At 41.0% G+C, this 139,577-nt stretch overlaps 1 protein-coding gene across 1 annotated transcript; it reads left to right on the forward strand.

Moving 5' to 3' along the window:
• Nucleotides 1–22,923: 22,923 nt before the first annotated feature.
• Nucleotides 22,924–78,540, forward strand: PIWIL4 (piwi like RNA-mediated gene silencing 4). Its single transcript, XM_065945402.1, has 20 exons — nucleotides 22,924–23,010; nucleotides 24,525–24,609; nucleotides 29,717–29,842; nucleotides 35,063–35,277; nucleotides 38,488–38,609; nucleotides 40,890–40,970; nucleotides 44,326–44,523; nucleotides 46,354–46,465; nucleotides 51,786–51,909; nucleotides 53,178–53,295; nucleotides 54,019–54,130; nucleotides 60,310–60,494; nucleotides 62,419–62,491; nucleotides 66,518–66,718; nucleotides 67,773–67,876; nucleotides 69,700–69,770; nucleotides 71,168–71,321; nucleotides 77,362–77,487; nucleotides 77,594–77,741; nucleotides 78,424–78,540. The coding sequence occupies exons 1-20, from the start codon at nucleotides 22,924–22,926 to the stop codon at nucleotides 78,538–78,540; spliced, it is 2,559 nt and encodes an 852-aa protein (XP_065801474.1).
• Nucleotides 78,541–139,577: the final 61,037 nt, after the last annotated feature.

Below are 139,577 nucleotides of genomic sequence, written 5' to 3' on the forward strand. Positions count from 1 at the left end.
GTGACTAAAGAATAACTGCGAAGCTATTACAGAGCAGAGCAGAAAGAGAGCGCTAAAATGGCACGCACCAAGCTCTATCTTTGGAGACTATTTCTGTAGGCCCCTAGATGCATATTAAAGTAGATGCCTGTCCCTCAGGCTAACAGTGTAAGTTGAACAAACAAGCATCTTTCACGGAAAGTCAGCACCTTTCAGTCGGCTTCTTCTGTGCTGGGTCCTGGGATGGGTGAATCTGCATGGGCAAGTCCTTTAAGAACAGTTTCTCAGTTCCCTATTCCCAGTAGGTCTCATGGCCTTCAAAGCCATATATTTTAGGGGCTTGCCTCTCAGGTATAACTCTTAAAAATTGGAGTGCCAATTTTGGATTTCAAGCCCTTCACTCCTCAGGGAGAAACCTGGGTTTGTGAGAGTTCCCATCTGATTGTGGGTGACCGTGCCAGGGGTGGGGTTTATGGCAGGACTGTGTCTCGGCCTCTCCTGACCACTTGGAATGCCACGAGGGTATTTCCCAGTTTGCCCAAAGCATGGAAGTCACTTAGCTACTTTTGGTTTCTGGTTTTGTTTTTCAGTGTCAATTATTCCATATATAGCTATAGATTTGATGTGTCCACTGGAGGAGGTGTGCGAAGGATCTGCCTACGTGGTCGTTGAACCAGAACCTATAGTCTTGATAATCTCTCTTTGCTGTTGTTGATTAGAACAGAAAGATAATCAGTGTTCCTTATTTGTGTTCCAGATAATCAGTTTTCCTTATTTGTGTTCCATGAGGGCAAGTTCTGTTTCCTTTTCTGTTTGTTATGCACTTTTTTGAGCTTCCCTGATGGCTCAGACAATAAAGAATCTGCCTGCAGTGCAGGAGAGGCAGGTTTGATCCCCGAAGAAGGTAATGGCAACCCACTCCAGTATTCTTGCCTGGAGAATTCCATCGGCGGGGGACCCTGGTGGGCTACAGTTCATGGGGTTGCAAAAAATCAGACATGACTGAGCGATTAAGCTTTTTCATCTGTTGCCATTTTTGTAGGCTGTATCTTCTTAAGTTTCTGCTTTCTTCTGTAACAAATCTTTACACTTTTACAAGCCAAACTCCAATTCAAGTATTTAAACCAATGTTTATTGATCGTTTACTGTGTTCAAGGAACTATTCTAAATTTAGGATGGTATTAGAAGCCAGACTGGTTCCTGTGCTGAAGGAACTCATGACTCAATAATTTTGAAAAGACAGCCTTACCAGTAACTATTGTGCATGCATGCTAAGTTGCTTCAGTTGTGTCCAACTCTTTTGCAACCCCCGGGATTGTAACCTGCCAGGCTCCTCTGTTGATGGGGGTTCTCCAGGCAAGAATACTCGAGTGGGTTGCTGTGCCCTATTCCAAGAGATCTTTCAGACCCAGGGATCAAAACTATGATCTCTTACATCTCTTATATTGGCAGGTGGGTTCTTTACCACTAGTGCCACCTAGGAAGCCCAATAACTATTGTGGTCAGCACTAAAAGAAAGATACGAAATGTTAAAGAAGTTAAAGAATGAAAAATGTTTTCTTGGAGATACAAGAAGCTTTCAAAAAGGAAGAGACATTTGAATTGGGTTTAAAAAAAATAAGGTGTTTTAATTAGGAAAAGATTTATCTTTTGTATGTTTGTGCATGTGTGTATTTCTTTCTATTTATTTATTTAAATTAGGAAAGGAGGGATTTAGTTCAGGAATGTTGGACATGCTGAAAGAGTATGTTCTAGATCTTTCTGGCATGACTCCTGGAATAATGCAGAAGTAGCCCAGTAAGACACCAGCTTCCTCTGGCCTACCACTGGCGTTGTAACTTCTTGGCTCAGGTACCCACTGCCACACAGCAGCCTTAGACACCAGGAAACCAGGGAAAAGATTGACAGGTCAAATAGCCCTAACTACTGTGACAAAGTCCAGGATGTGGTTGGTGAAAAGAATCCGTGCCAGCGAATCTAGTTACAAAAGTCTTTGAGGAAACTGTTTTAGAAGAGGATGCTATGGCTGTAATATAGGCATAGTGATTCAAATGAGCAAGGACCTCTTCCTTGAGCTGTTGCTTGTGGGCAGACCTGTGTATGAATATGTCATAACTCTTGGCCCTTTTCTTCGTGTACCTGTTCTTAGTTGGCCAGGGAGAGCTCAATCAGGGGAAGGAGGCATACTGCCTCTAGAGTAGTCATGTGCCTCTTTTTTCGATGTGAACCATTTTTGAAGTCTTTATAGAATTGGTTATAATGTTGTTTTTGTTCTATGATTTGGGTTTTTGGCCACGAGGCATGTGGGAACTTGGCTTCCTAACCGGGGACTGAACCTGAACCCCCTGCAATTGGAAGGCAAAGTCTCAACCACTGGACTGCCAGGGTTGGACTGCCACCTAAAATCTTATTTCTAGTCAAAGTTTTGAGTAAGTGTTTCTCCAGTGGACAGGTGGGTCTCTCATGGTCAGAAAATGGAAAACAAACAGCTAGTTTCAATTAGTCAGGCTTTTAGCAACTTCTTTAGGGAAGTTAGCTCAGTTTAGGATCTCAATGGGTGCCTGGGATTTATTTTTCAATATTGCAAATGATAAAACCTTGCCCAGTTCATGCTTATCTTTAAAATATCTCTGGTAAAAGGAATAAGGAAACAAATGATCACATAGAGACATCTGTCTGGTTATTAAAATCCTATCAAAGCATAAGAAGAATAGCAACATCAGCATCATGTGGTTTGAGTTGTTCCCTTTTCTTCTTCTCTTTGATTTACAATTAATTGGACATTAATAACTGAACAGGAGTCTCTGTGCAGTAAATTAGGACACTGTGAGCTTCCCAGCTGGCGCTAGTGGTAAAGAACTCTCCTGCCAATTCAGGAGACATAAGAGGCACAGGTTGATCCCTGGGTTGGGAAGATCCCTTGGAGGAGGGCATTGCAACCCACTCCAATATTCTTGCTTGGAGCATCCCCGTGGACAGAGGAGCCTGGAGAGCTACAGTCCATGGACTCGCACAGAGCTGGACACAACTGAATCGACTTAGCCCCAAGCAGGACCTCGGAGGGGGCTGCAAATCAGAGTTGGTAAGCCTGCCCCACCCCACTCACTGTAACTGGGGAAATGGAAGCCTGGAGAGTGCAAAGCTGGGCAGACATCCACAGGAGATATTTTCTGGAGGTCCGGCTTGCCTGTTGGGGGAATGTGACATGCCACCAGTGCAGGACCGAGATGAGGTTGGCAGCAGAGGAGAGGGAGAAAAGGGCAGCCCCTTCCCGGGGTGACACCGCTGCACTGCCTCTCCAGCAGAGGAGGTGGAGAGCAAGAGTGGTGAGAGACGGACTGCTTGACTGCAGTGCTTGTGGCTGGAGGGACCCATTTCTCTCGAGCAGTGCCCAGATTTCTGATGAGGGACGGACATCTGTGACTGGAGTGGGAGAAGAAAGGGTTAGGAGTCAGATAAGAATATCAAAGGGCCCTAAGGAACACATTTCTTGCTGTATGCTTGGGGCCTTCAGCAGGATGTCCACCTCTGAGTTCTGGAAGTCCCCTGTGAGGCCTGTGGGCACCCCCAAAGTCCCAGATGCTAAACCCACACCGCTCCCCACTCTGCTGAGGGTTCCTTGTGTGTACCCTTGAGTGCAGCTCCTGGAACCAGCTCAATAGAAATTTTTTAAAATGAACAATTGCGCCACCTTCTGGAATGCAAAGGTTGAAAGTTGGAAAGTGTTAGTTGCTTAGTCCTGTCTGACTGTGATGCCATGGACCCACCAGGCTCTTCTGTCCATGGGATTCTCCAGGCAAGAATACTGGAACGGGTAGCCTTTCCCTTCTCCAGGGGATCTTCCCAACCCAGGGATCAAACCCAGGTCTCCCACATTGTGGGCAGTTTCTTTATTGTCTGAGCCACCAGGGAAGTTTTCTAATTGTCAGCCTGTTGAAATGTAAGAATGAATGTAAACAGTATGAAAGCAGAAACTCATACTATCAAACACTATGAAAAATAAAGGAAATATGACCTCACAAAAAGAAAATGATAACTCTCCAGCAACCAAACTTAAAGACATGGAATATTGGTATCTAAGAGATAGGGGATTCAAAATATCTGTTATGAAGAAATTTAACCAACTACAAGAAAACTCAGGAAATTTAATGAACTGAAGAATAAAGTTATCTAATAGGAATTCTTTACCAAAGAAATTTAAATTATAAAAAAGAACCAAACAAAGATTCCGGAACTGAGGAATTCAATGAATGAAATAAAGAACGTATTGGAGAGCACAGGTAACAGGGCAGATCGGATGGAAGAAAGAATAAGTGATGATTCAGTTGGGAGAGGATTAGATTTCAAAAAGTGAAAAAACTCTACAAGATTTATCAAATTTGATTGGAAATATAGATAAAAGTATAGATGATGTACTAGAACAAGAAAGGGAGAAGGACCCAGAAAGTTTATTTAAAGACGAGAAATTTCCAAACCTGGGGAAAGAATTGGACATCTGTAAAGTCAATAAAACACCTGTTTTCTCAATGCAAAAAGACCTTTTCCAAGATGCATTATAATGAAATTGTCAATAGTAGTGATAAAGAAAATTACCTACAAAGGATCACATTAGAGTATCAGTGAATTTCTCAGAAAAAACTCTGCTGAGGCCAGGAGAGAGTGGAATACCACATTCAGAGTGTCAAAAGAGAAAAGTTGCCAGCCAAGAATACTGTATCTGGCATAGTTATCCTTTATGCATGAAGAAGAAACAAAGGCTTTTACAAGACAAACAAAGGCTGAGGGAGCTCACCACCACTAGACCTGCTGAAGGGAGTTCTTCAGTTTGAAATGAAAAGATGCGAGTGACATAAAAGCATAGGAAAGTACACAGCGTTCTGGTATAGGTGGGAAAAAGTCAAAGTTAGGAAATTGTGACTATATTAGAATGGTATTTTAGCCACTTCATTATAGTAAAAAGTTCCCTAATAGATAGCTATTAAATCAAATTATAAACCCTTTAAAAGTAAAACATTGTAGAGAATTCCCTGTTGGTCCAGTGGTTAAGACCCCACACTTACACTGCAAGGGGTGTAGACCAGGGAGCTGTAGTGTTGGCACAATGGAATAAACAAACAAACAAAATCTTCAGAAATAGACTGAAGAATGGAATATAAGATAAAAGATACTGGTAAAAAATTATTTTTTCATATGTGAAAATATATTTCAGAACTAAATGTTGAAAAATTTTGAAGTATGAAAAGGAAAAAAATTATGCTAAATATTTGCTTTCCGTTAAACATAAATATATAGATTTTATAACCACAAAGAGTAGAACTATACATTAAAAATTATATAACTAGACTATAAAATCACCAGAAAGGCAGAGATTTTGTCCTAGTCATTGCTTAATCTCCAGAATTTAAAATAGTATCTGGTACACTATAGATTTGTAAGCAATTTACTTTTTACAAATGACATCATTTGAGTCCATTCCTTTGGATCAAACATAATTTTTACATTTAAAAAATAGCTTAAAATGTCTACAATTTCTGCCCAAAAAGCCAGCTGAATTGTGATAGGGATTGCATGCAATCTACTGATCAGTTTGGGAGGTACTTCCATCTTAGCTTAGCATTAAGTCTTCTAATCAGTGAACATGGGATGCTTTTCAAATTTATGAAGCATTTTATATTTTTATGTTACTCAGCCATATAAACGACTTCCCAGGTAATGCTATTGGTAAAGAATCCACCTGCCAATGCAGGAGATATAAGAGATGCAGGTTTGATCCCTGAGTCAAGAAGATCCCCTTAAAGGATGGCATGGCAGTTCACTCCAGTATGCTTACCTGGAGAATCCCACGGACAGAGGAGCCTGGTGGGTTACAGTCCGCAGAGTCACAGACACAACTAAAGTGACTTAACACATATTTGCGTTCCCATAAAAAGGAACACATTTGATTCAGTTCTAATTACATGGATGAACCTAAAGCATATTACACAGAATAAAGTGAGTCAGAAAGAGAAAAACAAATTATCATACATTAATGCGTATATGTGGGATCTAGAAAGATGGTACTGGTGCACTTATGTGCAGGGCAGCAATGGAGACAGAGACATAGAAAAGAGACTTGTGAATACAGTGGGGGAAGGAAAGGGTGGGACAAATTAAGAAAGTAGCATTCAAACATATACATTGTTTGCATTATGTAAAGTAAACAGCCAATGGGAATTTGTGGTGTGAGGCAAGGAGCTCCAACCTGGTGCTCTGTGACAACCTAGATGGGTGGGATGCGGTGAGAGGTTCAGGAGGGAGGGGACATATGTATACCTATGGCTGATTCATGATGATGTATGGCAGAAACCAACACAATATTATAAAGAAATTATCCTCCAATTAAAAACAAATAAATTTAAAAAGAAATTAAAAATACCTCAAATAAACAACTTAACTTTATATCTTAGGAAACTAGAAAAAAAGAACAAATTAAGCTCAAATTTAGCAGAAGAAGGAAAAGATAAATATCAGAGTAAAGATAAATGAACTAGAGGACAGAAAAACAGTAGGACCAACAAAGTAAGAGCTGGTTTCTCAAAAAGATAAACAAAATTGACCAACCTTTAGCTAGACTAAGAAAAACAGAGAGAAAATACAAATAAAATTAGAAATGAAAGAAGAGACATTAAATTAACACTACAGAAATATATAGACTACTAATAGAAATACTAATACAGAAATAAAAGACTACTAATAGCAAATATTAGCCAACAAATTGTATAGTGTAGAAGAAATGGGTAAAGTTCTAGAAATAAGCAACCTACCAAGACTGAATCAAGACAAAATAGAGAATCTGAATATAACAATATCTAATAACCAGATTCAATCAATAATCACTGTGTCCCACCACAGAAAACCAGGACCAGAGGGATCCCTGGCAAATTTGACCAAATATTTAAAGAAGAATTAGCATCAACCCTTCTCAAAGTCTTCCATAAAATTGAGAAGAAAGGGACACTCCCAAACATTTTTTGAGGTCAGCACTACCCTGATACCAAAGCCAGATAAGGAAACCACAAGAAAAGAAATCTATAGACCAATATCTCTGATCAATATGAATGTAAAAATTCTCAACAAAATATTAGCAAACCAAATTCAAGACATATTAAAAGGTCGTATGTCACGACCAAGAGGAATTTATCCCTGGAATGATTCAACATACGCAAATTGATAAAGTAACACATCACGTTAATAAAAGGAAGATAAAAATCACATCTCAATAGACACAGAAAAGCACTGGACAAAATATAATATCCTTTCATGACAAAAACCTTAACAAATTGGATATAGAAGGAACACATGCTGTTCTGTGCTTAAAAGCTCTGTCATGTTTGACTCTTTGCAACCACGGGGACCTTAGCCAGCTAGGTTCCTCTGTCCATCCATGGAATTCTCCAGGCAAAAATACTGGAGTGGGCTGCCATTCCCTTCTCCTAGAAGGAACATGCATCAATATAATGAAGATATATCTGTCATATATGACAAATGTACAGCTGACATTATGTTCAATGAAGAAAAATTAAAAGCCTTTCCTCCAAGAACAGGAATAAGACAAGGATTCCCATTCTCACCACTCTTACTCAGAAAAGTACTGAAAGTCCTAACTAGGGCTAGTAGGCAAGACAAAGAAATAAAAGACATCCACATTAGAAAGGAAGAAGTAAAGTTATTACTATTTGCAGACAACATAATTTTTCGTAGAGAAAATATCCAAGACTCAACCAAAAAACCATTGGAACTCATCAACAATTTCTGTAAAGGTGGAGAATACAAAATCAGCAGAAATCAGTTGGATTTTCATACACAAATGATGAAACATTGAAAAAGAAATTAAAAAATCTATCCCATTTATAATTACAGTCAAAAACAATAAAATACTTAGAGATAAATTTAACCAAGGAAATGAAAGATGTACACAACAAAATTCCAAGGCAAACCATTCAATATCTCAGTAATCCAAGTGTATGCCCCAACCAGTAATGCTGAAGAAGCTGAGGTTGAATGGTTCTATGAAGACCTACAAGACCTTCTAAAACTAACACCCCCAAAAGATGTCCATTTCCTCATAGGGGACTGGAATGCAAAAGTAGGAAGTCAAGAGAAACCTGGAGTAACAGGCAAATTTGGCCTTGGAGTACAAAGTGAAGCAGGGAGAAGGCTAGCAGAGTTTTGCCAAGAGAATGCACTGGTCATAGCAAACATCCTCTTCCAACAGCATAAGAGAAGACTCTACACATGGATATCACCAGATGGTCAATACTGAAATCAGATTGATTATATTCTTTGCAGCCAAAGATGGAGAAGCTCTATACAGTCAGCAAAAACAAGACCAGGAGCTGACTGTTGCTCAGATCATGACTCTTTATTGCAAAATTCAGACTTAAATTGCATAAACTAGGGAAAACCACTAGATCATTCAGGTATGACCTAAATCAAATCCTTTGGGATTACACAGTGGAAGTGACAAATAGACTCCACGGATTAGATCTGAGAGACAGAGTGCCTGAAGACCTATGGAATGGAGGTTTGTGACAGTGTACAAGAGATAGTGATCAAGACCATTCCCAAGAAAAAGAAATGCAAAAAGGCAAAATGGTTGTCTGAAGAGAACTTACAAATAGCTGAGAAAAGAATAGAAGCTAAAGGCAAAGGAGGAAAAAAGATATACCCATCAGAATGCACAGTTCCAAAAAATAGCAAGGAGAGAAAGGGAGAACAAGATGTGGAGGAGTAGGTGGATGTGGAGTATATCTCTCTCCATGGAAACATCAGGAACACACCTTCAGACACAGAAGTGCATGCAGAACACCAGCTGAGGGTGGCAAAGAATGTATAGGACCACACAAAACTCAGTAGGACAAATGAACAAGGGAGAAAAACAGGAGTGTTAGTAGGACTGGACCTGCCCTCAATGGGGGAACTGAAGCAGGGTTCTGATCCCCACATCGGGGCAATTGTCTGAGTCACAGGAGAAACATTTAAGGCTGAGAGTAAAACAGCTGATCTGTGGCAGCCTAACTGGGATGAGAATCAGACAGTCCTTGCTGCAGCCATACATACCCCGGACAGGGATGCAGGTCCCCTGGAAGGCACAGTGGCTAGGAGCTGGAGTTTAGGGATTGTGGAGCAATTCCAGGGCTAGCGCTGCTGTTGACTGTGGAGAGACGGATCGAGGGGACATGAGAGAGGAGATCACGGTGGGAAAAGCCAGTGGAGGAAAGCCAGGCAGCCATGGGAGCAAGGTGATACTGCTGAGGCACATGTAGGGGGTGAAGCCATCACCATAGCCTCTCTCTTCCCACATACCAGCATCAGCAGCTGAAAAACAGAGAGGCTGGCCCACCAAACGCCTGATGCACTGAACTACAAAGTAGGGTCCCACCCAGGGGGGGCCCCTCTATGTGCCTGATGCACCAAACAACAGAGAACGATCCCAGGCAAAAGAGCCTTCTAAGTGCCTGAATGGGCAGAGCTATGGAGAAAGACTGGCGAAGAGGCCAAACAATAAAGCTCTCAGTGTTTGCAGATGACATAATACTGTACATAGAAACCCTAAAGATAGTATTAGAAAATTACTAGAGCTAATCAGTGTACTTAACAAAGTTGCAGGATACAAAATCAATAAACAGAAATCACTTGCATTTCTATATACTAACAATGAAAAATCAGAAAGAGAAATTAAGGCATCACTCCCTTTCACCATTGCAACAAAAAGAATTAAATATCTAGGAATAACCTACCTAAGGAGACATTACCCTGCTGACAAAGCTTTGTATAGTCAAAGCTATAGTTTTTCCAGTACTCATGTACGGATGTGAGAGTCCCTTGGACTGCAAGGAGATCCAACCAGTCAATCCTAAAGGAAATCAATCCTGAATATTCATGGAACGACTGATACTGAAGCTGAAACCCCTATGCTTTGGCCACCTGATGCAAAGAACTGACTCCTTGTTAAAGACCCTGGTGCTAAGAAAGACTGAAGGAGAAGGGGACAATAGAGGATGAGATGATTGGATGGCATCACTGACTCGATGGATATGAGTTTGAGCAAGCTCCAGGATTTGGTGATGGACAGGGAAGCCTGGTGTGCTGCAGTCCTTGGGGTTGCAAAGAGTTGGACATGACTGAATGACTAAAGTTAACTGATAAGACTGCTAAAAAAAACCTGAAGAAGCCACAGATGGGAAACATTCTGTGTTCATGGATCAGAGGAATTAGAACTGTTAAAATGTCCATATTTCTCAGAGCTATCTAGAGATTCTGGAGTAGGAAATGGCACCCCATTCCAATATTCTTGCCTGAAGAGTTTCATGGAGAGGGGAGCATGTGAACTACAGTCCAGAGGGTCACAAAGAGTTGAACACAACTGAGGTGGCTTAGCAGCACATCTATAGATTCAACACAATCCCCATCAAAATACCAATCGTATTTATCAGAGAGATGGAAACAGCAATCCTAAAATTTGTATGGAACTACAAAAGATCTTGAATAACCAAAGCACTCTGGTGGAATGAAACAAAACCAGAGGTGTTACACTTCCTGATTTCAAACAAAATTATCAAGCCATAGTAATAAAAACTATGATATTGGTCCAAAAGCATATGGGACTACATCAAGTTAAAACATTTTGCATAGGAAAAGAAATAATTAACAAAATTAAAAGGCATCCATGGGAGATTTTTTGCAAAGCATATTCCAATAAGGAGTCGACATCCAAATAGATAAAAAAACTCATACAATTCAATAATTTAAAAAAGCAAACAATCTGACTTCAAAATGGGCAGAGGACATTTTTCCAAACAAGACACCCACATAATCAACGGGTACATGAAAAAAATGATCAGCATCATAAATCATCAGAGAAATGCAAATCAAAACCACAAGGAGATATCACTTCATACCTGTTAAAATGGCTGTCATCAAGAAGAGAAGAGATAACAGATGCTGGTGAAGATATGGAGGAAAGGAAATGCTTGCATTTTGTTGGTGGAAACATAAATTGGTTCAGTCACTATGCAAAGCAATATTGAGGTTCCTCAAAAAATTGAAAATAGACCTACCAAGTAATTCAGCAGTTCCACTTCTGGGTATATAAACAAAGGAAATTTAAAACAAACAAGATATCAAAGATATATATGCATTCCTATGTTTATTGCAACATTATTCACAATAGCTAAGATATGGAAATAGTCTACTAGCCAATCAATGAGTGTATAGATACAAAAGATGTGGTGTATGTGTAATAGCAGTAGTGTTAGTTGCTCAGTCATGTCCAACTCTTTGAGACCCCCATGGACTGTAGCCTGCCAGGCTCCTCTGAACATGGAATTTTCTAGGCAAGAATACTGGAGTGGATTGCTATTTCCTCCTCCAGGGGTCTTCCAAACCCAGGAATTGAACCAACATCTCTTTCATCTCCTGAATTGACAGGTGGGCTCTTTACCACTGAGCTATCTGGGAAGACTTAAATATATTTGCATGTCAAATATATTTCAATAAAAATATGTTAAAACTACACACACACACACACACACACACACACACACACACACAAATAACCCAGAGAAAGTGTAGAAGACAAAGACAGGAACAAAGAATGAGTACAATAAAAAGAAAATAGTAGATATAATATGGTAGATATTAATCCAACTATGCCAATAATTACTTTGAACATCAATTGTCTAAATGCATCAATTAAAAAGACTTTGAAAAGATTTAAAAAAATGAGATCAAACTGTCTATATGTTGTCTACAAGAAGCCCACTTTAAATATAAAGACACATAGATTAAATGTTAAATGATTGGAGGAAATTGTACCTTGCTAACATTAATTTCAAAAAGCAAGAGTAACTATATTAATTTCAGACAGTGAAGTGAAGTGAAAGTCGCTCAGTCATGTCCGACTCTTTGCGACCCCATGGACTCTACTGTCCATGGAATTTTCCAGGCCAGAATACAAGAGTGGATAGACTTTTCCTTCAGACAGAGCAGACTTCAAAGCAAGGAGAGTTATCAGGAATAAAGGAGCACATTACATAATGATAAAAAGGTCAGTTCTACAAGAAGACACAACAATCCTTAACGTGTGTGCACCTAACAACAGACCATTAAATTACATGAGGCAAAAACTGATAGAACTGCAAAAAGAAATAAATGAATCCATTTTCATGGTGGGAGACTTCAACATCTATCTCTCAGAAATGGACAGACTATAGGGAGAAAATTATAAGGCTATAGCTGAACTTAACAGCGTTATCAATCAACTGGACATAATTGACATCTATAGACTACTTCATCCAATAACAGAAAAATACACATTCTTCTCAAGTTCACTTGGAACATTCACCAAGATGGACCACGTTCTTGGCCATGAAATGCACTTAACACATTAAAAACAATAGAAGTCATACCATGTCTGCTCTCCAACCACAGTGGGAATAAAGAAGAAATCATTAGCAGAAAGATAATTGGAAAATCTGCAAATACATGTAGATTAAACAACACACTTCTAAATAATACATGGGTAAAGGAACAAATCTCAAGAGAAATTGAAAAATGTTTTGAACTAAATAAAAATGAAAACATAACTTATCAAAATTTGTAGGATGCAGTGAAAACAGTGCTGGAGAGAAATGTATGGCATTGAACACACATATTAGAAAGGAAAAAAGATCTTAAATCAATCACTTACATTTTCTCCTTGGGAAACTAGAAAACAAATAGCAAATTATATCCAAAAGAAGCAGAAGAAATTAGAGCAGAAATCAATGAAATCAAAAGCCAGAAATCAACAGAGAAAATCAACAAAACTAAAGAGTTGCCATAATTAAAGAAAATAAGCAGACATACAGCTCACACAGAGGGGACTGCTGTAAAGGAAATCAGACCTGGAGGACTCACATCTGCCCTTGACTATTAATCTTTGGCCTGGGATCCACCCTCACCCACCTTCTGTGAACTTCTGGTGGGAAATGGGAGTCAGGGGCCATCCCTAACACTCTAGGGCCCATGATACTTTGGTGGGGGGAGCGCTTGAAAATGTTTCATTTCTTTTAAATTGGAAAAGGAAAACTTTGAGTTCCAATAAAATGTTCTAATATATAATGTTAATATATTCATCTTTATGTCACCTAAGTTATAAGATATAATTTTAAATATCTTTTAAGTGAAAAAGGAGCCCACCAAGGTGAAGGTGCTTATAGCCAAGGAAAGTCAAAATGGTGCTCTGAAATCACTGTGGTGCAGTTTCTTGTTGGATGGATTTTCTCAACCAAAGCGGGCTTTAGGTGCAGGAAGTCTATAAAGCCTATGACTAGAGAACTAGGGTAGGAATTAGGGAATAGAGGAGCTCTCTACTGTAAACATTTTCCTTTTTTTTTTTACCTTGTACATGTATAAGTAACCTTAAATCCTTCCTGGAGCACCAGCGAGCACACAGAGATAAAAATACCTCTGCAGCATGGAACACTCAGTGCTAGTCAGTTCATGCCTCCAGAAGGAGTTCTTTGACCTTAGAGCATTCACTGCAGACCAAGAGGCAGATGAAATGGTTTGGAAAGATTCCCATCACAGTGGCTAAGCAGTTAACACGCATAGTGGGAATTTTTCTTTCACTGAATATTTTAGTAATGACAGTAGTGTATTTTTTACAATTTGCTGAGAGAGGGAGAGAGAGAGGCAGTTCACATCACAAATAAAAGACTGCAACAGGGACTTCCCTGGTAGTCCAGTGGTTAAGACTCCATGTTTCCAACACAAGGGACAAGGGTGGGTCAATCCCTGGTTGGGGAACTAAGATCCCACACGCCACATGGGTGGTTAAAAAATGACAATAAAAGGAAAAAACTGAGGCTCTGGAGAAGCAAAAAAAAAAAAAAAGTTTTAAAGGACATTTTGGGAATATTGTCTAAATTAAGTATTGATGATGTAAGACCCAAACGTCAGGTCTCTGTTCTGGAGAGGAGCTCCCGCTATTCAATAAACCAGTCCAGCAGATGCAATATGCAAGAGGCTTTATTGTCGGTTTGCACAAGCCGGGCGACTCTAGTCTCCTCAGAGGCAGAGTCGCACCGTATAGCAGTGTAAGCTGACTTTTATAGGCAGAAGCCACATTGTTAGCATATCCAGTACAGTGAATGAGTAACATAAAAGTAACATAATGTGTATCATATGGGGTTATCTTATCTGTGAGTACAGGTGCTGGACGTCAGTTGGTTCTGGAAAACAGCAGGCTTGTTTGTGCAGTTATTGGGAAACCTATAGACGTTTCGTTTACATTTCTCTATCCTTATTTTGCAAACGGAAAATTCTGCGCAAGTGGAAAATTTACACAGGCCAGGGAATTTCATGGTGTTTTTTCAGATTCTTTCAATGATACTTGGACAACAGTATTTTATCCATATTACAGTTGGGGGTTGGATTGGTGGTTATACAAGAAAATTGGAAGATATTGTTATTCTTAACAAATGCACACTAAAATATGAGGGGGTCAAAGGGTATTAATGTCTACAACTACTTTGTAAATGGGTCAGCAACACAAACACACACTGATAATGAGCAGGGCCCTATGGGGCTCCTGGGCCCAAAGCTTTTCTGTGTTTCCCCATTTCTTTGATTACAGGAAGTAGTCTTCATTCAGCACGACCTTTCCTGAGTTCCAATGGGTAGACAGAAGCAGTTGTATATTAAGGAAGAAGAGGGAATGTGAGACAAAGGAAAAACAAAGTCAAGAGAAACAGTATTGCAGCCCTGGGACAAGGTCCTGGCTCCCCATCAAGGGATTCACACAACAAGATCTTCTGACCTGTCTTGCAAACACTGAAACCCCTACTAGGTGGAAAAAGTTAATGGCTGAGGGATTGTATGCCATAGACCTCAGACTGGTTGGAATCAGGTTAATGATGCTGATTGCCACTTAGCTCACCACCAATCAATCAGGAGAATGTCCACCACTTGATCATGCTCTCTTTGAATCTTTACTGTGAAACTTCTCACTATGCCCTCCAAGTTGGGGAGACTCACAGTTTTGAGGTCATTAGCTCACTGTAGCCCCCTTTGCCTGGCCAAACACTAAAGTTTTTCTTTCAGTTTTGAACTTCACCCAAAACTCTGCCTCCAAGATTTAATTAGACCTTGGGACACTGAGGCCAGATTTAGCTTCAACACGAAGAGAAAAGAATAAAACAAGTATGTCAGAATGTTAACTGGTGAATCTTGGTGAAATGTTCTTTGGGCTAGTCTTGCAACTTTTCTGTAAATGTAATACATTTAAAAATAAAAAGTTAAAAAATGAGACTGTTTAAAATTAATCCAGTGTTAATTTTAAAGTATTAAAATAAGGTCCGAAGAAGACAACACCACTAATACACTAATTTCACAGATATTCAACCACGTGTCTGCACTAGTAGTTTGTCATTGTTTTCAGGGTTTTCCTAATAAGAATCATTTCAAAAATTTAAACTACAACCACTGAATAACTGAAAAAACTGAAAAACTACTGGAAAACTTTACATTTGACTTGCAGGATAAAATTCAGATACCAGTGCTTGCGTCCAGAGGGCACATGAAACATGTTTTAAATGAGTAAATACTACATTTACTTTCTGAATGAGGCTAGCCTAGTTTGAATGGAAAATGTTGCCTAAAAAAAGAGAAAGAAAGAAAAATGTTGCCTGATATATCAGTAAGCAAAGACTGTTTCAGCCATGAAGTCACTATGTGTGTTCCTTGCTCAGTCATGTCCAACTCTGCAATCCAATGCAGTCTACCAGGCTCCTCTGTTCAAGGGATTTTCCAGTCAAGGATACTGGAGTACGTAGCCATTCCCTTCTCCAGGGGATATTCCCAAACTAGGGGTGGAATCTGGGTCTCCTACATCCCAGGTAGATTCTTTACTGTCTGAGCCACGATGCCCAAAGTGACCCTAAATAGTTAAGGTGCATATCAAAGGAATAGTTTCAATGAACCCAGACTCTTGAAAAAGCTCATATACAAAGCAAGAGAGTTCCAGAAAAACATCTATTTCTTCTTTATTGACTATGCCAATGCCTTTGTCTATGTGGATCACAACAAACTGGAAAATTCTTCGAGAGATGAGAATACTAGAGCACCTTACCTGCCTCCTGAGAAATCTGTATGCAGGTCAAGAGGCAGCAGTTAGAAATGGACATGGAATAACAGACTGGTTCCAAATCGGGAAAGGAGTACATCAAGGCTGTATATTGTCAACTGGCTTATTTAACTTATATGCAGAGTACATCATGAGAAATGCTGGGCTGGATGAAGCACAGCTGGAATCAAGACTGCTGGGAGAAATATCAATAACCTCAGATATGTAGATGACACCAAACTTATGGCAGAAAGCAAAGTGGAACTGAAGAGACTCTCGATGAAAGTGAAAGAGGAGAGTGAAAAAAACTGGCTTAAAATTCAACATTCGAAAGACGAAGATCATGGCATCTTGTCCCATCACTTCATGGCAAATAGAAGGGGAAACAATGGAAACAGTGAGAGACTTAACTGTTTTGTGCTCCAAAATCACTGCAGATGGTGACTACAGTCATGAAATTAAAAGACATTTGCTCCTTGGAAGAAAAGCTATGACCAACATAAACAGCACATTAAAAAGCAGAGACATTACTTTACCAACAAAGGTACATCTAGTCAAGGCTATGGTTTTTCCAGTAATCATATCTGGATGTGAGAGTTGGACCATAAAGAAAGCTGAGCACCAAAGAATTGATGCTTTTGAACTGTGGTATTGGAGAAGACTCTTGAGAGTCCCTTGGACTGCAAAGAGATCAAACCAGTCAATCTTAAAGGAAATTGAAAGGTCGGTTATGTTGAGGCATGCCCCGGGAAAAGTGCCGCAGACAAGTTCCGGAGGCTGGCTAAACTTCCGGGGACCGACCCCCCCCTGCAGCCTGGTCCGATCAGGAGCTGACACAGAGCCCTTGGACACCCACCACCGCTGTAGCCCGCGCTTTCTTCCTTATATAGAAAGACCTAGCCTGGGCGCTGGCCCGGGCTATAAAAACCTCTCCCCACCTCTCCTTCCTCGCAGACTCCCTTTGTCTCCTCGCTCACCCGCCCCTCCCCGGGAGTTCTGCCCGAGAGCGCCCGCCCAATAAAGGCCTTTTACCACCGGTCCTTAGAGGTGGCTCTTTCTTCCCGCGGCGTTTTCTAACAGAAATCAGTCCTGAATATTCACTGAAAGTACTGATGCTGAAGCTAAAACTCCAATACTTTGGCCACCTGATGTGAAGAACTGTCTCATTTGAAAAGACCCTGACGCTGGGAAAGACTGAAGGAGAAGGAGAAAGGGACGACAGAGGATGAGATGGTTGGATGGCATCACTGACTCGATGGACATGAGTTTGAGCAAGCTCTGGGAGTTGGTGATGTACAAGGAAGCCTGGCATGCTATAGTCCATGGGGTCACGAAGAGTTGGAGATGACTGAGCGACTGAACTGAACTGAACTGAACAGCCTCTTGATATATCTCTTAGGAGCAGTCCCTGCTGAGGGACTGCCTCCCAGGCCCTGAAGTCCACAGAAAGACCACTACATAAAACAAATTCTCAGCTGTTAGATTGTACTTTTTTTGTTTCAACTGATACTAGGTTCCCTCCAAAATAGAACCTGAGATAAGGTTTGCATGCAAGTAGTCTATTTTTGGGAAGTGATTGCAAGATGCAGTAGAGAGGGAGAAGGAAGAGTGAAACAGGGAGGATGAAGTCCACACAAGAATGCATTACCAGGTGAGCACCACTGTGACATTTGATACTTGATCCCACTCGGACCCTCTGTGAAGCCATAGAATGCACCACAAAGCAGTCTGCCCAATGGATGGAGAAGGGAGTATTTATCCAGCATTTCCCATGACACACTGGCCAAGTTTGATGTGAGATGTGAACTTCTTCACACGTCCAGGTTTGCTCCTCTGTTGGAACGGCTGAGTGAGTTCCTTCTCTGCAGTAGCAGAGAAGCCCCAGGATGGAAGCTGGGGAGAGAGAGGTATGGTGCAGCCGAGGTTACACTGTGTGTGGCTGATCACCACAGCAAGGGCTGGAGCTAAAAGGTGGGCAGAGGACAATGTGAAGATTGGCATAAGATAAAAGCTGTCCAGCACTGGGAACATTATGAGCCAGGATGTGCACATGAACGGGCTTGACACAAATATGAAACATGGCAAAAATTATACTAGTAAAATGTGTTCATCACACATTCTTATGATAATAATGTCAAAGAAGGCAGTTAGCAGAGAAAGGGGACGTGGACCAAATGGCAAGAACCCACATGCCTTGCAAACAATGGGGGTCAGTGGGGATCCTTGGGCGGACAAAGAAGAGCAGGAATCTCTAGACATATTTTGGGTCATAAATATCCTTGAGGCAAAGAAAGGTGGGAATCTCCAGCTTCCAAATGTAACCTTTTGTTCATTGTATTCTCATTACAAAGGAATTAGCCTTGAAGGTAAGAAGTACCCATCCTGTACCTACACTGTGACAATTCCAACCAAGACTAAATAAGAAGAAAAATTCCTCCACCTCTCGAGAAGGTGGCTGGTATGAAAATCAGGGAGTATGACTCCCAAAACCTTCCCTCCCCAGTGAATATTTTACCTTTTCATTTCTACATTCCACATAACCAACCTGCCGAAGAAACTCAGGACAGCTATTCACTTGAGTCTGCCTGCTTTCCCCTAAGAGCATATCACCTATATAAACCCTCATTTTGCTTTCTTGACCTCCTTCTCTTATCTTTGAATTCTTTATGCCATGAGACAAGAACCTACCCTCTGATATCAATAATAAGTAATTATACAGTTTGTTATTGTTGTTCAGTTGTTCAGTCGTGTCCAACTCTTTGTGACTCCATGGACTGCAGCACGCCAGACTTCCCTGTCCTTTACTATCTCCCAGAGCTTGCTCAAACTCATGTCCATTGAGTCAGGGATACCATCCAACCATCTGATCCTCTGTCGTCCCCTTCTCCTCCTGCCTTCAATCTTTCCCAGCATCAGGGTCTTTTCCAATGAGTTGATGCTCCATATGGTGGCCAAAGTACTGGAACTTCAATTTTTATTACATGCCACACACTACACTGTGTCATTATTTCATTTAATCCTCAAAACAGTCAAAACAACCTTGAGAGGTAGCCATATCTTGGTGGGTCTTCATGTTTTTATTTTTTAATGTGGACCATTTTCAAAGTCTTTACTGAATTTTTTACAGTAATGCTTCTGTTTTAGGTTTTCATTTTTCACCTGTGAGGTATGTGAGATCCTAGCTCTCTGACCAGGGATTGAACCCACACCCTGTGCACTGGAAGGCAAAGCCTTTTTTTGCCTGTTTATTTGCTCTGGGTCTTCATTGCTGTGTGTGGGCTTTTCTCTAGTTGTGATGAGTGGGCACTACTGTCTAGTTGCAGGGCTCGGAATTCTTACTGCAGTGACTTCTCTTGTTCCAGAGCATCAGCTCTAGAGAGGTGGCCCAGTAGTTGTGGCACGTGGGCTAAGTTCCCCTGTGGCATATGGGATCTTCCTGGACTAGGAATCAAATCCATGTCCCCTGCATTGGCAAGATGACTCATAACCACTGGGCCACCAGGGAAGTCCCTCAGTGGTTCTTTATCTAGGGCAAGTTACCCTGCAACAAAAGATACTTGTCAAAATCTATGGACATTTTTGGTTCTCACAATGACAAGAGATACTGGTGTCTAGTGAGTAGAGGCCAAGATTACTGCTAAACATCCTATAATATAGAGGACAGATCCCCCTCCCCCCAAATAATGCATTATCTGGGCCAAAATGTGAATAGTGCCAAGGTTGAGAAATCCTGTCCTACCTTTATCTGCATTTTACAGTTGAAGAAACTGAGGCTAAATGAGATTAAGTGCATTTTCTTGAGACAGAAAGCTAGTGGGTTGATGGAGTTAAGATATAAATCCTAATCTTTAGGACTCTAAAGCCCGTGTGTGCTTGTAACCATGCTATGAATTCCCTATTACAGGGAACACACAAGTGCCTTTAAAAATCATATGTGGAGGTCACAGTGTGAATTTGTATATCAGTTATTATAATTATAGCAGAGAGGTGGAAATGCAGATAATGATTAGAAATAATCAATATTTTTTATTTCATAATGAGTCAGTATTTGGAAAATTGAAAGGATTTGACTGTTTGACGTTGTCTGTGGTGTTCTCAGTGCTTCTCATCACTGTTAGTGTTCTCACATCAATATAAGTCAAATTCATCTGAGGTGGTCAATTTGGAAAACATGACGTAAAGATTATTTTTATATTCACAAACAAAGCTCAGATTTTTCAAAAGTAGATTCCTTGCCCAGATTCTGTTCTCCACCTGCCCTACTTTTTAATATGCATTTTATGATCATTCACAACTTTCAGACTCATTCATTTTCAAAGAAACATATTTATTACCGTGACTTCACTGAGCCAAGTCCAGACTGGTCATCTCTGTCCAAGGCTACTATACCTCTTGCACTGCCAGCCCTTAGGGCTAATGGTTTCCCAAGACAACTGAATAAAAGAATATTCTGATGTGAAATATATAAATAAATAACTTCAATAAACAGTCTATACAATAAGCAGTCTATAACCTCTGCACAAGCTTTCAATACATCCATAGATGTATTTACTAAAGTTCTATACATATTCATGATTAAAGTAATCATTAAAAATTAGGATTAGAAGAGGAGTTTCCTTAAAATATGAAAGACTATAAACCTGATATTTATGGCAAACTCAGAATGGAAATATTTCAGAGATAGTCTCCTTAAAGTCAGGAAGAAAACAATATCAGCTATCACAGTCACTTTCAATACCATGCAGGAAAACTTGATCAACATGATAAGACAAGTAAAAGAAGAATAAGAAGGGATGAGACAAAATTACTATTATTTGTAGACGACATGATCATCTAAATCAAACTTAGTGAAATCAAAGGACAAGCTATATGAACTAAGGAGTTCAGCAAATCTGATACCAACTTACAAAAATCAATATCCTGTATCTACATTAACAATAACCAAATAGAAAACATAATAAAAAAAAGAGAAGCTTCAAACTACTAATAAGACTATGTTTCCATAAATTAAATAATATACAAGGCTTTTGTGAAAAAGTTAAATTTTATTAAAGGATATAAAGAGATACTTGAATAAATGAAGAAATATAACACTGCAAGAGTGACAGTTCTTCTGAAACTAATTTCTATATTCCATACAGTGCCCACTGGAAATTAATCAGGAATTTTAACGAAGCCTGACAAACTTATTTTAAAAACTTATATGGAAGAATACAGTTTGCAAAAAATAAATCAATCAAAAAATCAAAGAATAAAGACTTTCCCCACCAGATTTTAGGAGTAATATAAAGAAACAATAATTAAAAGAGGTACTGCGACTTCCCTGGCGGTCCAGTGGTTAAGATTCTGTGCTTCCACTGCAGGGGCTGCAGGTCGACGCCTCCTTGGGGTACTAAGATCCCACATGCCATGCAGTGTGGCCAAAAAATAAAAATAAGTAAATTATGCTAAAGTCATTAAAATTCTTTTAAAGGGATAAAGTATTGATTCTGAGCAGATATAAATAAGTAGAATAGAAAGGGAAGACACAAAATCAAATCCAGATACATATGGGAATTTGCTATTTCTTGACAGTGCCTCCAGAAACCATTATGTAAATTTAATAGATGATGTTAAGAGTAAACAGCTTACCAAAGTGATATAAGGTTAGATCCCTACCTCACAGCATACATATCATATAAATATATATTTATATGTATATATATGAATAAACTCTTAAAGGATACAAGGTAGCTTATGTGAATAGAAAACATAAAATTAATAAATGTCATATGAAATCGAAAGAAATGAAAGTGTTAGTCCCTCAGTCATGTCCCACTCTTTGTGACCCCATGGACTGTCCATGGAATTTTCCAGGCAAGAATAGTGGAGTGGGTTGCCATTCCCTTCTCCAGGGTATATTCCCAATCCAGGGATCAAACCGAAGTCTCCTGCATTGCAGGCAGATCCCTTACCATCTGAGCTACCAGGGAAACACAATGTCCTATGAAGTCCTTGTAAATTCAGTCCTTGTAAATTCAGGTCAGGGAAAATTTTCTTTCAAGAAAATCTCAAAAGCACAAACAATAAAATAGAACATTAGTAGATTTGACTACATCGAAATTAAGACTTGATTAGATAAAGAACTTCATAGTTAAAATTAACAAGTGATAAATCAAGAGTAGGTATTTGCTATGTTACGAAAAAAAAAATCTTTCAAATGACAAGAAAACACGAGAAGTACAATTTAAAACAGCCAAGAATATAAACAGGCAATTCACAGAACAATAGCAGAAAAACCCTCACATCTATCACACAGATGAAGATATGGCTACCATTTTTTTTTAAAGCATTCCTGCACATTTTTATATTAATTTAATTTTAAATGAATCCTCCCAATGCCCCAGTAGATGAATCAGATATTTCTCAGAAACAACACTGACATGACATATTCTAAAACATCCAGAAGCCAGGAGCAGAAGTGAGCAGATAACACAGACAAAAAAGTGTGACGCAACCTTATATACACCTCTGATGGGCAAAAACTAGAAAGCTGGATAAATTTGAGGGGGGGCGGATGCAAAGAAAAGTCTGGAGGCAGCCTCCCACCCGCTCCGGCCCAGGCGCTGACTCCGCCCCCGACGCGGGAAGACGGCGGGCTACGCGCCGGTCTCCGGCTACGCGCCCATCTCCACCCACGCGGGAGCCGGGCCTCGATTCTGCGGAGATCCACCTCCTCCGCCCCTGTTGGCTCTATGCGGTCCGGTGCTGGTGAAGACGCGCCGTGAGACTTGGCGGCCTCTGGGCTCCGCGGGGACATGAGCGGCCGCGCCCGCGTGAGGGCGCGGGGCATGGCCCGCAGCCCCGGCGCCGCGGAGGTGGGGCGCGCCCAGGGAAATCCGTCGGTGTGTAGACCGCTTAGCAGCAGAGATGTCTCCCTCCTACCGCTTCTTCGTGGACACTGCCCTTCTCTGCACATCTCTTTTCCTCTCTGATAGAAAGCAGCGACTTCTCTTCTCTCTTCTCTTTCAACTTTGAGTCTTTCCAGGGTTTCTCATATTCATATATATATATATATATATATATATTTCCCGTTGGGGAGCTTATCCGAGTAAGATATTAATGTAGATGTTTTGGCCGCTGAAAAGGACTGAAAGTGGGAGGCGAGTGGATCACTTCTGTTTTCTGAGTTTTAATTACTTCATTCGTTTTTAAGTCTCCTGGTTAAAAGGACTGTACCTTTAAAGGTGCTATTATTTGGTATGTAACATAATATGATTCATCTTGCTAATTTGTATAAAAAGAAATAATTTCAAACACAAGTGAAATTTAGAATCAACCGCTGTGCATAGGGCTCCTTATTAAACTTAGGCAGCTAGGTTGAATCGAGAAGCAAATCTGCAATTTCTGAGTGATGTTACACTTAGTATTTGGAGCAATACTTAGCAAAAACTTAGTTTTTGGAATAATATCTTAGACCAGAAGTGTTACGTGAGTAGTCGTCATTATGCCTTTACTCTCATAAAGAGACCTGTTGATTTTCCCCATTAAAAAAAAGAAATCAGGCTTCTTCAACAGGGAATTACTGTGAAGAGAAAATATTAATGGTTCTCTTCATCTAGTTTGTGAACTAATTTTGGACCAGTTTTTTCAGGAGCCTCATCATTTGGCTGGTGGCCCAGATCCTCTGGGCTCAGTTTATTTTCTTGTATAAACTTGTTCACGTCAGAGTCCCTATGTCTAAGAGCTACAGAAGCATAAGGTCTGTGATCATCTGTATGTGTGTTAGTCGCTTTAGTCGTGTCCAACCCTGTGCGATCCCGTGGACTATAGCCCAAGGGTCCTCTGTCCATAGATTTCTCCAGGCAAGAACACTGGAGTGGATTGCCACTTCCTTCTCCAGGGATTGAACCTGTGTCTCCTGCATTGTAGGCAAATTCTTTATCGTCTGTCACCAGGAAGCTTGTGACCACCTGTACCACCTTCCATTTGATGACCTTCTTAGAGAAGGAAATGGCAACCCACTCCAATATTCTTGCCTGGGAAAATCCCATGGACAGAGGAGCCTGGTAGGCTACAGTCCATGGGGTCGCAAAGAGTTGGACACGACTGAGAGACTTCACTTTTGGGGCCAAGGCTCACACCTTTGCCTCTGGGGGCTAAAGGCTGTATCTGGCTCACAGCATTGAAATCAAAGATTCATGAATGGGAAACACTGTAGCTTGGCCTTATCTATTTTTCTAAAATGGGCAGTCTTTCCTCCTCTTTCAAGCATCTTACCTGCTAGCATTTTCTTTTCCTAGCTCGTGGTACTCTAATGACACAGGACATGATTTCCATTCTCCTTCTCATCGCATGAGAATGTTTTGGTTTATGACTTAATGTCTTAAATCTGACCAAATATCGTTACTTATTTCAGCCTCCATCTGTTGCACTTACTGATAACGAAGCATCCTCTAGCAGTGACTGTGATAGAACAAGCAGGATTTCACAGAAATGTAAGTGCAGCTCCGTTTGACCATTTGGTTGCATCCCATCTGAAAGAAATAGGAGTGACTTGACCAAGCCTTTGAGCAGCAGACTCACTTCTTTTTATTTTTTTCATTGATTTTAAAATGTACATTCTATATATTTTGACATTATTATAAGATGTCATAATTGATAATGTCTTATAGTTGTTATTGGCCAGGGAACAGTCTTTTTTTTTTCTGCAATCTATTTCATTTTATTTTTTTCATTAATTTTTATTAGTTGGAGGCTAATTACTTTACAATATTGTACTGGTTTTTGCCATACATTGACGTGAATCAGCCATGGATTTACATGTGTTCCCCATCCTGAACCCCCCTCCCACCTCCCTCCCCATCCCATCCCTCTGGGTCTTCCCAGTGCACCAGCCCTGAGCACTTGTCTCATGCATCCAACCTGGGCTGGTGATCTGTTTCACCCTTGATAGTATACTTGTTTCAGTGCTGTTCTCTCAGAACATCCCACCCTCACCTTCTCCCACAGAGTCCAAAAGTCTGTTCTGTACATCTGTGTCTCTTTTTCTGTTTTGCATATAGGGTTATCGTTACCATCTTTTTAAATTCCATATATATGCGTTAGTATACTGTATTGGTGTTTATCTTTCTGGCTTACTTCACTCTGTATAATGGGCTCCAGTTTCATCCATCTCATTAGAACTGATTCAAATGAATTCTTTTTAATGGCTGAGTAATATTCCATGGTGTATATGTACCACAGCTTCCTTATCCATTTGTCTGCTGATGGGCATCTAGGCTGCTTCCATGTCCTGGCTATTATAAACAGTGCTGTGATGAACATTACGGTGCACGTGTCTCTTTCAGATCTGGTTTCCTTGGTGCGTATGCCTAGAAGTGGGATTGCTGGGTCATATGGCAGTTCTATTTCCAGTTTTTTTAAGAAATCTCCACACTGTTCTCCATAGTGGCTGTGCTAGTTTGCATTCCTATCAACAGTGTAAGAGGGTTCCCTTTTCTCCACACCCTCTCCAGCATTTATTGCTTGTAGACTTTTGGATAGTAGCCATCCTGACTGGTGTGTAATGGTACCTCATTGTGGTTTTGATTTGCGTTTCTCTGATAATGAGTGATGTTGAGCATCTTTTCATGTGTTTGTTAGCCATCTGTATGTCTTCTTTGGAGAAATGTCTGTTTAGTTCTTTGGCCCATTTTTTAACTGGGTCATTTATTTTTCTGGAATTGAGCTGCAGGAGTTGCTTATATATTTTTGAGATTAATCCTTTGTCTGTTGCTTCGTTTGCTGTTATTTTCTCCTAATCTGAGTGTTGTCTTTTCACCTTGCTTATAGTTTCCTTTGTTGTGCAAAAGCTTTTAAGTTTCATTAGGTCCCATTTATTTATTTTTGCTGTTGTCTCCAATATTCTGGGAGGTGGGTCATAGAGGATCCTGCTGTGATTTATGTCAGAGAGTGTTTTGCCTGTGTTCTCCTCTAGGAGTTTTATAGGTTCTGGTCTTACATTTAGATCTTTAATCCATTTTTAGTTTATTTTTGTGTATGGTGTTAGAAAGTGTTCTAGTTTCATTCTTTTAGAAGTGGTTGACCAGTTTTCCCAGCACCACTTGTTAAAGAGATTGTCTTTTTTCCTTTGTATATCCTTGCCTCCTTTGTCGAAGATAAGGTGTCCATAGGTACGTGGATTTATCTCTGGGCTTTCTATTCTGTTCCATTGATCTATATTTCTGTCTTTGTGCCAGTACCATACTGTCTTGATGACTGTGGCTTTGTAGTGGAGTCTGAGGTCAGGCAGGTTGATTCCTCTAGCTCCATTCTTCTTTCTCAAGATTGCTTTGGCTATTCGAGGTCTTTTGTATTTCCATACAAATTTGAAGTTATTTGTTCTAGTTCTGTGAAAAATACTATTGGTAGCTTGATAGGGATTGCATTGAATCTATAGATTGCTTTGGGTAGTATAGTCATTTTCACAATATTGATTCTTCCAATCCATGAACACGGTATATTTCTCCATCTATTTGTGTCCTCTTTGATTTCTTTCATCAGTGTTTTGTAGTTTTCTATATATAGGTCTTTCATTTCTTTAGGTAGATATACTCCTAAGTATTTTATTCTTTTTGTTGCAATGGTGAATGGTATTGTTTCCTTAATTTCTCTTTCTGTTTTCTCATTGTTAGTGTATAGGAATGCAAGGGATTTCTGTGTGTTAATTTTATATCCTGCAACTTTACTGTATTCATTGATTAGCTCTAGTAATTTTCTGGCAGTGTCTTTATTTTTTTTTTTTTCTGGTAGAGTCTTTAGGGTTTTCTATGTAGAGGATCATCTCGTCTGCAAACAGTGAGAGTTTTACTTCTTCTTTTCCTATCTGGATTCCTCTTATTACTCTCTTCCAGAAAATTGCAGAAGAAGGCAAACTTCCAAACTCATTCTATGAGGCCACCATCATCCTAATACCAAAACCAGACAATGATGCCACAAAAAAAGAAAACTACAGACCAATATCACTGATGAACATAGATGCAAAAATCCTTAACAAAATTCTAGCAAACAGAATCCAACAACATATTCAAAAGGTCACACATCATGACCAAGTGGGCTTTATCCCAGGAATGCAAGGATTCTTTAATATCTGCAAATCAATCAATACACCACATTAACAAATTGAAAGATGAAAACCATATGATTATCTTAATAGATGCAGAAAAAGCCTTTGACAAAATTCACCATCCATTTATGATAAAGTCTCCAGAAAGTAGGCATAGAAGGAACATACCTCAACATAATAAAAGCTATATATGACAAACCCACAGCAAATATTATCCTCAATGGTGAAAAATTGAAAGCATTTCTCTTAAAGTCAGGAACAAGACAAGGGTGCCCACTCTCACCACTACTATTCAACATAGTTTTGGAAGTGTTGGCCACAGCTACCAGAGCAGACTCACTTCTTGAGTATCCCATCTTCCTTTCCTTGAAGTATCCCTCTGTGTTTGTTGTGTTTCTTTGAGCCTCCCAAACACAGAGCCTGCCACTGAATTTCCTGATGGTGTTTGGCAATTGGGAACCCCCAGACATTAGGAAGCCAATTTTTCTGATTTATTTGTTTCTTACTGAATAAATTTGGGAAAAAAATTAAAAATTCTTCATGACATACAAATATCAACACTGTTACCTTGCAGAGATGGTAGAAACCTGGTGTGCCTATTTCCCAGTCTGTTTTCCTTTCCCACCTGTGGTAAACATCAGTGTTTGGTGGTAGCCCTCTTCCCTGCAAATCCAGATTTGACCTCAAGATACTTATCGACATGCTACTCTAAATAGCCCATAGCACACAGTGCAAGTTGGCTGCCCGATGTGCTAGTTTCCCAGGGCCGCTGTGATAGAGTACCGCAGACCCAGTGACTTAGACAGTGTAAATGTCTGGTCTCATAATTCCAGCCCCTGTTGCCATCATGCAAGCACCATTCCAGCTTTTCTTTGAGAATTTATTTCCACATCTTCTGCACATCCTTGTGACTAGCAAGTGATGGAAACCCTTAATCTTTTGAGGGTAGACTGAATATTTTTACTTTAAAAAATTGTAAAACATGTGGAATGTAAAATTGACCATGTTAACAATATTGAAGTGCACAGTCCAGTGTGGCCTTATCAATATTCGCATTGTTGTGCAACCATTGCCATTATCCATCTCTGGAACCTTTCTCCCCTTGCAAAATTGAAACTTTGTACACATTTAACAGTACCTTTCCATTTGCCCCTCCCCCCAAACTCTGGCCGGCTTCCCTGATAGCTCAGTTGGTAAAGAATCCGCCTGCAATGAAGGAGACCTGGATTCGATCCCTGGGTTGGGAAGATTCCCTGGAGAAGGGAAAGGCTACCCACTCCAGTATTCTGGCCTGGAGAATTCCATGGACTGTATAGTTCATGGAGTCGCAAAGAGTCGGACACGACTGAGTGATTTTCACCAGACTCTGGCAACTACCATTCTATCAGTTCATTTGCTCAGTCGTGTCCCACTCTTTGCAACCCCATGGACTGCAATGTGCCAGGCCTCCCTGTCCATCACCAACTCCCGGAGCTTGCTCAGACTTATGTCCATTGAGTTGGTGATGCCATCCAACAATCTCATCCTCTGTCATCCCGTTCTCCTCCTGCCTTCAATCTTTCCCACCATCTATGGTAGACTGAATTTTTAGAAACCACCAGACATCATTTGAGCTGTAAGCTATTTGGATAATTAGCAAGAATAATCAAATTTTTAAAAATGAAATAAATTTTGTGATTTTCCTGAAAGACTGACTCCACCGAAAAGGGTATGGCCAGCAGTTTTGGGTGAGTGGGTAGTGCCATTTGGGGTAGTTGCAGATCATGACTATATCAAAGGAAAGAGATATGTATACTATTAGTCATGTTTCTTTGTAGTAATAATTTTGTAATATAAAATTGATATTTTCACATTATCTTCAAAGTGTCAAAGTTGTATCCAAAATCAGCATCTCTTCATACTCGTTTAAAAAAGAAAATATTCATCTGGAAATAGATTTCAATTTCATGTTTTCTAAAACCTAACACAGTGACATGCCCCAAGGTGAAGTGCTGACTTTCATTCTCAGAGGAATGATCTAGCATAAAAACTGATGACAGCCTCTGGGCATTTCTCTTCCTGTGGTTGGGGAAGTTGAGAGATTTTCAGCCTCAATCTGTGCAGAAGTTGATGTGGACAGTCTTAATGTGTAATTCTTCAGTTACACAAGAACTACAGGAGGGAGACCAGCTCTCCATCAGTGGGTGTGGAGCAGAGTGTAGGGAGAGAGAGCCTCCTCCTTAGTCAAGAGGAGAATCAGAGCAGCTCCAAATGTTATATGAGGTGGGGTTAACTCAGGGTCTGTTATGTTTAAGAAAAGACCATGCTTCCTTCACGATTTTCTATTTTCAGGCTGCAGACTTCTGTACATTCCCCATTGTTTTCAGTAATGTGGGTCAGGTTTATTAAAAGCCACAAAAATCTGAGTTTTGGTTCTAGATGCGTTTTTTATATAGAGGTTGTAAGCAATATCACTAGCATGAAATATGAGACATTATGGTGTTTTCTTCATATTTTAGATGCAGGTGGTATATCTTCAGGTGATTCTGGATGTACCATCAAGGAAAGAGGTGAGAAAGTCAGACGAGACATCATGGACTTGGCTGTCTGTACCAGGGAGAAACTGGCCCATGTGAGAGACTGCAAAACAGGTACCCATTCTTCATGTTACTTACCTTTCTTTTTTTTAATGTTACCAAATCTTGCCTAAGGAATTTTAATTTCCAGATCTAAAATAAGTTCATATTTTGACCTCAAAGATATGTATTGAACATCTGCTATATTTAAAACATTGTCTAAGGGTGGGAGGGAGGGGAAATATGTACACCTATGGTTAACTCATGTTGATGTATGACAGAAATCAAACCAATATTGGAAAGCAATCATCAATCAATTAAAAATAAATATAGAAAAAGAAAGGCAAAAAACCCAAACCAAACAAACAAAAACGTTACCTAGACACTCGTTTTAGCCTTAATTCTCTCTTTTATTAATAGGAAGAGTAACATTTTCTGTAAAACTACACTTCATACATTGAAAACATTTTCTCCTTACCTCTGAGGTAGGGGTCCACGAAGATACTTTGTCCCTTTCTCAACTTTTTCTTATATGGGGAAAAATAACCTTTCTGGACTTAAGCTTTAAAAAGAAAAGTGTAGCCTGTTTGGGGAATTCTTTATGCTGATGCTAGGCTTACCCTTGAAATTTCAATCTAAAATTGTATGTGTGTTTTTGGAAAAGTAGGCCTGCTGTTTTCATAGGAGCCTCAAAAGAATTTGTAATTCCCTCTAAAAGTTAAGACTCAGTGATGCAGAAAGCCTGCAGATCAGTCTTTTTCAAACTCTTTCAAACTGTGCAACAAAAATAAGATAAATCCTTATCCATGACACACACACTACACAAACACAATTGAAAAAAGTTTCATGAGGCAACGTTGTCCTTCCAGTGGCCGGCTCTTGGATCCATTCTATTGTATCCTACTCTTTCTATGAAACGTGATGGTTCGCCTCTCTTATTTTCATAACTGGAGCACTAACGAGACAGGATTACAGTTTGAACACATTTGGTTAAGTGATCTCAAAGGGTTGCCTGCCTGCTCGGACATTCTAGATAACTCCTCTTTGCCCATTAATATGAGCAGCTAAAATATGTTGGCATGGCTTTTGGGAGGACAGTGACAAAAAAGCTTTCCTTTGAATAAAATAGCACAGTGATTCCTTGTTCCTAGTGGGTATGTACACATGTCAATGAAAAAAAGTATCGCCTACCATATCAGTAAATTAAGGGTGTTAATTTATCATATCAGTACATTAGGGATGAGGGCTGCCCACTGCCACGCCTTTCAGTTACTGCAGCCACTCTCCAACAATGTACCCTAAGGAGACTCGGGGTGGGAAAGAATATGACATTGGCCTCTGTAGCTGAGGTGCATGGCAAAGGAATGATTTCAGTGAACCCTGACTTTTGCATCTTCCCAGGTAGCAGGAAACCCAGGTCTGATCCCTAGGTCAGGAAGATCCCCTGGAGAAGGGAATGGCAACAACCCTCTCCAGTATTCTTACCTGGAGAGTTCTGTGGACAGAGGAGCCTGGATAGCTTATAGTCCACAGGGTCTCAAAGAGCTGGACGTGACTGAGTGACTAACACTTTCACTTTCATACATAGCAAAGTGCTAAAGTCATTAATACAGGATGTCTGGCTTTCTTTAATTCCAGTCATCTTTAGAGGTTCCGACTCCCTGGCCTTTGTTGCAAAAACTCCTGTCTATCCTGCTCTTCCCTTGCTTCCTTGCAGACAGACTCTCAGTTATCTGAGATGCTGCGTTCCAAGCTTAAGCCCTTAGTCTTGTCCTCTGAGTAAAACATAATCCTAATCTTTTAAGTTGTGCATTATTTTTCAGTCAATACACATGTCAAAACTGGGGGAATATTTCCTAAGGTACACAGGATACTCTTTCATCCTCATGACCTCAGGGCTCATGTTTCCACTTCCTCCATGAGACATGCAAAACAGTGACTGTTTGATAATTCTGTCCTGTAAGGCAAACACTGGATAATTCCTTCGGAGGAGAGGTGAAAGTACTTCCTTTGTGTCCTCCGAGTCTGTCCTGATGGAGTTGACAAGCATCCTGGGCACCGACCAACTGTGTCACGGCCACCTCTGAATTTGTCCTGTAGGGTTTTTTTAAACAATTAAAAAAATTTGTATTTATTTATTCAGCTGTGCCAGGTGTCTTCAGGGTGTCCTGAATGTTTTGCTGCATTTAGGATCTTTGGTTGTGGCCTGCAAACTCTTGGCTGCAGTGTGTAGGATCTGGTTCCCTGACCGGGGATGGAACCCAGGTACCCAGCACTGGGAGCCTGGAATCTTTGCCACTGACCCAGGAACGTCCCTGTCCTGTAGACTTTGAAGAGGTGAATAAAAGTTCTGTAGGGCCTGGAGTTCCGGGAAGCTCACATGGCCTTCCTGTGCCTGCAAAAAACAGAAGCCCAGAGTCCTGTCTGTTCTCACACAGGGAAGATGTGAAATTTCTTCGTCTGCCCCTTCTCTGGGGCTTACAGAACCATCTAATCACCGACTGTAGTGTTTCAACATTTTCTGAAATATGATGAACTTTTGATTATCTGAATTTCCGAGAGAATGGCGAGGGTGGGGGCGGCGGCTATATTCATGGTAAAAACTGGAGAGTTTCTTTATAGTCTGACAGCACCATAATTTCGGAGCAGCATCTGAAGCTCTTATCAAACCAAACAGGTCCCCTCACCCGCACACAGTAAAGTCAATCTACTGACATACCGTGTTGTGGTGAAGGAAATTGCAGTGTTTATTGTGAGGCACTGTATAAGGATGCATTGGCTATATAGTCCATCGAACTCTCCAGGCCAGAATACTGGAGTGGGTAGCCTTTCCATTCTCCAGGGAATCTTCCCAACCCAGGTCCTGCATTGCAGCAAATTCTTTACCAGCTGAGTTATCAGGGAAGCCCTATAATTTCAGAGCAGCATCTGAAACTTCTCAAACCAAATGGGTCCCCTCACCCATGCACAGTGGTCAGTCTCCTGACACACCAGGCTGTGGTTAGGGGGAGTGCAGTGTTTATTATGAATCTAGGAGTCTAGGACAGCTTGTGCTCAGAAAGCCCAAACTTCCTGATGTGTGTGTATGCCCAGATGTTCAGTCGTGTCTGACTCTTTGTAACCCCATGGACTATAGCCAGCTAGGCTCCTCTGTCCATGGACTTCCCCGGGCAAGAATTCTGGAGCAAGTTGACATTTCCTTCTCCAGGGGATCTTTGCGACCCAGGAATTGGACTCACGTCCCCTACATTGACAGGTGGATTCTATACCACTGAGCCACCTGGGAAGCCCTATTAATTCTTAGGTGCCAGTAGGTCTAGAAGCTACGTGACCAAGTAGCTTGGTTGTCAACTACTTGGTTGTCAAGTAGTTAACTTCTTCTATTGGGTGGGGGTTTTAGCATCTGTGAGACAACCCAGGAAATGTGCACTAGGAACTATTATCTGGGTACTTAGAGAGGAGCGAAAGAAGACAATGTGGGAGAGGGGTCTGTCTCAGGAAGGCTCCATGGGGTCTTGCTCAGTTACAAAATTATCACTTGAATGATTTGAGTTGCACAGAATCAGCTGGAAGGCAGTCTTTGGAAGGAGTTCTAGGCTTGTTGGGGTCCAGCCCCAGCAGGTCCAGGAACACCCAAGGGATGAGTGGCATCGGCGAAGACGACAGACACACACAGAAGGTTGCATAGAAGAGGCAGTTTTTTTTTATTTTTAGGATAGCTCAGTTTTTATAGAATGAACGTTACCTCCCCCTTAAGTCACCACATATTGCATCAGATATTGGTTTCGTGCTCCTATCAATATTTTTCTTTCCCATGTTTTTCCCCTATGCATTCTTCTAGAACGTTTCTGATTACAGGGTTTTTTCTTAAATGTCCTGTACATAGTCTTCTTGCCCCAATGGCCTAACATTTTCATTCTAACAAAACAATGTTCTACAAATCTCAGGTATAGTGTAAATTCTTTGGACAATAAAACAATACATGCGAAGGGTCACAGTAACATGTTTGACATTTCTGAGAATAGTACCATGAGAAAAACCTTGATATTTTTCTTTACCTGAAACCACAAAATCTCAATTTACAATGATTAACTATTAAACAGCAAAAACACCTCTAAAACAGCAAAACACCTCTCTCTGTTAATAGTGAGATAATGGCAGTGAAGCTGGTTAATATAAATCTTCTATTAAAATCCTATGTACCCCATTTCCTAACTCTACAAAAATACCCATAATGTCCCATGTTGTTTAAAGAAAGGGAAACAATGGACAAATAGCAGCAAGGAAATAGCAATAATGAAAACCCTCTCAACCAAGGAGCAAGTAAACTGATGCAGTACATCTACTTCTAAATCTAAATGCCTCTACTCTTTTCTATTCTAGAACATTATAATCTTTTAAGCAAGCAGCCAAACTGTACCTGTGACCTTTTCTTTTCTGACTTGATGTTTATGGTCATGTCCTGAGCCAGAGCAATCATGAGCATTTCCAAAAAGGCTTGGACTTTTTCAGGGAGACCTTATTACTGTATATTATATTTCCAAAAGTTAATAGAAAGCCCAACAACAGTCAAACAGAAAGAAGAAAGGGACATACTGGGCCCCCGGGACAATCTTGAGGGGAAGAGCTGCCTTGCAGATTCCTTTCTCATCCTGGCGGCTCCCAAGGGGACATATTGGGCCCCTGGGGCAGCCGCATGTGAAGAAGGGCTGCCTTGCAGGTTCCTCTCTCATCCCATGACCTTGTCATGGACTGGGTGCATCCTGGCGGCTCCCGACGTAGGATAGTTGAATTCAGATGTTTCTCTTCTCCCCAAAGGTCCTTCTCCCAAAGGTCAGTTCCTGCTCTTAGGTTCTTATGAGGCCTGCTTTGCCATTGTGATCTTTTTGTTTGTAGGACTCTGCTTCCCAGGTGGCGCTAGTGGTAAAGAATCTGCCTGCTGATGCAGGGGACATAAGACATGGGTTCGATCTCTGAGGTGGGAAGATCCCCTGGAGGAGGGCATGGCAACCCACTCCAGTATTCTTGCCTGGAGAATCCCATGGACAGAGGAGCCTGGTGGGCTACAGTCCATAAGATTCCGAAGAGTCAGACACGACTGAAGTGACTTAGCGTGCATGCATGCATGTAAGGTTATTAGACTGCCGGTTACTCGAGCTTACTTCGTGTCACTGAACAAAAGTTCTTGCTTTCCAGCAACAATTAGCATATGCAAATAAATTTTTGAATGCTGTGATTAATATAAACATGATGTATTTTTTTCATTAAAAAATATTTTTTGTTTGCTTTTTTCAGGTTCCAGTGGAATACCTGTGAAACTGGTCACAAATCTCTTTAATTTAGACTTGCCCCAGGACTGGCAGCTATACCAGTATCATGTGACATATAGTCCGGATATAGAATCTAGAAGGCTGAGAATTGCTCTGCTTTATAGTCACAGGGAACTCTCCAACAAAGCAAAAGCATTTGATGGTGTCATCCTTTTTCTCTCACAAAAGCTAGAAGAAAAGGTAAAGTATGGTTCATTTTTAAACACACACATATGCATATATTTATACTCCCCCATATAGATTTTAGAGGTTAGCTGATTTTCATGACAGTTGGGATAAGTATGTTACTCACTCCTTTTCTCTTTCCTATTCCCATGCCCGAGAGCAAAAGACTTCTTAATAAAGACCTCATCAGCAATTGATTTCCTAATTAGGAAGCTGCTGGTCTGGCATTTCAGAAAGAAGAGCTGTAATACAAATACTGCTTTTTTGACAGTTTTTTTTTCAAGGCAGAGTGTCCTTGAGAGAGGAATTCTTTTTAAACTTTCCTTCAAATAGGCAAGAATTTTAAGAAACAACATTTAACCTGTGGCCTCAGAGCTTTAAATTTACTCTTTTTTTTTTTTTGCTCCTGTGCATTGTATCCATCTGTCCAAAGAGCTTTACATCAATCCTGATTTTAAAACTGTCATTTTTCATGACTTGTTCCATCATATGAAATAGGAGTTACTTATATCAGTCTTGCTCCTTGGAAGAAAAACTATCACTAACTTTAGACAGCATATTAAAAAGCAGAGACGTTACTTTGCCAACAAAGGTCCATCTAGTCGAGGCTATGGTTTTTCCAGTGGTCATGTATGGATGTGAGAGTTGGACTATAAAGAAAGCTGAGCGCCGAAGAATTGATGCTTTTGAACTGTGGTGTTGGAGAAGACTCTTGTGAGAGTCCCTTGGACTGTAAGGAGATCCAACCACTCAATCCTAAAGGATATCAGTCCTGAATATTCATTGGAAGGACTGATGCTGAAGCTGAAACTGCAATACTTTGGCTACTCGATGCAAAGAACTAACTCATTGGAAAAGACCCTGATACTGGGAAAGACTGAAGGCAGGAGGAGAAGGGGATGGCAGAGAATGAGATGGTTGGATGGCATCACCAACTCCATGAACATGAGTTTGAGCATGCTCTAGGAGTTGGTGATGGACAGGGAGGCGTGCTGCAGTCTGAGCAACTGAACTGAGCTGTTATCAATCTTCCCTGGTAGCTCAGCAGGCAAAAATCTGCCTATAATGCAGGAGATGTAGATTCCATCCTTGGGTTGGGAAGATCCCCTGGAGAAGGGAATGGCGACCCACTCCAGTATTCTTGCCTAGAGAACCCTGTGGACAGAGAAGCCTGACAGGCTATAGTCCATAGAGTCGCAATGGACTGGACATGGCTGAAGCAACTGAGGCAGATGCACGTGTCAATCTTAAGGATATTTTTGAACAGTTATGACCTTTGGATATGACAATTGCATGGTTCATATCCATTTTTTACACCTTCTCATTTCTAGTCCTAAAATCAAAATACCAATATTGAGGTTTTTATCATATGCTTTGTTCTAAGGCAATATTAAAATTATTACAAAGAAAAAAAACCAGTTTCTGTATGGAAAACTAAAGCAGAGTATTGAATTAAAACTTGATGCTTCTGTCCCTTGGAAAGTGTAATCATTTTAGTTCCTCATCTTGAACAGGATGACAGCAAGAGTGTAAATGTAAATTTCTAGATTCCATGTGAACCTTTGTGAATCTGCTTAAGAAGTGCTTTTCTGAACACTCTTGGAGCCTTTGTATCCTTTTATGAAATTCTAAGATTTATAGGAGCAACCTGAGTGTTTATTTCATCTAAATATGGAATTTTAAAATTATATCATGTGATTAGATTTAAGAACATGTAAGATCTGGATCTGTAAATTTAGAAACATTTTTATTCATCCTAAGTCCTTATTGGTCCCTCAATATTTTGTCCTATGACCAGATGTTGATAGCATGCTACTATGGTCTCTCATACTTAAATGACATATTTCAAGGGTATTACTATCATTAAAGATCATCTTGTCCTACATACAGGCAGATTCTTAATCACTGGACCACCAGGGAAGTCCCAGACTTTTGTACAGTTATACCTGAGGCAAGAAATACTTCAGTGAAATATTTCATCACTTGTGAAAGGATGCATTGCTTTTCTGTTTGTTTCAATCCCTGCCCTACATTCTTGGTTCAGGCTGAAAGCCGTTAAACTACACTTTCACTATAGAAAATACATAAATGCCTGCAAATGAACTGACTCTTCTAATTCCTCACCCTTCTGAAAAATCCTTGACCATTGATTCTTACTGGCTGATCTATTCATTCTTTTATTCCAAAAATTCTGTACTGAGCCTTGCTTGGTCTAAGGAGCTTTACATTTAGTTAGGCACCTGGTATAAAGACCTATTCATGCATTCACTATACTGTTAGCATGTGGTTCCAGATTATAAGATCCCTAGGGCTTTCTCTAGGCCTTTTAAAAATGAAATCAGATTTCCTGTCTAAACTGTCACCATTTTCTTCTCTCTCTTTCCACATTTACTTTCCCTATGGTCTGTTCCCTATCCTTTCCTTTCTTCTTCTCTTCTGCTCCTCTATTGTTTTTTTTTTTTTTTTAATGAACTTTTGAAAGGCTTCTTTCTGAAATCCATGAACTCAAGGTGGGCAGTGTGCAATGTGCATGCGTCCTCAGTTGTATTCAACTCTATGTGACCCCATGGACCATAGCCTTCCAGGCTCTTCTCTCCGTGGTGTTCTCTAGGTAAGACTACTGGAGTGGGTTGCCATTTCTTACTCCAGGGGATCTTCCTGACCCTGGGATTGAACCCATGTCTCCTGCATCTCCTGCATTGCAGGCAGATTCCTTTCTGCTGAGTCATGGGGAAATCCCCAAGATGGAAAGGACACTTTATTAATAGGCTTTTGGGTAGCCATGAAATCCTGTAAATGGGTACATTATATACCTTGTTGTGGTATTCAAATACATGACATTTTCTTGGGAGAATGTCTGTAACTTTCATCAGACTCTCAAAGTAGGTTGTGACCTGCTTTCCTATACCTCCCCATTCCCCCAAAAGGTCAAGAGCCCTGCTCCTGAATTCTCTTTGGATTGAATCTTTGAACCCTGAGTTTGGTTTTGATTCTCTATTAAGAAATTTGAGAGTGGAGAGATGTGTTGCTTTTCTGGTATTAGCAAAATACAGAGGGGAAAAAACCTTCCAAACGTAACCCGATGATTAGATGATCACTCACATCGCTAACAGCTGCAGCTTTGTTTTCGTTAGAGCCTGTGACGCTTTGACAGCTTTAGCGTAGCCACATTCTGTGCACTGCAGGATAATCTGCAGAGTCTGTTTTAAGTACTTCTTTTTCCAGGTCACGGAGTTGTCAAGTGAAACCCAAAGAGGAGAGACTGTAAAGATGACTATCACTCTGACGAGAGAGCTGCCGGCAAGTTCTCCTGTGTGCATCCAGGTCTTCAATATCATCTTCAAAAAGTAAAGTGCCTTAAATGTGAATTTAGTTTAGGCCGATGATGCCTTTCCACATAGAGCCTGGGTATTAAAAGTACTGACAATTTTGCAGGTGGTGTGCCGGCAGCAGAGTCATCTTTAGGGCAGTTTTCTGTGTACTTCCGTGTACTTGCGCAGAAGTACACACCACAGCCCATCAGAGCCTTGCACTGGCACCTTGGTCACGATTCAGTATCACCTGCTTTGAGAATGACTCAGGGGCCAGGGCAGGTGCCTTTGCCGTTTTCCTGAATCCACTCCCAGCCTCCCTCCCCAGACTTAAAAATTGGGTCAGTAAACTGAGGGAGTGGCTTTTCTCCTGGCTGATTTGTCTTAGGTGTGAAAGGTCATCACCGTCTGCGTTCCGTGCTTTCAGACCCCTTCCTTCCCCCGCTTGTCCCCCGGGGAGAGGAAGGTTGTCACTGAACTTTTCAGTGTTCTTCAGACTGATCTGAGGATCGCTTGCTTCAGCGTCAGCTTGGGTCTTAGGGGCAGCTTGACAAAATGCAGGTTCCCTAGCCCCTCACTGGACCTAGTGAACAGAATTCTGTGGATGGGGCCTGAAAAATCCACATTTTTGGCAAGCTTCCCAGATGGGAGCTCAGAAGCTTGAAAACTCCTGTTTTCCATGCTGTTGGCGTGGATCACTAGGGTGATGTGTTAAAAACCTAAGATTTTAGCCCTTTGCTCTGGACAGGATGAGAGGAATTTGGATTTACTGAGTAGGACACATAGAGGAATTTTCATCACACAGATACATTGATTCCTAATTCTAGTCAGAAGACTAGGCAAGTGTCTTCCGATCTTATCTGGGCCTCAGCTCAAGGCTGTAAAAAATGCTCTTCAGAATCCATTTTTGCATGTGCCCCCCTGACTATTTTAAGTCAGCTGACATTTGGAAGGTGCTTTGCAGTGACAGAGCTCTTTCTCTGGTGCCAGAGTTTCCTTGATCTTTACTCAATTTCCGTGAGGCAGGTATGATTAAACTCCCCATTTTACAGATAAGGAGGCTGATGCTCAGATGACTTTGGGTAGCCAAAAAGCACACAGTTGGAACCTCTGTTTTCAGATTTGCAACTCTTCCATTTCCCCAGTGCACAGGGCAGCTTCAGATCAGCCATGTGTCATGTTCCAAAAGCAGCCAGAGTTAGTTGCTAAAGAGGCAGCCTTGTCATTTGGTAGCAGTGAGGACACTGAATAGACTCATTAGAAACAAACTCCTCGGAATGTAAATTGGTGCAGATACTATGGAGAACAGTATGAAGGTTCCTTAAAAAAACTAAAAATAGAACTACTGTAAGATTAACTCCTGGTTTATACCTAGTAAGAACTCTAATTCCAAAAGATACGTGCACCTCAGTGTTCATAGCAGCACTGTGTACAATAGCCAAGCCATGGAAGCAACTTAAATGTCCATCAACAGAGGAATGGATAAAGAAGATGTGGTACATATATGCAATGGAATACTATTCAGTCTTAAAAAGAATGAAATAGTGCCATTTGCAGCAATATGGATGGACCTAGAGATGACCATACTCATTGAAGTAAGCCAGAGAAAGACAAATATCATATGATATCACTTCTATGTGGAATTTTAAGAAATGATATCAATGAACTTATTTACAAAACAAAAATAGGCTCACAGACAGAAAATAACCTTATCGTTAGCCAAGGGGATGGGGAGTAAGAGGTAAATTAGGAATTTGGGATTAACATATACACAATATCATATATAAAATAAGGAACTAGGACCTACTGAATAGCACAGGGAACCATATTCAATATCTTGTAATAACCTATAAGGGGAAAGTATCCAAAAAAGAATATACATATAAAACTGAATCACTTTGTTGTACACTAAAACCAGTACAACATTGTAAATTAACTATGCAAAAAGAAAGAAAGAAAAAAGGAAGGAAGTGACCTCCTCATTTCAAAATAAGAACGAGGCCAGAAAACCCTGTGGACATGGCTTTTCTCACCTCAGCCTCCCCAGCCAGAATGTTGCAGTCACAGTCATGTCTGCTAAGGGACACTTCCTTTTACAGTTAAACCCAGAAGTATTTTCAATTGTGTCATTCCCAATATGGAGTGATAGTTCTTGTATATACACTCACATGTATATGCTGTAGCTAAACTTTCAGCATTATAACAATAAGAGTTCTGGACTTTTCTAGTAGTTTTTATTTCAGCATGGGTACAAACTTAGAAGTTTACTGTTATAGACAGATGTTTAACACAGATTTTAAATATATATACTTTCAGGATCTTAAAAAAGTTGTCCATGTACCAGATTGGACGGAACTTCTATAAGCCTTCTGAGCCAGTGGAAATTCCCCAGCACAAGTAGGTTTATTTATATTTTGTTACTCTGTTGTTATAGTGTGAGCAGTATCATTTATGATGCAATATTATACCATTATGCCTCCTATGAGAGACTGTGGTGAAAAAAGTAATGGATTTTTTTAATTTTCAAGTTTTTTAATAGAATGGTGAATGTCAAAAGGTAGCAGTCTGTTTTCTTATATTAGTGTGCTAGATCATTATCATAAATCCTAGAATTCAGAAACTGAGCTTCCTGTGTGTGACAAGTAATAATGAGAGCAGAATAAACTCGATTATGTTATACCTCATAACTGGGGCTCTGTTTTCCGGTTGTCAGAACGTTAACACAGCCAGAGGGGTAGGTAGGAAATCATTGGGTAAGAAGGTGTCAGATGCCCAAGCCAACTAAGCTGCCCTAGTGAATGATAGAACCATTAGGAACACTTGCAGAATCTCTATCCTAAACTAGGAAGCAGAAACTGCAGCGAAGGTGGTCTTGAACTGGTTGTTACTCAGCTTTCCAAAACACATGGTTGAGCAAAAAACAGAGGCAACTAGTGACCCAAAGGGAGAAATACACATGCTCCCTGACTTAGGATGTTTAGACTTAATGACATTTTGACTTTACGATGATGTGAAAGCTATACACCATCAACAGAAACCACACTTGGAATTGTGGATTTGGACCTTTTCCTGGGCTGGCGATACGGAGTATGATCCTATCTGGTGATGATGGTTAGCTGCCACAGCCACAGGGCCCAGGCAGCCACGAGGGCAAATGACTGATACACTCACAACCTTTCTGAACCCATAGAACCATTCTGTTTTTCACTTTCGGTACAGTATTCAGTAAATGACACAAGATATTCAGCACCTGGTTGTAAAATAGGCCTTGTGTTAGATAATTTTGTCCAGTTCAGTTCAGTCACTCAATCGTGTCTGACTCTTTGCGACCCCCATGAATCGCAGCACACCAGGCTTCCCTGTCCATCACAACTCCCAGAGTCCACCAAAACCCATGTCCATTGAGTTGGTGATGCCATCCAACCATCTCATCCTCTGTCGTCCCCTTCTCCTCCTGCCCTCGATCTTTCCCAGCGTCAGGGTCTTTTGACTAATGTAAGTGTTCTGAGCACACCAGGTTGGAGATGCCCTGATGATGTTCGGTAGGTTACTGAAGAAAAGGTTGGGTGTATTAAATGCATTTTTGACTGAGGCTGTTTCAACTTATGATGGGTTTGTGAACATAAAAACCCATTGTCAGTCGAGGAAGATCTGTACATAAAAGACAGAAAATGGATGCAGGGTGTTTGGTTTCTGCTGGGTGGAAGAAAAGGGCAGGGTTTCTGTATGCTGGTTCAATGGGTCAGATTGTTCTGTATAAAGCACCTGATCATTCACCCTGTCACTTATATCTCCACCTGAATTAGAAATTCTCGTGGCTCCAGTGTTGTGACAAGCTGGCGTTGGTGCTGTTACCAACCAGGGTTCTTCGTCTCCTTAATCAATAGAAGTTGCTCAGAGACCAGACAAGAAATTCAGGCAGGGCTTTATCAGGGACCCTGCTGCAACAGGGAGGAACAAGAACAAGTAATAGGTTCCCTTGCTCGCTTACTCACTGAGGGGGGCAGCTGGTTGCTTATGTGGGGTGAAGGTAGGGATCTGTCCAGAGGTCGGGCCAGAGGGTTGGCTTAGTTGGTTTGCCCATCCCTTCTGTGGTGTTGAGGGTAGCAGGCATGCACAGTACCCTGCTTTTGCTCCCAGCTCTTCAGAAGTGACAGTTGGCTTTTTGGTAAATATATATAGTTTTTTGTATCTTGTTGTCCATAATTTGCCTCAACTGTGCATGCATCCAGTTACTTTTAGTCCTTTATAGTTTCTCTGCATTTTGTTGCTTGAGGAGATGTTTGTCCAGGTGCCAGTATTGCGGCAAAAGGCCCCAGATCCCAGCCTCTCAGTGCTGGTGCATATGCTGGTCCTGAGCTGGTGTTTGGGGCTTCCCCAGTGGTTCAGATGGTAAAGAATCTGCCTGCAATGCAGGAGACTGGGGTTTGATCCCTGGGTTGGGAATATCCCCCGGAGAAGGGAATGGTTACTCACTCCAGTACTCTTGCATTAGTTTCACAGTCAATGAAGTCCACAAGAATATCAACTGAAATGATTTCTTAAAAAAATTGTTCTTTCTTGCCAGTTCCTGTAACTTTTTCTAGTTCAAGACTTCAGACTGTGATATTCATAAATGTGGAAAGGAGATGCAGCCACTGCTACAGTTTCTCTTGGGTGTCTGTATGTGACATCACTTAGATTATTTCTGTCTCATTGTGAAGTCTAGTTACTGTCTTCACCACTGAGTCATTGTGCATTTCTGAACCTAGATGTTTGCCTGCTGGGACAGATCCCTCCATAAACACTTCAGTCTTACACTTGTGCTCTCAGCCAGGGGCGAGTCTGCTCCCCAGGGGACATTTGAAAATGTCTGGAGGTATTTTTGGCTGTCACAGCGTGGGAGTTGCTGCTGGCCTCCAGTGGGTAGAGGCCAGGGATATGCTACACATTCTGCAATGCACGGGCTTCCCCGGTGGCTCAGTGGTAAAGAATCTGCCTGTGAAGTAAGAGACGAAAGAGATGAAGGTTTGGATTGAGATGCAAGTTTGGATCAAACCAAGGGATCCTAGGTCGGGAAGATCCTCTCAGGGAGGAAATGGCAACCCACTCTAGTATTCTTGCCTGGAGAATCCCATGGACAGAGGAGCCTGGTGAGCCACAGTCCATGGGGTCACAGAGTCGGACATGACTGAGCACACCACACCACACCACACACACACACACACACATACACACACACACACTCTGCAGTGCCCAGAACAGCCCTTAGCAAAGAATTATCTAGTCCAAATGTCAGTAGTGCCAAGGTTAAGAAATGAAGCTCTATATAAATGTATTTTATTCTAAATATGTGTTTAAAATTTCCCCTTATTTACTTCACTTGTGTCTCAGCTGGTAAAGAATTCACCTGCAATGTGGGAGACCTGGGTTTGATCCCTGGGTTGGGAAGATCCCTTGGAGAAGGGATAAGCTACCCACTCCAGTATTCTGGCCTGGAGAATTCCACATGGGGTTGCAAAGAGTCAGACATGACTGAGCGACTTTCACTTCACTTCACTTCATATGTTTAAAGACACTCCAGCTGGAAATAGCTAAAGTGTTAAGTCAGCTACTGAAAGAAATCAGATTTAAAGAAAAATTGTTTCATAGAATTGAGAGAATTAGAGTATAAAGTTACCATTTTGAAATGTTTATTGTTTTTCTGATATAACATTTAAAACATTTATTTTTTAAAATATTTATTTATTAAAACATTTTTATTTTTTGGAAGATTGTCCCTTTGGCCTGGGTTCGCCATTTCTGTGTCACATTTTGAAAGCAAACTCCTGCTGAGTGCTGATGTGAGTTACAAAATCCTCCGGAATGAGACGGTTCTGGAGTTCATGACGGATCTTTACCACAAAACAAGCGCGTCCTGCTTTACCCAGACGTGTGAGAAACAGCTGATTGGGCTTATTGTCCTGACAAGGTAAAGGCCTGCTGCCTTTTAATAGACTTTCCTCTAGAGATTGCGTTATGTGTGCCACGTAGGAAGAGGGGGAGCTCCGGGCCCTGGCCGGAGCCCAGCTCTGATGAGTCAGTTGTCTGGAGCTGAGGCTCCCTGGAGGGCTGTGCTGGGCGCCCGCCGTCTCTCCTGCTCCTTCCTTACCTCCTCCTGTACCCTCCCCTACCCGCCGTGGTCTGCACTTGGCTGCTCCAGCCCCTCATCCTGGGTCCCCTGCCTCTATTTCTGCCTTTTAGATTTCTGCTCCCACAAAGTCCACTCAGTTGGAATTATTCACTTCTCTCCTCTGTGCTGCTCCGGAAGCCCAGTGCTTATCGTCACCTCTTTAGAGCCCTTTTATTTCTTTTTATTGCATCACGGTGTAACTGAGCGGGACTCTGTGGGGCCTCCCCGGGCAGACCCCTGCCCCGTAGCCTCTGCTTTAGCTCCTCTCTGAAGTACCCACATAGCAGTACCTGATGCTCTTTCCTTCACCGCAGCCTGCTGTCAGGAGGCTGGCTTTACTGTGCTGGGCAAGCCGACCCAGCTTTGGTTCGGTAGCAACAAGACGGAGCATCAGGTTCGCGTCTCATCTTCACTGTGGAGTTTGAGGTCCTTATGGCTGAGGACTTGCAGGCCTCTGACTGTCTGTGTGTAATTTGCCCTCAGTGCATACTGAACTGAATGAAGCGTGGGCAGTTAGGTGGCGTCCTGAGTAACAGAAGCCCACTCTACGTGGCTGCCAGTCCATGGACACCATTTACAGAAGACCCACTTGCCTTCTCCTAGTCTAGGTTGGAATTTCCACTTGAAGTTGTTTTTCTGGGTTGTGGAGCAGAGACGTGGCGCTGGTTGAATTCCACACTGCCCCTTTATCCTCTTGTCATGAGCTCCATGAATTAGCTTATCACATTATTTCGAAGTCATTTGCAAAGTAGCGAGAGCCCAGGAGAAAAGTGACAAGGAGGTTTCTGTCCCACGGCTGGGTTGGCATGAGAGGGTGTTCCAGGCCACATCTTACCTGATGAAGGGGAGAAAGATCTTAAAAAGATCTTAGCTGACCTGCTTTGCAGTTTTGCGCAGGGCCAGCCTTAGATGGAAGATGAAGCAAGCTGCCAGAATGGCATGGTTCATCAGCCTCCTTAGGATGCTTTTTTTTTTTTTATCAGAAAAACTAGCTGGGAGTTAAAAAATTCTGAGTGAAAACAGAAGCCAACAGTAAGTTTTGAAGCCAAACTTCAGCCTTTGACTATTTAAGCATGATTTACCTGAAGCTGCAGTGTCTCCCGGGCACGCTTCAGTGGCTCAGCCAGTAAAAAACCTGCCTGCCAACGTAAGAGATACAGCAGATGCCAGTTTGGTCCCTGGGTTGAGAAGATCCCCTGTAGAAGGAAATGGCAACCCACTCCAGTATTCTTGCCTGGAAAATCCCATGGACTGAGGACCTGGCGGGCTGCAGTTCATGGGGTCACAAAGAGTCAGGACTGAGTGCATGTGCGCACGTGTGTGGACACACACACACACACACACACACACACACACACAGTGTTTCTCAGTGAGAAAAGCAGATGGTGGGCCAGAGATTATTCCTTTGGTTTTGTTGCAATAAAGGGGTCCTCCCATGAATGGAAGAGTTCATCAACGCTCTTCTTGGGTAAGAGCTATCTTTGATTTTAAAGTGACTATTCTTGAGTTATTGTCTTTCATAATATCTGAAATTCTGGTGGATAATACTGTGAATTCAAGTGTAGTGAACTAACTACTTACCTTGTAGCATTTCAGAGAAGAACTGAAAATATTTCTTGCATTTACCAGATACAATAACAAAACCTACCGCATTGATGACATCGACTGGTCAGTGAAGCCCACGCACACCTTCCGGAAGCGGGATGGCACTGAGATCACCTACGTGGATTACTACAAGCAGGTAGCGCTTGTTTCTCCTTTCAGCCTCATCTCCCTCCTGCTTAGCTTGGGGAAGGGCTGTGGCCTGACTCCTCCACCCTGTTTCCTTGGAAGGTTCCGCTCTGCTCACAGTTCATAGTTCCTCAAGTCCTCTACTCCCCGTGCGTGTTTTCACACCCTACTCTCCTCTTCCTTGACACCCATTCACCATCGGCCACTTACTGAACACCCTTTGGTCCTCAGCTCAGCAGTCAACAATTTTTTTAATAAGATTTTCTTTTTTTTTTTGATGTGGACCATTTTTAAAGTCTTTATTGAATTCTGTTCTGTGTTTTGAGTTTTTGGCTCTGAAGCACGTGGCATGTTACCTCTCTGACCAGGGGTCCAACCTGCACTCCCTGCTTTGGCAGGTGAAGTCTTAACCACTGGACTGCCAGGGAAATTCCCCTAGCTGTCAAGGGAGCCCTAGGACTTTCTCCCCCGGGTCCCCTGTCTGTACTTAACTTCTTGCAGTTATCACAGGCAGGTTATGAATGGTCTGACTCTCCCTCTTCAACTTTGAGCTCTTGATTTCTGGACACTCAAGACTAGCATCTAGTAGATGCTCAAACATTTACTGATGAAATCTCCTGCTGACTCTGGGAGCTGGGTTCACAGTGATGACAATTTCCCCATCCCCACTGTCCAACTTCAGTTCCTTTCAGAGGCGCCTTCTGTTTATTTCATATTCAGTCATATTTCTGTTTCCAAAATCTCACCACTGTTTTACAGACAAAAAGAGAAAGCAAATGTGTTGACCTTTCTACAGCTTCAAGAAAAGTGATCTCCTTTTCTTCCTTAGCTAGTTTCTTTAGAAGGTTGTCTAAACGAGCTCCAAGCACCTCTTCCGTTCTTCCTCCAGGAAGCCTCAGCTGTCTGGTATCCGGTTCTGCTGCCATGGAACTAGCTCTCTAAGGTCAAAGTCAGCTGCTGTCCTTATTCTAAGGGGCTTTTGGACGCTGGTGGCTCTGGATGCTAGTGACCACTCCTGGTGGGCTGACCTCCTCTTCTTTGGCCCCTCGGCACATCCCTAGTGGTTTTCCCCTGGGCTTCAGGTGGTTCTTTCTCAGCCTCGTTCAACATTCTCCCCCTTCACTTTCCCCAAACATGAAATGCTATAACTCATCACGGCCCCTTTGCAGAGGATCTTTTCTTCATATTCTGAGATCACTTCTAATATATTTTTGTCTTGCCCTCCTTCCTAAATTACATCCTCCCCATTTTCAGGCTGCATTTGCATGAATATCCTGCAGGCATCTCAAATGAACAAAATTCAAACTGAATTCATTGTCTTTCCCATACGTCTCTCCTTGGGAATTTTGCATCTCAGGAAATCATTTTGTATTCTTCTTCTTCCTCTCCGCCTCATTCAGTTGTCCTTACAGAACACATATGACTTTGGGCATTTGGCAAAGCATTTTGTGCAAAAAGTGTTCTCCATTAGTGTTTATTAGACACAGAGTTTGTTAAACATTTGGGATTTTTCCTGCATGGTTAAATTCATTTTTCTTTAATGTGTTTGAGGACCTGCGACATTCTGAAAAGGGAATCATGATAAAAATCCCACTCACTTTCTTTGTAATGAGTTGTGATTCCCTTCATATCTATTGTAATTAGGGAGAAAAAGAAAGAAAATGGCACCAGTTTCTAGAATGCTTTCCTCTTTGTCCCAGGAAAGGAAGGATAAATTATTATATAGTCTACTCTCAAAGTGGAAGACATCCTTTTTTTCACTTCAGCCATAATGTTTTAATTTTTTCTATTATTTTTTGTTTTTTTAACTTTTTGTTATCTTGGTTTTGCCAGCGTTTGTTTGTAGATTTTTTGATGACCATTCTGACTGGTGTGAGGTCCTACCTCTTTGTAGTTTTGATTTGCATTTCTCTAATAATGAGTGATGCTGAGCATTGTCTTATGTGTTTATTTGCCATCTGTATGTATTCTTTGGAGAAATGTCTATTTAGGTCTTCTGCTCATTTTGGACCGGGCTGTTTGTTTTCTTGATATAGAGCTATGTGAGCTGCTTGTATATTTTGGAGATTATGCTTTTGTCAGTTGAATCGTTTGCAGGTATTTCTCCCATTCTGGGGGTTGTCTTTTAATTTTGTTTATTGATTTCTTTATTGTGCAAAGGTTTGTAAGTTTAATTAGGTCCTATTTGTTCATTTTTATTTCCATTATTCTAGGAGGTGGGTCAAAGAGGATCTTGCTGTGATGTATGTCAAAGAGTGTACTGCCTATATTTTCCTCCAAGAGTTTTCTGGCTTTAGAGTTAAGTCTTTAATCCATTTTGAGTTTATTTTTGTATACAGTGTTAGGGAGTTAGTTTCATTCTTTTACATGTAGCTTTCCAGCTTTCCCAGCACCACTTATTGAAGAGGCTGTCTTTTCTCCATGATATATTCTTGCCTTTGTCAAAGATGAGGTATCCATAGGTGCAGAGGTTTATCTCTGGGCTTTCTACCTTGTTTCACTGGTCTGTATTTCTGTTTCTGTGCCTGTACCATACTGTCTTGATGACTGTAGCTTTGCGTATAATCTGAAGTCAGAAAGGTTGATTCCTCCAGCTCGATTTTTCTTTCTCAAGATCGCTTTGGCTACTTGGGGTCTTTTGTGTTTCCATACAAACTGTGAAATTCTTTGTTCTAGTTCTGTGAAAAATGCCATTGGTAGTTTCATAGGGATTGCATTGAACCTATAGATTACCTTAGGTTGTATGGTCATTTGCACAATACTGATTCTTCCAGTCCAAAAGCCTGGTGTATCTCTCCATCTGTTTGTGTTGTCTTTGGTTTCTTTCATCAGTGTCTTACAGTTTTCTGCACACAGGTCTTTTGTCTCCTTAGGTCCGTTTATTCATGGATATTTTTGTTGTTGTTGTTGTTGTTGTTGTTGTTGTTGTTGTTGTTGCAGTGGTGAATGGGATTGTTTCCTTAATGTCTCTTTCTGGTTTTCCATTGCCAGTGTATAGGAATACAAGTGATGTCTGTGTATTGATTTTATAGCCTGTAATTTTACTGGAAGACATCTTGATATTGACCTTTATACTTCTCTATTTTATCTTATAACGAAAACTATTGCCAAATGCTAAGAAAATTGGGGCATTGGAGACAGTAAAGTCCACCTGATTACACAACATAGTGGGTAAATTCTTAACCATGCTCCAGGTAAATAGTAGAAAACCCTCTTCTTAGACTGTGTCCCAGATTTTCTTGAGCCATTCCCAGAACTTCTAATACTCCTGCATTTTCTTCAAGGTGCTGTCTTGGATTCTGCCTCCTTCATGAAGCCTTCCTTGATTTACCAGCCATAAATTGTTTTCACTACCTTGCTCCCTATTCCTTGTGAGAGGGACCCAGCCCCGAGTGGTGTAACGAGCGGAGGCTCCCAAGTCTTAAGTAATAAATCCTGGTTGTGCTAATTTTCAATTACAGGACCTTGGGAAGTTATTTAATTTCTTAACAATGTTTCCTCATCAATGAAGAAGATGATAATAGCATTTGAGTCACAGTTCCGTTGTTAAGAGCTTCCCAGGTGGCTAAGTGGTGAAAAAAAATCCACCTGCCAATGCAGGAGTCGCAGGTTCGATCCCTGGGTCAGGAAGATCCTCCGGCGAGGGCATGGCAACCCACTATGGTATTCTTGCCTGGAGAATCCCATGGACAGGGGAGCCTGGCGGGCTGAAGTCCATAGAGTTGCAAAGTCAGACAGGACAGAGCATACAAACAGTCACACTCTGTTGTTAAGAGTTAGTGAGGAAAGGGTCTTATTTACCAAAGAGAAATAGACTCACAAACATAGAAAACAAATTTATGGTTATGAAAGGAGAAGTAGGGGTAAAACATATACACATGGGATTAACATATACACTACTACTATTAATATATATGTAGTAGGTAACCAACAAGGACCTACTGTATAGCACAGGGAACTATACTAAATGTTTTTATATTTGGTATTAAAAAACTATACTAAATAACCTATAAGGGAAAAGAATCTGGAAAGAATATCTATCTAAAACTCCATCACTTTGCTGTACAACAACAGGACCTTGTAAATCAATTATAGTTTAATTTAAAAAAACACAGTAGTCATCCATTAGAAAAAGACTAAATGAGGAAAAATATAAGTGCTTAGCGTAGATGTATTATTTGTGCTTCTGGTCTACCTTGCTTTGTAGATAAGGCAGGGACTGTGCCTCTTTTTTATTTGTATTTCCTTCAATCCCTGGAATATAGCAAGCACAAGATGTGAATTAATCAAGTCATGTATAAAAATTCTTTCTACCAATGCTTCTCCAAGCTTTTCAGCCATAGCATTGTGGTAATCACCACTTTAAATTGCTGTTTCCTGAATTGTTTTTTATTTTAATGATTTAAAGTCTTTATTGAATAGAGAACCCCTCACTGCTGGCTTCCTGCATTATAATTATTGATGTCAGCATCATGTGGTCCCCAGGCATTTTGTAAATTACAATTCCAATTGTTCTGTCATCAGTGTTGAGTAAGCTATACTGGTGTTAATGGAAACTTTGCCTTTGGAAGGTAAATGAACTCTTAGCAAGGTAAGAATGTTGAAATTCAAGTTTATGAAGGGAAAGGGAGTGGGGAAGGAACTAATGATTGCTGAGGACTTATTATAAACCAGACACCGTGCTAGTGGTTTACACGGGACATCTCTGGACTCTTGTTCTCCTGATTTCATAGAGGAGGAAAGGTAAGCCCCTTCCCCAGTGTCACGATCCAAGTAGATAGAATATCTGTGGACCAGATTTACATTTGTCAGAGTTCAAAGCGACTTCCCTGTAACATCATACTGTCTTGGAAAGTAAGGACAGTTGTGCTCTTTGGGGAAATCTGAGGTTGACTCAGTATGACCGTTGCCTCCAACTTGTGTTTGATATTTTCATATTGAACACAGGTGCCATAGCCAGTAAGTTGTATATGGTTCAGTTGGCCTCAGTCTTCAGTGGCAGTGCTGCACCTGGAGTCATGGTACTATGGATTTCATCCAGTTTACAACTCTGGATGAAACTCAGAAGAGAGCAGGAAAATGATTGGGGAAAAAAGGTATTGAATTATAAAAGGTAATAATTAAAAATCATGAAGCTGATCCTGAGATGTAAGAGATAGGTCCCACGAAGGAAGTAGAAATGAGTAGATTACCATGGAGATTAGTGGGGACTTTTTCCCCCTTCTATTGAGAAGATTTTCTTATCTATTCATTTGTTGCTTATAAGCAAGGATGCTCATTGTATTGTGTTCCCACATTAACTTTTCCCTCCTTAATCTTGCATTCTGTAGCAATATGATATTACCTTATCTGACCTGAACCAGCCAGTGCTTGTTAGTCTGTTGAAAAACAAGAAAAATGACAACTCTGAGACTCTGATGGCCCACCTGATTCCCGAGCTCTGCTTTCTAACGGGTAATGTTTGTGTTTTATTCTCTCTCAAGTTCTTGATCACAGACTCATGACACGTTGCAGTGGGCAAAACCTCCTTAAGTTAGATGAGTGCCAGAGCTCTAATTTAACCCAGGAAGGATGACTCAGGTAATTTATTTGATCACAGAGGAAGTGGGCGGGTAGAGCACCCTTTGGAAATTGGTCAGCACCGTGAGTGTTATCTATTTCCTTTATCTCATGTATTCCATTTGTTACTTTGACGTTAAATTGGTTGCCAGATGTTTTCCTAAAACCAAACTATTTCCCCCATTTTTTGAACTTCACTGGGCTAGGTGTTGCTAGTGGTAAAGAACTTGCCTGCCAGTGCGGGAGATGTAAGACACCCGGGTTCAGTCCCTGGATCAGGAAGATCCCCTGGAGGAGGACATGGCGGCCCACTCCAGTATTCATGTTTGGAGAGTCCCATGGACAGAGGACCCTGGAAGGCTTTGGTCCCTGGGGTCGCAAAGAGTTGAACACGACTAAAGCGACTTAGCACGCATGTAGGCTAAGAAATCGTGTGATTTAATTTTCTTCCAGTGTATTCTTTGAGAGGTGCCAAAATACTCTTTATTTTCTTTTTGCATGAGCTCCAGAAGGTAATCTTCACTCTACACTAGAACTAGCTAAGATTCTTTTAATCATGTTCATCTGATTACTAGGGTCAGACTAAGACGGGAGGACTTTCTACATTTTACGCTTATGATGTTTGAATGAGTTTGATGTGCATGTGTTTATTCTGCAATTAGAGAAGTTAATAAAGATACCATCCTTGCAGAGAGGGATGAATGTTCTTAGTGATACTCTGGCATTTCACATCTGCATAGTCCTCTTGGTGGCCTCTAGCCACATGTGGTCACTGAGCACTTGACGCATGACTAGTGCAACTGAGGGACTGGATGGAGCTGTAAGTATAAAAATACAGACTAGATGTCTAAGATGTAGTGTGAAGAAAAGAGAAACTATCTCATGAACTCATTTTTTATATTGGTTATATGTTGAAATGATAATATTTTGGACATATTGAGTTAAATAATATATACTGTTTGAATAATTGCATCTGTTTCCTTCTGGCTCTTTTTAAATGTGACCACTAGAAAAAATTTTAAATGAAAATATGACTTGCATTGCTGTCAGATGGTGAGTCTGGTTCAGTTTAAGTTCAGAGTTTTATTGCTCTGTGCCTGAGATGGGCTGGATTGCATTGAGGACTGTTCATTTTTCACTTTGTTTTCGTTCACAATGTATAGGGATGCCTGGCCAGGCGACGTCTGATTTCCAGCTGATGAAGGCTGTGGCTGAAGAAACTCGTCTCAATCCTTTGGTAAGGCAGCAGCACCTGGCCAGGCTTGCAGATGACTTCCAGAGGTATGGGGACATCTCCACATCCAGATGGTCTACAAAATCTCTTTACTGATGTTTGTTATCAGGAATAATATGTCACCTATACTGAGCACCTAGCATGTGCCAGGCAGGGTGGTGGCACTGTCTGTGTATTGTCATATTTAACCTTTACGTCACCCCTATGAAATAGCTAGGTTAGTCCTACATTTTGTCAATAAGGAAACCATGACTTTAAAAGATTTCAGAGTTTGCTCAAGGTCCATGTTATTCAGTGTTAGAATTTGGATTTGAAGCCTGAGCTGTTTGGCTCAGGGGCTTTTTCAGTGACTCAGTAGTAAAGAACCCACCTGCAATGCAGGAGATGCAGGAGACTCAGGTTCAATCCCTGGGTCTGGAAGATCCCCTGGAGGATGGCATGGCAACCCAGTATTCTTGCCTGGAGAATGTTATGGACAGAGGATCCTGGCAGGCTGTAGTCAATAGGGTCACAGAGTCGGACGTGACACATGCACACACTGTTTGGCTCAATGGCCACGCTGGGAGCCTTTCCATCCCTTTGAGTCGCACATGGGTCCTCAGTCCTCCTATACTTCCTTTGAGCAGAGAAAAAATGGTGAGTAGAAATAGAATTGAGGAGCCCTAAAAAAGTCAGTCTCTGAATAATTAACATTATAATTTTATCTCTAATGATTAACATTTTTAGATAGTAAGCATTTTTAATGATTTAAGACTCAACTCTATCAACAGAAACAAGGATGCTCGTTTTGAACTGGAGACCTGGGGGCTGCATTTTGGATGCCAGTTGTCTCTGACTGGCCGCATTGCACCTGCAGAAAAACTAATAATGCAAGACGACGTGGTAAGTTCTGTGATTTTATTTTCATTAAAAAGTATTTTCTTCAATGTGTGTCAGTTTGATCATAAGTCAGAGTGAGCTTATAATATAATGTTCATTTGGTTTCTCCATGGCCTCTTCCCAGGTGGTACCGGTAGTATAGAACGCGCCTGCCAGTGCAGGAGACGTTAAGAGATGTGGGTTCCGTCCCTGGGTCAGGAAGATCCCCTGGAGGAGGGCATGGCAACCCACTCCAATATTCTTGCCTGGAGAATTCCATGGACAAAAGAGCCTGGCAGTCTACAGTCCATAGGGTCGCAAAGTACTGGACATGACTGAACTGACTTAGCACAATTTATTTCCCCGCCTAAACCCCAAGGGCCCTGTATTTTCCTTTTTAATCCGGGTGTACGAGGATTTAGTGGCACCCAGCAGAATTAGGTTAGTGTGATTGGTGTCACATTTACAGATGCATTAGAAGACTTCCCTGGTTGTCCAGTGGTTAAAGAATCCATCTGCCAGTGCAGGGGACACAGGTTCGATCACTGGTCCAGGGAGATTCCACATGCCACGGGGCAACTAAGCCCACGTACTGCAATTGCAGAAGCCCATGGGCTGTGGAGCCAGTTCTCTGCAACAAGAGAAGCTGCCTCAATGAGAAGCCTCCACACTGCAACCAAGAGTAGACACCGCTTGTCACCACGAGAGAAAATCCGCACACAGCAGTGAAAACCCAGTGCAGTCCAAAATAAATAAACAAAAGATGTGTTAGAAAATGGTGCTTCATGCCACTGCAGTCAAAACATGTAGCCTATTATTGGGTGGTGGTGTACTCTTACATCGCTTAAAAAAATTTGTGGTACCTGAAAACATTGTTTTAACTGGTAGAGGTTAATTCTGGTAGACTGTGTTTCATGATACCATAGTTCTTTCTTTTCCCCAGAATAGAATGCTGCTCAGTTGGAATAAACATGAAAAAATTCTCCCAGAGCTCACCCCAGCCATAGCAGTTAGGCAGAGAGGCATTCAGAAACCTGGAGAGACAAATCATTGCCTGTCTGGGATTTCCACTGAAAAAAAATGAACCAATTTTATGTGAAAACTGTACATTCTCTCCTCTCCCCGCTCTGTTTTGCCCATTTTTAAAGCCAGTTACATTTCATTTCATTTTTAAAAGTACTCTTTTTGCCCTTATTTGATGCAGGTAAGTCAGCATGTTGAAATTAATGATTGAGCAGCAAATGATTTTTTTTTTTTTTTTGGCAGGATGGGGATTCTTTTTTTTCATTATTGCTTTTTGATGATCTATTCAAATAACCAAAATCCTTGTTGGAGAAGCTAAGGAAAAACTACTTTAAACACAAAATGTTGTCAAGTCCTAAAATATACACCCTTGTTAAGATCTTGGTCAGGAGTCAGTGAAAAGAGGCTCGGTTTTAGTTCCACACGGGATGTGAGATGTGACATATTTTAAATGGTCTCTTTCACCATCTCTAGGTAAAGTCACACTTGTTAGAGTTTTGTTTGCATATTTTTGCCCAGAATCAGATCTCCATAGCAGTACTGAGTGCTCAGTTGTGTCCAGCTCTTTGCAGCCCCATGGACTGTAGCCTTCCTGTCTCCTCTGTTCATGGGATTTCCCAGGCAACAACACTGAAGTGGGTTGCCATTTCCTCCTCCAGAGGATCCTCCTACTCCAGGGATCAAACCCGCATCTCTTCCATCATTTGCTTTGGCAGGTAGATTCTTTATGACTAGCACCACCTTGGAATCCCCTTCCATCGGAAAAGTGGCACTAAAGTGGAGAACCCGCCCCCTAGGTTAGGGGTAGGTTAGAAGTGGCTGTGTCAGTGACTTCTCAGCTGATCCTGTGTTTTTGAAACTGGGTTTGAGAAACTGGGGCTTCCCTGATAGCTCAGTTAGTAAAGAATCCACCTGCAATGCAATTGATCTGGAGACCCCAGATCAATTCCTGGGTCGCAAAGATCCCCTGGAGAAGGGATAAATCACTCACTCTAATATTCTTGGGCTTCCCTTGTGGCTCAGCTGGTAAAGAATCTGCCCACAATGCGGAAGACCTGGGTTCAATCCCTGGGTTGGGAAGATCCCCTGGAGAAGGGAATGGCTACCCACTCCTGTATTCTGGCCTGGAGAATTCCATGGACAGTATAGTTCAGTTCAGTTCAGTTCAGTCACTCAGTCTTGTCTGACTCTTTGTGACCCCATGGATTATAGCACACCAGTCTTCCCTGTCCATCACCAGCTCCCAGAGCTTGTTCAAAGTCAAGTCCATTGACTCAGTGATGCCATCAAACCATCTCATCCTCTGTCATTTCCTTCTCCTCCCGCCTTCCATCTTTCCCAGCATCAGAGTCTTTTACACTGAGTCAGTTCTTCACATCAGGTGGCCAAAGTACTGTAGTTTCAGCTTCAGCATCAGTCCTTCCAAGGAATATTCAAGAGTGATTTCCTTTAGGATGGACTGGTTGGATCTCCTTGTAGTCTGAGGGACTCTCAAGAGTTTTCTCCAACACCACAGTTCAAAAGCATCAATTCTTCGACGCTCAGCTTTCTTTATAGTCCAACTCTCACATCCATACATGACCACTGGAAAAACCATAGCTTTGACTAGATGGACCTTTGTTGGCAAAGTAATGTCTCTGCTTTTTAATATGCTGTCTATGTTGGTCATAGCTTTTCTTCCAAGGAGCAAGCGTCTTTTAATTTTATGGCTGCAACCACCATCTGCAGTGACTTTGGAGCCCCTCAAAATAAAGTCTGTCACTTTCCATTTTTTCCCCATCTATTTGCCATAAAGTGATGGGAACAGATGGCCATGATCTTAATTTTCTGAATGTTGAGTTTTAAGCCAACTTTTTCACTCTCCTCTTTCACTTTCATCAAGAGGCTCATCAGTTCTACTTTGCTTTCGGCTATAAAGGTGGTGTCATCTGCCTATCTGAGGTTATTGATATTTCTCCCGGCAACCTTGATTCCAGCTTGTCCTTCATCCAGCCCTGCAATTTGCATGGTGTACTCTGCATATAAATTAAATAAGGAGGGTGACAATATACAGCCTTGACAAGTTCTCCTTTTCCAGTTTGGAACCAGTCTGTTGTTCCATGTCCAGTTCTAACTGTTGCTTCCTGACCTGCATACAGATTTCTCAGGAGGCAGGTAAGATGGTCTGGTATTCCTCTCTTTCAGAATTTTCCACAGTTTGTTGTGATCCACACAGTCAAAGGCTTTGGCATAGTCAATACAGCAGAAGTAGATGTTTTTTCTTGCTTTTCGATGATCCAGCCGATGTTGGCAATTTGATCTCTGGTTCCTCTGCCTTTTCTAAATCCACTTTGAACATCTGGAAGTTCACGGTTCACATTCTGTTGAAGCCTGGCTTGGAGAATTTTGAGCATTACTTTACTATCATGTGAGATGAGTGCAGTCGTGCAGTAGTTTGAGCATTCTTTGGCTTTGCCTTTCTTTGGGATTGGAATGAAAACTGACCTTTTCCAGTCCTGTGGCCACTGCTGAATTTTCCAAATTTGCTGACATATTGAGTGCATCACTTTCACAGCATCATCTTCTGGGACTTGAAATAGCTCAACTGGAATTACATTGCCTCCACTAGCTTTGTTTGTAATGATGCTTCCTAAGGCCCACTTGACTTCACATTTCAAGATGTCTGGCTCTAAGTGATTGATCACACCATCATGGTTATCTGGATCTGAAGATCTGTTTTTTATAGTTCTTCTGTGTATTCTTGCCACCTCTTCTTAATATCTTCTGCTGTTGTTAGATCCATACCATTTCTGTCCTTTATTGTGCCCATCTTTGCATGTAATGTTTCCTTGCTATCTCTCATTTTCTTGAAGAGTTCTCTAGTCTTTCCCAGTCTATTGTTTTCCTCTATTTCTTCGCACTGATCGCTGAGGAAGGCTTTCTTATCTCTCCTAGCTGTTCTTTGGAACTCTGCATTCAAATGGGTATATCTTTCCTTTTCTGCTTTGCCTTTAGCATCTCTTCTTTTTCAGCTCTTTTTAAGCCCTTGTCAGACAACCATTTTGCATTTTTGCATTTCTTTTTCTTGGGGATTGTCTTGATCACTGCCTCTTGTACAATGTCATGAACCTCCGTCCATAGTTCTTCAGGCACTCTGTCTATCAGATCTAATCCCTTGAATCTATTTCTCACTTCTACTGTATAATCATAAGGGATTTGATTAGGTCATACCTGAATGGTCTGGTGGTTTTCCTTACTTTCTTCAGTTTAAGTCTGAATTTTGCAATAAGGAGTTGATGATTTGAGCCACAGTCAGCTCCCAGTCTTGTTTTTGCTGACTGTATAGAGCTTCTACATCTTTGGTTGTAAAGAATATAATCAATCTGATTTTGGTATTGACCATCTGGTGATGTCCATGTGTAGAGTCTTCTCTTGTGTTGTTGGAAGAGGGTGTTTGCTATGACCAGTGCGATCTCTTGGCAAAACTCTTGTTAACCTTTGCCCTGCTTTGTTTTGTACCCAAGGCCAAATTTGCTTGTTACTCCAGGTAGCTCTTTACTCCCTACATTTGCATTCCAGTCCCCTGTAATGAAGAGGACATCTTTTTTGGTGTTAGTTATAGGAGGTCTTGTAGGTCTTCATAGAACCATTCGACTTTACCATTCTTCAGCATTACTGATTGGGCCATAAACTTGGATTACTGTGATACTGAATTGCTTTTCTTGGAAATGAACAGAGATCGTTCTGTCGTTTTTGAGTTTGCATCCAAGTACTGCATTTTGGACTCTTTTGTTGACCATGATGGTCGCAAAGAGTTGGACGCCACTGAGCGACTTTCACTTTGAGAAGCTGAGTACACAAAAGGTTCACAGGCCTCGGAGTGGCCTTGGGTGTGTGTCCTGGGTCACCTGCCAGCCAGTAAAGTTGGGAGTGTGGGTTAGAGGGCTGTGGTCCTCCTCACACTGGCTGTAACAGGAAGGAATGAATGCTGGCTCCAGACAGAACCCTTCTGGAGGCTGAACCCTTCCCCTGGGTTCTTAGGTGAAGGTTGCCCCTGAGGCTGAGCCCCTGCCTGGCCTCCTGTGTCACGGCCCTGGGAGCATGGCTGGGGCCTGGAGTGCTTGTGGGAAATGCCTTGACTGCAAAGTCAAGTCCAGGGCCACCAGCTGGCTCCATAACCGCTTTCAGCCATTGCTTTTCAGTCTGTGAAACAGGGGGATAGGAATCCTTCTTAAACAGTACTGTGTGAGCGAATCACTGGGGAACTCGTTAAGACGCAGAGTCTGGTTCAGTGGGTCTGGGATGGGGCCCAGGACTGCATTTCTAACGAGCTCTCATGAGACAGCGCTGCTATAAGACAACACTCTGAGTAGCAAGGAATTAGCTTATAGTGTCCTTGTAAATTCTACCAGTGGTTCTTCCTGCCTCACACACCAGGGACTTTTGATTTGATTTCAGAAGGCTGGGGACTAGTCTGAAGTCTGCCCTCTTCAATGTCGGGAGCTTGTTTTTCCTGGTCTCCTGGGGAACCATCCGAGAATAAGAAAGGAGCCTGTGTCTTGGCTTCATCTTTGCTTCTGGATGTAGCTACTCCTAGTATAATGTGGAGTCTTAACTGTAGGGTTTGTTCATCTCAGTATGGTGACCTGGAAGATCAGTCATCAGCATTTCCCACTTAGGATTTCTAGATGCCTAAAGCAAAGAGACCAAACTGGACATTCACTCACGTGAGTCTTTGTAGTAAAGATCTTAGGTTGTTAGAGCTGGAAGGGAACCTAGAGATTTGTGGGGTTTGTTTTTGGGGTTTTTTTTTTTTCTCTTGGTCACACTGTACAGCTTATTCCCCCACCAGGGATTGAACCTGTGTCCTTGGCAGTGAAAGCTTGGAGTTCTAACCACTGGACCACTAAGGAATTCCTGGGAACCTAGAGATTTGAACCAGACACTTGCCTTTGCCCATGGCAGAGCCCCATGAGGTAAAGGACTTGCCAGAGATCTACAGGCAAGGAAGGGTGGACCTGGGATATCATTCACTTGCGTCCACTCCCAGGCAGTGTGTGTTGTGTTCAGATGTGAAGCACTTCTATCTGTGTTTTAAGTCTGTGAGTAGCAAACTGTACTGAAACTCATTTTATTATGACAAATATGAAGTATTTCCACATTGTCTTTTTTATTTAATTATTCTCTGTTATTTTTCTCAGTGTCAACCTGCCTCTGCAGCTGACTGGTCCAAGGATATACGAACTTGCAAGGTTTTAAGTGCACAGTCTTTGAATAAATGGTTGGTTATATGTAGTAACAGAGCTGAAAGTGTGGCAGAGAACTTTCTGAACTGCTTGAGAAGAGTTGGAAGTCCCGTGGGATTTAATGTGGATCGCCCCAAAATGTGAGAAGATGCTGAAAGTCCTCCTCATTTTTTTCACATGTTAATATGGTTTGGTTAGAAAGGTAATAGGAGGTAATGGCTGAAAGAGCTACAAATGTTTCTTTATGTCAATAAAATTTCCTGCTGTAGAGTGCCGAGATAATAGTTATAAGTAGGTAGAGTTGGCAATGATTAAAATTTTATCCAGTTAAGATGTATCTTATGTTGGTCTTTGTAAAACTTTATTTTCATAATTCTTCCTAGGCATTAGTCTGATTACCTCAGACTAATTTCCAGTACTAGTTGAGGTATGAATTTTTAATAAGTTCATATATTGCCTTCTCAACTTTTTTCTGAATTCCTCCATATCACTTGTTTATAAAACTTAACAGCAGTCAGGATATTAACAAAACTTGCATTTCCTGACTTATTTGATAGATTTTATGATTTAAAATCTATTGTAAAAATAGATTTGAAAGAAGTTTTTATTCTTCTGTTCCTGTGGCATAAGATTAGTCATCTAAATAGTTTTCTGATAGAACCAGGTCTTTCATTTAGCCTTTGAACATTTATTGAGTATCTACTACTACATAGTAAATGATTTGCTATTTGCATGGGATGAGATAAATATGACGCTTTCAATTTAGTAAGAGATCCATTCATATACAATCACACTCAAAGGAATATTGTTTTACTTTAGAAAAGCCACAAAGTTGGTCATGTCTTATTTCATTGCTTAAAAAAAGAACAGCAGATGCTTCTTTTTCTTTGCTGTAGTGGAGGTGCAAATGTCCTAATTGCTAGGGTGGGGAGTTATCCTTTAAATACATAGTTGCTAATTAATTACATCATCAGCGCAAGAATTGTTGTAAACCATAGCTGTTCCCGAAGTCTCATTTTACAGTCGTCTAGAATTCTCTTCTTATCAAATCTGTTAACAAATCTCCTGGTTTAGGTTTCACCTGCCCTAATTTCTCTTAACCCATGAGGTAAGAAGACAGGAAATGAAAGAAGCTACAGTCTCAGACCTGAACTGGCATCAGAGGCTGTTTTTCACTCACATTCCAACAAGTCTGTGCTGTTGTTCTGTTCTTGGCCTGTTTTGTTTGCAAGCTCATATTTTATTCCATCCTTTTTCTCTCCTGTGACGTATCTGTTTACTTATTAGATTTATATGCGTGGTTTCTCCCATCAGAAACAGCATTGCTGGTCACTCCTGTTATAACCAACGAGAGGCAGATAGTGGTCCTGCCACCTGGCGGGCAAGCTTTAAAAGGGCCCTGGGCATTGGGACTGAGAGATTCCCATGTCAAGAAAACAGATCTATAAATTCCTCTGAGTGGAATTACATTTTGTAACCTCTGGCCCCTAATATACTCTAGCCACAGAACAGATAATTTATAAGTACTTGTTCACTGATTGATTGATTAATTAAGGCTAGATATTCCAGGCTCCATGCAAGGTGCCACTAAGGAAAAAATCTTTTAGTTTGAATTATACAGATTAGCTGGATATCTTGATCTCATTAATCTAATGATTTTTATTTTAGAGTTCCCATGGAGATTCAGAATTACAGAATTTTTACTCCCAATTTAACTTGAACTCTGTTTCAAACGTTTGATATTGTGACTTGTGGTTTCAAAAGTACACTTTGAATTTCATTTTGAACAACAGACTTGTTTAGATAGAGTCTGTGGGAACTCTATACAATGGAGAAAATTTTAGTTTTCACTAATCTGTTTTTTATGTTAATAAAAATAGTAATTAAATGTTTCTGGCATACCTTGTTTGGGAGAAGCAATTTTAGACTCAAAAGGTTTCAGTTTAATGATTTTTTTCCCTTAAATTATAGTCTGTTATAAAAATCGACTGCTATTATTTTTAACACTATATGATTATGTGCTACTAAAATTTATACATTTTCAAAATTAATCTTTTTATGTAGCATAAAAGTACAAGAAAATCCAGCTGCATTTATTCACGCTATACAGAAACATGCTAAATATGATGTTCAGTTGGTAAGTATAGGATATTTTTTGTGTTTTAAGATATAATTTTTATTTTTCTTCATATCAGCCTTGAAAGAAGGAATTTGAACATATTCTTCTTCCACATGTTTTCAAATAGCTCTGGGTTTCCCCAAACACCCAATAAAGTATTGATCTTGGTATTTTAATCAGATATTTTATTTTCCTTTCATGTTTCTAATATTAATTTTTAACCCAGGTGGCACTAGTGGTAAAGAATCTGCCTATGAATGCAGGAGACAGAAGAGATGTGGGTTTAACCCCAGGGTTGGGAAGATCCCCTGGAGAGGGAAACGGCAGCCCACTCCAGTATTGTTGCCTGGGGAATCCCGTGGACAGAGGAGCCTGGTGGGCCACAGTCCATGGGAGCCGAAAAGATTTGGACATGGCTGAGCACCCACCCCTTTATCAGCTTATTGGATATTTGCATATTTTTCAGCTTGTTGGTGGGAGTCATCTTTTACTTAAGATTTAAGATAGATTGACTCCTATCTTATCCCATAAATGGGGCACCCAGTTTTCTTCTCAGTGTTTCAGGGAGTTCTTGGAAGGTCACCTATGGTTCCATGTTCCTCTTCCTCTGAATTCTTGTCCCCCTTCATGGGTGCTCTTTCTTTCTGCTTTATAACACCCTTAGGGACACCCACAATTGCTTCATTTCCCAAAGTATCGTGTGTGTGTGAGTGCATGTTGTGTGTGGTGAGTGTGTGTGTGTGTGTAGTAAGTGCATGTGTGTGTGGTGTGTGTGTGGTGTGTGTGTGTGTGTGTGTGTATAGTGTGTGCATATGTGTGTGGTGTGTGTATCTGTGTAGTATGTGGTGAGTGTGTGTGTGTGTGGTGAGTGTGTATGGGGGTGTGTGTGAGTGTGTGTGTGTGGTGTGTGTGTGTAGTGAGTGTGTGTGTGGTGAGTGTGTGTGTGTGTGTAGTGTGAGTGTGTGTGGTGGGAGTGTGTGTGTATGTATGTGTGTGGTGAGTGTGTGTGTGTGGTGAGTGTATATGTGTGTGTGTGGTCTGTGTGTGTGTATGTGGTGAGTGTATATGTGTGTGGTGTGGTGTGTGTGTGTAGTGAGTGTGTGTGTGGTGAATGTGTGTGTATGTGTGTGTGTTACGTAGCTGACTTTGCTGAGGGTTTGGGGCCAAGGCACGATCACATCACATACCACCATTCCAGACAAGTGAAAATTGACTTTCATTTTGGTAAAGGATTTCTCAGCCCTTCCTGTGTCTTGGAAATGTTCGCTCAGCCTCTCACTGTACTGCAGTGCTTCTTTGTCCCAGCTCCTATCTTACTCCCCTGGTTCATTCATCCCAGTTCCTAACCTTGCTATTCATATTTCACACAAAGCAGTTTAGTTAGGTACCTCTTTCTTTCCACAAAAATTTGCCCATAAGGATGTTATAATAAACCAAGGAAATTCTCACTCTAAGAGCATTTATTTTTCACTTAAAAATGTAAAATTGAACTTACAGAAAAGTTGCAAAAATAGTACAAAGAACTCTAATATACCATTCACTCAGATTCCCCGATTGTTTGATTATGTTTACTATCATTTTCTGTCATTTCCTCTCCTTCTTCTCTCCCTCCCTCTTTCCCTTCCTCCCTCCCTATCTTATTTATTTTTTTCCTGAACATTTGAGAGTAAGTTACAGGCATGATGCCCATTACCTTTTTCATACAGTTAGGCACATTTCCTACGGACAGGGTTACTGTCCTATGGAACCGCAGAACAACCATCAAAACCAAGGAGCAGTACCACCAGCTAATCTACCAACTCCATCCACAGTTCTCCATTTGTCCCCAGAATGTTTTCTCTTGTGAAAAAATCTGCTATATTGCATTTAGTTGCCTTGTCTCTTTAATCTCTCCTTCAGTCCATAACAGTTCCATAGTTCCCGTTGACTTGGATGACCTTCCAGTTTTTAAGGGTATAATAGACCAGTTATTTTATACAGTGTCTCTCAACTTGGGTTTGTCTAATGTTTCTTTATCATTAAATTCAGGTTATACACTTTGGACAGCAATATCACAGGAATGATTTTGTCTTCTTACCAGGGGTTACTCCATTAGGTGGTTTCTGTCAAGCTGCTTCTTTATAAAGTTACACTTTTTGGTAATTAGGGGTTTTTTGGTAGGAGATACTTTGAGACTGTGTAAATATCCTGTTTCTCATCAAACTTCACCCACCAGTGTTAGAATCCGTGGATAATTCTTGTCTGAATCCACTGCTACAACATCTGTGCGTGTGCTCAGAAGCTTCGTCATGTCTGAGTCTTTGAGGCCCCATGTCCAAACTGTCCTTGGTTTTGCCAGGAGGAACTCCATTCAAGACGGCTTCTGTGTCTTTTTGACGTGTTCTTCTCTTTCTTGGAACACTTCCTTACTGTCTGACACATTAAGATATTCCAGGTTAAGTTTTGCTGCCCAGCTGTAGAGTTGTATATTTCTCCAACGAGCCCTAATTCCTTCTGGAAGAGATCAGTATCACAAACCAAGATCTGGGCACTGAGTGTGCTTACTTGCTGCTGGGATGTCACGGCCCCTAGGCCTTCCCAGTGGGCAAAACTAGGAAATATGTATTATGTGTGTGTGTGCATGGGCTTCCCTAGTGGCTCAGTGGTGAAATGTTTGCCTGCAGTGCAGGAAACGTGGGTTCAGTCCCTGAGTGGAGAAGATCCCCCGGAGAAGGAAATGGCAATCCACTCCAGTATTCTTGCCTGGGAAATCCAATGGACAAAGGATCCTGGTGGGCTAGTCTGTGGGTCACAAGAGTTGGACATGACTTAGACACTAAACTACCACCACCGCATGGGTGTGCATATATATACATGCACACTTGCATCTATATTATTGCTGTATGTGTCTTATGTATATAATAAAATATTTTATCAAAATTTTAAATATGAAACGTGTTCAGGTCCCCAGTTGCCACCCAGTGAGTGCCACAGGAGATGGTTCTCCCTTTCCATATCTGTAGCCCTTATCTCTGAGAGTGAGAAGCATGGCCCTTATTATTCTCCACATACTTGCTTAATTCTCCATCCCGGGTGTGTAACCAGTCTCACTTGGCTCCCACCTTCTTAGGTCCTGGTTCCCATTGGGCCACTCCTTGCCTAGCCCAAAATTCACAGAATGCAAGGCAGGAAGACCCCTAAGATAATTTTTCTGGTACTTTAAAAATGTTTTCTTCTGCTTTATATGATTCAGTGTAAATTTTAGCTTTTGATGTTATGATTTGGAACAATTCTATAGGTGAAAAACGTCACTGTATTTGTTTTCTGTTGATTATGGCAGTGCTTATATTTTCTATAATTTGGGAGAGGGTGGTTGAAAGTAGAGAATAAAAGATAGGAAGGAGATGGAGTTAGGCCAGGAGAGGTCCTTCTGTGAGGGAAATACCTGATGGGAAGTGTAGGCAGTAACAGAGAAGACTGGAATTTACTAGGGCATCTGAAGCCTCTTTCTCTTTATTTTCCTTCCCGTCATACCTTACACTCAAGTCTGAGTAAACAAACAAAAAAAAAGGTGTTGTTTTTTCTTTAATTTCAGATGTCTAGTGCCTAATGGGGAAAAAGACTACAGTTTAAGCTAAGTCTCCACTTCGCTTGTCTGTGGATGCAGGTGGGGAGTGGGGAGTGGGGAGCTGGAGAGCCACAGGGAAGGGTCACTGCAAAGAAGAGAGGTAGCTGGAGAAAAAGCTAGCTTGGAAGGGAATTGGAGGAAACTGACCGAATCAAATCAGGAGAGAAGCAGAGAGGAAGGAGGAGCCCAAGGATATGGTAGGATTGGAGGGGGCTTTGCAGAGCAGATGGCTGATGAGAGGGCATTTCAAAAGGCTTAGATTCATTGTCTTCTCTTTAAAGGCCATTTAAGAAAAGAATTGTCGGTGTGCTGTTTGCTTCTTGGGAGTGTAAGGACGAAAGATGTTTTGGAAATTCATTGTTTTTTAAAGCATCCTCTCAACATAAGTAAACTGACTTTCTTCTTTTTGTCGTTGCTGCTGTCTGTTTTGTTTTTAGGTGATGTGCATTCTGCCTTCTATGCAGACGAGCTATTATGATTCCATTAAAAAATATTTGAGCTCCGACTGCCCCGTGCCCAGCCAGTGTGTGCTTGCTCAGACGTTGAATAAGCAGGGGATGATGATGAGTGTCACCACCAAGATTGCCATGCAAATGATCTGTAAACTCGGGGGTGAGCTCTGGGCGGTGGAGATCCCGGTGAGGAACTGCATGTCTTTTCCTTTTAGTGACCAGTCAGTTGTGAATTTTAAAAAGTGAATCAAAGTAGGAGATAATTTTCATGTGATTCTAGAAATATTTACACTGTTTGTTTATTGGGTCGGTTTGTTGTTTATCTGTTTGTCTGCTCTGGGTTCCATTGTACACCAGCCACTGGGAAGGTCTGGAGGGTGAGTTGTGGCCCCTGTTCCCGTGGAGCTTTAGTCAAGCTGGTAACAGAATATTTCATGAAAGAGAATCTAGTTTGGCATCGACTTGGAGGGACTTGATTGGAGCCATCATTTAAAGTGTGCGTTCTGTGGCTCCTGCCTTTCCCTGCTTCAGCCCCTCGCACCCTGGAGGGAACACCTGCCCCCACACTCCGAGAGCTTGGGGAAACAGCAGAGTCTGTGAGGTAAAGCTCCAGTTTGTGTTGGGAACTGAAAAAATCCTATTCTCTTTCCTGAACTATGGCCACTGTGGAAGGAAGTGAGGAGCCTCAGGAAGGAGGGCCCATTGCCTGTTCCCTTAATCAGGATATACAGGTTACCCCCAGCTGCTCCTCCCGGAGGCGCGGAGGCACACAGACAAGGGAGGATTCCTTGGAGAGCTAAAGTCCAACTAATAAAAATAAATGAAAAAATAAATAAATAAAAATAAAAACAAAAAAAAAAAAAAAGAAAAAGAATAAAAAAGAATGGGGAATGGAATTTCCCTTCAGATTCCTTCAGCCCTGAGGCAAGGGATAAATGGACCCACCGCTTTACCGGGACTCTTAAGCCACTGATGGCCCTTGCCCACCCAGCAGTGGTTGGTGGCCATTTTGGATTACTGTGTCACTCTTAATCAAAGTATGTACTATACGCCTCTCTCTGTCTTTAAGTTTCTCTGGTTTCTGGTTTAATAATCTGCCTCAACTGGACCTTGATCTCCCTGGCGAAGAGTTTAAATAATTTCATAACTACGGAGAGTCTTTTAAAAACTTCGTATTAAGACATTGCTTGGGAAAATAATATCTCATTCCATTAAATCATGAAAAAATCTAATTTTACAGTTAAAATCCCTGATGGTGGTTGGCATCAATGTCTGTAAAGATGCATTCAGCAAGGAGACAGTGGTGGTTGGATTTGTGGCCAGTATTAACCCCAGAATCACCAGGTACTTTTAAAATTACCCTAACATAGCCTTCAGCTGTTTAGACTTTTACTTCTGATTTAACTAATAGCTATACAGCAAGGAATAGTTTGTATTCTTCACTCATTTTTAAAATATGAACACTTATGGTCACAAATTATACTCACATGTATAAATGTGATGGGTAATATTGGGGTAAAATTTAGCTTCAATAAAATACTATTTTTATACATACATTAGGACAGGCTATTTCTTATATGCTCTGTACTAGGAAGTTTACATTCATGATGTCAAGCAGTTGAGAATCAGGTTGCCTGGATTTATATCCTGATCTGCAACTTATCTATTCTGTGTAAATGTTCAAGACATGCTTGTTAATATTTTTAATAGTCACAGAAACTTGATGTGGTGGTTGTTTACTTACACAGCTTTTTAAAACATAGGCAGGGGGCTTCCCTGGCGGTCCAGTGGTTGAGATTCTGCTCTTTCACTGCAGGGGACACGGGTTTGACCCCTTGTTGGAGGACTAAGATCCCATATGCTGAGACACACAGCCAAAAATAAACAAAAATAAAATACATCATCTTAAAAAAAAAAGCAAACGTAGGCAGGATGAAGGATAACACATTAAACATTGACTTATAGTACATATTAAATTGTAGTTCTTAGAATTGTTTCAATATTTATAACTAAACAGTGTATTTTGAGGCTGTTGGCAACAGGTTTTCTTCCTAGAATTAAGCTCTTTGATTTACTCCATTAAATTTGTGATCAGGAATTTATTTGGGATTGTGGGAAACGGATGAAGCAGCAGTTTGCACGCCTCCAACTTCATTCCAGGTTGTATGATCCCTGTTCTCTGCGTCACTTCTTAATCAAACACCCAAGGGACTTCTGGTTTCTTAGCAGCATTTCTAATTGCATCATGATTATTGCACATTTTTAGAGAACTAGAGAAATGGAGGTATTCGGTATCACTAAGTCATGATCTTCATTTTATAAGTGCTTTTAATTAATAATTTTAGCAAGAGAACTTGCTTCTGAAGTCTAGATTAAGTTAATCATGTTAAGATATCAATTCCCCAAAGTTTACCTATAGAAATGAAGTTTATACTTGAGAAATCGTTGAATAATTTGAAAGTGGAAGGTCTACTGCTAAACTAATACATTTCCTTATAATAATGTAGTGGCCTGTATCTATCAGTGCTTATTATGTACCAAGTGCTGAACCAAATACTTTGCATATTTTATCTAATTTTTACAACAACCCTATGAGATACTAACTACTTTCCATGCTAAGTCAGTTCAGTCGTGTCTGACTCTTTGCAATCCCATGGACTATAGCCCGCCAGGCTCCTCTGTTCATGGGATTGTCCAGGTAGGAGTACTGGAGTGGGTTGCCATTTCCTCCTCCAGGGTATCTTCTGACCCAGGGACTGAACCCTCGTTTTCTGTGGCTCCAGCATTGACAGGCAGATTCTTTACCACTGAGCTACCTGGGGAGCCCACTAACTACATTACTATTTTGTAAATTTCCTTTGCACACATGAGGAAACTGAGGCTTAGGTTCATATAATAAAGTCACACAGTTGGTGAATTTACCAGTCAAGACTTGAACCCAGAGATATCTGATGCTAACACTGTGCTTTAGTTTCTAGTATCAGTAAATTTTATTGAATGGGAGGGGGGGTGAGGGAGAGCATTTTAATATAATAGTGATCATATAGTGTAGACAAAGTTATGAACATTGATTTAGTTATAATATCTACTTCTTAATTTAATACTTACGCATGTTTATAGCAGAACTTTCAAAGGTGAACTTTACTTTGGTTCTTTGCTTTCTTTAGGTGGTTTTCCCGCTGTATTCTTCAGAAAACAACAGCTCATGTTGCAGATTGCTTAAAAGTGTTCATGATCGGTACTGAACTCATAGCAGTGGGGGTGGGCTCCAAGGACTGCTCCTTCAGACCCAAAGTCCATAAGCTTCTAGTAGAGCAGACAGGTGGAAACAGACTCCTTAAGTCTCCTGAGTCAATTGGCTCCAACCTAGTTGGAGACTCCAAAGCTGCGGCCTGACTCAGGCTGACAGATAGGCTCTGTGGAATTTGCATTTGTGTCCCTGTGTGAAAACCTGAAAGCCAGAAAAAAAAAAAAAGAAAAATTGAAAGCCAGGAGGAAAGAAAGTTTGTCGCTGCTGGTGGCTCTGGCAAGCAGTTTGAAGGCCGGAAGAAACTTAGCCCGGAGGAACAAGGATTGTGACAGACCAGGTCTAGAAACAGGAGAGAAGCCTGGGGGATTGGGGTGGGGGTGCTGGCAGGTCAGGTGTGGCATCGGAGGAGAAAACGGGGAAGACAGCAGATGGGGAGGGTGCCCTCCTCACAGAGGGATGCAGTGGAAAGAGGGCTCTGGGGTTCCCATATCTGTTCCAACTCAGGTCTGAAGCTGGCTGGGCCACTGCCTAGCAATGTGACCTGTACAACTCCCCATGCCCCTAATCTGCTTCATCACAACTATAAACTTTGAGGGGTTGTAAATATTTGTTTCCCAAAAAGGTGCATTTGGTGATAGGTACTGGTAGTGGACTTATACATATGGTCATCTTCTACAAACTAAAGTGAATCTCCGGGACCGTAAACTCTCCTAATACAATGGTGCCATATATGCAGGAAAAGAAATATTTTATCATATTACTTTCCCTTCACTTTAAAACCTGGTCATTTTTTTAGCAGTAGTTATGAAAAGTTTTTGTTGGGTAGGAGTCTCTGCTTTTAGTGCTCTTTCCACTGTAAAGTGAGTGGAAATTTTTCAGAGTTCATATTGTCAGCAAGACTTATGGGTGAGTCAGTGTGAAGAGATGTTTTTTAGAGGAACAGCCAAGACTTTTCCTTATGTTTTCATATTTATGCTCATTAGAGAAGAAAATTACATAATATTATCCAGTCTTTCCTTATTGAGAGGATTTAAAGATTTAAATAAGCTAAATCAGTATTAATTTGGTTTGAGGGAATTTGTCTATTGCATAAATTAAATTTTAATTTATTGCTTAGATATTAAAATTTTACTAAAGATATATGCTGAGTTTGAGTATATATTATGCCACAGAAGCCATTATGATTCCTTAAACAGGAGAAATGCAGCAATGTTCCAGAAATTTATCCAATTTTATATTACTGCAAATACAGCCCAGATTAGGTATTACCCTATATCACTGTGGTCTGAAATAGCAAGCTACTTAAACGTTGAAATATGTGGGAATGTTATTCTTTGTTGGCATTGGACAAGTCATCCTTTTCTTACTAACATCAAATCCTGCAGGGGCACTGAACAGGTGGTATAGGCATAACCACGGTTTGCCAGCACGGATAATTGTGTACCGTGACGGTGTCGGAGATGGTCAGCTCAGGACACTCGTTGACTATGAAGTCCCACAACTGCTGAGCAGTGTGACCGAAGCAAGTTCAAATACCAGGTATGGAATGAGTATTCTTTTCCCACTTCCAGTTCTAGGACATTCATTGTAACTATTAAAATTATTATGTGCATCTGTTTCTTTTATTTTTCATGCAGTTAAATTGTGCTCCATTTCTGCTTTATGCGAGCACAACCACCCCTAGATTGGAGGGTGATTGGGATGGTCTTACGCAAATGGTCTGGGTGCTGTGAGCTTTTGGGGGCCCTGGGTGGGGGTACCAGAAGAAGGCAGGAGTCTCCAGAGCAGCTGGCACTGAGATTCAGCAGGAAGCCTGCAGCGCTGCTGGCAGTTAAAGATGCTTCATACATATTAACATGCTGGGGGAAAAAAACAAGCTCTGGTTTCAAATTTGAGGCCCAGATCAACACACAGGGTGAAAGGCTCTGACGTGCAGGCACTGATCTGCAGCTCAGGTGTGTGAAAGATGCTGAGAGTGCTGTGGGTGCTGTGAAATCAAGGCTGCATTTGGAAATCAGACCATGCTAAACACCAAGAACCTTCCTTTACTGTCAGATTTGTAGATTCGATGTCTTGGTTCATTATCCTCCATGATTATATCCAGTAGTAAGTGCAAGAAAAATGTTAGAACTGGAAAAATGAAGGAGGATTATGATCTTAAGGTGGCTCCTTATAATCCTCAGAAAGCCTTATATCCCAAGTTGTGCATAGCACTCCCTCTCCTCTGTAGGGTTATACCATCATCACTACTGACGAGGCTCAAAGGAGCCAAATCTTGACCTCATCAGTGACCATCAGAGAGGGGGGAGAGCATCATAGTGGAGTGGCAGAACCACCTTTAGCTGCATTCAAACTATCAGAGCCAAACTTTCTCATTCCCCACTGACCTTGGGTCACTTCAGTTCAGTCGCTCAGTTGTGTGCGACTCTTTTTGACCCCATGGCCTGGAGCACGCCAGTCCTTCCTGACCATCACCAACTCCCAGAGCTTGCTCAAACTCATGTCTATCAAACCCATGATGCCATCCAACCATCTCACCCTCTGTCGTCCCGTTCACCTCCTGCCTTCAGTCTTCCCAGCATCAGGGTATTTTCCAATGAGTGAGTTCTTCATAATAGGTAGCCAAAGTATTGGAGCTTCAGCTTCAGCATCAGTCCTTCCAATGAATATTCAGGACTGATTTCCTTTAGGGTGGACTGGTTGGATCTCCTTGCAGTCCAGAGGACTCTCAAGAGTCTTCTCCAATACCACAGTTCAAAAGCATCAATTCTTCAGCACTCAACCTTCCTATGGTCCAACTCTCACATCCATACATGACTACTGGAAAAAAACCATAACTTTGACTAGATAGATCTTTGTCGGCAAAGTGATACCTCTGATTTTTAATATGCTGTCTAGGTTGATTGTAGCTTTTCTTCCAAGGACTAAGCATTGTTTATTTTTTTTTATTTTTATTTTTTATATATATATTTTTTTTCAGTGGGTTTTGTCATACATTGACATGAATCAGCCATAGAGTTACACGTAATCCCCATCCCGATCCCCCCTCCCACCTCCCTCTCCACCCGATTCCTCTGGGTCTTCCCAGTGCACCAGGCCCGAGCACTTGACTCATGCATCCCACCTGGGCTGGTGATCTGTTTCACCATAGATAATATACATGCTGTTCTTTCGAAACATCCCACCCTCACCTTCTCCCACGGAGTTCAAAAGTCTGTTCGGTACTTCTGTGTCTCTTTTTCTGTTTTGCATATAGGGTTGTCGTTACCATTTTTCTAAATTCCATATATATGTGTTAGTATACTGTAATGGTCTTTATCTTTCTGGCTTACTTCACTCTGTATAATGGGCTCCAGTTTCATCCATCTCATTAGAACTGATTCAAATGAATTCTTTTTAATGGCTGAGTAATATTCCATGGTGTATATGTACCACAGCTTCCTTATCCATTCGTCTGCTGATGGGCATCTAGGTTGCTTCCATATCCTGGTTATTATAAACAGTGCTGTGATGAACATTGGGGTGCAGGTGTCTCTTTCAGATCTGGATTCCTCAGTGTGTATGCCCAGAAGTGGGATTGCTGGGTCATATGGCAGTTCTATTTCCAGTTTTTTAAGAAATCTCCACACTGTTTTCCATAGTGGCTGTACTAGTTTGCATTCCCACCAACAGTGTAAGAGGGTTCCCTTTTCTCCACACCCTCTCCAGCATTTATTGCTTGTAGACTTTTGGATAGCAGCCATCCTGACTGGCATGAAATGGTACCTCATTGTGGTTTTGATTTGCATTTCTCTGATAATGAGTGATGTTGAACATCTTTTCATGTGTTTGTTACCCATCTGTATGTCTTCTTTGGAGAAATGTCTGTTTAGTTCTTTGGCCCATTTTTTGATTGGGTCATTTATTTTTCTGGAATTGAGCTTCAGGAGTTGCTTGTATATTTTTGAGATTAATCCTTTGTCAGTTTCCTCATTTGCTATTATTTTCTCCCATTCTGAGGGCTGTCTTTTCACCTTACTTATAGTTTCCTTTGTTGTGCAAAATAAGCATTTTTTAATATCATGGCTGCAGTCACCATCTGCAATGATTTTGGAGCTCCCCAAAATAAAGCCTGTCACTATTTCCATTGTTTCCCCATCCATTTGCCATGAAGTGGTGGGACCAGATGCCATGATCTTAGTTTTTTGAATGTTGAGCTTGAAACCAGGTTTTCACTCTCCTCTATCACTTTCATCAAGAGGCTCTTTAGTTCCACTTCACTTTCTGCTGTAACAGTGGTGTCATCTGCATACCTGAAGTTGTTGATATTTCTCCCAGCAATCTTGATTCGAGCTTGTGCTTCATCCAGCTGTACATTTCATATGATGTATTCTGCATATAAATTAGATAAGTAGGGTGACAATACACAGCCTTGACATACTCCTTTCCCAACTTGGAACCAGTTGATTGGTCCATGTCCTGTTCTAACAGTTGCTTCTTGACCTGCATACAAATTTCTCAGGAGGCAGGTCAGCTGGTCTGGTATTCCTATCTCTTGAAGAATTTTCCGCAGTTTGTTGTGATCCACACAGCCAAAGGCTTTAACATAGTCAATGAAGCAGATGTTTTTCTGTAACTCTCTTGCTTTTCTATGATCCAACAGATGTTGGCAATTTGATCTCTGTCTCCTCTGCCTTTTCTAAATCCAGCTTAAACGTCTGGAATTTCTTCATTCATGTACTGTTGAAGCTTGGCTTGGGGAATTTTGAACATTACTTTCCTGGTATGCAAAATGAGTGCAATTGTGTGGTAGTTTGAACATTCTTTGACATTGCCTTTCTTTGGGATTGGAATGAAAACTGATCTTTTCCAGTTCCGTGGTCACTACTGAGTTTTCCAAATTTGCTGGCATGTTGACGGCAGCACTTTCACAGCATCATCTTTTAGGATTTGACATAGCTCAACTGGAATTCCATCACCTCCACTAGCTTTGTTCATAGTGATGCTTCCTCAGGCCACTTAATTTTGGACTCCAGGATGTCTGACTCTAGGTGAGTGATCACACCATCGTGGTTATCTGGGTCATTAAGATACTTTTTTGTATAGTTCTTCTCTGTATTCTTGCCACCTTTTAATATCTTCTGTTTCTGTGAGGTCCATAGTGTTTATGTCCTTTATTGTACCCATCTTTGCATGAAATGTTCCCTTGGTATCTCTAATTTTCTTGAAGAGATCTCTAGTCTTTCCCATTCTACTGTTTTCCTCTATTTCTTTGCATTGATCACTGAGGAAGGCTTCTTATCTCTCCTTGCCATTCTTTGGAGCTCTGCATTCAGATTGGTATATCTTTCCTTTTCTCCCTTGACTTCAGCATCTCTTCTTTTCTCAGCTATTTGTAAGGCCTCTTCAGACAACCATTTTGCCTTTTTGTGTTTCTTTTTCTTGGGGATTGCCCTGATCACTGCCTCTTGTACAGTGTCACGAACCTCTGTCCATAGTTCTTCAACCACTCTATGAGATCTAATCCCTTGAATCTATTTGTCTCTTCCACTGTATAATTGTAAGGGAATTCGTTTTGGTCATACCTGAATGGTCTAGTGGTTTTCCCTACTTTCTGCAAGTTAAGTCTGGATTTGGCAATAAGAAGTTCATGATATGAGCAACAGTCAGCTCCCGGCCATGTTTTTGCTGATTATATAGTGCTTCTCCATCTTTAGCTGCAAAGAGTATAATCAATCTGATCTCAGTATTCACCACCTGGTGATTTCCACGTGTAGAGTCTTCTCTTGTGTTGTTGGAAGAGGGTGTTTGCTATGACCAGTGCATTCTCTTGGCAAAACTCTGTTAACCTTTGCCATGTTTCATTTTGTACTCCAAGACCAAACTTGCCTGTTACTTCACTTCCTATGTTTGCATTCCAGTCCCCTATGATGAAAAGAACATCTTTTTTTGGTCACTTTTTTGGGTTAGTTCTAGAAGGTCCTGTAGGTCTTCATAGAACCATTCAGCTTCAACTTCTTTGGCATTAGTGTTTGGGGCATAGACTTTGATTACTGTGATGTTGAATGGTTTGCCTTGGAAACAGAGATCATTCTGTCGTTTTTGAGATTGCATCCAAGTACTGAATTTCGGACTCTTTTGTTGACCCTGAGGGCTACTCCGTTTCTTCTAAGGGATTCTTGCCCACAGTGGTAGATATAATGGTCATCTGAATTAAATTCAACCATCCCAGTCCATTTTAGTTCACTGATTCCTAAAATGTAAATGACCACCCTTGCCATCTCCTGTTTGACCACTTCCAATTTGCCTTGATTCATGGACCTAACATTCCAGGTTCCTGTGCAATATTGCTCTTTACAGCATCGGACTTTACTTCCATCACCAGTCACATCCACAACTGGGCACTGTGTTTGCTTTGGCTCCATCTCTTCATTCTTTCTGGAGTTATTTCTCCACTGATCTCCAGTAGCATATTGGGCACCTACCAACCTGGGGTGCTCATCTTTCAGTGCCTATCTTTTTGCCTTTCCATTCTGTTCATGGGGTTCTCAAGACAAGAATACTGAAGTGGTTTGCGTTGGATCAATCTAACTGACCCGAGTCACCAGCATGCAATTTGGGGATCATAGGATACACTTTAGCAGCTGATAATGCTAAAGAGTTAATTCTCCTGCACCATGACATCAACTTTTTAAAAGTTTTGAGATTGAAAACATTAATAAAGTATTTTTAAGATAAAGTGCCTAAAGTGAATTTTCAATGATCTGGAGGTTTCTCCCATAATGGCAAATATTTGTTGTTGTTTAGTCGCCCAGTCATGTCTGACTCTTTTGAGACTCCATGGGCTGTAGCTCACCAGGCTGCTCTGTCTCTGGGATTTCGCAGGCTAGAATACTGCAGTGGGTTGCCATTTCCTTCTCCAGGAAATCTTCCTGATGCAGGGATTGAACCTGTTTCCTGCATTGTAGGTGGATTCTTAACCACTACTGGGGGTGAATATTTGGACTTTATCTATTAACACTTAACACCTGTGTTAAGGGGTCATTCAGCATTTGACCCCAAGGTGTATGTGGTCTGTCCATCCACCCTCCCAGGCATGTGTTTTGCAGGATTCAGAAGCAATGACTGGAGGAGTGAGGGGAGCTTCTAGTTCTCCATATTTTATTCAGAAATTGAGAAGAAGAGTGAAGGTGAAACAGGGAGATGATTGCTAATGGAAAAAAGAATCGTGTCTCTGTATAATTCTACAAATGCTTTCTTTAGAAGTGCTAATTGTAATTTATTGTCCTGTGAACCATTCTTTCCCATCCCCTTTCGGTGATGGAAATTGGTCAAGTGATTGGACCTACCACACTTTTGCAACAAATGAAGATGATCCTTAATTTAAAGATTGTTTATATTTCAGGGAGGAGGGGAGACTAGGGGTAATTTTAATGTTCTTTGTTTTGCAGAATTTTGTGAATGAATTGATTTATTTCATTTTAAAATTACCAAAAATATATAAATAAATAGAAACGGCTGCATGGCTTGGTTTTAGTTCTCTCCATCTTCTTCTTATTATTATTACTATTATTTTTTACTTTGCTTGTCTGGTTTTAAGCCCCAAACTGTCAGTGATTGTGGTCAGGAAGAAGGGCATGCCACGATTTTTGGCGGAAACCGGCCGAACTCTGCAGAACCCACCACTTGGCACTGTCGTGGATTCAGAAGCAACACGGCCAGAATGGCAAGTTTGTTAGAAAATCTGTTGTTAACAAAGCTTTGAACGTGTGTGGTCAAGTTTGGCCCTGTTCTGCATGCCTTCTTTCTCACAATCCTTCCTTTCCCCTCAGGTATGACTTTTACTTGATCAGCCAGGTGGCCTTTCGGGGAACTGTTAATCCCACCTACTACAACGTCATTTATGATGACAATGGCCTGAAACCTGACCACATGCAGAGACTCACATTCAAACTGTGTCACCTCTACTACAACTGGATGGTGAGTGACAGCTCTGTACTTAGTTGCAAAGTAGAACTCAGGGTGTCCACCTGGAAGTTGTCCCCCAATTCACCTTTGGCACAATGCCTGAATTTCCACAGAGGAGGGATGAATCGATGAATGGATGGATGGATGGCTTCTTAGTCCACACTGGATGAAACCCGGTCTATCATAGACATAAAACACCAGTAACTGTTAGAATTCATTAGCACTGATAATTTCTCAAAGACTTTACGATGTACATTATTTTATACTGGTCTGGGAGGAAATCAGGGTATTGTTATTTCCAAGTTATAGATGAGACAGTTGAAGGCAACTCAGATATTGTGTCTGGTGGGAGGGCAACAGGCATGACTCCGTTCCACAGCTGCTGTCAAGGTCTAAAGCCAAGATTTGCTATCAGCCCCTCAGAGCATCGAGTTGTAGGAAGCATAGGTCAGCCCTCAAGTGTGTGGTTCACAGGTCCGGGCGTCGTGAAACCAGACTGGCCTTCTCTGCTCCCGCATCCTGCCCAGTGAATTTAAGTTCTCACTGAGCAAGGTCGCCCTTTGTTGTTGAGTTCTTACTGATTTACACACATTCTAACATGTGTATAACTGGTGGATGAAAAAAACTCAGAAGAAATACCGCTTTGAAGAGTGAGTTTTCCTCTTAATTACTATCAATACGTTTTCCTCCTCAGGGCCTAATCAGTATTCCGGCTCCCTGTCAGTATGCACGCAAGCTGACCTTCCTGGTGGCGCAAAGCCTTCATAAAGAACCAAGTTTGGAATTAGCCAATTCTCTCTTCTACCTGTGATAACGTGAACGGGAGGCATCACTGGTGGAGGATTCTGAGGAGCCCATGGTGTACTCTGTACAAATCTGCTATAAGCTCAAGGCTGTGGCTCCGGGAAGCAGATTGAGTGTAGTTTTAACTTCTGAGGCGGAAGAAAAAACATAGCAACTGAACCTGAAATGGTTCAGAAGAAATGATGTTTTATTTTATTTTTTAATTTTTTTTATTGAAGGATGATAGCTGCACAATTTTGTGCTTATCTCTGCCTTTCATCAACATGAATCAGCCACATGGTATACACATGTGTTGTTTTGTTTTAAAGAGCTTTGTGCTCAGGGTGAATTCTCGTTGTGGTGTATAGAATTAAAATGTACCATCACCTGTAAGGAATACCACAAAGTTAAATATCCCCTCAGAAAATAAGTGCTTGTGTGATGTTTTAATGGTAGGGTCTAATTTCCACCCTAAAATTTGCAGAAGTTTTCTTAAATTATGTTGTAGAGTGTTTTGTTGAGTGGCTTAAGTAGTTGTTAGAAAATAAAGAAAATTGAGAGCATCACATACGTGTTTATTGTTATTTGAATTTTAGTTGACATTTCATGTGAACTTCATTATTTAAGGGTTTTCAGCAAAAACTCTTAGCCCCTAAACCACCTCACCATCACTCTGAGTTATATTTCCAAAAGTGAACACTTCACTTGTTCTTTTTTTAAATTGAACTATTGTTAATTTACAGGGTTGTGTTAGTTTCAAGTGTACAAAAAAGTGATTCAGTTATACATGAATATTTACACATGTATGCGTGCTGCGTGCTAAGCCACTTCAGTTGTGCCTGACTCTTTGCGATCCTGTGGACTGTAACCTGCCAGGCTCCTCTGTCCATGGGATTCTCCAGGCAAGAACAGTGGACTGGGTTGCTATGCCCTCCTCCAGGGGATCTTCCCAATGCAGAGATCAAACCCATGTCTCTTAGTCTCCTGCATTGGAAGGCGGGTTCTTTACCACTAGAGCCACCTAGGAAGCCCATATATATATCAGTTCAGTTCAGTGGCTCAGTTGTGTCTGACTCTTTGCGACCCCATGAATTGCAGCACACTAGGCCTCCCTGTCCATCACCATTCCTGGAGTTGACTCAAACTTATGCCCATCAAGTTGGTGATGCTATCCAGCCATCTCATCCTCTGTCCTCCCCTCCTCCTCCTGCCCCCAATCCCTCTCAGCATCAGGATCTTTTCCAATGAGTCAACTCTTTGCATGAGGTGGCCAAAGTACTGGAGTTTCAGCTTCAGCATCAGTCCTTCCAATGAACACCCAGGACTGATCTCCTTTAGGATGGACTGGTTGGATCTCCTTGCAGTCCAAGGGACTCTCAAGAGTCTTCTCCAACACCACAGTTCAAAAGCATCAATTTTTCGGCACTCAGCTTTCTTTACAGTCCAACTCACATCCATACATGACCACTGGAAAAACCATAGCCTTGACTAGATGGAACTTTGTTGAAAAAGTAATGTCTCTGCTTTTTATTATGCTGTCTAGGTTGATCATAACTTTCCTTCCAAGGAGCAAGCATCTTTTAATTTCATGGCTGCAGTCACCATCCGCAGTGATTTTGGAGCCCCAAAAAATAAAGTCTGACACTGTTTCCACTGTCTCCCCATCTATTTCCCATGAGGTGATGGGACCAGATGCCATGATCTTAGTTTTCTGAATGTTAAGCTTTAGCCCAACTTTTTCACTCTCCTCTTTCACTTCCATCAAGAGGCTTTTTAGTTCCTCTTCACTTTCTGCCATAAGGGTGGTGTCATCTGCATATCTGAGGTTATTGATATTTCTCCTGGCAATCTTGATTCCAGCTTGTGCTTCTTCCAGCCCAGCATTTCCAATGATGTACTCTGCATATAAGTTAAATAAGCAGGGTGACAATATACAGCCTTGAAGTACTCCCTTTCCTATTTGGAACCAGTCTGTTGTTCCATGTCCAGTTCTAACTGTTGCTTCCTGACCTGCATACAGGTTTCTCAAGAGGCAGGTCAGGTGGTCTGGTATTCCCATCTCTTTCAGAATTTTCCACAGTTTATTGTGATCCACACAGTCGAGGCTTTGGCATAGTCAATAAAGCAGAAATAGATGTTTTTCTGGAACTCTCTTGCTTTTTCGATGATCCAGCGGATATTGGCAATTTGGTCTCTGGTTCTTCTGCCTTTTCTAAAACCAGCTTGAACATCTGGAAGTTCACGGTTCACGTATTGCTGAAGCCTGGCTTGGAGAATTTTGAGCATTACTTTACTAGCGTGAGAGATGAGTGCAATTGTGTGGTAGTTTGAGCATTCTTTGGGATTGCCTTTCTTAGGGATTGGAATGAAAACTGACCTTTTCCAGTCCTGTGGCCACTGCTGAGTTCTCCAAATTTGCTGGCATATTGAGTTCAGCACTTTCACAGCATCATCTTTTAGGATTTGAAATAGCTCAACTGGAATTCCATCCCATCCACTAGCTTTGTTCATAGTGATGCTTCCTAAGGCCCACTTGACTTCACATTCCAGGATGTCTGGCTCTAGGTAAGTGATCACACCATTGTGATTATCTGGGTCGTGAAGATCTTTTTTGTACAGTTCTGTGTATTCTTGCCACCTCTTCTTAATATCTTCTGCTTCTGTTAGGTTCTGTCCTTTATTGAACCCATCTTTGCCTGAAATGTTCCCTTGATATCTCTAATTTTCTTGAAGAGATCTCGACTCTTTCCCATTCTGTTGTTTTCCTCTATTTCTTTGCATTGATCACTGAGGAAGGCTTTCTTATCTCTCCTGGGTATTCTTTGGAACTCTGCATTCAAATGAGAATATCTTTCCTTTTCTCCTTTGCTTTTCACTTCTCTTCTTCTCACAGCTATTTGTAAGGCCACCTCAGACAACGATTTTGCCTTTTTGCATTTCTTTTCCATGGGGATGGTCTTGATCCCTGTCTCCTGTACAATGTCACGAACCTCCGTCCATAGTTCATCAGGCTCTCTGTCTATCAGATCTAGCCCCTTAAATCTATTTCTCACTTCCACTGTATAGTCATAAGGGATTGATTTAGGTCATACCTGAATGGTCTAGTGGTTTTCCCTACTTTCTTCAGTTTAAGTCTGAATTTGGCAATAAGGAGTTCACGCCGTTGCAACAGACCCCGCAGAAGCGCGCCGGCTGCGACGGACCGCGCAGAAGTGTGGCCATAAGGAGTTACCCCTCGCCCAGGGTCAGGGGTAGCGACCGAGAGCATCAGACTGCGACAGCTCAGGAGCTGCAGCCGAGAGGAGCTTCTCCTGCCCTCGACTGAGAGGAGCTACCACACGCCTGAGGACAGGGGCTGCAGCCTAGAGGAGCAACCCCAGTTCCAAGGAGCGGCTGTTGCGGGGCACAGTAGGGCTAAGAGGAGCTACTCCACGTTCAAGGTCAGGAGGGGTGGCCATGAGAAGATACCCCTCATCCAAGGTAAGGAGCAGCAGCTGCGCTTTGCTGGAGCAGCCATGAAGAGATACCCCACGTCCGAGGTAAGAGAAACCCAAGTAAGACGGTAGGTGTTGTGAGAGGGCATCAGAGGGCAGACACACTAAAACCATAATCACAAAAATCTATCTAATCTGATCGCAGGACCACAGTCTTGTCTAACTCAATGAAACTGAGCCATGCCATGTGGGGCCACCCAAGACGGTCAGGTCATGGTGGAGAGGTCTGACAGAATGTGGTCCCCTGGAGAAGGGAATGGCAAACCACTTCAGTATTCTTGCCTTGAGAACCCCATGAACAGTATGAGAAGGCAGAATGATAGGGCACTGAAAGAGGAACTCCCCAGGTCGGTAGGTGCCCAATATGCTAATGGAGATCAATGGAGAAATAACTCCAGAAAGAATGAAGGGATGGAGCCAAGGTAAAAACAATACCCAGTTATGGATGTGACTGGTGATAGAAGAAAGGTCCGATGCTGTAAAGAGCAATATTGCACAGGAACCTGGAATGTTAGGCCCATGAATCAAGGCAAATTGGAAGTGGTCAAACAGGAGATGGCAAGAGTGAATGTCGACATTCTAGGAATCAGCTAACTAAAATGGACTGGAATGGGTGAATTTAGCTCAGATGACCATTATATCTACTACTGTGGGCAGGATTCCCTTAGAAGAAATGGAGTAGCCATCATGGTCAACAAAAGAGTCCAAAATGCAGTACTTGGATGCAATCTCAAAAACGACAGAATGATCTCTGTTCATTTCCAAGGTAAATCATTCAATATCATGGTAATCCAAGCCTATGCCCCAACCAGTAATGCTGAAGAAGCTGAAGTTGAATGGTTCTATGAAGACCTACAAGACCTTTTAGAACTAACACCCAAAAAAGATGTCCTTTTCATTATAGGGGACTGGAATGCAAAAGTAGAAAGTCAAGAAACACCTGGAGTAACAGGCAAATTTGACCTTGGAGTATGGAATGAAGCAGGGCAAAGGCTAATAGAGTTTTGTCAAGAGAACACACTGGTCATAGCAAACACCCTCTTCCAACAACACAAGAGAAGACTCTACACATGGACATCACTAGATGGTCAAAACCGAAATCAGATTGATTATATTCTTTTTGGCCATATACACACACACACACATATATATATGTATTCTTTTTCAGATTTTATTTATTCTCTTATGGAACTTTATTTCACTTGGTAGCAGCTTCTCTGGTTGTGATCTTGTCTCCTATTGCCTCCTAAACAGTAGACGCCATCAGAAGAGGACTTGCACAGGCTCCAATCCATCTGCCCGCCTGAGGGCATCTGTGCCCATAGCCCCTGCCCCTCCCCTCATTACTGTAAACAAACTGGGCTCCTGTGGAACCCCTCCACCTGTGTGCTAACACCCGCTCCCTCTGGTCTATCCAGGATGCTGCTCTAAGCATTCCTCCCTTGCCCTTCTGTATCATCAGTTTCCCTCTCACCCTGGATTCTCCTCACTCACCAGCATTATAAATATATTCTTACTTCTTCCATATTAAAAAAGAAACATTTGTCCTCCCGGTCCTACCTCATTTCTTTGCTCCTCTCTACAGAAAAACTTTATCAACTTAAAAAAATAATCACAATCCTAAAGTTGGGAGTTATGTTTTCTCCAGTGGGAATTTTTAGGACTTCATGCCTGGGAGACGACATCTCAAATGACCCTGAGAGAATTGCTCTGAGGAGAGATGAGGAGGAGTCAGGTTGTATAGGTTTGCAACAAAGGGCAGGTATTCTGAATATCAAAACTATTTTTTTGAGAATTCAAGAAATAAGATATCTCAAGGAATTTGGTGCTTTTCTATGTATGGGAAGATGCAAGAGTCTGGGCTCACTGAAGTCACTCCTTTTATATGCATCTCAGCTCTCTGGGGCCAGTATCCTGTGTCTTTCACACCGAGTTCCTTGGGGTTCCCTGTAGGGAGTGGCTGCAGCCTCATGGCTTCTGTTGGCAGGGATTCTTCTCCTTCCTGAGTGCCCTGGAGGGCTGGAATCCGGATGACTGTGCCATCCTTGTTTATTGATATGACAGGAAATGTTCCAGTTCTCAGTGTCTCAAGAGTCATCCATGACTGATGTATCCAGTTTCATATGCTGCTCAGAATTTCACCACAACCATTACAGCAAAAATCACTTTGGTCAAAGAGGCAGTGACTTCCGTTTATTAAATCTGATGGTTGGTTCTCTGTTCCCATCTTTGCTGACCTGTCATTATATTTGACCCAGTTGGTCATTTCCTCCATCTTGCGTCACTCCACGTGGCCTCTAGAGTAACACTCTCTTGGTTTCTCTCCTGCTGCGTCCAACACTCATTCCGTTTCCTTTGCTGGTTGTCCCTCATCTTCTATCCTTTTCACATGTGAATGCCCCAGGGGTGAGAATATGGCGGCATGCACAAATATTTTGATGCAGGAAAAGATTTGAGTCCAAATTCTTCTCCCAGGGGAGAGAGTGTGTAGAAGGCTGCAGAAGCAGGGAAGGGAGAGCAGACACCAATGCAGAGATTGTATAAGAGGGCACCAGACACAGGCTTTTCCTATTTGAGAGCGTTTGTCCAGGCTGGGCACAGATGCACCCAATATGGGATCTTTTCTAGTAATGAAAACCTTTGCTGGAGTGTTAAGGGGTAGGGGGTCGTTAATACATTGCAGGTACAGTACTAAGACTTGACATACATATTTAATCTTCATAACAACTGTACGAATTAAGCATTATAATGACCATTCTACAAATGGTAAAACTGAAGATGAAAGATGCCATGTGGCTCATCAAAATTTATAAAATTAATAATTGTGAAGGGATAATTTTCCTCAGTTGTGTTTGACTCCAAAGCCTGAGAGATAAACCGCTAGACTCTAGCACCTTATTATCACTTTAACAGTGATCTGAAAAACAAAGCAAATCAATGAGATTTCAAGTCTCACAATAAATAGCTGATAGCACACACACACAAAAATAATAGGTATTAAAAGTTTAAAAAGCTTCTCCCAGAGTTCTTAGATGAGGGAGTACCTGATACACTTTAAAATTGGCATTATATATAGCAAGTCTTCAGAGGGAAGGCACTGTTCAAATCCAGAGTGGTTGTGTTTCTGTGTTGATGATGTGGTTTTCCTCCTTCTAAGTACAATGATGATGTAAAGTGCCACCAACTAAGAGCCAACATGTATAAACCTACATGTAGCATGTTGATGAGGCAACGCTAAGGTTTATAGAACTCCTCATTCTTTTACCCGGTTAAGTAGTGGCCAAGGCGGTGGCTCTTTACCATTTTAACCCACCAGAGGGCACACAAGGACTGTTGGATGAGCTCAGTAATGTCTGACTCTGCAACTCCATGAAATGCAGCATGCCAGACTTCCCTGTCCTTTACTGTCTTCCAGAGTTTGCTCAGACTCGTGTCCGTTCAGTCAATGACGCTATTCAACCATCTCAGTCTTCCATCGTCCCCTTTTCCTCCTGCCTACAGTCTTTCCCAGTATCAGTGTCTTTTCCAGTGTGTCGATCCTTCGCCTCAGGTGGCCAAAGTAATGAAGCTTCAGCTTCAGCATCTGTCCTTAAAATGAATATTCAGGGTTGATTTCTCTTAGGATTGACTGGTTTGATCTCCTTGTTGTCCAAGGGGCTCTCAAGAGTCTTCTCCAGCACCACAGTTAGAAAGCATCAGTTCTTCAGTGCTCAGCCTTCTGAGAATAGCCAACCACAAGTGAGCTCCAGAGGGCAACATGGATTAGGAAACTCTGCATTTGAACTTTGGTTCCAACTCTTTCAGCTGAGGGATATAACAACTTTGCCTCCTTAAGACTCAGTTACCCAATCTGCAATATGAGGAGAGGTTGGATTAAACCAGTGGTGCTAAACCTTGGAAACATCAGAGCTTCCTATATTTAAAAACTTTATATATATATATATATATATATATATATATATATATATAAAAGCAGACACCTGAGTCTTTGGAAATAGTGATTTTATTGGTCTGAGGTGAAGCCTGACTTTCATCAGGTGATCCTGATAATTACTCAGACTTGAAGAAGACTGGGTCTAGGGCACTGGGTTTGAATTCCAGAAACAGCATTTACTAGCTCTACAACTTTGGGCAAGTTACTTCACCTCTCTGAGCCTCAACGTCTCTACCTGTAAAGACATCTAACAGTGTCCGTATTGTCAGATTGTGGTAAGGATTAGAAATGTCCAATCTGGGGCATCTGGGTTTAATCAAGAATGCCATGTCATTACACTTCATGAGAAGAAAAGGATCAAGTGACATAATTTAGGCAACGAGTACTCACAGGTCCACATAATGAGCCAGACGCTGTAGTTCTAAATTCTTCTGAAATCTTGCTTAAGGAAATCTTCATGTTGTTTCTAGACAAAATCAATCTACCAGTTGCTGTTTTAGGGAGAAGGCTCTCTGGTTTTGCTTTTATCTGGGGAGTGGAAAGGAGACTCTGGAAGGGAGCACACTTTAAATACATTTCTGCAGCAGCCATGAAGTACACGATTCACACCTCCCACGGCTGACTGATGACCTCCAGCTGCTACACTCAGGGTCCACTACAGTGCTGACTTTGAGAGCTGGCTCTTCCCAGGCTGCTCCTTACTGACTGGGCACAACAGAGGTGCTAGATTTGGGTCTTTTCTGCCCAATATGGGACTCTATTATTCAGCAGTCCTCTGACTGCTCCCAGAGCAGAGCACACCACCCTAATGACAGAAAGTGAAGAGGAACTTAACAGCCTCTTGATGAAGGTGAAAGAGGAGAGTGAAAAAGCTGGCCTAAAACTCAACATTCAGAAAACGAAGATCATGGCATCCAGTCACATCACTTCTCAGCAAATAGATGGGGAAACAATGGAAATTTTTGACCAAGGCTTTCTGAGAACTGCCGTGTGGTCTGGAGCTCTTCCTGCCCATCCCCTTCTCCTCCTTGGCTCCTGTCATGGACCCCGGTTGGCATCTTGGTCTGTATGCTCTCCTCACTTCTCCTACTTCCTCTCACCTTTGTCCTTCATGGGCTTTTCTCACGACTCTTGCTGTTTACTCACAAGCTGTGTCCAACTCTGTGACTCCATGGACTGCAGCACACCAGGCTTCCCTGCCCTTCGCTGTCTCCTGGAGCTTGCTCAAACTCATGTCCATCAAGGCGGTGATGCCATCCAACCATCTCATCCTCTGTCATCCTTTTCTTCTCCTGCCCTCAATCTTTCCCAGCATCAGGATCTTTTCCAATGAGTCAGCTCTTTCCATCAGGTGACCAAAATATTGGAGATTCAGCTTCTATCAGTCCTCCCAATGAATATTCAAGGTTGATTTCCTTTAGGATTGATTGGTTTGATGTCCTTGCCGTCCAAGGGACTCTCAAGAGTCTTCTCCAACACCACAGTTCAAAAGCATCAATTCTTCAGTGCTCAGCCTTCTTTATGGTCCAATTCTCACATCCATACATGACTACTGGAAAAACCATAGCTTTTACTACTCAGACCTCTGTCGGCAAAGTGATAAGTCTTTTTAACATGCTGTCTAGGTTGGTCATAGCTTTTCTTCCAAGGTGCAAGCGTCGTTTAATTTCATGGCTACAGTCACCATCCACAGTCCACATCCACCATCCACAAAATCACCATCCTCATGATTTTGGAGCCCAAGAAAATAAAGTCTGTCACTGTTTCCATTGTTTGCCCCATCTATTTGCCATGAAGTGATGGGACCAGATGCCATGATCTTCGTTTTTTGAATGTTGAGTTTTAAGTCAGCTTTTTCACTCTCCTCTTTCACCTTCATCAAGAGGCTTTTCAGTTCCACTTTGCTTTCTGCCATAAGGGTGGTGTCATCTGCATGTCTGAATTTGTTGATATTTCTCCTGGCAGTCTTGATTCCAGCTTGTGCTTCATCCAGCCCAGCCTTTCACATGATGCACTCTGCATTTAAGTTAAATAAGCACAGTGACAATGTACAGCATTGACGTGTTCCTTCCCTGGCTTCTCACAGTAAATCTCTGAGATGTCTAACTCTGCCCTGCTGTCTGTTTGTTGAAGGACACAGACTGACACAACTTCCTTAAACACTAGGTCATTTTTAAGTTTTTAGTAAAAATAAGCTGATTCTTAATGTTAGGAATCCACTGGCTACAACCTGAAATTTAAAAGAAAACTACCTATCTTGAGATGTCATATTTTAAAGATATTGGATTTCAAGTTAGCAATTTTCCATGGCAGTTTACTCTTAAATCTTCCCAACAAAGTTCAGCATCTCAGACATGAAATAGAAACTGCTTTTGAGAAGTGCTGTCAAAGGCCTGAGTTTTGTTGCTTGGATTAACGTGTACTTTTCACTTCAATTTGCCCCACTGCCTCCAGCCAAAATAATCCTACAGTCCCAACAGGAATGATGAGGAAAGGACTCTTTTTTTTTTTTTTTTTTTTGAGGAAAGGACTCCTTTTGAAGCGAGGACAACTGAAGAACAAAAGATGAGATCAAGTTCCTTGAGAAAGCTTTTTTAAAAATCCTTAATTAATTAATTTTAAAATTATAAAAAAATCATAGATGTTCATTATGGAATATTTGTGGTGGAAAAAATACAATGTTGTGGGAAATATCCTCAATACAGCTACTACTCAGAAGTATATTCTGTCAGCACTTTGATATATACTTTTCATCTAGTCTTTAGCTATACCATATGTATAGCTGTATATACTTCATTTTTACGTAAGATTATAACATGAGTTTTTTCCTATTCAGTTAAAAATTTTGTAAGCGTTAAGTTTTAATGATTGAATAATATTTTACAGATGTAACAATTTACTTGTTCCCCTCTCTTTTTTAAAATTTACTTCAACAACAAGTGATTTATATATACACATATTCTTTTTCATATTCTTTTCAGGATACTGAACATAGTTCCCTGTGCTATATACTAGGACCTTGTTGTTTATCCATTCTATATATAATAGTTTGCATCTGCTAATCCCAGATGCAAAACTGTTATGTATAGTTCTCTTTATTATAGTGATAGGTTGTTTCCAATTTTTCTTTGCTATAAAAAGATAGCTTGATTTTTATTCACTGTATTTTGGGTTGCTTTCTTGGGTTAGATTACTAAAAGCCAAAATTCATAAATTCAAAGTTAGAATAGTTCCAAGGCACTTGATTATGTTGCAATTTTTCCTCCAAATGTCATATCTTATACTCACATAGCTCATAAGCTTCATATATTCTCATTAGAGGCAAAATATTAATAATTTGTTAGTATGGTAGATGCCAGATAGTTTGTTCTTTTAATATTTATTTGATTATTGGTATAGGTAAGCAATTTGAAAATGTTTATTATTAGCCTTTTATATTTTCCATTTGTGTTTTTCTTATCATCTATAAGGCTTTTATATTTTAAAGATATTAATACTTTGACATACTTTTGTAGCTATGCCCCTAATTTATTATGTGCTTTTACATTTTGTTTATGCATTTTTTTAGCTTCAGAAATATAAGTTTTATGTATTCAAATTACCACTGTTTTCTTTTAAGATTAAGAAAACACAGTGGGATTTGAAACCTAGAAAATCTATCTCTATCTAGAGATTTGACAAATATGACTTTTTGTTTTAATTTCTTTTTCTGTAATGCTATAAAGCCATCTAGATTATATTTTAGTGTAAAGTGAGGATCTAAACTATTTTTTGCCCAAACCTGGAAAAGAATTGATGGATTAAAAGAAAAGCAAATAGAAATCCTAAAAATGAAAAATAGAAGCATTGAAACAAAAATATCAATAGACTTGTTAAGCAGTAGACTAAAAATAGATGAACAGAGGATGAAGAAATTGGAAAGCAGACTTTAAGAAATCACTTTGAATGCTGTACAGAGAGTTAGATGTGAAATGTAAAATTAGATACTTCACCACACATTTGGTAGAAGTTCCAGAGACAGGAAATACAAAGTATGAGGTAGAAGGTGGAGGTAATTTTCAAGAGATAGTGCCTTCAGATGTTCCAAAATTGAAACATATATTCTTAGAGTGAAAAAAAAAAGTCACAAAGCTTCCTACCTTATACAGTGGGATGAAATTGTAGAACATCAACTATAAATATAAAGGGAAAAATCTTAAAACCATTCCTGAGAAGAAGTATATACTTGCAAATTGCCTGCAAAGAAGCACAGACACCTCCTGTAGACTTCACATTTTGAGAATAGATGAGTATAGCAAAAACCATCACAATATTGTAAAGTAATTATCCTCCAATTAAAACTAATTAATTAATTAAAAGAATAGATGAGAAAAAATTGAATAGTGTCTTTGAAATCTTGAGAGAAAAGATTAATGAAGCTAGAACTCTATGTGCAGCTACATGATCATTGAAGAACGGGTGATGAATTAAATATTCACAGATCCACAGACTCTTGCTCAAAGAACTACTAAAGAATGTACCTCAGCATGACAGAAAATAAATCCATTGAGCAAAGCAAAGATGAGTAAAGACTATTAGTAAAACATGTTGTAAATATAAGTTAATATTGGCTGTTTATGAAAACACATTTTTTATTTCCTGTTAATAAAAGTTGGCATTTATTATAGTCAACAAGAACCCAAGTGAGATGAAACATTTAGGAGGAAGTTAGGTTTTACTCGAGTCCTTATCTTATTAGGAAGAAGGTTAGAGATAATAGCTTTACACATGATTAGCAAATAATGCTAAATTGCATGTAGATTTCTTCTAAAAGAATAAAAATACCATCCAAAGGAACTTCCCTGGTGGTCCAGTGGTTAAGACTCCACGCTCCCATGAAGGAGGCCGAAGTTTTATCTCTGGTCAGGGAACTAGATACTGAATGCTGCAACTAAAGATTCTGTGTGATGCAACTAAGATCCAGTGCAGCCAAACACATTTTAAATAATAATAATAAAATACCATCCAGGGATTTCCCTGGCAATCCAGTGGTTAAGACTCTGAGCGTCAGTGCGGAGGGTGTGGGTTTGATCCCTGGTAAGGGAACTAGAATCCCATAGTCCCATCCCATGTGGCATGGCCAAAGGGGGAAAAAAATACTGTTCATTACTTTGAATCAGTAGAAGGGAAGGAAAGAGGATACTTCAGTTCACTAGAGGACAAGAAAAGAGGAAGAATAAAGAAAAAAGAACATGGTACAGAAGATTTAATATACTATATATTAAACTATTACTGGGGAATGTGAGATTGGATCTAAAAAGCCTAGCAATATATTATATATAAGAGTTACGTCTAAAATGAAACATGGAAAGTTTGAAAGTAAAAAATAAAAAAATGATGACTTTAAATAGTCAAAATAAAGCTATTGATATCAAACAAAACAGAATTTGAAGTTAAAGGTAGAGATGCTACATATTTATAAAAGCAGCAAAATAAAATATCTATGGAGATATTATCATGAATGAGTAGTCATGGATTAGTGTAACTTTGGAATATAAGAATAAAACTTAAAGAATTACAGAAAGAAATTTACCAATTTCTTTATTCAGCTAATTCTAACATATGTCTCTTAAAAGCTGATCAAAAAGACAAAATCATCAGAAATTATATGGATTAACTGAAAAAAATTGACACATATGATTTAACAATAGGCACAGAGCAAATCTGTACAAATTCCAAACAGTTGATATCATTTATGGACACTGTTCTAAACAGTTTGGAGCTTAAAGGAAATCACACTGGCAAAATACTTTTAATTAGAAAAGAGTACTACATAATAAAAGATCTGAAGGATAAGGTCAAATTGATATTTATAAGGAAATGTATGGCTTAAATGTGCATACTAGAAACCAAGACTAAAAATTGTTTAAGTAAACATTTAACTGGAGAAAGCTAAAGAACAGAGAAAATCCAAAGAATGAATTAGGAAATAAAGTACGTATTAATGAAAAATAGCATGAATTTAAAAGTTCAATGGATTATGAGAAAAACAAAATCTAATTCTTTACAGAAAAACAAAATCTAATTCTTTAACTTATTTTATTTTTTATTATGGAAATTTCCAGAAATGGATAAAAGTAAAGAATGGTTTAAAGAGCCTTCATTGTTCAAACTTCAGCAATTACCATGCTACTGTCAATCTTATTTCAAATATACCGAGTCCCTCTTATTTGTCTTACTGTATATTTTAAAGCAAATCGAGACATCTTACAATTAAAATCTGGCTCTTTGCCTTGAAAGACTGGTAGAAAGAAGTTTCCGTCAGACTCATAAACAAAAAGAGAAGACAATAAAGCAATATTAGGGATTAAAAAAATAGATATTTTTAAATATCATGAATATTTTAACACCTTTATGTCAATACTTTTGAAAATTTGAAAGAAAGGTGTAATTTTCTAGGACTATGAAAAGTAAGACAATTTACTCCAAAAGAAATAGAAAAATTTGATACAGTATGGTGGTTAAGAGCTTAGGTCTTGCAGCCAGACTGCTTGGGCTTGATTTTGGCTCTGCCTTTAGTGTGTAAGCTTCAGCAAGATAACCTAATCTCTTTTTGCCTAAGTTTCCTCACTTAGGCATGGGAATAATGGGAATAATTCCCATTAAATGGGAATTTAAAATAATCCCCGTTAAATGGGAGTTTAAAATAATCCCCGTTAAATGGGAGTTTAAAATAATCCCCGTTAAATGGGAGTTTAAAATGATTCCCGTTAAATGGGAATAATAACTATACCAGGTCAGGACTTCCCTGGTGGTCCTGTGGTTAGGACTCCAGAGGTAGAGAGTTAGGACCAGAGATAGTAGGCCCTCTCCCTGCTGCGGGCCTGGTTTCCCTAGCCAGGGAATTAAGATCCCACAAGCCAAGGGACACGGCCAACCCCTTCCCTCCCCCTCTTCCCTGTCAAAACCCAAAGACTGTACTTCGGTCATAAGACTGTTGTGTCAATTAAATTTGTTATCGAAATGCTTAGATTAGAACAAAGGCTTGGCACCATGCAAGTATTTGTTGTTGTTTAGTAGCTAAGTCATATCCGACTCTTTGCAACCCCAAGGACTGTATGTAGCCTGCCAGGCTCCTCCGTCCATGGGATTTCCCAGGCAAGAATGATGGAGTGGGCTGTCATTTCCTTCTCCAGCATAAGTATTACCTACTGCTAATAAGGTAGTGACAAAATAACAAGAGCCCACTATTAAAAGCCAACATTGTCCTCCCTAAAAAGGAAACAGAGTCAGAAAGATTTACAGCTGAGTTTTACTATAGTCAAGGAACAGATAATTCCTATCTTACACAAACTGTTCCAGAGGGTACACAAAGAGACAAAGCCATTCAGTTTATTTTATGAGACAATATAATTTCATTCCCAAGCGAGTCAAAGACAGTATAAAAAAGAAAACTACATACCAACTTCACTATAAACATCGATGTAAAAAGTCTAAGTGAAATATTAACAGATCCAGTTTAGCAGAGCAGAATACTTTTTAGAAATATAACCCAGCATGATTTTCCCAGAATGTACAGAAGCTTTAACTTGAGAAAATCGATCCTGTCATTTACCACGTTAGCAAGTTAAAAGAGACAATCCACTTGATCACTGAAAAGGTGCACATTAAGCTTTTAAGAAAATTTAGAACAAATTTGTGATTTAAAAAGACATTCTTAACGAAGTATAGACAGAAGAAAACTTGAACATCTTTGACTTGGAAAAAGGCATCTAAAAAAACATATATCATAATAAATTTTATCATATAACAGAAAATAAGTGCTTAGAAGCTTTTCTATTAGAGTCAAAAACAAGAGAGAGATATCCACTACCACATCATCAATACTGTGTTTTATATTATACCTAATATAATATGTAAATACAATATATAATCCTATGTAATTATTATTTATTGTATAATATACGTTGTTGTTCTTCAGCTGGTAAGTCATGTCTGATTTTTAAGGACCCTATGGACTGCAGCACTCCAGGCTTCCCTAGCCTTCACTATCTCCCTGAGTTTGCTCAAACTCATGTCCATTGAGTCAGCGATGTCATCCAGCCGTCTTATCCTCTGTCAGCGCCTTCTCCTCCTGCTCTCAGTCTCTCCCAGCATCGGGGTCTTTTCCAACATATATACATGCATATATAACAGATACATATATATATATAACAGAATATATGCTATATAATTAAAAAAATATATAGTAATAATATAGCATTTAGCAGTATTGCATTAAAGTTTATAGCCAATAAAGCAATGGAGATACATGGATTTAAAAGAGACAACGTTATTGTTATCTGTTCTTGGTATGACTGTCTATTTAGAAAACCTAAGAAATTCTACAGAACTGATAAAATTACTCAACAGGATAAGTCATATAAAACTACTTTCAAAAACAAATAGCATTTTCACAGGCTAACATTACACAAAGAAGCTGAAAAAAATTCTGGTTTAACAACAAAGTGATTGAATGCCTAAGAAAAAATAAAAACTGTAAAATTTTTTGCTGAGAAAATTTCAAGAATGGTATTGAAAAAAAAATAACAAGATTTTTAAAAAATAGACACATAAACAGTACTCATGAATAAGAAGATTCAGTATGGTAAAGATGGCAACTGTTTTCCAAGTAAATATAAAATTTTATTAGAATTCTAGTAAAAATCCTAATGTAGTTTTCCATAAAACTTGTAAAGTTATCTCAAAATTCATGTGACAAAATAAAAACCCCCAAATATCCAATATAATTCTAAAAAAGAATCACAAGAAAGGAATGCTTATTCCATCCTGTATCAGAGTTTATTTTGAAGCTAAATGAGTAAAACAGAATGGCTTTGGTTGAGTCATAGATAAAGGTCAGTTGTACAAATGAGAAATTCCAGAGCAAGTCACTACATATATGGACATTTATTTAATGGAGCTGACATTACAGGTCTGAAAGGAAAGGATTAAGGACTCAATCAAAGGAACCAGGTGGATGGGCTTCTGACGCTAAGAAAAGTGGATATTCATCTTATATGAAAAAAAAAAATAAATTTCCTGTAGATTAAAAATCTAACGATTAAAAATCTAACACTTAAAAATTATAACGACCAGAAAAAAACATAGTGAATATTTTTAAGATATTAGGGTAGGAAAATTTCTTCCTTTAGAAGAAATGGAGTAGCCCTCATAGTCAACAAAATAGTACAAAATGCAGTACTTGGGTACAATCTCAAAATCAACAGACTGGTCTTAGTTCGTTTCCAAGGCAAACCATTCAATATTATAGTAACCAAAGTCTATGCTCCCAACCACTAATGCTGAGGAAGCTGAAGTTGAATTGATCCATGAAACTACAAGATCTTCTAGAACCAACACCAAAAAAAGATGTCCTTTTCATCATAGGGTACTGGAATGCAAAAGTAGGAAGTCAAGAGATACCTGAAGTAATAGGCAACTTTGGCCTTGGAGTATGAAATGAAGCAGGGCAAAAGCTAGCAGAATTTTGCCAAGAGAATGCACGGGTAATAGCAAGCACCTTCTTCCAACAACACAAGAGAAGATGTTACACATGGATATCACCAGGTGATCAATACAAAAATCAGATTGATTATATTCTTTTCAGCCAAAGATGGAGAAGCTGTATACAGTCAGCCAAAACAAGACCAGGAGCTGACTGTGGCTCAGATCATGAATTCCTTATTGCAAAATTCAGACTTGAATTGAAGAAAGTAGGGAAAACCACTAGGCCATTCAGGTATGACCTAAATCAAATGCCTTATGATTATACAGTGGAAGTGACAAGTAGATTTAAGGGATTAGATCTGAGAGACAGAGTGCCTGAAGAGCTATGGATGGAGGTTTGTAACATACAAGAGGCAGTAATCAAGACCATCCCCAAGAAAAGAAATGCAAAAAGGCAAAATGGTTGTCTGAGGAGGACTTACAAATAGTTGAGAAAGGAAGAGAAGTGAAAGGCAAAGGAAGAAAGGAAAGATATACCCATCTGAATGCAAAGTTCCAAAGAATAGCAAGGAGAGATGTTTTTTTTTAAAGCCTTTCTAAGTGAACAATAAAACAAATAGAGAAAAACAATAAGATGGGAAAGACTAGAGATCTCTTCAAGAAAATTAGAGATAACAAGGGAACATTTCATGCAAAAAAGGCCACAATAAAGGACAGAAATGGTATGGACCTAACAGAAGAAGATGATATTAAAAAGGGGTGGCATGAATACACAGAAGAAGTATACAAAGAGGAACTTAATGACCTGGATAACCACGATGGTGTGATCACTCACCTAGAGCCAGACATTCTGGAATGAGAAATGGGCCTTAGGAAGCATCACTACAAACGAAGCTAGAGGAGGTGATGGAATTCCAGCTGAGGTATTTCAAATTCTAAAAGATGATGCTGTGAAAGTGCTGCACTCAATATACCAGCAGATTTGGAAAACTCAGCAGTGGCCACAGGACTGGAAAAGATCTGTTTTCATCCCAGTCCCAAAGAAAGGCAATGCCAAAGAATGTTCAAACTACCGCATATTTGCTCTCATTGCACATACTAATGAAGTAATGCTCAAAATCCTCCAAGCTAGGCTTGAACAATATGTGAACTGTGAATTTCCAGATGTTCAAGCTGGATTTAGAAAAGGCAGAGGAACCAGAGATCAAATTGCCAATAACCGTTGGATCATAGAAGAAGCAAGAGAATTCCAGAAAAACGTCCATTTCTGTTTCATTGACTACATTAAAGCCTTTGACTGTGTGGATCACAAGAAACTGTGGAAAATTCTTCAAGAGATGGGAATACCAGACCACCTGACCTGCCTCCTGAGAAATCTGTAGGTCAAGAGGCAACAGTTAAAACCAGATATGGAACAATGGACGGGTTCAAAATTGGGAAAGCATTACATCAAGGCTGTTTATTGTCACCCTGCTTATTTAACTTCAATGCAGTGTACATCATATGAAACGCCTGGCTGGATGAGGCCCAAGTTGGAATCAAGATCGTGGGGATGGGGGAGGGAATATCAGTTACCTCAGATATGCAGAATACACCACTGTTATGGCAGAAAGCAAGGAGGAACTAAAGAACCTCTTGAGGAAGGTGAAAGAGGAGAGTGAAAAAGCTGGCTTAAAACTGAACATTCAAAAAACAAAGATCATAGCATCCTGTCCCATCACTTCGTGGTAAATAGATGGAGAGAAAATGTAAACAGTGGCAGACTTTATTTTGGGGGGCTCCAAAATCACTGCAGATGGTGACTGCAGCCATGAAATTAAAAGATGCTTGCTGCTTGGAAGAAAAGCTATGACAAACCTAGACAGCATATTTAAAAGCAGAGACATTACTTTGCTGACAAAGGTCTGTCTAGTCAAAGCTGTGGTTTTTTCCAGTCGTCATATCTGGATGTGAGAGTTGGACCATAAAAAAGGCTGAGCACCAAAGAATTGATGCTTTCAAACTGTGCTGCTGGAGAAGACTCCTGAGAATTGTTTGGACTACAAGGATATCAAAGCAGTCAAACCTAAAGGAAATCAATCCTGAATATCCATTGGAAGGACTGATGCTGCTGAAACTTCAAATCTTTGGCCACCTGATGCAAAGAGCCAACTCATGGAAAATACCCTGATGCTGGGAAAGATCGAAGGCAGGAGGAGAAGGGGATGACAAAGGATGAGATGATTGGATGTCATCACCAACTCAATGCACATGAGTTGAACAAGCTTTGGGAGATGGTGAAGAACAGGGAGGCCTGGCGTGCTTCAGTCCACAGGGTCACAAAGAGTTGGACATGACTGAATGACAGAACAACAGGGTGGGGAAATATATTTTATACATTCTTAAGCATTACATAAAATAGCATAAATTGAAAAAATTTATAGCTTCCAGCATGTCAAAATGTATTCCTAATGACAAATGAGATGCTAATTTAAAAAGACAAGCAGCAGACTAAAATAATATATTTGTAAATTACTCATAAGAAAAAGATTGCTACTCAAAACTTGTAAAAAACAAAAGGCTAGCAAGCTAATTTTTAAAAAAAAAAAAAGAAAAAAACACTCAATAGAAAAATGAGAAAAAAGGTGACTAAAAAATTCATGGTAAAAGGAGCCAAATGACTAATGAACATATGAGATGATGCTCAAGTTCACCGATAATCAGGAAAATTTGAAATAAAATGTTAATGAGGTTTAATTTCACTTTTATATGTTTGAAAAAACTCAAAAATCTGCTAATACTAACTTCTGTTGAGAATGTAAGGAAACATTGTTTTATTTTAGAGTGTAAAATCACACAACCATATTGGAAGGCCTATATGGTACAAACCAGTAATTTTATTTGAGAGTCTCCTTAAAGGAAGACAATGTATAAAATATACTTCAATCATACCATAGAATACCATACAGCAGTTAAAGGTGATAGCTAGGTCTATGTAAACCTACATAAATGGTTCTCAAAATAATTTTGGGGTTTTTTTCACCTTCATTGAAGTAAAGCTGACAAATAAAATTGCGATACTTAAAATGTGCACTGAGGTGGTTTCTTAAGTGTATACATGGTGAAGGGATTCTCACCATATAGTTAAGTATCACTTTCATCACCTCAAATGCTTATGTTTTTGCAAAAAAATAAAAAGAAATGAAGACATAGAATGATGTGTATATGATGCCACTCTTGGAAAGTATTTTAAATACAGGGAAATGTCATCTATTTCCTGGTTTATAGGTGTGAGCATACACACATATAAGAGGGAAAAGTGGAGATGGGAGATTACACATTAAGTTGAAGACATCTCTGAGGCTGGGAGGATTGTGAGACTGAAGCTGTGCATGTTGAATGAAGGGAATCTTCTTTAAAAATATTTTTATTGAAATATAGTTGATTTACAGTGTTGTGTTAGTCTCAGGTGTAGAGAAAAGTGATGGAGTTATATCTTTTTTCAGATTCTTCTCCATTATAGGTTTCTATAAGATATTGAATATAGTTTCCTGTGCTGTACAGTAGGTCCTTGTTGGTTGTCTGTTTTACATTTTATGTATAGTAGTGTGTATATTTTCATCCCAAACTTCTAATTTATCTCTCCACAGCTGCTTTCCTTTTTGGTAACCTTAAGCTCGTTTTCTGTGTTTGTGAGTCTATTTCTGCTTTGTAAGTAAGTTCATTTGTGTCATATTGTAGGTTCCATATATAAAGGATTTCATATGGTATTTTTCTGTCTCTATCTGACTTACTTCACTTAGTATGATACTCTCTAGGTCCATCCAAGTTGCTGCAAATGGTATTGAGTGAAGAAAATCTAATTTCCATTCTATTTGTTTTTTAAAAATGAATCAAATATCACAAAGCGGTAACCAACAGCTGTCAATTCCTGGTTGATGATATTTGTACATGTAGATCCCAGGTTGATAATGAGAAAAATATCAGATAAATCCCAATTGAAATAAATTCTAAAAAATGTCTGACAGTACTCCTCAAAACTGTCAGGGTCATCAAAAACAAGGAAAGTCTGAGATACCGTAGTAGTCAAGAGGAGCCTAAGGGAATCTGATAACCAAGTATAATATGGTATCTTAGATCTGATCATGAACAACACAAGGACATTAGGAAATAATGAGGGAAATTTGAAAGAAGTATGGATTTTTGTTAACCATAATGTATCAAGACTGGTACATTTAGGAAGATCCCCATGAAAAGGAAATGATAACCCATTCCAGTATTCTTGCCTGGAGAATTCCATGGACAGAGGAGGCAGGCTACAGTCCATGGGGTCACAAAGAGTCGACACTACTGAGTGTGCACACACACACACACACACACGTTCATGAATTGTAACAAATGCATGGTACTGATGTAAGATTTGTCACAATTCATGTACTAGTGTGTGTGTGTGTGGGGGGGGGCGGTGTATGTGGGAACTCTTTGTACCATCCTGTCAACATTTTTAAAAGCAGGATAGATACTGTATTATTCCAATTTTGTGTATATATGTGTAAAAAAAGAAAAAGACAAATGAAATATTTATCAAAAATATCAGACAGTGATTAGGTCTAGATGGTGGGCTTAGGTTTTGGCCTTTCATTTTCTCTTTCATCCTTTCACTTTTCTTAATTTCTCACTTTCCCAATTAGCTTTGATATCAGAAAAAACTCATAGTTTTCAAGCTCCTACCACTTATTCTATGGCAGATGATGTGTTGATACAGATCAGATACCAGGGGTTTCCCTGATAGCTCAGTTGTAAAGAATTGTCCTGCAATGCAGGAGAACCTGGTTCGATTCCTGGTCAGGAATATCTACTGGAGAAGGGATAGATTATCCACTCCAGTATTCTTGGGCTTCCCTTGTGACTCAGCTGGTAAAGAATCTGCCGGCAATGTGGGAGACCTGGATTCGATCCCTGCGCTGGGAAGATCCCCTGGAGAAGGGAAAAGCTACCCACTCCAGTATTCTGGCCTGAAGAATTCCATGGACTATACAGTCCATGGGGTCACAAAGAGTCGGACACGACTGAGCGACTTTCACACTTTTCACTATCAGATACCAGGAGCGTCATCAAGACTTGACAGGTTTCCTCCCTGCACATTGGAGTTATTGACTCCATCCTCCTAACATCTTTTTCCTAGATTGGCCACAGGTACTTGCTAACAGTGGAAAACTCTAAGATCTGTACCAGGAATTTCCAAGGAAGAAGCCTGAGAATTTATTTTTTAAGAAGCCTCCAGGGGATCATTTTTTAAAAGTTGTTCCTATAAGTTTAGAAACTCAGCTAGTTCTCTGACTCTAAAGCTCAGCTCAGCATGAGCTTCACTGTTAACCTTTCTCTATCCATCAGGCGCTTAGGAGCACGCACATGGGACTCCATCACCGCTTTCCTTGTAATATATTCTAGTTAGTTATTTACACGTTTGTCTCTCTAACGGTTCTGCATATTTTTTGTGATCTCAGTGAGGGCATGTGGTTGGTTCTCAATACATGTTCCTTGGGTAAATATTTATGAAAAGATAGATAGAAGGGTGGGCTGCTTTTACATAAACAGGGTGATTCTGAGAATTCCACCAGCATTAATCTTCAAGCCCCTCAAGAATGGTGTCCCTAGTTGCTTTGTGATGGGTAGGGTGAGCTCTTTTATCACCTCTGTAGAGTGAAGCATGATCATATTCATTTTATTCTAAACTATTGAATTGGCCAAAAAGTGAGTTTCACAAGCTCTTACAGAAAACTTGAACAAACATTTTGGCTAACCCAATGCATTGATATAGGCTTGGATAATGGTCAGAGAGACAAAGTGCAAATATGTTACCGAATATTTGGGGAACTGTCGAAGCCCAAACTCATATTTGGTGAATTGTGCTTACAGTGGGGCTTATATGTGTACACGTTAGTCACTTGGTCACATCTGACTCTCTGCAACTCCATGGACTGTAGCCAGGCTCCTCTGTCCATGGGATTCTCCAAGCAAGAATAGTGGAGTGGGTAGCCATTCCCTCCTCCAGGGATCTTTCCAACCCAGGGATAGAACCTGGCCTCCTGCCTTACACGCTGATTCTTTACTGTCTGAGCCAGTGGGGAAGCCCACCCAATGTTCAATATGAAAGCTTCTAGTCAAATGTAGCCTTGGAAATATGAAGTAATTAAAACTAAATGAAATTTAAAAGTCAGTTTCTTGGTCATACATTTCAAATGCTCAAAGGCCACACGTGGTAGTGTTTATTGTATTATAAAGTATATAGAGTAGCTCCATGATCACATAAAGTTGTGCAGGAGACAGCTGACATATATTATTCCTCTCCATTCTTCAGAATCAAAATCCAGTACTTCTCTAACACAAAGCCTTTCCTCATCCCTCCAAGCAAAGTTCTGTCTGGTTCACAGTGCCAGGCACGTCCAGGGCACCGAGAATCAGAGAGGAAAAGAAAATGTGGCCACTGTCCTGCTAGAACTGACAGCAGGGTTCTCAGCTGGGGCAATTTGGCTGCCAGAGGACATTTGGCAGGAGACACAAGAGATGCAGTTTCAATCCCTGGGTCAGGAAGATTTCCTGGAGTACGAAATAGCAACCCGCTCCAGTATTCTTGGCTGGAAAATTCCATGGACAGAGGAGCCTGATGGGCTACAGTCCGGGGGTTGCAAAGAGTCAGACATGACTGAGCACACACACATTCAATGCGTGTGCATCTATGTGTGTGTGTATGTGAGAGATACTGGCATGTAGTGAGTAGGGGTCAGGGATGCTGTTGAACATTCTGCAAAGAACAGGACGGCCTCTCCCCTAGCCAAACATTTATCTGGCCCCAAATGTCAATAGTATTGAAGTTGAGAAACCCTGGCTTAAAGCCTTACTGGGGAGAGGGACCCACAAGCAGACAGTGCCAGTATAATGAGGGAAGTGAAAGAGGGGAGGTACAGGAATGCGGTAAGAAGTTTCCCAGAGTGAGTCTAGAAGGAGCTGACTCCTTCTATGGTCCCGCAGTGCTGGGCACAGTCCTCTCTCAAACACAAGTGCTGCTCGATGCATCCTGATGCGAGTTACCTTGCTGGCTGCAGAAGCGTCTTCTAGAACAAGGTGCAGGAATCTGTTGAATTAAATTTGCCACCAGAGTCTTCAGAGAGCCCTGTCCTCGAGCAATTGTTCCTGCAAGATGTATTGGAGGATTTAATTCACATACCTTAGTGGCTTAAATTATGTCTCCCTAGCAGCATCAATTAATCATGAAGTACATCGTCAAGTCAGAACAGCCAACTCTGAAAACACAGATGCCATACATCTGGAGCCAGAGAACACGGAGATGGCAACTCCATGGAGAAGAGATAATCAAGCCCTAATTTAATGCAGTCATCCCCTTTGACTTTTAGAGACTTACCTATTACTCTCCAGTGTGTTGGGGGAAAATTTCAGAAGCAATGTGTGTAAATACTTTTTTTTCTCTCTTGAGAATGTTTTCACCTGTTAAGCTCTTGATTCCAACTTTTTATAAAACCCCATCCTGCGCTAATTAAGAGTGTCTTGGGTTGCACATCACATTTTACACAAAGATTTAACATCCAGGATAGACTTAAAGGCTTCCGACTCACAAAGAAAGTTGTAAAACTTTTACAATTTAGTAAAATGTAGGCAAAGGATAGAAGCAGGTAATTAACAGAAGAGGAAATGCAGATGGTTAATAAATATCTGAAAAAGTTGCTTCTTCGCTAATGATCAGGAAAATGCCAGTTAAAACACCAGTGGGCTACCATTTCATGCCATCATGCGGGCAAAAATTAAAATCCGAAATACAGAGTAGTGAGAATGTGGGGAAACAGGAACCTTCATATGTTGCTGGTGAGAATGTAAATTAGCACAACTATTCAGTACAGTGATTTGGTAATTTCTGTTAAAGTTGAGCATGTTCAGGCTCTATGAGCCCTGGTACCATACTATTTGAAGAGTGAATATTGTAAACAAGGTAAATATCCATCGGTAGAAGAATAGAAATAGAGTGGAATACTATTCAGATGAATGAAATTCATCTGAATTCAATTAAGATGAATGAAATGTATTGATATATGTTGTTGTTTAGTCGCTAAGTTGTGTCTCTTTGTGACTGCATGGACTGTAGCCTGCCAAGGCTCCTTGTCCACAGGGTAGCCCAGGCAAGAAAACTGGAGTGGGTTGCCATTTGCTTCTCCAGGGGGTCTTCCTGAGCCAGGAATCGAAAATCTGTGCCTCCTGCCTGGCAGGTGGATTCTTTACCACTGAGCCACCTGGGAAGCCCATATTCATATATGCTAATGTACACATCTCTCTGAAGCACATACAGCACTGAATGGAAAAAGTAAGTCACAGGATTATATGAAAAACATGAAAACATATATAAAAATCTTAAAAAGCCAAAATAATGCTATTCAGTAGTTATTTATATATAGGTTAAAAAGGTTAAAAATATACACAAAGGGCATACACCAAATTCACAAAATTGTCTGTGATGAGGGGGGAGAATAGAATAGTGAGGTGAACAAATAAGAGGTCTAACTCTATCTTATGAAGTTCTTTCTTTTAAATGAGGAGCAAAAATAGCAAACTGTTCCCACTTGTTACTTCCAGATGGAGGGGTGTGGGCGTTATTCCCTGACACCCTCTGGATCCACACTTTACCCTTCTCCACCCTGATGCCCCAGGAGGCGGGTCCCTCTGCTTGACCTCCCAGCCTCTGACTCCCACTGGGTTCATCCTGCTGGGAACAGGGGCAGAGATGGGAGGGAGGGAAGGAGTCTGGGTATTCATTCCTCTACACCGTCCCTCTCGGCAGAAATGAAAGCTCCTGTTAGGAAGCCTTGTCTTGTCAGGCTCTGGTAACAACACCCCATTTGTGCCTTTAAGATGCTAAGGTCTCCTGAATGCTTGGGGTACAGCAGCATCTCTTGTAGTTTTCTTACACCTCACTCACTCCTTTGCCATATATTTCCTATCAGGACCCTCCTTAATATAGGGGTATAAAGTGTTTGCTATTTTTCTGTAATCTTTGTATTTTTAAACCTAAGCAAACAGAAAAAAGAAATATTAGAGATGTAAGGAGTTGAGAGGGAAGAAGTCAAAAAAGTAGGAAAATCTTCTCAAGAAACTGGGATGCCTTGGGGAACTAGGCATTTGGTAAATGAGGACCTTCACACTGGTATTGTCTGTGAATCGTGTTCCCTGCTTCTCCTCCCCATGGACCACACAGCCGTCGCATCCTCCTGTAGAGATGCAGCCTGGAGCACTCACCCCCACCCTGTCAACAACTTGACAAGTAACAAAGACGTTGCTCTAAGCCATCAATTTATGCTCCCTACTCGATTTTGCTTGATAAACTTGCCTGAGTGTCTCTGCTCTGTCAACCAAAGAGCTGAAGTGCAGTCATTAAGCCAAAGGCTGAAGTGCAGTCATTAGTGCCAGCCCACCTCTCAAGGGCTTCACAGCCTGGAAGCAGGACAGGGCTGCACAGGATGGGCTATTTTTATAAGCAGAAACTTGTTATTTTATTTATTGTGGCAAGAACTCATTTGCTAATGTACCCTCAACAAACGTTTAAGTGTACAACAAATAATTTTTGACTATAGGCACAATGTTGAGCAGCAGGTCATCTTGCTTAACTGAAACAATGTCCATTGATTAGTAATTCCCCATGTCCCCCTCTCTCCAGCTGAGTGAGCACCATTCCACTCTTTTATTCTATAAATGTGACTGTTTCAGGTACCTCATGTAAGTGGAATTGTGCAATATTTGTCTATCTGTGATTGGACTATTCAATTAGCATAATATCCTCAAGTTTCATCCATACTGCTGTGTATGCAGACTTTTCCTCTTTTTAAAACTAAATATTATTTCCATTGTATGTATATATCATATTTATTCACTTGTTGATGGGCATTTAGGTTGCTTCCACATCTTGGCTGTTGTGGAAAGGGCTGCAATGAACATAGGAGACTAATAGCTCTTCAAAATTCTGATCTCCATTATTTTGGATAAATACACACAAGTGGAATTATTGGATCATATGGTAGTTCTATTATTAATTTTTTTGAGGGACTTTCATAATGCTTTACACAGCCGTGCACCATTTTGCATTCCCATGAAAAGGAAGGCTTTGTTCCAATTCTTCACATCCTTGACAACACTCATTATCTTTTGTTTTCTCAATTATAGCATTCTGACAACTGTGAAGAGACATCTCATCTTGATTTTGATGGGCATTTCCCTGATAATTGGCGACTTTGAGCATTTTCCATGCACCTTTTGGACATTTGTATGTCTTTGGAGAAACATCTGTTTGAGTTCTGATCGGAGTTATTAGAGGTTTTTTTCTTTGCTGTTAAACTGTAAGAGTTCTTTATATATTTTGGAGATTAACCCCTTATCATGTTATATATAGTTGCAAACCATGTATACGATTTGCAAATATTTCCTCCCATTCCGTAGGTCACCTTCTCACTGTCAATGGTTGGTTGATGGTTCCTTTGCCATGCAGAAGGTTTAGCTTGATGTAGTCTCACTTGTTTATTTTTGGTTTTGTTGCCTGTGCCTTTGGTGTCACATTCATGAAATCATTGCCAGTATCAATGGCATGAAGATTTTCTTTTAGAACTTTTACAGTTGCAGGTTAAGTCTTTAATCCACTTTGAGTCAATTTTTGTGTACAGTGTGAGGTCAGAGTCAAAATCTGACAAGCTAGGGATTTGCTTCAGTCTCAGGGGGAGCACAGCATAGAACTCAGTGGGATCTTCATGCAGAAACGAAGGCTACGCTGAGATCACCAGGAGAGTCTAATGGTCATGAGTTCAAGAAATGATGGTTGAACACAGTGTATGAGACCCTGATGCAGATCCTGTGAGAAAAACTGACGAAGTCTCCACCTTCAAGAGCAGTGCTGGCCAATAAAACTCTGTGCTGATGGGAAAGTACTATTTGGAGCCACTTGCCACATGCACTTACTAAGCACTTGAAATGTGGCTATTACAATGAAGAAACTGAATTTTAAAACTTTATTTAATTTAAATTAACATTTAAAATTCTGTATGTGGCTCATGGTGACCATCCTATACTGTGCAGTTCTAAAAAATCACAGTCTACTAGGACAAACAGCAGGTTATAATCATAATGATTATATGATACCAAAATCTGGAATAATCTTTTTTTTCTCATTGAATAAGCATTTATTGCCCAGGTGGAAGGTGGTGGGAGAGAGAAGAATTGGAAGTTTGGGATTAGGAGATGCAAACTTTTATATATAAGATGGATAAACAACAAGGTCCTACTGTATAGCACAGTGAACTATATTCGATATCCTGTGATAAACCATAAAGGAAAAGAATATGAACAAAAATATATATATATATATGTATAACTGAGTCGCTTTGTTGTCCATGAGAAATTAACACAACATTGTCAATCAACTACAATAAATTTTTTTTTAAGCCCAACATTTCTTGAGGGTGTGATTGATTTGTGCTGGCACCACAAGACAGAGATAATTTGGTTTTGGTCTCTGTCACCTAGTAGAACTTAAACACTAGCCAGGTCCAATCCTGAACTTTGAGAATCTTTTTGTAACATGTAGAGCAGTGGGTGCGTGCTAAGTCGCTTCAGTCATGTCCAACTCTTTGTGACCCTATGGACTGTAGCATGCCAGGATCCTCTAGCCAAGGGATTCTCCAGGCAAGAATACTGGAGTGGGTTGCCGTGCCTGTCTCCAGGGGATCTTCCTGACCCAAGGATTGAACCCACTTCTCTTACCTCTCCTTGCATTGGCAAGTGGGTTCTTTACTACTAGCGCCACCTGGGAAGAACACTCAGATATAAATAAACCTCACTGAAACTAAGATCTTTATCAGCATGGAACTGTGGAGTATTTAATTAGTTGGGCCCACTCTGAGCCTCAGAATCTTGACTGTGATCATCAACTGTGATCATCAAATGCTCATTTACACAAATATGACAACATTGGGAATGATCCTTTATCTTGGAACTATAGGACGATCACAGAGGATTCAATGGTAACGCACCCACACCCAAAGGTAAGGACCACACCCAGTTTACACATCACCGTGTACCTGAGTATAAGCCAGATGTAAGATGCACAGAGATTCTGATATCAATTCGTCATAAGTAAGAGTTGACGAGAGCTCTCAAGCAGCACGGCTGGGTTTAAACGATGGGCCCCATCTGGATTACCTTCTCTGAGTCTCACTTTGTTCTTAGCAGAACTTGAGCTGTACAGTCTGTGCTGGAACAGTCCCTTCCTCCTCCAGGGCTTTTGTCACTCAGGTCTTTTTTGCTTTGTGCAATTACTCAAAGCATGAGCTTTCTCAGCCATTTCTAGGAAAGGTTTTGTCAGACGTGGCTGTGGCTCTGTCCCTAGCTTGGGCCCTCTGAGCCTATACCTACATCCTCTGCTGCTGCCGTGTTCTTCCAGTGGGATGACTTTTCCTCTAAGTGCTGTGGTCTTGGGATCGTTTTAAACACACTAACAATTAAACATAACCTCTCCTGCCTCCTCCACTGCTCCCTGAGGGGCCTTGCTGCTAAATCATGAACAGGAAGATGAGGGAATATGCAGACTGGCCACTGACAATTCCTTATACCATGCAGTGGGGCCTCAGCCTCTTTGAGAACTAACGCCCGTCTTCTCCTGCTACATGGTCACCATGGGCAGCGGCTATGATCGTAGTGTGTCCCCACTGTGGCCAAAGATGACTGCTCTAGAGGTGAGCAGACTTTAGAACTAGAGGGCAGTAGGGAGACAGGGGGAGAGAGACAGCAACGGATTCCATCAGATACTGGAGACAGCATGGGCTCAGAACTGCAGAGTCAAGTGGAGATTAGATAAAGTTGGTCCACAGAGAGTGATAACGATGAAGCAAATGCACAGAGAAACACAGCTTTCTCTACAGCATTCCACAGCCTAATCCCTGTTTTTGTCCAGGCCAAGCTGCATTACTTCTTTGGTCCACAAGGCATCCTTATTTCCTTAAGACAAATTTCCCTGAGTTTGTTGAAGTGAGTTGGAACAAGTTGATTTCTGTGCACGTGTGTGTGTGTAGGGGTGTAGGTGCAGACACACACCACAGAAGTTCAGTGAATGAAAGATGTGGTTGGTAGAACTTTATTCTTTGATTTCTATCCTTGGTATCTACACTTCTGTGTAATCCCCTCACCTTGAGTTGTGGGAAGCAGGGATCTGTAACTTGGTTCTAACCCATAAACCACAGAATGAGGGGATTTTGCAGTCCCTATATAAGCTGATTTTAAGTTCACCAAATAAGAGCTTGTTCTGGGTGGATCTGACCTAATCAGGTAAATTCTTTTCCTTTTTTTTTTTGACATTTTCACACTTGCATTTATATATTTTTGACTGTGCTGGGTCTTCACTGATGCTCATGGACTTTCTCTGGTCCCAGCGAGTGGGGGCTACCCTCTAGTTGGGGTGCACAGGCTTCTTCTTGCAGTGGCTTCTGCTGTTGTGGCACATGGGCTCTGGGGCATGAGCTCAGTAAGTGCGGTGCAGAGGTTTAGTTACCTCTTGGCAAGTGGGATTTTTCTGGGATTGAGCCTATGTCCCTGCATTGGCAGGTGAATTCTTTTCTTTTCCTTTCTTTTCAATTAATTTTTTATTGAAGGATAATTGCTTTACAGAATTTTGTTGTTTTCAGTCAAACCTCAACATGAATCAGCCATAGGTATACATATGTCCCCTCCCTTTTGAACCTCCCTCCCACCTCCCTCCCCATCCCAACCCCCTAGGTTGATACAGAGCCCCTGTTTGGGTTCCCTGAGACATACAGAAAATTCTCCTTTGCTATCTATTTTACACATGGTAATGTAAGTTTCCATGGTACTCTTTCCATACATCTCACCCTCTCCTCCCCTCTGCCCATGTCCATGAAAGTGGGTCTACAAATCAGAGACTCATCGTTCCTTGCTGGCCTAAAAAAATGAATGAATCCTATAGCTACAAAAAAAGTGAATTCAACTTTAGGCAAACAAAATTGGCCACCTTCAAAAGTCTCTTTGGAATGTGGGTTATTTTGAATTGAAAACAATCAAAGCCTAAAAGACTCAGAAAGAAATTTTGACCTTCCCCCTTAACTGCCTAAAGGATTTAGAGAGTTTGCTCCCAGAATAGAGTTATCACCACAGATATCCACAAAGAATATAGGTCAGGGCTAGCGGGGGAAATTCTAGGCAGGGTGTAGAGATCAGAGTCCATTCTGTGTCCCATTGTCTCTGCCTGGCCCAGCAAACATTCATTTGCCAAACATTTGCTTTTCCATCTTCATGTGAATCTCTTTCCTCCCCTGTGAAGTCCCAAAATACTACCTTCAACATCCTCTTTGGTCTCTAGCTGAAAGTAGTATTTAAGGTGAGGGTTTCAGCCATTTTGGTGAGTGCCTCATTTTTTTAATTCTTCAACCAGCCACAAAAGCCTAGAAGGGTAGAGGAAAGGTTTTTCTTCCCTGACTCTACCAAGCACAACCACATGAGCTTGGAAGAGGACCCCAAGCCTCAGATGAGACCCCAGGTCTGGTTGAGACCCCAGGCTTGTGAGACTTTGAGCAGAGGACCCAGTTACATCATGCCTGGACTTCTAAACTAGGGAAAGTATTTTAAACTTTAAGCTGTTGGTTTGTGATAATTTGTTACACAGAAATAGAAAACTAATAGAGAATGGGAATGAACAATTGTGGGTTTTTTTTTTCATATTTGTCTCTTTCCCCCCCACTTTCTTCTTTAAATAACAACCAGCACTGTATTTCATGTCTGATCTGTAATTGTCTAGATGGGCCCTAAAAGGTCAGATTAGCTATATTCCTAGCTCCTAATTGTTTTTTTAGCCTTCTACTTCAACAAAATTTTATGAAGATCCTTACTTGGCTCTGGCTGTCCCATAACTGATGGCTTGTCATACAGAATAGCTCTGCTGCTGGCAGTAGTGAAGAGAGTGGGAGATGGAGATTTTTAGGAATGCCTGGTCCCCAGACAAAAACCCGCAGAACATTGTGCTCCGCTGACACAAAACTCAGGCCCAAGGCTTACTGCTGAGACTTTCCTCACTTCTTTGCGACATAGAGTTCTCTGGGGAAATTGGGCAGAGATTCTGCTTTCTCGGGAAGAACCCTGGTTCAGTTCATTGCCCACCTCTTTATCCCCCATTGGTCTGAATTCAGAAGTTATGGGCACTAGCAGGATCCTGGCCATTCAGAACTTTCAGGAAATCATGAAGCCTAAGAAGTTTGAGATTTGGTTGTTAGGGTTGTTGACTCCTCTAGAAACCAACCCAACTGTGCGTGAGTGCGTGCTAAGTCACTTCAGTCATGTCGGACTCTTTGCGACCCTGTGGACCCCAGCTCGCCAGGCTCCTCTATCTATGGGATTCTCCAGGCATGATACTGGAGTGGGTTGCCATACCCTCCTCCAGGGGATATTCCTGACCCAGGGATGGAACCCGCATTTCTTACATCTCCTGCATTGGCAAACAGGTTCTTTACTACCAGCACCACCTGGGAAGCTCAAGTCAACTGTAAAAGGACAGGCATGGTCCTTAGCCATCAAATAAACAATCACAGAAATGATTAGTTAAAATGTGATCACAGAGGAGATGTATAAGTTTCTGTGAGGATTATTAGGGGACTCCCTAGTCTAGTTTGCAGATCTGGGAAGGCTTCTTGCTGCTGCTACTACTGCTGCTGCTGCTAGGTCGCTTCAGTCGTGTCTGACTCTGTGCGACCCCATAGAGGGCAGCCCACCAGGCTCCCCCGTCCCTGGGATTCTCCAGGCAAGAACACTGGAGTGGGCTGCCATTTCCTTCTCCAGTGCATGAAAGTGAAAAGTGAAAGTGAAGTCACCCAGTCATGTCTGACTCTTAGCGACCCCATGGACTGCAGCTACCAGGCTCCTCCGTCCATGGGATTTTCCAGGCAAGAGTACTTAGGAGGTAATAATATTTAAGCTGAGATCCAAGAGCCAACAATTGTTATCCAGGAGAAGATTGGTGCTGGGGACAGAATTCCTGACAGAGGGAATAGTCTGGCATCTTTGTGGAAACGTAAATTATGTTAATGGGGCTGCAAGGCAGAAATAGAAAAGAGTTGGGCAAGACGAGGATGGGGAGGTGGGCAGGGGCGGGATCACAAGGTGCCTAAAGGTTCTGGTTGAAGGCGTTTGCTTTCAAAAAGCAGTGGGGACATATAGAAAAGATAACTGATAGGGACCTACTGCATAGCACAGAAAACTCTACTTGGTGCTCTGTGGTGACCTAAATAGGAAGGAAATCCAAAAAAAGAAGGGGTTTATATATACATGGGCTTCCCTGATGGCTCAGAGGTAAAAGAATCTGCCTGCAATGCAGGATATGCAGGTTCAATCCCTGTGTCAGGAAGATCTCCTGGAGAAGGAAATGGCAGCCCACTCCAGTGTTCTTGCCTGGAAAATCTCATGGACACAGGAGCCTGGCAGACTACAGCCCATGGGGTTGCAAAGAGTTGGACACTTAGCAACTAAACAGCATATGTGTCCGTGTGGCTGATTCGCTTTGCTGTACTGCAGAAACTAACACAGCATTGTAAATCAACCTTACTCCAATAAAATGATAATTTTTTAAAAAGCAATGAGAAGCTTTGATGGAGTTTAACTAGAAGAGTTACACATACAGATTGTTCTGAAAATATTGCTCTGGCTGCTATGTAGGAAGCTGACTGGGGGTGGAACTCTTGCTGGTGGACAGCAAGAGCGGAAATGGGAGACAAATGAGGAGCTGCTGCCGTAGTCCAGGGGAAGGGTGTGGTGAGAATGATGGCAAAAAGGGATGCACGGAAGCACATGGGCTCCAGGACTGACTACCGTGGAGAGGGAGACACACCATCAAAGATTTCCCTCTCTCTAGGTGTTATCTCCCAGGGGAGGCTTCTTGTGTTTGCTTTCCCTTCTTACAGAACAAAGACAAAACCAGGCCCAGCCACACAGCAGCTGGAAGACAAAGGCAACCCAGTCAGGCTTTACCTTAGTCTCAGAAGAGCTCTCCAGATATCCCATTGTTAGGGATTCCCACAGTATCCAGAGAGGAGGCACAGTGTTTTCCCTTGATGCTTGCCTGTTTGATCAGAGTCTTTGAAAAAGGCAGTGAACTTCTCTCCAGGGAGGAAAAAGAAATAACTTGTTAAATAACATGAAGGGGTAAATGTCACGTTATATAATGTGTTCGAAACACTATATTGATGTGAACCCGTTGGGCTTAGCACAGTTTCTGAAGCCCAAGGCTGCTGGTGTTGGCAATGATAAGAGAATTATTTGGAATTAGATAAAAAAATGTCCTTACATTTTCTGATCAAAAGTTTATGTTGGAAGGGGCAGTTTGAAGTAAGAAGAGTCAGGGCACCATTGAGAGTGAAAAAGTGGAAAGAGAGGATGTGGGGGACATTAAGTCTAGGTCTGTTTTTAAGACCATTTATTAATTTATTTTATTTAGGCTGCTGCACATGCCGTCTGCTTTGAATCATGCAGGAACTTTCATTGGGACACATGGACTCTCAGGCTGTAATGTTCAGGCTTAGTTGCTACATGGCATGTTGGATCTTAGTTCCCCAAACAGGGATTGAGCCTGCGTCCCTTGCATTGCAAGGCGGATTCTTAACCACTGGACTACCAGGGGAGAGCCCTCCAGTTTGTGTCTATTAAAGAGTGATGTAGTAGAAAACACATGGCCTTTGGAATCTGAGTTTGGTTCACATTCTGCTTCTTTCATTTCTGAACTGCATAATGTTGAATAAATATCACCCTTTCTGTATCACAAAGATTCCTTGGGTCAGGAAGATCCCCTGGAGGAGGAAACGGCAACCCACTCCATTATTTTTGCCTGGAGAATCCCCATGGCCAGAGGAGCCTGGCAGGCTACAGTCTGTGGGGTAACAAAGAGTCAGACACAACTGAGCGACTAACACACTTTTCTGTATCACAAATGGTGACAAAAACGTCTATGTCTCAGGTTATTATGTAAAGTAAGACAGTGAATTCAAAAGCAATACAAATATAAAGTTAGCTATAAGAATATATTGTACAACATGGGGAATATAGCCAATATCTTATAATAACTATAAATAGAGTATTCAGTTCAGTCATTCAGTTGTATCCCACTCTTTGTGACCCCATGAACTGCAGCACACCAGGCCTCCCTGTTCATCACCAGCTCCCGGAACTTGCTCAAATTCATGTCCATTGAGTCGGTGATGCCATCCAACCATCTCATCCTCTGTCATCCCCTTCTCCTCCTGCCTTCAATCTTTCCCAGCATCAGGGTCTTTTCTAATGAGTCAGTTCTTCCCAACTGGTGGCCAAAGTATTGGAGCTCCAGCTTCAACATCAGTCCTTCCAATGAATATTCAGGACTGATTTCCTTCAGGATTGATTGGTTGAATCTCCTTGCAGTCCAAGGAACTCTCAAGAGTCTTCTCCAAATGCAGTATAATCTTTAAAATTATGTCACTATATTGTGCCCCTGTAACTTACATTGTACAGCAGCTGTATTTCAATTAAAAAAATATTACCTGGCACAGAGTAAACATTCAATAAATGTCAGCAGCAATTTTGTCATGCTTATGCTTAAAGGAAAAAATATTTTGATTCTTGGAACTGAATGGAAAATTTTCCACTTTCACTAGTTCTGGTGGAAAAGAACTTTAATTTGAAATTTAGTGCTCACAAAACAGTTTGATTTTCAAAAAAAAATCAGCAAATATTTATTGAGTATCTTTTGTGTGTTAATCATTTTGCAAGATGTTGTGAAAGGACCCAAAGGGCATAAGACAAACATACAGACGGATGGGTGAGACACTACGTAGGACCCAGAATGGAAGCTCAGTTAGGGCCAGGTGGGCTAAGTTGCAGGCGAGGCTGGAGTGGGTGGAGGTTCTCATAAATGAGTATTGCTCTCTGGGAGGAGGGGTGGGGCTAGAACAATGGCTTGTGATAAGACCTACTTTCCCCATGTCTGAATGCAACCCCTAACTGCTAGTTCAGAAAAAAATAAGAAGAACATTTTCACCAAGCAATTAAGAGTTGATATGGAAGGCACTGGAATAAAATATGGCAGCTTTAAAATGTGTGAGATTGCTCTGACATTTACCAGCAAAGCTGGAGACTTCTGACCTGTATCTAAGGGACATATAGCTCCATGAGTTTTCAACAATAATTAAAAAAGAAAATCTGCTTTAGAAACAGCTGCCAGAGAAACCTAGCCTGAACAGACCCCATCATGAGAGATCTGAGGACTCCAACCAATTTTCGATTTATTTCAAATTCACACGTATGCTCTAAACTTCTTTTCTGTGGTGGTCCTGTGGGGTATGATGCTTTGTTGATGATCTCCTGGGCGAGTGGAGGGGACAGGCATGTAAACAAATTATAAAAGAGCATGCAGAGTACAGTAGTAGAGAGGTGTTCTAGGTCCTGAGGGCCCACAGAGGAGGGTGTGATGTTGGGAGCAGGGGGGGATATCTAAGCTGGGTTTGACAAGAGAACAGTAGGATGCATAGAAGGATGAGGGAATGGGAAGGTGTGAAATAGTCCGCAGGAAATACAGGCAGGTGAAAACTCCACATAAGCCTCACCTCTCCCCGCTCTCAGGAGGACACAGCTGTGGACAACTTTTCTTGCTTTCTGATTCACAGTGTGTTGGGCCAACATTGCCCCAAATACCTTCACATTGTTATTCAGTGTGTCTACTTTTAGCTTCAAGTCTTGATCCTTGTTCAAAAACAGATACATTTTCATCCGTAGCTGTTCATTTTTACTTTAGTGCAGATGAGTTCCACGTGTTGTGTTAAGAGATGGTTTATAATACTTAAAGAGCAAGAATGTCTGAATTCCAGCTAGGAAGCTCAGTTATGTTAAGCCTCTCCCCACCCCTCACTCCCATTGGCTTCAGAACTTTTGCTCAATTGCTTGTATATTTAAAACTTTACAAATCTGCTGGCTTATAATGATGCTGACTTTGCTATATTTGTTTTCAGTTACATTTTCTTTTTCTTGGATGCATTCCTAAGACCCGCTAGCAAATATCAAGATGAGTCTTTTAATCTTAACATTAGCCACAAGTTGGTCTTTACCTATAGTCTGTTTCTTCCTTTTAGATACCACATTCTGAGACAATCAAAGAAAGAGATTTCTCTCTTCCTTTTCTTTTTTAAATTAAACTTACCTGGAAATGCACAAACTGTGCTCTATTCCTCCTGTGGCTCAGACCCAGCTCCTCAGAGGAGAGCATGTGCCTGTCTCTATAATTGCTTAGGTTGCTATGTGAGTTTCCAAGCCTTTCTCCCAGCCATGCAAATACATATTTTGTGTCTTGCCAGGTATTGTGTGCTGCTGTTCTTGGCAAAATACTTTGTTTCGTTACTCTCCTGCCCAGAGGCAGAGAGAACAGAAGGCCCTCTGGAAGTCAATCTGGCAACTCTGTTCCTCCATGCAATTCAGAAGTTTCTGAGAATAGGACAAGGTGTCATTGAAGTAGCACTTTAATGAGATATTCAGTAGAAAGGAAATATTGAAGTTTGGGGGGAGATAAGAGACTTGGAAAGCCCCAAATCTCAGCAAGTTGGTCATTTCTGAGAAGTGGCTATTGGAAATACTGCTAGCTTCAGAGAAGGTCTCAGAGAACAGATTGTTAATTGGCTTCAGGTGTCTCTGGAGATGGCCATGACTTTTTAAAATTATGAGTCAAAGAATATCTGAGATTTGGTGAAAAGAGAGTGGGGGAAAAGAGGAAGGGAACTGACCTCTAGTAGAAGGTCCAGAGCAGTGGTCTCCAACCTTTTCGGCACTAAGGTCTGGTTTTGTGGAAGACAATTTTCCAGGGACCCAGGTGGGGGAGTGGTTTGGGGATGATTCAAGTGCATTAATTTATTGTGCATTTTATTCCTATTATCATTACATGAGCTCCACTTCACACCATCAGGCATTAGATCCCAGAGGTTAGGGACCCCTGGAGAAGATCTAGAGCTGTTTATGAGGCCAAGGACAGTCCATCCTTGCTCTCAGCAGTGGCTTGCTGAGAAAAGGGCAGCAGGAGCAGGTGTGGAGAAGTACCTATGTCTCTCTCTGGGGCTAAGAGAAGGTGGTAGCCTGCATGTATAGACCAGCAGGGCCTCCGAAGAGATGCACGTTCTTGTGTGCTAGGTCACTTCAGTAGCATCTGACTCTTTGCAACCCTGTGGATTGTAGCTCACCAGGCTTCTCTGTCTCCTCTGTCTAGGATTCTCCAGGCAAGAATACTGCAGTGGGTTGCCATGCCTTTCTCCAGGGGATCTTCCTGACCCAGAGATCGAACCCACATCTCTTATATCTCATGCATTGGCAGGGAGATTCTTTATCTCTAGGGCTACCTGGGAAGCCCTTGATTCCAAATCTGCTCTTCTTTGTACAATATGAAACCTCATTTCAGGAGGAATTATCTCAATATGATTATACTCTTTGAACCCCAAAAAGAGTCCTGTGGAGGGCTCATGCTTAGGAAATGGGTGGGGTGGGAGGTTGCTAGGGAGAAGACATCCATTACTCCAGGTGGCATCACTGACTTTGGAGAAACTGTCACCATTATTCAGAACTTTGGGGGAAATCATTGGAATACGACTGAATGAGGCCAAGGAAATCCTTCAGGATAATTTCAGTGGTCTCAGGAATATCTTTAAAGAACAAAAACAGCATAGTTGGAAGAGAATAAAGTGATGACATTTGAAACTGGGGTACTTTTTCAAGTCTACAGTAGAAGAAAGTTGGCGTGATATCCACAGGGATTGGAGAGGAATGGACTGTGTGGCACTGAGGGAATTGGAAATGATGTCAGCAGATTTTATTCCCATGGTCCTCTCCTCTCTAGACCATCTTACACTCTGCCATCCCAGTTGACAGCCATGACATGATTCAGTGGCTCTCTTCATCTCCATAAGGGAAAGTTCACACTCAAAACAAAAGTCAGGGGCCCTCACTGATGTGGCCCAGGCCAGCTCTACAGCCTCAACTCTTTGCTTATTACCCATTGCCCCACCCCACCATGACCTTTGACCCTTTGCTATGTTCTTATTGCACTATTTGCCTGCAAAACCCATGCTCCTTAAAGATGGTACACTTGCACATGTTGCTCCCTTGGCCTGTGATATCTTTTTTTTTTTTTAATTCATCAAGACTGAATGAAAGTCTTTTATTTATTTTTTTAAGATTTTTTTGATGTGGATAATTTTTAAAGTCTTTATTGAATTTGTTATAATATTGCTTCTGTCTTATGTTTTGGTTTTTTGGCTCTGAGACATGTGGGATCTTAGTTGCCTAACCAGGGATTAATCCCATACCCCTGCATTGGAAGGCAAAGTCTTAACCACTGGACCACCAGGGAAGTCCTGCAAGACTTTTTTAGGAAGACTCATTCAAGGGGAATTAATTACTACATGCTTCTCTCTACTTTTCACTTCAGGTACCTACTGTGCCAAGGGTAGTTGACCCTTGTTTTTAATAGAAATTTCTGATTTAAATTCCATTAGTTTGAATGCTATCAAGCAATTGGAACATTCACAATATATAAAAATGTTCTAGTTTTGCTGGGACTTCATTTTGTATTATATGTGCTGGGAGGCAGGTTTCCTCTAGCTAGTGGTTACTAGCTAGTGAGAGAATTTAGTCAACCACTCAGCATTTGCCTCTCAAAGTGACATGTTTTCCCTGCTTGTGGTCACATAGGCAATAACCTCATGAAGGAATGAAAAAATTTTGTAGACCCCTACCCACAATACTACCTATTCAGCCCTACACAAATAGCTTTTCATGTAACTCTTACAAAACTCCCATGAGTTCTTATTAAAATTCCCATTTTACAGGTAAGAAATTTGAAACTTCAGTACTTTCCCCACACTTAAACAGTCAACAGGTGAAGTCAGAAATCAAGCTCAGCTTCAGGGGTAAGTCTCATGGTTTTTCTCGAGAGGAGATTTCTGTCAGCCTGAACTTCAACATTGACCCAGAACACGGCTACTTCTCGCCACCCCCACTCTGTCACCTGGCCCAGATCATCATGCTTCTCTCTTGGACGGTAGAGGATTTTCCTAACCATTCCCTTTCTTCCACCCATGCCCCCTACTCCCAACCTCCACTGTTCTCAGAACAGCAGCCAGTTGATGCTATTAAAGCATAAATCAGATGATGTCAGTTTGTTAAAAAATATCTCTTAAGGCCTCCTTTGCTCAAAAACCTCTATATTTCTCAAAGTAGAAACCAAAACCTTTACATTGACTTACTCTCTCTTGACATCATCACCAACTGACACACCATATACTTCTTTTTTATGTGGTAGACATCATCTATTTTCCCTTCCATCAGAGAGCAGACATTTTGTTCTGCTTTACTTCTTATGATTTTTTTTGTGTCACCTACCTAGGCAACACTGGGAGATATTGGGTGCTCAAGAAGCATTTGCCTAATGTTACAATGGAATGCCATTAAAGGCCAGTCCTTAGTGATGTGATTCTGGGTGTTTGTCACATGGGTGGTGGATGCCCTCCTAGAAGAGCGTAAGGTGCAAATTAATGTGGGAAATAAATTAACAGCAGTATAACTGTTGCTCTTGAGAATCACTTGGAAAGCAAGGAGATCAAACCAGTCAATCTTAGAGGAAATCAACCTTGAATACTCATTGGAAGGACTGATGCTGAAGCTGAAGCTCCAATACTTTGGCCACCTGATGCGAATAGCTGACTCATTGGGAAAGATTGAAGACAGAATGAGAAGAGGGTGACAGAAGATGAGATGGTTGAATGGCATCGCCAATTCAATGGACATGAACTTGGGCAAACTCCAGGAGATGGTGAGGGATAGGGAAGCCTGTTGTGCTGCAGTCCATGGGGTCACGAAAATTTGGACATGACTTAGTGACTGAACAACAACAAATGTTACAGGTGCTTGTTTGTGGTACTGGTTTCCCAAATGGAAACTTCATTCTTAATTAAATCCTCTTTTCAAATGACACCTCTTTCTGAACTAATCAGAGCAAACAAACCAAGCCAGTGCCGATTTTATTGTCAAATGTCAGTAGAAAATCACCTGTCTGCTGCTTTACAAGGAGTCAGCAATTGCCTGGGCACCCAAGGGACCAGCTGGGTGGTGGTGAGAACAGATAAGACCTTTCCTTCACCAAGACTATTGATGGAGAATGGGCTAAGTTCACAAGCTTTGAGTGAAACTTTTCCCTCCAAAGAATCTGATTCTTCTTTAGAGAGTTCCAGTGTTAACCAAGGAGCTTTCCTGGTAGCTCAGCTGTTAAAGAATTTGCCTGCAATACAGGAGACCTGGATTCGATCCCTGGGTCGGGAAGATACCCCGGAGGAGGCCATGGCAACCCACTCCAGTATTCCTGCTTGGAGAATCCCATGGACAGAGGAGCCTGGTGGGTTATAGTCCATGGGGTAGGAAAGAGTCAGACATGACTGACCAACTAAGCACAGCACGGTGTTAACCACAAGCAGAGATAAGTTTTGTTTAACACAGTAGATGTGATCCCAGCAAGCTGCAGATCAACATTCCATGAATTCAGTTATGTGAAAGGAGGTGTGCACACTCTTAACAGGACCCTGATTAGGGGTTTAGGGGGTTTAGGGAAGCCTAGGTCTCCCACTTCCAGGGGAGCCTCCTCAATCTCTCTATAAGTACTATAGCGAGATTTTAATGCTATTTAATAGGCTTTAATACTAAGTCATAGGGTTGTTGAGATTATCTGAGTTGATCAGTACATATGAAAGCATTTTGTAGAGTATGAAGTGATGTCTAAGTATTGGTCTATGACTAAGTAGTAAAACATTTCATAAGTCAAAATGCTCTTCCCATAATCATCCTATGATTTATCTATCTTGTCAGTTTGGATTGTTACTTACAAAGCTGGGTCAGATTCTTTTTTTTTTTTTTTTTTAACATTTATGTTTTTTTTAAATCACCATTTCTGTTGTGAAAGCTGAAAGTTGCCTGGTCCATTCATTATTTGCTCGATCAGTTTATGCAAAGAAAAAAGAAAAAAAAATAGGTGTTTTAGGTCAGCATCTGCTTAAATGGATGATTTTCTGAACTTTCCTAGGCCTTCACCAAATTGCTTAAGTTGGCCACTTTTACAGGTTGAATTGTGCCCCCCCAGCACCCCAGCCCCCTGACGCTGCAAAAAGACATGTTGAAGTCCTAACTGTCAGTACCTATAAGTGTGGCTTTATTTGGAAACAGGGTCTTTGTAGATGAAATCAAGATATCCTTAGGTGAACCCTGACCCAGTAACTGGGGCTTCTCCATAACTCAACAGTAAAGCATCTGCTGACAAAGCAGGAGACGAGGGTTTGATCCCTGGTCAGGAAGATCCCCTGGAGGAGGAAATAGCAACCCACTCCAGTATTCTTGCCTATGAAATCCCATGGACAGAGAAGCTTGGAGGGCTACAGTCCATGGGATTGAAAAGAGTTGGACACAACTTATAGACTAAAAAGCAACAACAATCCAATAACTGGTGACCTTATGTAAGAAGAAGAGACACAAGCTGACACACGGAGGGAAAACAATGTGATGACACACACGGAGACCTGTAAGTGATGACGAAGTTTGGGGTGAGGTGTGCAAAAGCTGGGGACTGCCAGCAACAACTTAAACTAAGAGAAAGGCACGAAACATACGGTCTTTTAGAGTTTTCAGATGGAGCATGTCTCTGCTGATACTCGAATTGGGATTTCTAAACTCCAGAGCTGTGAGAGAGTAATTTCTGTTGTTTTAAGGCATGGGGTTTGTGTATTTGCAGCCCTTGGACTCTCCTGGTGGCTCAGATGGTAAAGAATCTGCCTGCAACATGGGAGATTGACCAGGGTTCAATCCCTGGGTCGGGACGATCCCCTGGAGGAGGGAATGAAAGCCCACTCTAGTATCCTTGCCTGGAGAATTCCATGGACAGAGGAGTCTGGTAAGCTACAGTCCATGGGGTCGCAAAGAGTCAAACACAACTGAGCGACTAACATTTTCACGTTCACGTCGTGTCAGTCCTAGCAAACTAAACACAGCTGCTTCCCACACTGGCTCATTTGAGCCGGGCCTGGTCACTGTGATGGGCACATGGCTTATTGCTTAGGTTTGATGAATGATCTGCCAAGTCCACAAGACTGCTAAGAGACAATGAGGAGACCTTGAAATGAGAGGTCTGGAGTGAAGGTTTCATCCATTTATGTTCCCTAATGAGCAGGCTTACAACCTCTATCACATAACTGTACTAATGAACGACTGGTATAAAAACACCCTTCTTGTTGGTTTCTTTCTCCCATCACTCTCTTTCCACTTGTACTTGTGAATGGTTTAAAAAAAAAAAAGCAATTTGATGTTTTTAAATTTGTTTTATAATATTAAATTTTCGAGCTTAGGAAAACTGCTTTGTTTTTTTTCTACACTCTAGGGTAAGGTCGATGCATATTCCACCCCCCCCCCCCACCAAATATCTTTGGGGCACATATAAGTGTGTTGTTAGAAATTCTCTATTTTTACTTGTCTTCATGCTTTGATGTCATTCCAAGATTTATTTAGCTCTTTGAAATACATGTATATTCCTTTCTAGGGTATCATATATTGTTAGGTTTTTATTAGTGAAAAAAAATGAAGGGGAAAGCTGTATCAGGCTTATGTCATCTTTCATCTTTCAGATGAAAGAGAAAAACTCAGGAAACTTAGTGACCTGCTGCTTCAGTAGCCCACAACCCTGGCTGCAGTTCATAATTACCTGGGGCCCTTTCAAAATATTGTCACTTGAGTTCTACCCTTATTGGCTCTGATTTAATTGATTTGAGGTAGGGCTTAGGCTTTGACACTGGTTTAAGAGCCCCAGACAATTCTCAACTCTAGCCAGGATTCAGACTCAAGAACTGTTGCAACGATCTCATCTCACAGAAATGTTGAGATAAAGCCAGGTTACTGACTTGCCCTGAATCAAAAAATCTACTGCCCAGCCACTGCATCCTCGGATCATCCTGCTCTCGCCTCTCCATCTGCATAGTTCTTGGCCATTCATCAATAGTTAGCTCAAGTGTTGATTCCTCTCTTCCTCTCAGGGCTTTTTCTGCCCCATTGACTCTTAACTTCACAGGCCAGGTCAGGCCTCTCCTCTGTCCCCTCACCTTTCACAGTCACTAACCTTGTCACACACTCTTTTTCTGTTCGTTTTTAAAAATAATTAAGTATAGTTGATTCATAATATTATAGTAGTTTCAGGTGTGCTACTTAGTGATTCAAAAATTTTTATAGACTGAGCTCAGTTTAAAGCTATTAAAAATATTAGTTGTATTATCTGTGTTGTACAATATTTATATATCCTTGCAGCTTCTTTATGGCATACACAGTAGTTTGTATCTATTTACCTTTCCCTTGACCTTCCCCCTTTCCTCTCCCCATTGGTAACCACTAGTCATTCTCTATATCTGTGGGTCTGTTCCCATTTTGTTTCATTTTTGTTTTATTTTTAGATTCCACATTGAAGTGATAACACAGTGTCTTTCACTGACTTATTTCACTTAGCATAATACCTCCCAAGTCCATCTATGTTTTTGCAAATAGAAAAATTCATTCTTTTTTTGTGACTGTGTAGTATTCTGTTGTCTGTATATATCATATCTTCTTTACTGCTTGTCTTTTGGTGAGCACTTAGGTTGCTTCCATATCTTGGTATTTGTAAATAATGCTACTGTGAGCATTTGGATGTATGTTTTCAAATTAATGTTTTGGGTTTGTTGCTTTTGTATACATATCTGAGGGTGGAATTTCTGGGTCATATGATAGTTCTACTTTTAGACTTTGAGAAACCTCCATACCATTTTCCATAGTGGATGCACCAATTTATATTCCTTCCAACTGTGTACGATGGTTTCCTGTTTTCCACATACTTGTCAACGTTTGTTATTTGTGGTCTTTTTGATGACAACTATTCTGATAGATGTGAGGTAATATCATATTGTAGTTTTGATTTGCATTTCTCTGACGTTTAGTGATGTTGAGCATCTCAGGTGCCTGTTGGCATCAATGTGTCTGTCTTCTTCAGAAAATATCTATTCAGGTCTTCAGCTCATTTTTAAAATAGGCTTGTTTCCCTCCAGAAAGCAGAAATAGAAGGAACATACCTCAGCATAATAAAAGCTTTATATGACAAACCCACAGCAAACATTATCCTCAATGGTGAGAAATTGAAAGCATTTCCCCCAAAGTCAGGAACAAGACAAGAGTGTCCACTCTCACCACTACTATTCAACATAATTTTGGAAGCTTTGGCCACAGCAATCAGAGAGAAAAAGAAATAAAAGGAATTCAGATTGGAAAAGAAGAAGTAAAACTCTCACTGTTTGCAGATGACATGATCTTCTACATAGAAAACTCTAAAGACTCCATTGATTACTAGCTAATCAATGAATATAGTAAAGTTGCAGGCTATAAAACTAATACACAGAAATCCCTTGCATTCCTATACACTAACAATGAGAAAACAGAGAAACTAAGGAAACAAGCCCATTTGCCATTGCAACGAAAAGAATAAAATACTTAGGAATATATCTACCTAAAGAAATAAAAGATCTATACATAGAAAACTATAAAATACTGATGAAAGAAATCAAAGAGGACACAAATAGATGGAGAAATATACCATGTTCATGGATTAGAACCAATATAGTGAAAATAAGTATACTACCCAAAGCAATGTATAGAGTGAATGCAATCCCTATCAAGTTACCAACGGTATTTTTCAGAGAACTAGAATGAATAATTTCACAATTTGTATGGAAATACAAAAAACCACAAATAGCCAAGGCAATCTTGAAAAAGAAGAATGGAACTGGAGGAATCACCCTGCCTTACTTCAGACTATACTACAAAGCTACAGTCATCAAGACAGTGTGGTACTGGCACAACGACAGAAACATAGATAAGTGGAAAAAAATAGAAAGCCCAGAGATAAATCCACACACCTATGGACACCTTATCTTTAACAAAGGAGGCAAGAATATACAATGGAGAAAAGACAACCTCTTTAACAAGTGGTGCTAGGAAAACTGGTCAACCACTTGTAAAAGAATGAAACTAGAACACTTTCTAACACCATACACAAAAACAAACTCAAAATGGATTAAAGATCTAAACATAAGACCGGAAACTATAAAACTCCTAAAGGAAAACATAGCAAAAACACTCTCTGACATAAATCACAACAAGATCCTCTATGACCCACCTCCCAGAGTAATGGAAATAAAAGCAAAAATAAACAAATGGGGCCTAATTAAACTTAAAAGCTTTTGCACAACAAAGGAAACTATAAGCAAGGTGAAAAGACAGCCCTCAGAATGGGAGAAAATAATAGCAAATGAAGCAATAGACAAAGGATTAATCTCAAAAATATACAAGCAACTCCTGCAGCTCAATTCCAGAAAAATAAATGACCCAATCAAAAGATGGGTCAAAGATATTTCTCCAAAGAAGACATACAGTTGGCTAACAAAAAACATGAAAAGATGCTTAACATCACTCATTATCAGAGAAATGCAAATTAAAATCACAGTGAGGTACCATTTCATGCCAGTCAGGATGGCTGCTATCCAAAAGTCTACAAGCAATAAATACTGGAGAGGGTGTGGAGAAAAGGGAACCCTCTTACACTGTTGGTGGGAATGCAAACTAGTACAGCTGCTATGGAGAACAGTGTGGAGATTCCTGAAAAAAACTGGAAATAGAACTGCCATACGACCCAGCAATCCCATTGCTGGGCATACACATGGAGGAAACCAGAACTGAAAGAGACACGTGTACCCCAGTGTTCATCGCAGCACTGTTTATAATAGCCAGGACATGGAAGCAACCTAGATACCCTTCAGCAGACGAATGGATAAGGAAGCTGTGGTACATATACACAATGGAATATTACTCAGCCATTAAAAAGAATACATTTGAATTAGTTCTAATTAAGTGGATGAAACTGGAGCCTATTATACAGAGTGAAGTAAGCCAGAAAGAAAAACACCAGTACAGTATACTAACGCATATATATGAAATTTAGCAAGATGGTAATGATAACCCTATATGAAAGACAACAAAAGAGACACAGATGTATAGAACAGTCTTTTGGGCTCTGTGGGAGAGGGCGAGGGTGGGATGATTTGGGAGAATGGCATTGAAACATTTATACTATCATATGTGCAATGAATCGCCAGTCCAGGTTGGATGCATGAGACATGGTGCTCGGGGCTGGTGCACTGGGATGACCCAGAGGGATGGAATGGGGAGGGAGGTGGGAGGGGTGTTCAGGATGGGGAACACATGTACACCCATGGCTGATTCATGTCAGTGTATGGCATAACCACTACAATATTGTAAAGTAATTAGCCTCCAATTAAATAAATTTATATTAAAAATAAATAAATTAAATAGTTTTTTAACATTGAATTGTAAGAGTTATTCTTATGTATATTAGATATGAACCTCTTATCAGTCATATCATTTTACATATTTTCTCCAATTCATGTTGCTTTTTCACTTTGGCAATTGGTTTCCTTCTCTGTGAGAAAAATTTTAAGTTTAATTAGGTCCTATTTGTTTATTTTTGCTTTTGTTTATTTTGCCCTAGGAGTCTTCCCTGATGGCTCAGATGGTAAAAAAAAAAAAAAAAAAAAATCTGCCTGCAATGCAGGAGATTCAGGTTGGCTATCTGAATCATGAAGATCCCCTGGAGAACAGAATGTTTACTGACTCCGGTATTCTTGCCTGAAGAATTCCATGGACAGAGGAGCCTGGTGGGCTACAGTCAATAAGATTGCAAAGAGTCAGACACAACTGAGTTACTAACACTTTCTCTCAAGATTTGTGTCAAAGAATATTCTGTCTATGTTCTCTTCTAAGAGTACTATGGTTTCTGGTCTTACATTTAAGTCTTTAATTCATCTTGAGTTTATGTCTCTATGTGGTGTTAAAGAATGTTCTAATTTTGGGAATTCCCTGGCAGTCCAGTGGTTAGGACTCCTCACTTTCACTGCTGCATGCTTGAGTTTATTCCCTGGTAGAGGAAATAAAGTCCTACAAGCCATGCAGTGTGTGTGGGTGGTCGTGGTGGTGGGGGGGGAGTTCTAATTCCATTCTTTTATATGTAACTCTCTAGTTTTTCCAGCACTACTTATTGAAGAGACTCTTTTCTCCATTGAATATTTTTGGCTCCTCTGTTATAAATTAATTGACCATAAGTGCATGGGTTTATTTCTGGGCTCTCTATTTTGTCCCATTGACCTGTGTGTCTTTTTGTGTGTGTGCCAGTTTTGATGACTGTAGCTTTGTAGTATAGTCTGGAGCCAGGGAGTATGATACTTCCAGCTCTGTTCTTTCTCAAGTTTGCTTTGGCTAGTCAGAGTCTTAGTTCCACACAAATTTTAGAATTATTTGTTCTACTTCTCTGAAAAATGCCATTAGTATTTTGGCAGTGATTGCATTGAGTCTTTAGACTGCTCTGGGCAGTATGCTCATTTTAATAATATTAAGTCTTCCAATCCATGAATATGATATATCCTTCCATTCGTGTCATCTTTGATTTCTTTTGTTAATGTCTTTTAGTTTTCTGATTACAGGTTTTTTTCTCCTTAGATTATATTTATTCCTAGATACTTTATGCTTACCACACATTTTTAATTATAGGACTTTCTTTCCACTAGAGAGTAAGCTCTTTTGGGGAGACAGGAAATGGCCAAGTGGAAAATCATAAGAATTTGTTCCAAAATTCAACAAAGATGAACCCCACAGTAGTTGCAGTTAACTAATTTGCATATAATTTTTATGATCAAATTCATCTCTGATCTTCATTAACTTCTCCATTAACTTCTCTTGACCTCTTGTTTACACTTATTTGCTCATGTTTATTGGATTTTTTAATTAAAAAAGTAATCCTCACTCATGGTTTGAAATTTGGAAGGCATTAATAATTACAGAGATAAAATAAAATTCCCACTGAAACTTCACCTGAAGATATGTTGTTAGTGTGATTTCTCAGTTATTCTGGGCTTCTCTAATAGCTCAGATGGTAAAGAATCTGCCTGCAATGCAGGAGGCCTGGGTCTGATCACTGGGTCGGGAAGATGCCCTGGAGAAGAGAAGGGCTACCCACTCCAGTATACTTGTCTGGAGAATTCCATGAACAGAGGAGCCTGGCAGGCTACAGTCCATGGGGTTGCAAAGAGTTGGACATGACTGAGTGGCTAACCCACTTTCAATTAATCTAGCATTTATTGAGCGCCTATTATATGCCACCTGGTATCAACACCTGGGTTCAAGTTGACCCGCCATTTCTGTGTCCTTTATTTGTAAAATGAGATTTGAGTGTAAAATGTTCATTCTCACAATTCCATAAAGTGAGAGCCTGAGCTCCGCTGGTTACCGTAAAACACAACGTTAAGAATGAGTAAGCAGGCATCACGAACAGCTACACAAATTGTACTCTGTCAACCCCAGGAGGTGTCATTCACGTTATAGTCCACATTAACTGCTATAGCAGACACTGCGCAGTGACAGACTTGAAGGCTGGAGCCTGCACTGAACCCAGGACTATAGCCCAGAGCTGAGCTAGAACATCTGCAAGTGGAGTGACAGGAGGCTAAATCACCTCGGATGGATGGTCAAGCCCCATGACCCACTTAGCCATGGCACTGAAATACCACACTCACGTTGACCTTCCAAAATGCTCTGAAATGCTGCCAGTAAAACAGAACAAGAGGAGGAGTGCTGGACAGCGAGCTCTGCAGAGCAAGTCAAAGGCCATGCTTACTCATCTCAAGGCAAAGCACTTTTTCTGAGTATAAAGCAGGAGGATGTGTTGATTGGCTGACCACAGAAGGAAGGCTCCGGGAGCACTGAGAAGACGTAGTGGGGACTACTCCTTGGGCCAGGGAGCTTGCAGCAGATACATCCATGTCTGCTTGAGAAACATCCAAGCTGATTCCCGGGCATCTTGGGGAAGTGAACAAAGATGATAGGGCTTTCTTCTCAATAGGGAAGTGTTGGCCATATCCCATATATCTTCAGAGTGAGAAACAAAGTGCTCTCCCCTAAACTCAGAAAAACCATTAGGAGGAAGAGTTAGGAGGCTGATGGGAGGAAAGAAGCAACAAAAGACACCTATAGGAGAGGCAGGATGATGAGCTTTAATAATCAACATTGTAACTCTAGCAAACCTTGGCATTTCCAAAGCATTTTCATATGCTTTTCCCATTTGGTCCTCTCAAGCACGCTGTGAAGTTGGAATCATCAACATTTTACTAATAAGGAAACTGATGCTCAGAGGGACCTGAGATCTGGCTCCTGTATTTCAAGGGCCACAGGCAGGACCTGATGATCTCCACATGCAGCCAAAGCTTCTGATAACACATCTGAGTTCCCATTGTAGGGGAGAGGCTCAAAACTCATGGTGGAAAGACGGTCTTGGGAAACATTGGGAAGGATGGTTAGGAAAAACTCCTAGAAAACCCCACAGGACTCTAGCAGGCTGGACATCTTTGATCTTGCTAGGGATGGTGCCCTGATCCTTCAAGGTCTGGCCCTTGATCACTCTCCAGAGTCTTTACGTCCTATTATTCTTATTTCTGAAACTCCCAGCGCCCTGAAGCTTAGCCATCTTGAACTGATACTCTCCTGTATTCATGGAGAAGATAATTCTTTCCCTGCTTAGTTCCTAATGCTCAGTTGCCTACTCCAGGAAGTGTGCCCTGATCCTCAGAGTGGGGGCTCCTGCTCTGAGTTCCCATAGCTTCCTTTTTCATATTTCTTTCAAAGCAGTGACCAACTGGCTATTAGCTATCTTGGTAGTTCTTGACACCACCTCCCACAGTGATCTCCCGTTACTACTAGCCAAGCCTTCACCCTCTCTCACCTGGTGACAGCTTCATTTCTGCTTTTGTTCCCTTATAGTCCATCCTCCATGTGGCAGTCAGAAACAGCTTTCTAGATCTAAATGAGAATATATCACTCTATTGCTTAAAACACTCTATTGAGAAGCTGACAAATTACAACTGGTTGGCTGAATGGCCCTGAACATGTTTTTGTAAAAAAGAAAAAAAGTTCTATTGAAGCACAGCCATGCTCATTTATTATGTATTGTCAATGACTGCTTTTGCTGTGAAACAGCAGAGCTGAGGAGTTGCCACAGAGATCCTCTGATCTGCTAGGCTCCCAATATTTACCATGTAGCTCTGTACAGAAAAACTTTACTGAAAAACTCCTGTTTTATCGGCATCCCATCTGTTTGGGTTATCTATTGTTAAATAATAAACAACCCCAAAACTAGGAGATTGAACAACAGCAATCATTAATTTTGCTCATGAATGTACAATCAGCACATGGCTTATAGGAACAATGCTTCCCTGCTCCATGTGAGGTCAGTTGGGTGCCTGATTGGGGTGAAGGGTCTACTTTTTTAAAAAAATTTTATTTTATTCAAGTATAGTTGATTTGCAATGTTGTGCTAATTTCTGCTGTGCAGTAAAGTGATTCGGTTACATATATATATATATATATATATATATATATATATATATACACCTTCTTTTCATATTCCTTTCCATCATGGTTTGTTCTCTGTGCTATATAGTAGGGTCTTGTTGCTTCTCCATTTTACATATAACGGTTGTATTTGCTAACCCCCAAATCCCCGTCGATCCTTCCCCAACTCTCCTTCCCTCCTTGGCAACCACTATTGTGTTCTCTATGTCTGTGACTGTTTCTGTTTTGTAGATAGGTTTATTTGTGTCATAGTTTAGATTCTACATATAAGTGATATCATATGCTATTTGTCTTAATTTGACTTACTTCCTTAGCATGATAATATCTAAGTCCATACATGTGCTACAAAAGGCATTATTTCATTCTTTTGATGGTTGAATAGTATTCCATTGTATGCATGTACCACAACTTCTTTATCCATTCATCTGTTGATGGATATTTTGGTTGTGAATAGTGCTGCAATAAACATTGGGGAGCATGTATATTTTCAAATTATGCTTTTCTCCAGATGTATGCCCAGGAGTGGGATTGCTGGATTATATGACAGCTCTACTTTTAGCTTTTTAAAGGCCACTGTTGGTGGGTTCCCTTTGTTCCCACATCTTCTCTACCATTTATTTGTAGACTTTTTAATGATGGCCATTCTGATCAGTGGAAGGTGGTACCTCATTGCAGTTTTGATTACATTTCTCTAATAATTAGCGATGATGAATATTTTTTTTCAGTGTGCCTGTTGGCTATCTGTATTCCATCTTTAGTGACATGTATTTAGGTCTTCTGCCCATTTTTTGATTAGGTTGTTTGATTTTCTGTTATTGAGTTGTATGAGCTGTTTGTATACTTTACAAATTAAGCCCTTTTTGGTCACAGTATTTTCAAATATTTTTTCCCAGTCTGTAGGTTGTTTTTCCTTTTGTTTACAGTTTCCTGTGCTTTACAAAAGCTTGTAAGTTTGGTTAGGTCGCATTTGTTTATTTTTGCTGCCATTTCCTTTGCCTTGGGAAACTGAGAACTGTTCACTGCTTGACTGGTCCACTCCCATGGCTCACACATTGATACCCTCTGTTTTCTGAGAGCTCAGCTTGAACTCTTATTCTAGAATTTCTGTTCCCCTTTGTGGATCTCTCCAAGGAGTTGTTTGGATTTTCTTGTCGCATGGGTTCCAAGAGTAAGTTTTTAAGAGACAGTAAGTAGAAGCTGTCTTTTAAAACCTGACACAGTGCCATGTTTCCAGGTTTCTATTGGTCAGGCAGCCACAGATTCAAGGGGAAGAGACACAGATCCCTGACTTCGCGATGGGATCATGCATGACACAAAATCTAGGCTCTCCATGAGCCAAGCATGGATCCCAACTCTGCTCTCGTTTCTGCACACTCCCCCTTATTTACTTTGCTCCAGCCACACTGGCCTTTTTGCTGCCCCTCATACGTGCTAAATGGGTTGCTTTCTGCCTTTGTCCTGGCTCTTCCTTGTGCCTATTCCCACAGGTACCCTCTTGTCAGCTCCTTCCCAGCTCTCAGCTTGACTGTCAACTCCCACTGGTGGCCCTCCTCCACCTTCCCATCCAATTCAGTCCTCACCCCAGTCACTCCCTCTTGAACACATCCCTTTCTCTTCTTAGCATTTATCTACCTGAAATTCTCTTGTTTCTTGTTATGTGTTATTTATTTATTTACATGTTTACTGTCAGCTTCCCTCTCCCACAACAGAAGGTAGAGACCTTCAGGGGGAGGGATAGATTAGGAACTTGGTATTAAAATATACACACTGCATGCTTGCTAAGTCACTTCAGTTGTGTCTGACTCTTTGCTACCCTATGGACTGTAGCCTCCCAGGCTTCTCTGTCCATGAGATTCTCCAGGCAAGAATACTGGAGTGGGTTGCCATGCCCTCCTCCAGGGGATCTTCCTAACCCAGGGATCAAATCTGCATCTTGTGTGGCTCCTACATTGCAGGCGGAATCTTTACTGATGAGCCAATAGGGAAGCCCAAAATATACACACTACTATATATAAAATAAACAAGGATATACTGTATAGCTCACAGAGTTATACTCAATATTTTATAATAACCCATAAAGGGAAAGAATCTAAAAAAGAATATATATATGTATAACTGAATCACCTTACTGTATATCTGAAACTAACACAATATTGTAAATCAACTATACTTCATTTTTTAAAAAAGAAGAATAATGCAGGGACCTCCTATTATGGGCAGAAAGCCTGTTTATGTGTTGCTATATCACCATCACCCAGTACAGACCTTGATCAAAGGAAGCATTCAATAAAAATATGTTGGCACAAGGACTAACTGTCCCATTGACTACACTGTCCTTTAAAGGCAGATCTCACCAAGAGTGGTGCAGTCCCTGACACACCAAGAGTGCTTATTAAGTCACTGTTGAAAGCATCTGATTCGAGTATCCTTAAATCAGAAATAGGAAAATCAGAGGTAGGTATCAATCCACCCCACCTGGCCTGTTCCTTATAGATTAAGCTATAGGCTCAAAAGAGTCACTCTGCTAGTTGGTTGGATTCTATAACTGACAGCATGCACTCTCTCCATCCTGTCTCTCCCTTCTTACCTCTCCCTACACCTGTGTCTTAACCTCAAACAGCTCCAAGGCTGCTCTTGGGATGTGTGTGGTCCATAGCATACTCCATGGTTAGATGCTCATAGACTCCAGGGACCACTGTTGGTCCTGAGACTTTCCCAAGTGTTTGGATCTGCTACAGGGTGGTCCCAAGATGAACTTAGGACATAGACCTCTGACTCATTCCAGAAATGGGACCCTCTAGGCTATAATGTGTGAGTCCCAGTGTTGAGCCATGAGTAGCTCTGTCCAACCAATGTTTGTCAAGTGAATAATTGAGTGTGAGGATAACCCAGGTCCCCCATCTGATTCTCTATGCTGAATTAAAGAAGGAAGGTGCAGATCTCACTGTGAGTCCCAGGGTCTGAGTCCCAGGCCAAGGGCTTCTCCTCTCCTGCCTGTACCCTCCTGCGTCTCTTCCTTTCCTCCCTGAACCCCTGTCTCTACACTCACTGCCCTTTGGAACGGGAACAGTGAGCGCTGATGCTGGGAACCTTGGGAAGGAAGGATACCCGCATACACATATATTCTAGAAAAAGAGGAGAGAATGGGCCAGAAGATGACTCTGGGCTCCTGCTCCTTAGGGGGAAAAAAATCTCACGAAGGCATAAAGTATAAGGAACTTGGTGATTCTGTTTTAAATAAAACCTTTCTCCTACATTAAGGTATTTCAAATTGGAATCACATCTTCTTCCCCCTTGGCCCCTGCCCCATTGCTCTCTCTTTTTTGCAGTGGGGAAAAGTGAATTTCACTGATTAAAAGCAGCCCATGAAGGGCCTGCCACCAGTTACTTTTGAAGAGACATGTTCAATTAAAACAGACAGCATTTCAAAGACCCCAGTTGGGCATTTCATATCCTCAGCACTTTCTCCAACGTGTCAGTGTTAGCTGGGGCAGTTCTTCCTCTTTTTTTGATTCTCCCCCCAGTGTGAAATTTAGATCAGTGACTGCGTAATCCACAAAAGCAACCCTGGCTGCCTGTCTCCCTCCTCCCACTTCTAGAGTTGGATGTTTGGAAATATATCATTGGGCCCAAATATTGCCCCTGGCTGACTTCAGGGTTTGAGTGGGAACCCAGTCCTGGAGTGCTGGGTGGCTGGTGGGCTCTGCTACCCACAGGACCTGTGATGAGTAAAGGGCCCCAAAGTTGGTCGTGTGATCCAATAATGAAGTCAAGTCCTGCTCCTGGCCCAGGGGGCTGGTGCGCTGTCTTACTGTGATGTTAAACTCAGCCCCACATTGCAAGTCAGTGCTGCGGCCTCAGGAGAGCCACTGGCCCTCTCTGGGCCCGTCTTTTGTTTATAAAAGGAGGTGAGCCGGCTGCATCTCTACACCATCCCCTGTTGCTCTTGCACCAACGCTTCTGTGCTTCAACAGAGCCTTCTGGGGACAGGTGCCCTCTCAGCTGGTAAAGAGCTCTCCTACAAATCGGCTGAGGGTGAGTCTATGTCCATTTGTGTCTCTGGACACCTTTGTGAGAATGTCCAGGTCCCAGGGAGATGTGGAAATGGGAGTCTGGACAGAGGAGCCTTCCCCAGCCAAACGAGCGGAGGGGCTCAGTTGCCTTCCCATACATGAGCCAGGACAAGCGCTGTGCCTGCCACAGAGTCAGCACTATGTTCTCAAACATGAAAGTAAACTCCGAGCTTGGACTGGGCTGGCTGGAGCCAGTCCCAGAGGAAGAGGACCCAGAAAATGTCTCTCTGCTCTACTCCTGTCTCTGGCCAGCTTCTCTTGCACGAGAAGGTGTCTGGCATTTGCCAGGTGAACTCGGGAAAACCTCTTCACGCTACATTTTTCCATGGAAGAAAGCAGCGGAGACTGCAGTAGGAGCTGTCCACTGGTTTTGTCTGACCCCGTCTGGCCTAGTGTTGCAACTCTGACAGGTCGCCTGGGGACACACTGGGGTGAACTGTGGTCACTCATTCTCTGTTGGGTCACACTCACTTCAGGGACATATTGCTAGAAGAGATCTTAAGATGTTATAGAGTCCAACCTCTACAACCTGCTGAGAGGTTGGAGGAACCTGAACCTGAACCAGGCTTGGACAGAGGAAGTGGCTTGCCGTGTTCATACAGAGTTATTGACCCAGTTGGTGGGCCAGGGATTCCTGACTGCCCAGCTGAGATAATCTCCGTCATCTCATGGCCTTCATGCTATCCTAGCTCCCTTCTCCCCTGTTTGAGAATTAGTTAAAAGGGGTGTTTATGGAGCACCTGCCTTGTCCCAGGCACTGTTTGAGAGGTAAAAAATCACAGACTCTGATCATAAGAAATTCAATGTACACTAGGGAGGAAATTTCTATAGAGAAAGAAGTGCAGGTGAGCATGATAAACTCTAACCTGAGCCCCGGGCGCACCTTCCTCAGTAACTGCACTGGCTATATTGAATTATAAGTGATGTCCACTCGACTCCAAGATCTTGGAACCCAAGGTGTTGGCTTATTAATTTTGTATCCTCAATGCCCAGGACAGTGTTTAATACCTGTTAGGTGCTTAATAAAAAGATACACACACACACACACACACACATTAATAAATGAGCAGATGTTTTACTTAAACATAGTAATCTGAAAAGTTATTGAACATTCCCATGCTTCAGTTTCCTCAAGTATGAAATAGGGACTAAATACTTATTCCAAGTCTGGTGGACTAGTTTGTATCAGAATAACTCTCTTGTTTAGAAAACTATAAAAGCAGAACTATATATATTTGAATTATATTAAATGTATCTACTTATGTGTATATGTGTATATATACATATACCATTACATAAATGAGTATTTTTTAAATTACATTGTATATAGATAAAATATAGTTTTAAAAGGTATTGGCAGGAACAAGAAAAGTAGGACTCCAATGGTCTAAACCCCAAAGAGAAGGAAAAAGGGAAGTTAGCCCAACATTTGGGACCAGTTTTTTCCCCAAGGTATTTGCTGGTTTCCAGCAGCAGCCAAGAGCCCAAGAACAGGAAAGAGCACCTAAGGAGCTAAGAAGCTGAGCAGGGTTTCAGCAGTCACTCGGGTTTGGGGAAGTTAAAAATTGGAATTAGCTGTCCTCAGGATGGAGACATACGGAAACAAAAATGAAAAACCACAGAAAAAAACATGAATTGGAACCACTAGACATCACAGGCTGAGGCACAAGTTAGAATCAGCTTAATCTCAGAATCTATGAACCTGATCTGCTTCTATCTTGACTGCCTCCAGAAGCAGAAGTAAATCCTCTCTGGAGAAAAATAACATCTCCAGAACCTTGAGCTGTCTCTACCATTTTCCATGCACAGTTACTAGCACTCAATCCCAAATCATCAGACATACCAGGAATCAAGAACCGAAAACAGCAAAGTCAAGAGAAAGATTGGTAAGAGAAATAGACCAATGAGAGATCCAGCTACTGGAATCATCAAATATACATAAAATGGGTATAACAATAATGCTTACTAAGTTAATACATGTTTAATGCTCAGGATGTTGCCTGGAATAGTGAGCCTAAGGTAAGTGTGTGTTATATATAAAATAAATATTCTGGAGTAATGGGGGTTCTGTTAGAAAATATCATTTGCTAAACGGACACTTATTGGATAAGGCAGGCACTGCACTCAGAGAAGGCAATGGCACCCTACTCCAGTACTCTTGCCTCGAAGATCCCATGGATGGAGGAGCCTGGAAGGCTGCAGTCCATGGGGTCGTTAAGAGTCGGACACGACTGAGGGACTTCACTTTCACTTTTCACTTTCACGCACTGGAGAAGGAAATGGCAACCCACTCCAGTGTTCTTGCCTGGAGAATCCCAGGGATGGGGGAGCCTGGTGGGCTGCCATCTATGGGGTCGCACAGAGTCAGACACGACTGAAGCAACTTAGCAGCAGCAGGCACTGCACTAGATCCTGAGATCACAAACAGGTGAGGATCCTGGATGAAGAGGGAAATTGTAACCTAGCAGGACTCTATTGGTCCTTCCCATGATAGAGCCCTACCCCTAGGTCTTCTGCTTTAGGTCCTCTCTGAAGTACCTAGATAATAATAGTATCGGATGCACATTTCCTGAATTGTTTTACAGATGCAAAAAGAAAAAAAAAAAAAAAACCCAGCACCAAACGGAAGAAACTTACTACTTGATGACCACGAGCATTTAGTGCCCAGACTTACTGGCACCAAAGGACTGATCATGACATGACACTGCTCTGTTACCTCACCATCAACTGATCAAAGAATTGTGAATAAACTGATCGCATACCCTGGGACTCCCCTCCTCATCTTGCCTTTAAGAATGCTTCTCTGAAACCCATTAGGGAGGTTGGTGTCTTGAGCACTAGCTGCCCTGGACTCCTTGTTTGGCACCTTGCAATAAACGCTGCACTTTTCTTCACCACAACCTAGTTTCAGTAGATTAGCAGTACTGTGCATGAGTGAGCAGACCCAAGTTTGGTTTGGTTTTTTAACAAAATTTCTCTGTATGGGAGGATCGTATAAGGTTGTTTTAAAGAAAAGAAGGAAATGAACAATCATAGTGTATGGGGCCAGTGGATCTAAGTAAACAAAATAAAGAAATAAACACTATGGCAGGCACTGTGAACAGGGCAGTGGTCAGTTGGAGTCTGATGCCTCCCTATAGCCCTTGGCATTGATTTGGGTTATCTCCAGTTCCTCAGGCAGCTGCACTTGTCAACAGAATTCTCATTTTATACACCAGAGAGCAGAGACTCAGAGAGGTTAAGGGGTTTGCCCTGGTTGGCCAAAGCAGAGCTTGTGTTCAGATCAGGACATTTCCTAACTGATACCTGGTATTCTTTTTCCCTTTCTATTATTCTACTACTTCAGAATATGGGACTTTGGGTTGAGACGAAGATATATAGTGTATAGTAAGACTCTCTCTTACTAAATTCCAGTTGAGCTATTTCAAATTCTAAAAGATGATGCTGTGAAAGTGCTGCACTCAATATGTCAGCAAATTTGGAAAACTCAGCAGTGGCCACAGGACTGGAAAAGTTCGGTTTTCATTCCAATCCCAAAGAAAGGTAGTGCCAAAGAATGCTCAAACTACTACACAATTGAACTCATCTCACATGTTAGTAATGTTCAAAATTCTCCAAGCCAGGCTTCAGCAATTTGTGAACCGTGAACTTCCAGATGTTCAAGCTGGTTTTAGAAAAGGCAGAGGAACCAGAGATCAAATTGCCAACATCTACTGGATCATCAAAAAAGCAAGAGAGTTTCAGAAAAACATCTATTTCTGATTTATTGACTATGCCAAAGCCTTTGACTGTATGGATTCTGAAAGAGATGGGAATATCAGACCACTTGACCTGCCTCCTGAGAAGCCTGTATGCAGGTCAGGAAGCAACACTTAAAACTGGACATGGAACAACAACTGGTTCCAAATAGGGAAAGGAGTACATCAAGACTGTATATTGTCACCCTGCTTATTTAACTTATATGCAGAGTACATCACGAGAAATGCTGGGCTGGATGAAGCACAAACTGGAATCAAGATTGCCAGGAGAAATATCAATAACCTCAGATATGCAGATGACACCACCCTTATGGCAGAAAGTGAAGAGGAACTAAAGAGCCTCTTGATGAAAGTGAAAGAGGAGAGTGAAAAAGTTGGCTTAATGCTCAACATTCAGAAAACTAAGATCATGGCATCTGGTCCCATCATCTCATGGCAAATAGATGGGGAAACAGGGTCAGATTTTATTTTTGGGGGGCTCCAGAATCACTGCAGATGGTGATTGCAGCCATGAAATTAAAAGACACTTACTCCTTGGAAGGAAAGTTATTGATCAACCTAGACAGCATATTAAAAAGCAGAGACATTACTTTGTCAACAAAGTTCCGTCTAGTCAAGCCTATCGTTTTTCCAGTGGTCATGTACAGATGTGAGAGTTGGACTATAAAGAAAGATGAGCACAGAAAAATTGATGCTTTTGAGCTGTGGTGTTGGAGAAGACTCTTGAGAGTCCCTTGGACTGCAAGGAGATCCAACCAGTCAGTCCTAAAGGAGATCAGTCCTGGGTGTTCATTGGAAGGACTGATGTTGAAACTGAAACTCTAGTATTTTGGCCACCTGATGCGAAGAGCCTACTCATTTTAAAAGACCCTGATGTTGGGAGGGATTGGGGGAAGGAGGAGAAGGGGAGGACAGAGGATGAGATGACTGGATGGCATCACCGACTCAATGGACATGGGTTTGGGTGGACTCCCGGGGTTGGTGATGGATAGCGAGGCCTGGCGGGCTGTGGTTCACGGGGTCACAAAGAGTTGGACATGACTGAGCGACTGAACTGAACTGAACTGAAGACTCTCTCTAATAGTTTACTTGTTTATCCTCCCGACACTCCATGCTCAGCTTCTACCAGTCTGGAGACCCAGACTGCTTCTCAGCTGAAGGTTTGCAGCTGGGAGGAGCTGTGTCAGAGCTCTTACCAGGCAGAAACTTCTCCAGGACAGGACTTGTGGCTGTGTTCCAGGAGGCTGGGCGTTAGAGCCCTTGACCTTCTGCAGCTCACTCCAGGTTCATCAAATGTCCCACAGTCAGACGCTATGGAAACCACAGAGCTGAACTTTGGAGCTTACCCCACAGCTTGCTGCTTGAAGGAATGGCTAGATCATAACTGCATATTTAGGGACTTCTCTGGTGGTCCGTGGTTAGGAACATGAGTTCAATTCCTAGTCAGAGAACTAAGATCCCATACACCATGGAGCAACTAAGCCTGCACATCGCAACTACAGAGCTTGCACGCCACAACCAGAGAATCCATGCACTGCAATGAAAGAGTGTGCAAGACACAACAAAGACCCCACATCCACAACTAAGAAAGACCCAATGCAGCTAAATCAATAAATTAATTTTTTTAATAACTGAAGACTTATAACTCCTGAGGACTGGAGGATCCCTTCTCTCCTGGTCTGTGTGACTTCTCCCATAGCTGTCTCCACTTGCTCTTGGCTCCTTCACCT

This window comes from Muntiacus reevesi, chromosome 9, assembly GCF_963930625.1.
Source record: "Muntiacus reevesi chromosome 9, mMunRee1.1, whole genome shotgun sequence".
NCBI lineage: Eukaryota > Metazoa > Chordata > Mammalia > Artiodactyla > Cervidae > Muntiacus > Muntiacus reevesi.

Bases quoted from the DNA above. Each gene is read 5' to 3' on its own strand.
- PIWIL4 (XM_065945402.1), top strand. From the start codon at position 22,924: ATGAGCGGCCGCGCCCGCGTGAGGGCGCGGGGCATGGCCCGCAGCCCC. The intron at 46,466-51,785 runs GTAGCGCTTGTT...TGCATTCTGTAG, and splicing joins ACGTGGATTACTACAAGCAG to CAATATGATATTACCTTATC. The intron at 66,719-67,772 runs GTGAGGAACTGC...CTAATTTTACAG, and splicing joins TCTGGGCGGTGGAGATCCCG to TTAAAATCCCTGATGGTGGT.